The sequence below is a fragment of the Dipteris shenzhenensis genome, chromosome 13, assembly GCF_047967505.1.
Source record: "Dipteris shenzhenensis isolate YYH24624 ecotype China chromosome 13, Dip_SZ_1.0, whole genome shotgun sequence".
Classification (NCBI taxonomy): Eukaryota; Viridiplantae; Streptophyta; class Polypodiopsida; order Gleicheniales; family Dipteridaceae; genus Dipteris; species Dipteris shenzhenensis.
The window spans coordinates 3,936,182-4,080,360 of record NC_141608.1 but is presented as its reverse complement, the minus strand read 5'-3'; the positions used below and the strand labels follow the sequence as shown (position 1 = coordinate 4,080,360).

Genomic DNA, 144,179 nt, shown 5'->3' with positions numbered 1-144,179 from the left:
CTTGGAATTAGGGAGGACATTTTTCATCTCTTGGTAGCTTGTCCTAGTGCTAGAAAGGTATAGAATATAGTGTAGATGCAAGTTGGATAACCCCTAAGTTGGAAAGCTATTCTCCTAGGGGATGCATGCAAAGTAAAATATGAACAATGTATACAAATTAGCTCACATGCCTTATGGTTCATCTAGATTGCTAGGAATAATTTTCAATTTAATCAAGTTCAAGCAAATGTTGAAAATCTTTTCCTTTGTTGGTTGAGCAAGAAGAAAGATGCCTTTAAAGGGAGATAATGAACTTCAATGACATGTAGAAGCAACAGCACAAAAAATTCAAGGACCATGAGCCCACTGCCAACTCAAAGGTTTTGATTTCCCTCAAGCCAAGGAGGAATTGTTTTAAATGTGTGACTACTCTCTCTTTTGAGCTGACAAAGACTACTCCCTCAATACTTCTACTATGGATCTACTTTTACTCCATCAGGTACTTTTTTAATTACTATGGGTCTAACAATGTTCTCTTTAATTTCTCGTACCATGGATGCTATTCCAGCTCCAGCTACTACTGGTTTAGCTTCAAAGATATCTTTGTAACTAATTTGATCTTATATGCCTCTAATAAATTAGATAACTTGGAAGAAATGTAAAGATATTACGTTAATATTATACAAAATACTATTTTTGCCCAAAAAGAAAAGTGAAGGAAAATCATCTTTCTATACAACAACAAAGTCCATAAAGGAAAATTAAAGTGGCAAGGCCAAGGGCCATACAAAGTCAAGAAGACCACCCCAATCAACACTATGTCACTAGAAAGCTTAGACAAAATGCAACTCACCTCAATGATCAACATCAATAGACTCAAGCACCACTACAACAACTTGCAACATGTCCCCTAAAGACTTGGGGGACCCAATCTTGCCTAGTTGGATATAGATTGTTGCATGAGCACTCATTTGCATTTGTACATGTAGACACCATAGGTAGCTATCAAAATATTTGAACCTAGAACCTTCAATATACGTATTGGCTATCCATGAAATGAATATTCAAACAATTACTAGCATACAAATAGTTCCTACCTAGTTGATCGGCTCAATGCACTCACACAATTTTTTTTACTCACATGATAGATGCACGGAAAAAACCCCATTGAATAAGGAAGGGCACAAATATGTCAAGCACTTAGTCTCAAAATCAAACTCCTTGATAGTCCTCAACTGAATAGGTGATCAGGATGCACAAGACACCAAATCTCCAAGCGTGCACTCTCACAATAACTAGATGAAAAGAGGAAGTGGTTAAGAGCTTATATATGACAACAATACAACTCAATAGAAGAAGCACATACATTTAAGTCAAAGTTATTGGCATTCAAAAACATAAATTCACCCATGGGATCCAACGATATACATTCAAGACAATCTCATTTTTATCTCTCTCACAACATTCCTCTCAAAAATAAGGGATCATTATCAACATGCAAAATCTAGCACAAAAGCTATTTATTACTCTTAGCATCAAGTATCCAACACTATGCCACATTGCTGACAAATACCTCATTTTGGTGCAATCCACAAGAAAGAGAAACTATAGGAGCACTTAAAAATAAGGCAAGGGCTACTTTAGCATAGAACTCCATGACAAGAACTATCGAATACTCGATGATAGGTAACAAAACCGATTTGGGGGAATGTTAACCCTATGTTAACAAGGACTAAATAAATTGGTAAAGCTATCTATGTAGAGTCATAGCAATTCTTTTTTTGTAATTTACATATTTCTAAGATCATAGTAGAAATATTTGATAGGATAGGCATAGTCAAACTCTCTTTAGGAAAGATCTAGGTATATTTGTAAAATCTAGTTCTAGAGAGAGAAATACAAGTCTAGTGAGAAAACCACTCACTATGAGACTCATAGGAATGAGCTCTCAAAAAATATCATAATGACTTTAGGACTAATCTCTCATAGACTATCTTACTAATCCTACATATGATTTCTACATATAGAGAGAGAACATGTGATTCCTACATGTAGAGAGAGAATGTCACCTAAATCCTACATGCGATTACTACAATAGAGAGAGAAATTCATATGATTCCTACATGTGATTCCTAAAGGTAGAGAGAGAAATTTATATGATTCCTACATGCAAAGAGAGAAAGTCCAAAAAATCCCGCATGTGATTCCTATGCAATGAGCAGCATCTTAAAACATCTTAAAACAATGTGCTCCACCACAAACCTACTTGTAAAACCTTTCGAGCTATAAGGCCAGCACTAAAATGACCTCCTAATTGACCAATATGTGCCTCAATCAATATTATGGCTTGCTCATGTGGCAATAAATAGACATCATAAGATGCCATCAACACCTTGCAATATAATTGACCACCAATTAATATATATTTCTAGGCTTTTAGTGCCAGCTATTGTCATTTATCCTCAGTCATTTGGTTAGAAAAGGTGTCTTCTGATAAATACTAAAGCAATTCATCCTACTCAATTCATAGAAATGTACTACAAAAAAATATGTGTTAGCAACTTGGTTGTAATGCCTAGGCTTCCATCTGAATAGGTAACCAAGACAAGTTGTCTACAGTAGCATGAAATTTTCCCATTTTATGAATAATCTTGAAGTTGAATTCTTGTAATAAAAGCATCCATCTTACCAAGTGCCTTTGAATGACTATTTTGTTGATCAAATAGAGGAGCACCTGGTGATCAATGCAGAAGACAAACGATTTACTAAGCAAGTAGTACAAAAAATTTTGAACACTATAGACCATACCAAGTGCCTCACACTCAGTAGTGCCATAGTTACACTCGAGTGACATCACCAATCGACTTACATAGTAAACCGGGTAATCCACTTTCCTATAAGATGATCCCGGACATGGAAGATTGATCCTAGTGAACTTGCCACAGAATGCATGTCTCCATTGTGCATTTCTTGAGTCCTTCAAAAGCAACCAAAAGTTGTTCAAATCATTGGAGCTTGGTGTCTTTCTTTGTTAATTCATACAAAGGGCCTAGAACTTTGGCAAAATCTTTGATAAATAAGCTGTCAAAGCCACTAAAACCAATGAAGGAGCAAATTGAGTCAGGTTTTTTGGTTCTAGCATCTTTTAAATAGCTTTAATCTTTCTCAACTTGGTGCAAATTCCTTCTTGTGATAAAACATGGCCATGTAAGACCAACTCTCACACCAAATATGCTCTTAGCTAGATTGAGAGAAATGCTTGTTTGTTGTTCAAGGTACATTCAGCCCTGAACATTCCTTTCCGACCATTAACATGAAGCAATCACAATGATACACAGTCAGATAAGACTCGAAAAGATGAATAGTAAAAATACAATTTTCAACAAAGAGCCATCTTCAACATTGGAATTGTAGCCAAGATACTTCCCTTTCATTTAGGAACATCAATAGTAGTGCATAGCCTCAACATAGAACTTGCCCAAAAGGTATAAGCAGTCTGAATCCTATCAGACAATAGTTTGACTATTACATATCAAGACACGTTACCAAGAAGATCCCAAAAAGAGTTATAACTAATTATCTTGGTTCTTGAAGCAGTTACTCATCTATATGACTTGTGACCTTCTAGTTTCCACATCGCAAGTGACCTTCCAACTTCCACATGACTATACTTAGCCTATGACATAGCCTAGGTGCCTAAATACCCCTCAACACCTGGCACTCTTGGTAGACAACTCTTGTTGGAACAAAAAGATAAAGACACAAACCCTTCCTAACCTCCATGGTGCAAGTTCTACTGATTACAATTGTACCATTTCATGGTTACATGCCAAGTCTAGGAACCCATGAAATATAATGTCATCCATGCTGGTTCATACAAAATAAATATGCATGAATTAGCATGTTCACATTCCACTCACACGGAATGGAAACATTGCTCCGATCAAGCAAATAGAAATATGTCACTGATGAACCTCATCCGCAACATATGTCAATGTAGAGTCCTCAAAGAAATCCTTGATTTTCCTCTGAATAATCTGAATTTGACCTTGATCAAACCATTGAAATACTGAATTTTGATCAACTTTAATCCTTTGGCTGAATTCTGATTTCTGCCACAGTCAGACTAAGATTGTCAGACTCCAATTTGACTGTCAAAATTTTTCCAATATTAGAGATCAAAAACACTGTGAGAGAGCTAATACAATTCAAAAATATGTTGTCCAATTAGATTTTGAAAAATGTATCAGAAATAAGAGAATAGACAGTCGAACTATCATCACAGACTGCAATTGGACTGTGAAACTGTTTGTACACTGTTACCTAGAAAAGAAATCAGGACAAGAGGCTAGACAGTAAGCATGGAGATGCTCAAGGGCCATAGAGGAAAGGAGAATGTGAGGGCGAAATGTTATCATGGGAGGGGAAAAGGGATTAGAAAGGGAGGGAATGAAGAGGGAGACTATGGCACAAGGGAAAAGGGAGAGGGGGAAGAGAAGCATGTACATGATGGGAGGAGGAATGTAAAGATGGAGACATCAAGGGAAGAGGGCCATGCTTTATTTGAAAGGAAGGGAAGGGGGAAATCAAAGTACTAGCTAGGTGGCTTTACAAGAATGAGCTTGTCTCATCAAGGAATAGCCCCCTCCTTTTATAGCCAAGAGAGGGGGTCTCTCCCAATAAATGCATCCTCCCACATGCATGGTGTGTGTGGAAGAGTCTCCCATGTGGGCTAGGTGGTTACGCACTCTCAATTGTGTGCGATAATGCTTGGCCACATTTTTCCACATATATCAACTCCCATATCCCAAGTCTATGATACTCCCTTGGTCTCTTCCCAATTTTATAATATGTTCAAACATCTAGGAGGACGAGTGGAGGGTTGGCACAAGGAATCTTGCCACCTCATCCTACTTTCCCCATTATTTAACTTGCACTCTTGGACCTTCTATATCTCCCCCACATGGGCCTATCCTATATGGAGGGAATAACCCAATATAATATCCATCTCCACCTATTTTATATTACTTCTCCCATGGACTTTGAGCCATATCTCACTAAATGCACGCATGGGACCGCCTAGGTGGAGGGGTGGCACATGGAGGAACCATGCCACCTTACATTTTATAATATTACTACCATGGATTATGTACAACACACCTTATGGGTCCTCTTACGTGGAAGGGTGGCACATGGTCATGCCTTGCCACCTCAACCCTGGGCCCTATGCACACCATATTTTATTATACTATTGCCACACATACAAGCACACACTCATATTTATGCCTTTTTACTTTGGTCAAATTTATCCATAATAGTTTCCCCCCCAGGCAGGGAACGCATAGCATTTCCATGCCTGGGACCATCATGCACAAAGAAGGGCTTGAGATAATGCTTGTTGATCACCTTCTTGCCATATGGCTCATGCAGCTCCTAAACTTGTACCTGGACCCATTGCTACGGTCCTTGATGAGTTTGTCTGGACCGGTCCACAGTGGCAGAAACTTCTTATCCATTTGGTGGTGCAATCTGTTATCAAAGCATAGCACAACATCCCCCTTAGCAAAGTGTCTTTCCCATCCCTTGCGAATCTTAGCATCCAAGCAGGCCTTTTGTCAATTCTTTTGGATCTCTGTTTGGTGTAGTGCAAGGCGTCGGGTTTCATCTAACTTCTCAAGTTATACCAATCTGGCCTCTACAAGTTCATCTTCTGTCATTCTCTGTTCTTGTGCCAATCTCAAGGCCGGAATCTCTATCTCTAGTGGTAAAACTGCCTCAGTACCATACACCAACTCAAAAGGAGTGTGACCTGTAGACGTTTTATGAGTGATGTTGTAAGCCCACACGGCTTTAGTGACCTTCTGATCCCACTAGCTCCTGTTCCCTATGGCCATTTTTCCATGATTTTACAAAGGATGGCATTGGTCCGCTCTGTTTGACCCATGGATGCTGGATAATAGATGCTAGAAGTGCGATGATCAATACCCATGCGATCCATGAGCAATTCCACTGCTTCATTTAAGAATGGACTCCCATGGTCAGATACTATTTCCATGGGTGTCCCAAACCTTGTGCAGATACGTTCAAATATGAAATTTAAAATTGCCTTACCATTTGTAGCGGGGAGGGCGATAGCTTCAGCCCACTTAGTGACATACTGAGTGGCTACCAAAAGATACTTCTTTTTGCAGGCAGTCATGGGCAAGGGCCCGACAAAATCTATTCCCCACTTCTGAAACAGATGGATGGACATCACTGGGTGATGTTGCCCAGGATGCAAATCCTTCCTATCAAAGAATTGACATGGTTCACAGGCTTTGCAATACAAAGTGACATCCTTGAACAAGGTCGACCAATAGTATCCAGCATGTAAAATCTTCTTAGCTGTATAGTCATTGGCATAGTGGCCTCCACAGAATCCATCAAGATAATGCTTCAATGCCTTAGGCACTTCATCTGCATCAATGGCCCGTCTTAGTTACCCATCCATGCCTTGACGGTACAAGACCCTATCAAAGAGAGTGTAGCGCCTACTATCTCTTCGGATCTTCTTTCTCTCATAGCTAGTACTTTTTGGAGGAAAGGAGAAAGTAGTCAGAAACCTGTAGATGCCACCATACCATGGATCCCCAACTTCTATGGCCGCTACAAGGGTTACATCAAGGCACTCCTCTAAATCAATCAAAGCATTCTTCAAGTTGGAACAACCCCCTTTTACAATTTTGAAAGAAAAATCATATTCTTGTAGAACTTCCAACCATTTGGCCAACCGGCCCATGGGATTTAGTGATTGAAGAACCTACTTTGCAAGACCATTGCTAGAGATTATAATGAAGGACTTTCCAGCCACATAATGCTTAATTTTCTCAATGCAGAACACCAAAGACAAGGCATCCTTGTTAGCCTCAGAGTAGCATCATTCAGTTTTGAGCAATTGTCGAGAAGCAAATCAAACGGGATACATGAACCGATTCTCCCCTTGCTGGAGAAGAATACCTGCCAGAGTGTGCTCACCAAACCCAGGATTGATATAGAAAGTCTTTGACCAATCTGGATTGTGTAGAATGGGTTGTGAAGCCAGAGCACTCTTGATTTGTGCAAACCCATGATCACAATCCTCATTCCAAGAGAAATCAACCCCATCTTTCAATAGCATAGTCATGGTCGTGTCAAAGCAGCATATTGATCAATGAAGCGGCAATAGTATCCTGCTAGATTAACAAATGAGCGTACCTGACGTGTGGTTGTTGGTGGGGAGAGCTTGAGGATAGCTTCTACCTTCTCGGGGTCAGGCTTGACACCCTCGGATGAGACAATATGTCCCAGTAACCTCCCTTGAGTGGCTCCAATGGTGCATTTCTCAGGGTTGAGACTGCCATTCGCATTATTGACCCTTTGGAAGGCCAACCTAATGTTCATGACGTGCTCCCTGCATAAATCTTTGAAAGGTAACAGGAGCATTGGTGAGGCTAAATGGCATTACTTTGAATGCAAATATCCCCCAAGGTGTGGCAAATGTGGTTTTAAGCACATCCTCATCGGCAATTCTGATTTGATAAAACCCAGAGTAACCATCACAGAAAGTATACATCTCATGACCACTTACCTTCTCAAGAATGAGATCTTGAAAGGGCAAAGGATGATGATCCCTCTTGGTGGCCACATTGAGTTTCTTATAGTCGATGCAGACCCGCCACTTCTTGTTTTTCTTTGGGGTGACTACCACTGGTGAAACCCATTCAATTTTGTGAACCAGAACAATAAACCTAGCTTCTATAAGTTTCTGCAACTCTAAGCACAAAGCATCAGTCTGTAAGGGCCCTAATCTCCGATACTTCTGAGCCACAGGCTTCGCATCAGGCTTCAGCTCTATCTTGTGCTATATGGTAGTCACATGGGGAAGGTGGCGGTAGCTAGTTGCAAAGAGGTCAGGGAAATCTTTGAACATTTCTAGGAACTCGTCTTTCTCACTTGGAGTGAGGTCTAGGGAAAGCATAGATTCAAGCTATTGAGGACTAGCTGTTACCTTTTCTGCAGGTGGTGGGGTCGGAGACACCCCCATCATGTAAAATTCCTCCTCTGAGAGCTCCTCCCCCTCGTCTAATTCTTCCATTGATTCAGACATCGAGGATGAGAGAGTATCACTGTCTTGCTCCTCTTCTTCTTCTGGTTTTGTGGCACCCACCTGCACCAGGATCTTCTCCGTAGAAGCACCAAAAGACATGTGTCCTATCTTCCAATAGCTGACTGCATCACTCTTTCTCAACCATGGTCTCCCAAGTATGGCTTGGTAACTCCTGCCTGTATCTTCAATGTCCACTACATAGAAATTGATGGTGGTAGTCAACCCATTGACAGTGATGGGCAAATCCTCAATGACTCCCAGGGTGGCGAGTCATCGACCATCTTCTACCTTGATTCGAGTGGAGGAATGCCTTGTGCATTTCAAATTCAATTTCTCCATGATTCGGGGCACCATGGTATTACATGCAGCTCCCCCATCAACACACACATTTTTGACACGACAATTATCTATGATGACATCTACTGTATGTGGGTGCTGATCAATTTCTTCAGAGATAGAAGAGACCTCTTGTACCTTTCCCTTTTTCTTGCTCCTCCTTGTTGAGAGCCCTTGCTATAGCTCACGTCTCACCTTAGGGCTTAATGCTATTAGTTGAGGGAGCGTGATGCTCAAAGAACGATGAGCAAGGTCCTGAATGACCGAATAGTCTTCTTCCCCCGAGCCGATGGGAAAATCCAAGGGCGACCACTTACTCCTGCGAGATCTTTTAGTCTTCTCTGTTGGTGGGTCTGCCATCTCAACATCTGAGGGCTCTGAGAAGGACACCTTCTTCCTAGTGTGGCCCGGTCCACAGTTTAGAGAGGGGTCCGAGGTGGTACGACTTCTTTTCCCGAGGTCAAGGATCTCTACATCAGAATCCTCAGTGCCAGATTCACTTAGAAGATTCACCCTTGGAATATTAGGACATTCCGTGCGATAATGACCCTTTTGGTGGCACTCATCGATAATGACCATTTTGGTGGCACTCGTAGCATACAACATTAGCACGGTCTCTTGGAGGGCGGTTGGCTTGATTTCTAATGCCCACCATCTCAAGCCGAGGATCGTTCAGGGCCTTGGCTAGGTCATTGACTCCAGGTTCCTTAGCAGGAGGGGCCGAGGAGTAGGAACGAGGGGGGCTCATGGGTGAGGCTGGGGAAATCTTCTAGGTGGAGGTTGAGGATATACTCCTTGTTGAGGGTAAGCATCTAAGGGAGGACCATACATTTGAGGTGGAGGCGGTGGATACATCCCTGATGAGGGGTGGGGTATGCCCCTGAGTTAGACCCCCCAGGTTGTTGTTGCAAGAATTGAGGGGATTGCAAAGGGACAATCATCTTCTTTGAAGCGGGGTCAGACTGAACTTTATCAAACTTTTGAGCAATCTCATGTGCTAGCACCATAGTTTCTGGATTCTCCCATTTAAGCTACAAGGTAGCCCAACACATGCTGAGTCATTCTAGCTCAAAATTCGGCATTGTCCTCCTGCGTGGCAATCAAACGATCCAGGAGCATGGCCGCTCGATCCACATATCGACGTGCCATCTCACCTTCTGACTGCTTCAAGTTTACCACCTGCAGGTACACATTCTTTGGCTCCTCTTCTTTGTCAAAATACTCAATCATCGTTGCTGTCAACCTTGGCCAGCTTTGGCGAACGTCTTTGGCCTGCTTCTCATACCACACTTGACCCTCTAGAAATGTGGGAAGAACCAACAGCCATCTGTCTTCAGTAAGAAAGTTGAGAGAAACACGACGACGCTTGAAGGCCACAAGATACTCATTTGGATTTTCTTCAACCCATCCACAAAACATGAGAATGTCAGCCATGCTTGGAAAATGGAAAAGAGAGACAAAATGAGGCTTATCTATGGGCAAACAATGGAAAGAGGTAGCTTGAACTGAAAATCAGGTGAAGACACATCCACAAAGCACACATAGGTAGGATAGGGTGTGACTGGTGTATTGTGAAATACTACACGGGAAGAATTTTCAGCATAGAATAGCTTATACACAATCTTAAAAGGACCAATGCTCATGATATCGCATCCATCTTTACAAGCGAGGGTTAGAGACATGGTGTTGCATGAGGTTGTTCATCAAGGCAAACAAGAATGCCATGACAAATGTCAACAGTTGGAGAGCTTGCACATCACCTTCAGCTTCTTCTAGTTCTTGTGATCGCCATGCTATTTCTTCAAGGGGTGTGCAGTCTGGCATCCTTCTTTTGAGCAATGTCCTTGAGGATCTTTCTGATGATCTTCCGAAGTCGGTAAACTCGTATCAAATTTGCCCAACACTTAGTTTCATGATGACCACAACCTTTGCATTCCTTACAAATGATCACCCTCATTCGTGGCTTGCGGCTTTGTTGGGGCGGTGCTTCCACTCGCTTCATGCGTGATTGAAGTACAAGCCTCACATCCTAAGAAATCAGCAACTAGATTTTGAGCTCGAGGGATATGCTGAATTTTTACCTCTTCAAATTGGTTGCAAAGTTCCAATGCTTGTTGATGTCATGGAACCAAGCCTTTGCTCCGCACCTTCCACCTTCCACTAACTTGTTCACACACTAGTTGGGAATCTCCTTGCACCTCAAGTTTCTTGATGTGATGTTCTTGTGCCTTTTGTAGCCCAAAAATGAGTGCTGAGTACTCAGCTTGGTCGCAAGTACTTTCAGGTGCAGACTAGCTATAACAATACTCCTCACCACCAGGTGAAGTGAGCTTCACACCCACGCCAGTAGCCTTGGTCGAAGGTTTGTAAGCTCCATCAAATTGAAGGATCCAAGTTGTCATCATACCAAGACTAAAATCCGGACATCCCAAGTCTATCGGTAGTCCAAGATAGGTAGAAGGAGAGGGTGGGGAGAATTCAATACTTGAGCCAAACATTCAGCACCAAATAAACTTGCAATCCTTTGTTGATAGTTTATCTTTAGACCAAAAAGAATTACTACTTGAAGCTCAAAATGAGGCACAAAGGGTTGATTAGGTACAAAGAGATTCCTTGGTTGAAACATTACCAACCATACCCGAGCCCTAGAAACCTTTGTAGTGAGATTGAGAATAAACCATTCAAGACGAGCTTATCCACAGGAAAGCAGATGCGCCAAATCTTCCCCCAAGCTTGGGGAGCATCCCACCCTTTGAAGAAGGACACCCTTTTAATTACCTCTGAAGCAGCAAGTAGCTCGATCACCGCACAATGAGTAGAATTAAAATCAAAGTCCTCCCAGCGTATCACTAATTCTTCACCTTGAATCATCCACGGTGTATCATCTCACCCGTCGTCTCCTTCAGCAATGCACTGTACAATCAGTTGTTGCAGATCGACATGAAGATCAAGAAAGAGATCTCGCCCATTGGTAGCCATAAGGCGTGGAGGACCAGGCACCAAATCCTTAAACTTGTCGAGAAGTGACATAAATATCTACCCTCCTCGTGTGGCGTGCATCCGTGAAGTGAACTTGAAAAATTTCCGAATCGGCGATCTAGTAGGAGATGTGAATATAGCACATGAAATGAAATACTTTTGCTTTTTACAGCAAGAGGAAACTCCCCACGGTTAGAGAGTTATAGTTCCTGAGATTTCAATATATAAGCAAAAATCATTACATTTTCATCACTTCCTACTTGCTGGCCCAATGATAAGCCTCCCTTTTGTGAAAGGGGAGGTCTTGGGTTCAGATCCCACTCTTTAATAAAAAGAGAGGAGAGGAGAGGAGAAGGAGAAGAGAAAGAGAAGAAGAAGAAGAAGAGGAGGAGAGAGGGGGGGGCGGAATCTGTTACAGTTTTACAGAAACCCAAAAAAACTGTCCTCGACCAGAAGACGCAGGAGCCCAGAAAATCATCGCGATTTGTCCACGATGCGCGCAGGTATACACAGTGGACACGCAAATGCACGCACAAGAGCTCAGAGGGAGCATAGATGTTACAATTCTACAGATGCGACCAGTACGAGCAAAAGATTCGCCAACAGAATACACGTAGGAACCGTGAGCAAAAAGCAGGCAGACTAGAAGTGCAGAAGCAGGGAGGTTTTGTAGCCGTAGAGATAGGGAAGGCACATAGTTTGGAGGTGCAAAAGTAGAGAGCTGCGCACGGAAGAGGCCACAGAGCTGCACCCAATCGTAGGAGTAACAGATTTTACACCACTAGCCGTGGAGATTTCGATCCCAGCAGCCACACCATTTCTGTTACCTAAAAAAGAAATCAGGACAAGAGGCTAGACACTAAGCATGGCGACGCTCAAGGGCCATAGAGGAAAGGAGAACGTGAGGGCGAAACGTTATCATGGGAGAGGAAAAGGGATTAGAAAGGGAGGGAATGAAGAGGGAGACTATCGCACAAGGGGAAAGGAAGAGGGGGAAGAGAAGCATGTACATGATGGGAGGAGGAATGTAAAGATGGAGACATCAAGGGAAGAGGGCCATGCTTTATTTGAAAGGAAGGGAAGGGGGAATTCAAAGTCCTAGCTAGGTGGCTTTACAAGAATGAGCGTGCCTCATCAAGGAATAGCCCCCTCCTTTTATAGCCAAGAGAGGGGGTCTCTCCCAATAAATGCATCCTCCCACATGCATGGTGTGTGTGGAAGAGTCTCTCATGTGGGCTAGGCAGTTAATTGTGTGCGATAATGCTTGGCCACATTTTTCCACATATATCAACTCCCATATCCCAACTCTATGATACTCCCTTGGTCTCTTCCCAATTTTATAATATGTTCAAACATCTAGGAGAACAAGTGGAGGGTTGGCACAAGGAATCTTGCCACCTCATCCTACTTTCCCCATTATTTAACTTGCACTCTTGGACCTTCTATATCTCCCCCACATGGGCCTATCCTATATGGAGGGAATAACCCAATATAATATCCATCTCCACCTATTTTATATTACTTCTCCCATGGACTTTGAGCCATATCTCACTAAATGCAAGCATGGGACCGCCTAGGTGGAGGGGTGGCACATTGAAGAACCATGCCACCTTACATTTTATAATATTACTACCATGGATTATGTACAACACACCTTATGGGTCCTCTTACGTGGAAGGGTGGCACATGGTCATGCCCTGCCACCTCAACCCTGGGCCCTATGCACATCATATTTTATTATACTATTGCCACACATACAAGCACACACTCATATTTATGCCTTTTTACTTTGGTCAAATTTATCCATAACACATGATGCCCACTATGTACACATGATGCCCACTATGTGATCACCATATGTGATCACCACATGTTGAATTAAAGAGATCACAACAAATACTATCAAACTTTCAAAACTTCCTTGTACAAAGATTATACTAACAATCCAACTTTCAGACTCTATTTGACCTTTGGACTGCATCCACAGACTGTCCAGAATTGTCGGATTGTCTTTGGATTACTTGCTAAATTTTTTATTTCTATTTTTCATTATCCCAAGGTCTCATTTGCTGCGTACTTTGACCTTGATCATTTACCAAGTGTCGGAATACTTCTGATATGAAGTAGAGGTGATTAAGAGACTCCTCTAGGCTCTTTCGACTCCATTTTGGGCTCTTTTCGCTCTGGGTTAAGCTTCTCCTTTTACCCTCATCTTTCATCCTTTGCATGCCATCTTCCTCAACATAAACATCAGCATTGTTATTGTTTGTATTTGTTTTTGTTTTTGAATTTTTTATTTGTGCTTTTGTACTCAAGTCTTTCCAAACCACTGGAACTTTGCCAAAACTGCGATCTAACTATAAACCAAAATCTGAATGCATAACATCATCATTTGCATCAAAGTATTCGGCTTCAAAATCAATAAAAGCATCAAAAAATAGGTCAGACATAGCATCCACCACATCTGTAATTTCTTTTTGTGAGATGACATCAATCAATGATTCTCTCAAAACATTATCCACATCATTTCTTTCACCCAATAATTGAATTGCATCTTGAAATAGGAAATCTAAATTTCTATCATGATTGTTGGCTGCATTTCTTTTGATTCAAATGGACCCTTTAAGCCCCCAACACTTTTCAATAATCTGATTATGCTCAAAAGAAAGAAGAAACTTCATAATTTCACTATCCTCAGTGCTCCCGCAGGCCGATACAGAAAGGGAAAGATGCTCCCCTTTCCAACACTAAGAAGCGTTTTCTGCCCGCATGCTAAACAGGTGAAGTTGGAAGTTGAAGTACCTATTAATTCGTGACCGTGTTTCTGCACGAAACGCGCTCCGGAAAGAGATAACCCTTAATGATTTCCTCCCTCTTCCCTCCCTCTTTCTCCCGCTTTCCACGTTAGACCCACTAGCTCTACGTATCTATGGACTACATTTGCAATGTCATATTTTATGGGCAATTTGGTTTCCTCACCCACCCCACCCTCGACTCCCCTACCGCCACCAAAGGTGGCGGTTAAAACCTGTTCCCCCTCACAAATCTTGTGAGGAAACATCTGAGATCAATGTGTCCAAAAATGTTCAGAGTCCATATTAGAAATGGGATGGTTAAATATCAATGTTGTATTTATTGTTTTCTTAGGGGTAGGCTTGTCTACCCTGTTGGACTCCTACGAGATAAACCTGCTTCCTGCTTCCGTAGATTACCATTTACACAACACAAGTCATCCTAAGAAACTACACTTTACAAAACCGAAGGCTTGAATCGCTAGTGCAATGCAAACAGAATTTCCTGAGAATATGGCACCCAAGTCAACTTAGAAGAAAATCCAATCTCAACTGTCACCTAATTATGTAAATGTTTTTCAATGCAATCGAACAATAGCTAAGTGAGATACTTTTCTCCGCCCATGGCAATGAATCGGACTTTGTCCTGCAGTAATTTTTGCATGAGACCCTTTCTACAGATTGCATTGGCAATTTTGGAGTTGACATTTTTCAACTACAGGCAATAAAATAAAATTTGCACCGCCATTGCATTCTCTTACATGTCCAACCTGCTCGAAGTGGCATTAAAACATCATCTCATGTGGAAAAACAAATATATTTACACATCTGCAATAATCTGGATTTTTAAAAGAATTTTGATTTAACGAGCAACAGAAGGAATTGATATATATGAATTGCATTCTAGGCTAGTAAGGACGGTGGTCACTTAGTCCCCCATCAGAATTCTTACAAAAACTCCGTAAGATGCACAAGTAAAAATCACAGCTGTGATAACAGCAGTTGCTTAAATAGAAAGCTCAGTTAGTACAAACCTGGACGAAACAGCTCATTGGGTTCCTCTGGGTGTTATAAGGAGTGGCCGTTAGCAAATAGCATAGCATGACATAGAAAGAATGCTATGTAAGCAGTAGAAACCAGATTCTGTAACCGATCAAAAATAACCCTGAACGATCAGGAGAAGGCGCATGGCTTTTGCTGTGCACTTTGCTGTAGCATGCGATAATCCATTGCATAAACACATCACAACCATGTTTTAGAATAGGGTGATTTCAAGTAATTAGTCCACTCCAAGGTCAATTGACCCTCCATGTTTCAGGCACACACCTGGCTTTGGACATCCCCCAGCCATTGGAAGCCTTAAATTGTTAACAGACCTAAAGGTCCTTGGTATCAACCTATCTACATATAGAAGACCTTGAAGATGATCACATTCATGCTGTAGTATTCGTGCTTGCCACCCATAGGCATCAACTTTGATTGGCAATCCATTCCGTCCGAATCCAGATACTTCCACTTCAAGGTATCTTTCAACAAGCCCTCTGAATCCTTCAACGCTGCAATGCCACATGCAAAACTATAAGGAAGTTGCAACTAACAAGAAATTATGCAGAAGAAGTACTATGCATAATATGGAAAACCAAAAATTTCAGAATGCTCATGATAATGGACAATTTAGCTTCTCTCTCTCTCTCTCTCTCTCTCTCTCTCTCTCTCTCTCTCTCGCGCACATTTTTTTAGTCGAAACTTTGAATGCACACAACACACTTTATCACCAGGCAGCCCACAACCAATTGATAAAGGGTAGCATCAAATGGGCCACTCCCATCCTCAGAGAAGAAACAAAAACCGGCTTACAATCCTCAAATTGGAAGCACTGTTAAGAGTTGTCCAATGCCTTTGGATTGGCTCATCATTATACCCCCCTAAGAACTGCAAAACTAGATGCCTAGATAGTAATGCAACCTGCCCATATTTGTGATAGCAAATGATTTCTGCAAATCATCTTTGAAACTGCATTTGCTGTGTATCTGGCCCAATGGTAAAGCATGTCATCCCACATATAGAGACAAAAAGAAAATCTGATTCACTCTTTCCTAATGTAGAGGGAGATAGACTATCCTCACTCTCTCTCCTGCTCAATACTAACTGCAACTGCAAGATGATGCACTCAATACACAAAGTGATGCTGTGGATGTGAGTGAGAGAATCAGAGGGAGAGAATGTAGTGGACCTCCGAAGAGGAAATAGATACAACTGAATAATGAATGCCCAAAGGGCTGAATATAACTGTATGAAGCGGCTGAAACCCTCACAGCAAAACTGGAAGACTAAACTACCTAGAGGAGGTGAATCCTCACTAGATCCCTAAAGAGGCTGAGGCTACCCTGTTGGTCTGCTGCCTTGAAGGCTTGAAGGCCTGAGGAGTGGATGAAGAATGAGGGCCAAAGGCTGCCCTTTTATAGGCTGTTAGGTCAGCCTGGCCAACTTGGTCAATGCCCACCGTTGACCTTGGTCGGCTGGTCAACGCCGACCATTGACCAAGTCGGTCAAAAAAGTCAATGTTGTCCAAAAGTGAACACATTGATTTTTTACCAAAAAGCCAACTCTGTGTTTTGTTACCTACCATGACGTGGCGTTGATTGTCTGTTGACTGTGTGCTGATTGCTGATTACGCAGGGCTGCCTGCATGGCTGTACGGACGCCTGAGTGGTCGTTGACCTGACTACCTGTGCTAGCACTAATGGCCACAGGCTTGTGGATGCCCATGACACCCAAAGCATAACATATGTGAGTATTTTGGCATTCCATAGCCGGGTGCCTTCTTCAAACCATAAAGGGCCTTTCTCAGCCAACAAACCTGAAAAGCCTGGAAGGTAGAAGCTGTGATGCTGCCTCCTATACAGCCGTGCTATAGGTTTGCAACCCGCTACGTTTTCTGCGCTTATACTTCTCTTGTGCTTTTGCTGTTCTCTTCCTTCTTCCCAGCTTTGTTCCCTTTTGCCATGTTTTGCTTGCTGTCTTGTCTTTCTCCTTGTTTTCATCCCTTGCAGATTCTCTCCTATCCTGAAATCACCAAGTGGAGAACGGCATACAGCTCTTCACACCTTCCATTTCTGAAATGGGCCAGGCACAAGTGGGGAGCACAGCCACAATCAGATTGGGCAGCAGATTTGGCGGAAGGGGCCAGGCACTACTGGGAAGCAAGGCACTAGAGCAGCAAGAAAAGAGAGAAAACAAAAATGCAAAGCAGGAAGCTATGGACAGCAGAGGCGACGTGTTGAGCTATGGCACGGAGCTGCATGGAGGGATTGTGGATGAACTGCAAGGTGGGAGCATGGTTGAGCAGAGCATGTGGGTAGTGAAGTATGGCAGGTGAGTAGAGCAGTTAAGCAGCAAGCTATGGCAGGTGAGCAAGCGGGTGAGTACAGCGGGCAATAACGGGCTGTGGCGGGTGAACAAGCAGATGTGCAGCAAGCTATGGTGAGCAGATGTGCAGCATGGCACAAGCACAGCAAGGAAGCAGGGCATAGGTGCAGCAAGGTAACGGGCTATAGTGAGTGGGAGCAGTGAGCTATAGCAGGTGGAAGCAGGGAGCAATGGCTGAGAAGGGGAGAGAGAATGTGAGAATAACACTTCCGTAAACGATTTACCTACTACCTACTACTCGCTCCTACTTCTTCGAAAATCCGGTGCTACCAAACTACAAACTATTTCCAATTTGGATTAATTGCAATGGATTGCTAATTTTACGTAGAAAATTCGAAGTACCACTCTGCCCCCTCCGTGTGCCTGTACTGCTCTCTCTCCTCCCGCGCTCCGCCATTCTCCCTCCCTCAATTGCAATCAACGTAAGCAATTGACCTAAGCTATATAGAAGCAAAAGGGGAAATTTAAGGATTTGGAGTCTGCTGTGTCTCTCTCACTACCGCCTTGCCTCTACCTCGATCTCCCTGCCTCCCTCTGCTCTTCTCATCCTTCCTCCACCCTCTCCCTCCCTCCTCTCACTTTCTCTGCACAAACGGTTCATCGCAATCAAAGTCTGAGGGAGAGAGCTCGAGGTGGCTGGTGAGAGAGAGGCTGGACCTGTCTTTATACTTGCTCAAGGGCGGCCTCTAGAACATTCAAGAGTCTCTAGAAAGTTTGCGCGTTGTCCATCCATTTACTTACCTTAATCTTCCGTCGCCGCATTCATTGCCCAAAAGCTTAGGTTAATTTATCTAAATCCCGTCGCCTCTCCTCCTTCTAATACTAATCCTCAAATAAATCTCATCGTGGGAGCCTACTTGCATTGAGAGAATAAACCAAAAATATGAAAAGGGAGCTAAGTCCCCAATCCTAGAAAACCTTAAACTGAGCCCCAGATTGAAACACAAGGGAACCATCCAACTGTTGGAATGGTCACCTCCCCATCTGTAAGCCCCCCTATGAGGAGAGCATGGGGGAGGTGGACCTAGGGAAGTATAGACTGCCACATGGGCAGAGAATGGGGCTGCCACAGGGGCACCACATGAGCTGTCATGTGGACAGCACAAAGCTATGGAATCCAAGTGCCAAGGAAAGGCCTGGCAGAGGTTGTACAATGGCAAAACAGGGCGCAATTGGAGGCGCAGCACGGCGACCTGTTTGGGCAGGCTTGTGCGCAGGGTTATGGCCTGCAGCAGGTCCTGAACCTGGCGGGACAGGAACGGACCTGTACGGCTGCTGTACGGCTGTGTGGCGGGGGTCTGAGGGCAGGTGTGCAGCCTGCAAGAAAGTCTCCAGCAGCAACAAAGGGCAGACCCAGCAGTAGCCCAAAAGGGCCTGGCTAGGGCCCTTATATAGGGCTGGTTGGACCAGCCAACCAAGTCCGCCAGCAAGCAGACTGGTCGGCCAGGATGAGGCTGGCTGGTCGGTTCTATGACAGCCCCTTGGGGGCCTATATAAGGAGGGCATTCAGCCCTCACTTCATATCATCTGAAGCAGCCAATCCACTAGCAGAAGGAGCAGCAGCAGGGCTACCATTGGGCCTACATTCAATGGAGAAAGAAGTACCTTGTACTGCAGACCTAGCTCACAGGAGGCTGCCCACCTAGGCTGGTTTCCAAACAGCAAGGTGGAGAGGATCACTCTAGACAGAGAGTCTACATTTGCTCGAGGTGGAGCACGCGGGCTTAGAGATCTAAAAGTGCTTGACATCTAGTAGGAGAACCTTTTGGTATTGTATCCTGTCCTACTTTGCTGGCTTGCACATCTATGCACATAAGTTTAAGAAGTCTGTGATTCCACACCTGTGGGAGCCTAAAGGCAGGGACCATACTGAAGGACGACCCTGATTCAAAAGCTCTTGGGAATCGACTTCCACGATTGGAGGACAGTGCCCTTGCGAGGAGGAGCGTGACTCGGGTTCAGTCACGTGCGTTCAGAGTTTTGGTCTATTGAAAATTGATTTTAACTGACTTTGCTGTGTAGTATAACAGCAGAGATGTCGAACGCTACAGCCTCTTCAGCCTTTGCTCTCCCTTCCTCCTCCCCTAGTTTTCTCTCATTCACTATCCCTAACATCGGAGAGTCTGGGAAACTCGACGGGACCAACTCCCCGATCTGGAAGGTGAAGATCTGGAGTCATTTAGTGGCTTGAAAGCTATTGAAACTCACAACGGGAGTGGAGGCGAAGCTGGAGGACATGGTGGACAGGCAAGGGATGATACTCATGGCAGTAGATAGAGAGGAGCTCAAAGCTTGGGAAGATAGAGATGCCCATGCCCTGGCATTGATCATAGGACTAACGGTGAAATCCGTTCTTCCTCATATCCAGATGGCTGAGACGTCGGTAGAGGCGTGGGTCACTCTGAAGGATTTGTACGAGACAAGCAACACCTCCCGGATTTTGCTTCTTCAGCATCAACTCTACAATCTTGCTATGGAAGAGGGAGATTCGGTACATAGCTACTTCACGAAGGTCAAGGTGGTGAGGGATCAACTCGCATTAGTTGGTCAGAAGGTGGACTCGTGCCATTTGGCCTTGATGGTACTAAGGAGGCTACCTCGGAGTTTCAAGAGCTTTGTTACTACTGTGACAACAGGACAGAGGACCAAACCTCTAACGTTTGAGGAGTTGGTTCATTACTGCTACAGGAGGAAGCTAGGGAGAAGCTCTACAACAACGACAAAGACGAAAAGGCGCTGCTGGCAAACAATTACGCTTGCAACGAAAAGAGCAAGCCTAATGGTGGCAAGTCCAAGAAAGACGACTCTAATGACCCTGCTTCTACTCTGATACGCCAGGTCATTTTGCGATGGACTGCAAAAAGAAGAAGGCGGATCAGAAAAACAAAAGGAAGGACTCCGACTCAGATTCAGAGGGAGATACAAAGGCCAAAGCAAATCTCGTAATCGAAGAGTTGTTCCTAGTGACATTTCCGTGTGTTACCGAGGTCAAATATGTTGACCTAGAAACCACAGTGAGGATGTCTAACATAGAGATGTGGGTCTACAAGGAGTCAAATGCCTTTGTGAAGGTGAAGGACAGCATGGAGCGCTCGGTACCTTCTAGGTGCGTGGCTGTTGACACTGACACAAAGGTGGATTCCATGGAGTGCCCCGGGGTCTCATGGTCAGATGGATGCTGTACTTCAGAAGGGGACAATACACGATTACACACGCTTTTGGTGGGTACCTCGATGAGGTGCATGGCTTGCTTTTAGAGCAAGCACACAGGCAATACGACGGTCTGGTATGTACTTGATATTCTGCTTTTGAGCCTTTATAGCATGCTGTGGAGAGACTCTGCTCTTCATTTGTCTCAGGTGATACGAGATCGGAAGAAATTGGCCTTCTGCGAAGGCAGAAGGGGAAGTGTGGGTGGTGCTTCAAATCTCGAGCACAGATTGGTGGAATTGATGGACAAAGAGTACTGAAGCCAGAAGAGTACCTACTTGAGAGCTCAGCAAGAGTTCATGGTCCAAGTTATTTGGAAATATTCATTGGTTGCAGACCTTGCCAAAGGAAGGACATGTTGAAACAGACCCTCAGAGCATGGTGCATGGAAGACTCCAGGTTGTTCACTCATTATGAGGGGGACAACTGGAAGATTGTGACGGCTGGATTGCTCGAGTTCGAAGGCAGGAACATGACTAAAGGAGGTGGTGCCAACAGGTGCTACGAAAGATGGACCTGTGTACCAAGATGGTGTGCAGAAGCGGAACCAAACCTGGTGGAGCAGGAGCCACTGGATGAAAAGCCAGGAAAAGATTTCGACATCAAAAAGTTCCAGAGGACTACGACCAGGGAGTTACTAGAGCATCATTCGACGTGTTGGCATTGGGCATGTGTCTCGCTGAGAGGGGGTGTTGGAATCGTCACCTCCCCATCTGTAAGCCCCCCTATGAGGAGAGCATGGGGGAGGTGGACCTAGGGAAGTATAGACTGCCACATGGGCAGAGAATGGGGCTGCCACATGGGCAGCACAAGAGCTGTCATGTGGGCAGCACAAAGCTATGGAATCCAAGTGCCAAGGAACGGCGTGGCAGAGGCTGTACAACGGCGAAACAGGGCACAATTGGAAGCGCAGCATGGCGACCTGTTTGGGCAGGCTTGTGGGCAGGGTTATGGCCTGCAGCAGGTCCTGAACATGGCGGGACAGGCGCGGACCTGTACGACTGCAGTACGGCTGCGTGGCAGGGGTCTGAGGGCAGGTGTGCAGCTTGCAAGAGGGTCTCCAGCAGCAACAAAGGGCAGACCCAGCAGCAGCCCAAAAAGGCCTGGCTAGGGCCCTTATATAGGGCTGGTTGGACCAGCCAACCAAGTCGGCCAGCAAGCAGACGGGTCGGCCAGGATGAGGCTGGCTGGTCGGTTCTATGACAGCCCCTTGGGGGCCTATATAAGGAGGGCATTCAGCCCTCACTTCATATCATCTGGAGCAGCCAATCCACTAGCAGCAGGAGCAGCAGCAGGGCTACCGTTGGGCCTACATTCAGGAGGAGAAAGAAGTACCTTGTGCTGCAGACCTAGCTTACAGAAGGCTGCCCACCTAGGCTGGTTTCCAAACAGCAAGGTGGAGAGGATCACTCTAGACAGAGAGCCTACATTTGCTCAAGGTGGAGCACGCGGGCTCAGAGATCTAGAAGTGCTTGACATCTAGTAGGAGAACCTTTTGGTATTGTATCCTGTCCTACTTTGTGGACGGATGGAAATATAAAGTGTTTCTTCTATATTTGTCTCTGATTATTGTCTATTTACTGGCTTGCACATCTATGCACGTAAGTTTAAGGAGTCCATGATTCCACACCCCACACCACACTGTGTGAGCTCGTGGGCAATACTATCATTCTTCGGCTGTGCGTACCCTCTGTTGGGTGATTTCTAACACCAACGGTGCACAAAATTTGTATTGCATCATATGCTACAGGACCTAGATGCCTTAGCTTGAAATGTTAGATTTTACATCTGGATGATGAGCTGCAGGACCTGGAATATTGGTTTCATTCTTGGCCCTAATGACCACACTAACCTAGTGTTTGACACACAATTACAACCATGAGGGTTTAATCCTTCAAAAACAATCAATAGCCACCGGAAACGACACCCCATTTCAAGTAAGCAACCTCATTTCAATCAATATGCAAAGGAATTTTTGTTAGCTCCAAATGTATAAGAAAAGAAAGGAGATCGGCTGAGAACAAGGTAAGAACAGCCCCCTTGGCTAACAAGTAGAAACTTACTCGAGGCAGCTAGGAGCTTGCCCAAGTCAGCCTGATACAATCATTTCCTAATTGATGAGAAAGCCTACGGATGTGTGCAACCACCAAAACTTTTTGGAGAAGGCCATATCCCTAATCTATTGAAAGACAAGCCTCAGATATCAAATACATCATCTTCAGAAAGATGAAGTTGACAATGGAAAATAACCCTTAAAGCTGATGTATATGAGCACGCTTGAAAATGCTAGTATATGGAGTTCGCCTTATGCTATGAGGCTCCATGAAACCACCTTGCCATTAACAAAGGCAATAATACCCTTGAAGCTGATGCATATGAAGAGGCCTTTAGATGCTTGTAACGAAATTAGGTTTGTGTTCCTGGGGAGCTCATTAATAGAGCTTGTGAATCAACACTTTCAAAAATTTGGAACTACCTACCTACCTACCTACATATATATATATATATGCACAGAGTGATCCCTACCTACATAGAAGCACTTAGTGGTGGAACATCTATCTTTTTAAGAACACCAAAAAAAAAAGTCAAAGCCTTTTTGCCTGATCGGGAGCTTCTCTTGTGGACGAACACACATCTTCACTACTTCAGCCCCTATTATTTGCAACAAGTAATCTAGAATATCATGTATTGATAAGAGCTCTTTGTGTGGGATTTTAAAGGAATACAACACTTCTCAATTTTGTGCATCATGTGTTGTTCTCCTCTCCCTTTAAAGGTCCTACAAACAAGGCTATACAAAAAGATTAAACCACGATGTAGTAGCAGCAAATAGCACCCACCTAAGGCAGCCTTCAAAAAATCTTGCAGTGCTATCACCTTTCTTCTTCAGCTTGGGATTGCATATCACCTGGAACCCACACAAACAAATCGCCAATAACACAAGTGTCTAACAAACGAAAATGCTCAAACTTGCATACCATCTAACCTAAGGTAGCTATGCAATTCCATATAGCTTGCTAGTGGCAACACACTTCTAGTACTGAAATTATCTTGCTTGGAGATTTGTTATGAACGACATTATTTGAAAGTCTAAAACTGACTAAACAATAACTTCAAGCATGCAAACACATTAAAGCACAATCACCAAGAGGTCAAATGGGTAGCGTTGTTGAGAAGCCGTCTCCTCCTGACGAGCATAACTTATATACTCCTTTGTGTCTTCCAAAACTATGATCTACAAAACCCAATTGTCAAAGATAAGGGGCATCTACACAAAACCTAACAACTTTGCTTTGCATGCACTCTTCTATTACAACAAATTAGATTCCTACAAGAGTGCCACTAAGGCTACTAATACTCTCCCGTTTAAGTCAAAATCATATTGTAACCATTTAAGTCTTAAACTGATGTTATTCAGACGACCCACTTGAATGTAGTTATGCTATAATAATTTGGGGCTGAGCTGCTGTACTCCCGCATAGACTCTCAATCACTAACTGATGTTGATGATTTTGTTGTGCATTTTGCCCCATAGACCCGTGAGGTCTCCTGTGGACGTTAATCTGTGTGTGTGTGTGTGTGTGCGCGCGCGCGCGCTCCCGTCTTGTAGCCCCCTGTCTCCTCATAGCCCTTCGGTAGCCCCCGTCTACTCCTCCTATAGCTCACGTCTGCTCCCTCCCGTAGCTCGTCTGCTCCTCGCGTAGCTCCCATCTACTCCTCTTGTAGCCCCTTTCATAGCTCCCGTAACTCACATCTGTCACACCACTGCGAGCAGCAGCAGCGCCGCCAGCAGCTCGTCAAGCCTCGTCAGCAGCAGGGCTTGGGAGTATGCACAGGCAGCAGGTCTAAGAATCTCCTTTGAGTAGCTGGGCTGAAACCCCAGCTCAACTAGGGGGTTAATTCAGCCAAGGCGTAACACAAGAAATGGCCAGCAAAGAGTGGCCCAGCCTCTCTCCCTCCTCTTCTTCGAAAACTCCCTCAACTCCAACAGCCCCTTCCAGCAAAGCGAGATATGCCACGGTTGCAGCTTGAATACCCTCTCCTTATACACATATATATGAGAGGAGATCTTTTTGGCCACCCCATTATCAGATACCGTGAACATATTTTGCTCCTACAAGATCAGGCGAGAAATCTGAGGACACAAGTGGCACATGCTATAGCTAGAACCCAGGTTCTTGAAGCACCTGGTAAGAAGGAGGTAATTGATGAGGTTGTAAAGTCTTGCAAGGCTTCCCCACCTACCCCCAGCTAGTCTCCACAGTTGAGAATTTGGTTCAAACTGAAATACAGACAGCCAAGCGAGAGGTCATTGTGGAGTTTGGAGCAAAGGTAACGGAACATGAAGCCAAACGGGATAATGCATTAAAAATCAGAATTGGGGGACTCCCAGGAGAATTCATTCAGTATACCTTAGCACATGTTAAAGCAGCCATGCCTAACATTGACTGGCAGAAGAAGGACAACAAGCCCGACGATATCTCTAAGGATGATGGTGACGCTACAGTAGTCCGTATTAGTCATCGTAAACGTAAGGCTGTTATTACATTTAACTCACGAGGTTTAAGTTGAGATCCTACAATGGTCCTACAAGCTGAAAGGAACTACACTATGGATAACAGGGGAACTTACAAGCGCACAACTGAAGGATAAAGCACAGGAATTAGGAGGTCAAACGAAGTAGTTTTTTGACACAAGCGAAGCGGGAGTCGGATAAGTACCACCAACTCTACCACACTTGACTTTTGCTGTAAAATAAACCCCTTTTCTGAAATTACAGCAAGCCATTTTCTCTTGTATTACTAAAAGGAAAGAATGGAAGGAGGAGGGATATTTAATAATGAACTTGTCCCTTTTCATCCACTACCAGAAGAACATAGGGAGAGAACACCATCACCTCCTCCTGAAGAGGATAATGTAGATGAGAGTTACACACATATTGAGTATGATAACCCACGTATAGAATTACCTTCATCTCTCCTTCAAGAATCTCTTGATAGGGAGTTTTCCTTCAGAAATGAATGGAGAAACGAGTTCATCCAAGAGCAAGGCACTGAGTTAACGCCTTTAACTCAAAATCCGGTACACATGGATTATAATCCAAGTGCAAGAGGGAGAGAGGAGTCTCCCGTTGATAAGCTGGTTTCTCAGCTTAGTCATATGATTGAACAGTCCATTATGACAAAATTAGGAACTAAGAGAGTGCTGAATTTTGGGGATGATGATTTAAGTACCCCCTCAAAGAGAGCTAAATTCCAACCCCGAGAGAGAATAGGGTTTTCAAAGTTTGATGGAGCAAGAGAGGCGGATAAAATGCTCAATTGGATTCGCCATTTTGAGCTATATTTTGCTCATCAAGATAAGACCGACCATGAGAAGCTTGCTCTTGCCACACTGCATCTACAAAAGGATGCTTTGATGTGATGGTCCTTATCACAAACGGGAAAAGAGCCTATTCTTCAATGGTCCAAATTTGTAGAGCAGCTTAAGGCCACTTTCTTGCCTTCGAGGCATGAAGAAGAATTGACCTTCCACTGGGAAAGGTTCAAGCAATTTGAAAACGAGAGTAATGCTGAATTTACAGCTAGGTTCTGGAAACTCTCTTTAGAGTTACCTGAGAAGAGTGAGGATGATAAAAGGAAGAAGTATTTAGCAGCCCTAACCCCGAAAGTGAGATGTGAGGTTGAAATGTTCAACCCAACCACCTTGAAAGACCTCACTAAATTGGCTGAGATTGCTGAGAGGAAATTGAATCCTTGTAAACCCTTCAACAAAGGAACTGAGAAAGCCATTGTACAAAATGTTAACAGCCAATCATGTCCTGGATGGATACCATTTCCTTTCATGACTGACGATGAGAAGAAAAAGCTAATTAAGGAGGGTAAATATTTCGGATGTAAGAAACATAAGCTAGGGCATCCATGGCATAAATGTCCTACTCTATTAGCCAAAATTGCCAAAACAAATTCTGTAAAAGGGAAAGGCAAAGCATCCAAGCAGGAGGGTGAGGCTTCTACCTCCTCATTCCAGGACTCTACGGTGAACATAGAACCAAGAGTAAATGCCATCCATTCAGCCAACACTGGTGTATGGATGTGTGAACTGAATAGAGAGTAGACATATTCATTGTGGAGTATAGACGGAGAAAAATCCGTGTAGAGCGTCTGATAGGATGAATAGGGCTGAAATAGAAGAGTTGGAAAAAGAGATTGAAGGTCTATAGTTTCTATAGACTAAGTAGCTCTCCATCACAAAATCATCCATAGCATTGAATGGTAGATGCATGGGTCATAGGCTAAGGGTAGGTGTAAATGGGAAGATGGAACTTAAGTGATCTCAAGGGACATTAATGAAAGGGTATCACCCTTTCATTGTGAATCTCACGTAGCATTCTCTCTACCACATTGCATTCATCTACCATCTCTCACACATCTTGCACGTAGGTCCAAAATAGAAACAAGTACTCTCATGAGGGCGCTCTTTCCCATTAGAGGGCCAATCGGCATTCAAATTCTGCATGCATTGCACACATTTGCATTCTTGAGAAAGTTGGTTCTTCACAACAAGTACAACAGACTACATTTATGATGGTCTTCAGAGAAGGGAGTTATCTAGAGGGCTCACTTGTTTCCCACATAGAGGGGGGACAAATACAACAGACTACATGATAGGTTACCTAGCTTTTGTGTCTTGCCCACATCCATCTTGTTCACCACAAAGATTGTGGAGTTGCATTGCGTTGGCTCCACAGTCGGAGAGCCCAGAATCATGAGGGACTATGAACTGAGCACTTTACACATGAACAGGAGGTCTTGGCCCGTATCCTAGCACTAAGACAATGGGAACTACTGCACTCTCATCATTAGTCACACATTGGCCAAGATTTATGGATCGGTACTAGAGACAAAGAGAGATCAACTCTTACAATGAGGCACATACAGCGAGCTTTGGGAATGCTGTGTTTTAGAGGCAACACTCTACCCTTGACCACATTCACTTTACGGGCCATCATTAAGGAGGCATGATCGAGATCCTAGAAAGTCTACGCTTGTTTTGTAGACGTTTGGAAGGCCTTTGACACAGTTTCACAAGCCCGCATGATTAGGAGACTTCAGGAGATTCAGAGCCTAGGAATCATGATTTGGGGATGATGAGCCTATATGAATCAGTCAGAGGGAGAGTACGTGTGCCTCAAGAGGTTTGTCAGACTTGATTAAGAGCACAATCGGAGTGAAGCAGGGATGCCCTCTCACACCAACCCTCTTTGGGCTCTACATCAATGAGATCATGACCTTCATTGACCGCTTGGGAGGTGAGGGATCACATAACTTGGTGGTGTTAGCGTATAACCACCCAACCTTTAGATCCTTGCTTGGATCATCCCTAAGCTGGAGGTCAAACAACCCCAGGCATTTGCTTGCCTAGGTAAAACTACCCTACAGCTCCACCCACGCATTGGTTTTGTTAGGAAGTCACCACCCCCAAGATGTCCCAAATGAGCCTATGATCTCACTTATATAGCCTCCTAATTGCCTTACACTAGGACTATACTTAGTGTACCAAGGATACTACATGTCCTAACTTTTGCAAGATTTTCCAAGATTAGGATTTGTGCCTCTAGGCCACGTGACCTCCATAACTAGCCACATTATGTCCAACAAATGACATAGCAACATACAAGACGTGTGAAAGGGAGACAAGTAAAATTTTTATGGTTTCTAGGACCCCTTATGACGTGGCATTGCTACGTTTTATAAGTGTAAGTACTCACTAGCTGGTCCAAAATAACATGACACTAAATTGAGCATTAACTCTACAACCTCCACCTAAGAGAATACCTCAAGATAAGGGTCCAAGGCTACACATGAGCTTTATATGTGAAAAATTATGCCACGATCACATGATCACTCTTAACCCTTATAACCAGTAGCAAAGGTTACATGCGCATGACCAAATACCGTGCAAATTCAAAAAATGCTCTAATTTTGAATTTTCTTCCGTTATGAGATAAAATTTTCGATTCATGGCGATCGAACCTGCAAAGGAACTCCTATCTGAGGAGCGGCAAGTCCAACGCCAGGCGCTGCTCGCATGACTCCCACCATATCGTCGATAATTTTTTGGATGCGATCGCTGCCGATCTCTGCCACGGGCACGGGTGCGGCCGGTTCGTGCAAGACAGGGTCCCCAGCCTCTACGACTTCGGGTAGCTTGGGGGGGTTGGGACCAAATTTGAAGAAGGAAACTGGGGAGGCAATGCGAGGGAAGGAGTGGATTGGAGGGAATGGAGCGCAAATTTTGCGAAGAACCCAGGAAACAAAGGAAGGGGAAGAGGAAGAGCAGACGTGGTACATGGAAGGAGATGGGCATAAGGAAGGCCTGAGGAGGAGAGGCGAGAGTGTAGGGGAGGAGGCAAGGCGAGCTGACGAGGGAGCAAACGCCATAGCCCCTATTCCCTGTATTTTACCTTACCATTCATGGAGATAAGTATAGACTATTTTGCACGACGTCATGGGATTCGGGGAACTCTTACGGCAAAGGCAATTCAAACTCTTGTTGTCTTGTGTTCTGGGAAACTATAGGTGTAAATTGGAAGCAAAGGGAAAGAGAAAAAGGAAACTATAGGTGTAAATTGGAAGCAAAGGGAAAGAGAAAAAGCAAGTGAAGGCGAACAAATATGGGAAAAGTGAAAGAGGGGAGAGAAAAGAGGTGAAAGAGGTGTGTGTGTGGGGGGGGGGTGGATAGACCATTAAGGACGGGGCTATTTTGGCAAGAGTGGTGTCATACAAGAGACTCCATCTCTAGAGAAAGATACCCAACAAAAGACAAAAGCTTTTAGGAACTCTAGAAGAAGAGTCTGTCCATTCCTTAGACCCTTGTAGGGCCAACAAGGTGAAAATTTACACTAGGCTTGCCAAGGTGTAGTAAGAGATACGTACTTGAAATTTCTGTCTTCCATTGTTAACAAATTCTTGACATACCAATTGAAAAAATTACAACATCAAGAGCACATTCCAAGTAGCTTGGAGGACGAGTTACTCCTAGAGCTACTAGAATGTCAGGCATGTGATATGTTACTCATACAACAACAAAAGCTCGGAATCTACATCTTACCCCAGTTCAATCTGTAACTGTTGGTCCCATTGTCGAATTGGGAATCTGCAAAAACGAGCAGAATCAGGCCAAAGGGCTTGAGATATGTGTAGTTGAAGCAAAGTCTCCACTTGGTGTCAGCGTATTATGTGCTATGATGTATGATGAGGCAAGTAGATGGTGCCACAATTGTTAATGTTGTTCCATTTAGCATCTCTTCTTCCGGAAGAGAATGTAGGTGCTAGAGTGGTCTGACCAGAGCAGTGATTCGTTCCTAATAGTGCCAATTGGTTTTTGATATTGATCCAAATGTGATCCAGAGCTGATTGGTAAACTGTGTTTGATTTATTGATTATTTGAGTGCACGATGCTTATTGAAGGGTATTGCTCAGAATGCTTGATGGGTTTGTTGTTTTCAAGCAATCAATGTTGATGTCTCTAAGTACGATGATTTGGACTGCTGGTATATATTGTTATGAGTATGTGTTATAGCTTTTCTACGAATTGTTGAATGCCTGCCTTGGGCGATTTGTAAGTTGCTATTATGTGCACTTTGCTGTGTGTTTCATTTCGGAAGGTTGCGCTTATTAGCTCCACATCGTTTTATAGACTAGTAGTATGCACAATTAGTGTTGGTGTCTTCTTGTATAGCAATGAAAGGCCATGACCATCGTAGCAGGATTAGTTAGTGTTTATGTCTTCTTTTATAGCAATGAAAGGCCATGACCATGATAGCAAGATATCTCATTAAAGTCGACTAAATTGGCACGGCTCGATGGACCCTATTTTGTGCTTTGGAGACATAGGATGTCAGTAGCACCCATGACACTTCTGACTTGTAGTATATCCTGCAGGTGTGCATTTAGCGACAATGTATTGAGGGATTCAATGACTTTGCGGGTATTGTCTGCAGGCATGTGATCTCTTGCAAGACATCAACATCAACTTTTATATGTCTCTTTCTAGTCTTCTTAGTAAGAAAAGGTTTTTTGTGGAGCAAATGCAAGAGAGGGCTATGTATGTTAGGTCCTGGGTTCATATGTTTTGTGGGTCGAAAGCTACACTTGTCATTGTTAATCCTTGGTATCTATGTATTTTTCTTGCATTGGCTGGTGGTATCGATAGTTCCTTCCTTGTAATTATATTCAGAGAATTCTTGCCAACTTGAATTCTTTTGTGATCTGTTGTATTGGTGTCCATCTTGGCAAGATTGCATTTGTGTATAGTTGCTAATTTTTGTATCATGTTTTTGATCTAACATTGTTGCTGTTGAAGTTTATTCATACTATTGTTTGCTTCTTGTTAACACTAACATGATGGAATGTGCCACTAGCACCATTGACTAGCCCATCAAGAATGTCTATGTTACCACTGCAGATCTCAACTATCATTCCTTATTTCAATGCTAAAGTTGCATGCAAGCCAACTGTTGCTTGAGGGTTTGTAGGCGCTTTAACTTGTTTGCTACACGTCTTTCTTTTCTATAAAACTGCATGGAGAATGTGAGCAGCACAAGGGCAAGCTGTCGACATGTTGGTTGTGATTTTTTTTCTGTGCATTTGTGTAGAAACGGTGAGCGATGTCGGCGTCAACTGGTGTTCGTCTCGCAAAAAAGTGTCATTTAGGTATTACAAGTCATTGTCATCATGCTGCACGATTCTAATTTTTTCCAATGTCTCTTTGAATTTTTGGTCTTTTTGTCGCATTGTCATTCTTAGTTCGTAGTATCGAATCTTCTCTTCCCAGTATGATAGTTGGAACAAGTTAGTTGAAGTCTTGTGCTTCTTGAATATCCAAGCATCTCTAACTGAGCTTGCTTGGCATAGATCTTCATAGAGTATGACATCTAATCCACTGAATGGTTCTGAATGATTGTGTTTGATTGATCAAAGTCTTGTACCAATTAGGTTTATTATGCTTTGGTCGATTCACCAAAATTGACTAGTCTTAGGTTTTTATACTGTGTTGTCAAGGTCATGGGATTTGCTTGCGAATGGGTCACAAGTGGTAAGTGTAGGGCTGAACAGATCATTGTTCCACCTACATTAAATGCAGCCCTGTCTGTATATGCTATTAACAATGCGGTTGGTAAGTTGATGTCGGATTCAATTGCTCATGTGTAGTTGTGGAGTAGCCCTTGGACTATTACTTGCAAGGTAAATGTGTTGCCTATGCCAGTGGCTCTTGTAAGAAAAAGGTGAATCGCTTCTGTGGGGTCCAATATCTTTCGCAACATGATGTCATCAGGCAAGAGCCGTTGCTCTGGATTTAGCTTTTTAATTGTGTCATGGTAATCTTTGTTTGGCATCAATTTGTATGTTTTATGGGAGGGATGATTGTGCGTTGGCTGGCTTCTAGGTTGTGTTATGCATGTCCCGATGCCCTAGCTATGATGGCTTGATGATGTTGTTCTAGATGTTTTTTATGAGTTGCCACTATTATTCCTTTGAAGTATTATCATGGTGAATTTGTCTCTATTTCCCTTGATGGTTGCTATATGTTCGTGATATACATCTGCCCATGTCTTGCCTACTATTATCATTGTGTTCTCAAATTGTTCAAAAGGAACATAGAGCAAGCAATTCTCATGGTAGAAGCGAGTAGGGTTTTTATGTTGATTGAACTGCACGAATCTTATTATTTGTTCCTTCTTTGCTTTCACTTGTTTGCCTTTTCCTATTTTGTATTTACTTGTGAATTCAGCTAAGCAAATGCTCTGCAATGCTTGTTGTCATTTGGAATACTTTTGAAAGATTTCCTCAAAGAAATGTCAGTGTCATGGTCAACCAAATTTTGCAAAGTTTCTTTCCTTTTTAACGGAAGTGTCCTATCTTCTTTGGAAGTTGATATTTATAAAGGCGAATTGTCTCGAGGAACTTGTCAATCGTAACTATAGAGCAATGTAGGTAGCTTGTTAGGAGCTCAATTCTTGAGTTTTTATCAATGTGTTACCAATATTCCGTAGACGCTTGACTGTGTTTTGACACTGTAGTTGAAGGCTTCTTTGAGTGCTTTTTGTTGTGGTTGTATTTGCTTTTGTCATGTATGATGTGCAGTTTGCTGGTGCGCCATGGGGATTCAAGACGAATTGTATATCAGCATTTGTGTCGCACACTGATGCAAGCTTAGGATTGAAGTTGTTCATGTATGTGTCTTTTGGTTCTCTCTTCATTAGAGTTAGTGGTTTTTTAATGGAATTTTGAATTGCCTCAATGTATGTTTCCTTAGTTATGTCTAAATGAACCAACCATTCATCAAAGAAAATGGTTGTATCACCTTGAAATTCATTCAATGCCATGTTGATTTCTTTGCTAGTGCTTTAAGCTCTATGTCTTAGGAGTCTTTGTCCACTTCTGGTGGAAGTAGAATGTACGTTTTTCAGGATGGTGGCTCAGGGAATCCATACATGCATTTTTTGTTTTCTTTTTTGCAACCTTTGCAGTGGTGGGCATTTAGGCAACATGCAAAGACTCTTCCAATAGGCTCCCATCTACAAAAATGAAGGTATCAATGAAGGAAGTTATCTTAAGCATCAATGATTGTTTGAACCTTGGCACATTTTTGATCCATTGTAGCCCGTGGTCATGCTGGCTTCCTTGATGTTGGAATTGTGTGAGAAGAACTTCAAGACTTTGCCCAAAATTTCTTTGTTTCTTTGAATCCCTCTTTATTGATTGGAATCGATGGATGTAGTATCATGCTATTGTGATTTGGTCTGAGTGGACAAGGTGGCATATATACGATGCCTCATTGTTGTGCAGCGATAGTTGTATTTGTATGTTTAGTTGTTCCAAGCATTAGAGAAGACTTGGCCAATGTTTCTTGTCGCAAGAAAATGTAACAAAGAATGTTGGAGAGCCAAACTATCATACCATTGCAAATATATTTTTCTTTAATGTCTCCTTGTAGCCTGATGATGTTCGCAATGCCTCAAAGTCTTTGTAGCCTATTCTCGAGTTCAACATTTGATTGATGTTTGTATCTTGCCAAGCGTCTTTCATGTAGAGCTGCTTGCCTTGTAGCTGTGCTTTTTACAAGCGCACCCAAGTGGATGAAAGAAATTTCAAAATCATTATCTTCATCGTCTTGAAGAATAGATTTTCTATGTTCTGCAAGAACCTTCTATCCTCATGTAGCAACTATGAGAGGACTTAAAGGGCAAGGTCCCTTTGGGACACATGGCATCAAATTAAGAGCCACTTGGCAAGTGTTGGGTTCAGGGGAGGCTTCTAGTTGGGAGAGCTCATCTTGGAAGAAAGTAGAGAGACACAAGGGAATACAGGGGTTCACGTAGAGCAGCTCCCAAGAAGCTGTGGCTGGGTGGTGAACATTTGGACAACCTTCTTCATTGATATCTAACACCCCCCCTCAATGTCCACCCGCAAGTGAACTTATTTTTTCGGGCCAATGCCAAGTCGATGAAGATGCCTCTCCAGCAAGTCTCTTCCAAGAGCCTTCGTGAAGATGTCCACAACATTCTCTGTAGTCGGACAGTACACCAAGTCGACCTCTCCATCCATGATGAGCTCGCGGTAATTGTGGCTGGATAGCTCGTGGTATTTCCTTTATTTGTTGCAAAATAGTGTTGGGAAACACATTTCCTCGCAGTAGGAGTCCCTAAAAAGGCTAAGAGGAGAATGGCCTTCGGATGGTGCAGTATGTGTGACAGAGTCATCTGCAGTCAACAACTTGCTGTGAAGCATATAGCCCATGTAGTAGTGTGTCTGTGTCCAAAGTATTATCGCAAGGTGGATTGTTTGTGGCATCAATAATAGGCATAGTCTCCGCTTCTAAGGACTCATGCATTGACTTGAAGTGATTGATCCAACCATGGCCAAGGGCTATATTGCTATGCACATATAGTGGCATTGAGATAAGCTCATGGAGCACTTTTCTGCTAGAAGAAGAAACAATGCATGGAAGCAAGGATATTGTTGCAGAATTTAAGAGGCTCTACTTAACGACAATCATGACAGAAAAGCAAACACACTCAAAGGTTTTCAAAAAGCGTAGTGAGAGAGCAAGCACACCTCAGGCGATGCCAAGGCGCAAGTGAGACACTACAACGAGCACTAGAACTCCACAAGAAAGCTAGAAGTACTTCAACCTTTTCACGTACACCCCTTCCAATCCTTGTGTTTCTTGCAAGAATCTCTTCTTCATGAAATAGCTACAAGAAGCAAGTCTGGCTACTACAAGAACCATGCTTAGAAATGCATACAATGATCTTGGTCGCCGTTTCAAACTACAGGAAATCAAACTTTGTAACAAATGCGTGAAGTCTCTCAACATTGGCAAATTACTAGACCTATTCTCACGCTCAATGCTACAACTGAACGACCCTACTTAATATGTCCCAAAGCTCAACATAAGAATCACAAAGCTCAACATAAGACGAAGCACTTCTAGTCTCCATAAGAAGCACAACCCTACTTAATATGTCTCAAAGCCCAACATAGTCGAAGCACTTCTAGTCTCCATAAGAATTCCATTTGCGCAAATCAGGAAACTAAACTATGAGGGGCAATATGGTCTTCGAGGAAGTGCTATTAATGTAATGGCAAGTGTAGAAAAAGCACAGCAAGCCTTGCCACATTTCCTAGATGATGATGGATGTTTGCTAGTAGGTATTGCATGAAAGCTAGAGTATAAGCAATGTTACATGAGTGGTTTGGTTCGCCCATAACATTCTAGGATTATTTGACTAAATTCATAGCAATTTATTTGGATGGCTTTTGTGTTTACTTGGCACTCACAGTACATCTCTCATACTTTGGGAAGATTTTCGATTGATGTAGACAAGTGTTGAGGGGTATTTAGGCACCTAGGCTAAGTCATAGGCCAAGTATATTCATATGGAAGTTGGAAGGTCACAAGCCATGTGGAAGTTGGAAGATCAAAGCCAAAGGTCACAAGTCATATAGACGAGTAACCGTTTCAAGAACCGATATAGTCGGTTATAACTCCTTTTGGGATCTTCTTTGTAACAATGTCTTGATATGTAATAGTCAGATTGTTGTCTGACAGGATTCAGACTGCTTATACCTTTTGGGCAGGTTCTATGTTGAGGCTATGCACTATTCTTGATGTTCTTGAATGAAAGGGATGTATCTTGGCTTCAGTTCCAATATTCAAGATGGCTCTTTGCTAAAAACTGTATTTTGATTACTATTCATCTTTTCGACTCTTATCTGACTGTGTATCATTGTGATTGCTTCATGTTAATGGTTGGAAAGGTTTAGTTCTTGAATGTTCAGGGCTGAATGTACCTTGAACACATATGGTGATCCTGATCTTTGAAATCCCACTCAATTCTAGCTCGATTGGTGCTTTGACAGTGAGGAAAATGGACAAAACTCATGTTTTGGGTTGATATCCAAAGGGGCTGCTGCCACAATAATTCTCTATTCTTGATCTCTAAAGAGGAGTGGCTTGTGATGTAACGGAAGCAGGCAGCGGGACAATAAATGAGGAGACAACCAAGGACCCCAATGACATGCCCATAAGGAAATGAAAGACTTGCGCTCAAAAAGAGGCATGAAGAAGAAAGGAAAACTTTTGGTATGGTGTTTGCCGCCCATGAATGAGATAATATCTTCAAGATGTTCGCTAGTGGTGATCCAATCTCCCGTTGGGCACAAGGTTATGTTGGCATTTTCCCTCTACAATAGTGGTTGCAACATTTTTTGATTTCTTTGAAGACCTTTTTCGATTTCTGGTCCTCTGGCATTTTTGCAGAGTAAGGCGCATCGCCAATGCATCCTTTCAATGAAAATGTGTTGTGTGTGCTATCACTATCCAGAGAATTGCATCGATGTGATGCTAAGAATCGATACAAGCATTCGATTGCAATTGGTTGAGGTGATTATGATAAACCTCAATTGTATGGATGGAGGCCGTTTCCAAGCTTGGGTTATCAAACTTCCCAATCCTATCAAAGACAAATTATATATTTTTGAAGATTTGAATTGATGGGGCTTCCCTCAAAGAGTGAGTCAATGATGACAAAATATGAAGAGGGGAGAGGAGAAGAGTGGAGATGAGGAGAGAGGGCACAGCTAGAGAGCACACCACAAATGACTAACTGTACACTAGATCTAGTTGAAAATGTAGAATATATACAAACCCATTTAGGGTTAGGGTTAGGGCATCTAATTCTTTCCTTTATAGCACTCTATTAGTTTAGTGCTATGCACATATGATCACATGATGGTGCTATTCAACACTCCCCCTCGAGCTCAATCCCAATTCCTACACACCAAGCAGGTCTCTGAACTTGTGTAGCTTCTCTGCACCCAATGCCTTCATGAATATGTCAGCTACCTGATGCTCTGTGCTGACATAAACTAGATAAATAAAACCTACTAGAACCTTCTCCCACACATAGTGATAATGCACCTTAATGTGCTTTGTTGTAGCATGATAGACTGGTTTATTTGCCGAGTGTATACTGCTCATGTTATCATAATAAATGACAACTGGCCCTGATGCATATCATAAAGTAGCTTACGCAACCAAGTTACCTCACATGCAGCCATTGCTGCACCCCTGTACTCAGCCTCTATGCTCGACAAGGCAATTGTAGGCTGTTTCTTGCTGCTCCAAGTGACTGCATTACTCCTAAAAGAGAACACATATCCACTGGTAGATCGTCTATCAAAAATACTACCAGCCCAATTAGCATCAATGTATACATGCAACTGTATTTGAACCCCAGTCTCATAAAATAGTCCATACTGCAATGTGGACTTCACATACCTCAGTATGCATCTAGTCGCATCCAAATGTGGTTTCCTTGGAGCCCGCATAAACTGACTTACCAACCCAATAGCATAGCTCAAATCTGGCCTGGTAATAGTCATATAAATAAAACTTCCTACTATGCGTCTGTACATAGTAGGGTCTTCCAGAAGCTCACATGCATTTGTGCTCAACTTCACCTTCTTCTCCAAAGGAACTGAAATAGGCTTACGGCTTATCATCCCATATTTGGACAGCATGTCCAATCCATACTGCCTCTGCAAGAGCCATATCCCACTTGTGGATCTAATCACCTCAATGCCCAACAAGTAACGCAGCTCTCCCAAATCCTTCATCTCAAACTTCTACTTCAATAGCATTTTCACGTGAAGGATATCTTCATCACTATCACCACTGATGATCAAATCATCAACATAAATGACAAGCAACATAATGCCTTTCTCTGTTTTTCTCACATAAAGTGAGAAATCTGCCTTGGAAATCTGAAAGCCAATAGTGACAAGATACTGTCCTATCTTGCCAGACCATGGTCTTGGTGCTTGCTTCAAGCCATACAAGGCTTTCTTCAACCTGCAAGCAAACTCAAGATGAACAGCATGCACATAACCTGGTGGCTGCTCCATATAGACCTCTTCTTGCAAATCACTATGCAAGAAGGCATGCTTTACATCCATCTGATGTAAAGACCATCACTTTGATGTAGCCATAGAGACTGCTCTTACGGTTGCCATCCTTGCAACCGGACTGAATGTTTCTTCATAATCAATGCCATATGTCTATGCATACCCCTTGACAGCTAATCTTGCCTTGTATCTGTTCACAGAACCATTTGCATTGTGCTTCACCTTAAAAACCCACTTGCAGCCAATTGCATTCTTGTCTTTAAGCAAATGCACCAATTCCCATGTAGCATTTGCTTCCAAGGCATCCATTTCTTCATCCATGGCTTTCTCCCATTTTTCTTTTCCCATGGCTTGCTCAAATGAAGTGGGTTCTGGTTCATGTATCACTTTGACCATATAAGCATAGTGGATGGTTGTAAATCCATCATATTTCAGCCTATCCGCAGGATACTTAACTTTGGTAGACCAGTGCAAAATAGTCTCACTACTAGGTGCTCTCAAAACATCCCTTGTCTTCCTTACTCTAGGTGTAACAATAGAAGGAATACCCAACTCATCATCAAGCCTCTGTTCTGAGCCACTGGATTCACCATCCACATAAGAGTGACCTGCATTCACATCAACCATGGGCTGATCTACTTTCTCTTTTCCTTTTTGTGATACTTGCATACCACTATCTTCATTGCTTTGAGGAGATCCTCCTGATCTCAATCTGCCTATCCATGGCGGAGTATGTGAACCACTGCTAGAGGACACTACAGGTCCACTAATATATTGTGATTGCTACTGTGAATTCTGTGCAGCATTACCATTTTGTGCATCTACATCACCAATCACATTTACTAGTTTATACCATCTGCTCATCTCATAAAAAACAACATCTCTACTCAGTGTAAACTTATGAGTAGAAGGGTTATAGCATCTATACCCTTTCTGCTGCTAAGAATAACCAATAAAGATGCACTTCTCAGCCTTTGGATCCAACATGGTTCTCAACTCATCGAGCACATGAACATATAGGCAATGCAACCAAAAACTTTTAAATGAGAAATATCTGGTTTCATGCAAGTATACCTCTCCTATGGCGTCATGCCATGTATTGCTATAGTGGGAGTCCTATTCTCATTATGTAGACTGTTGTAGCAACTGCTTCAGCCCAATAATAATTTGGCAGCTCTTTTTCGTTAAGCATGGCACGAGATACCTCTCCAATATGCTTGTTTTTCCTTTTTGCAAGTCCATTTTGCTGTGGGGTATGACTGCATGAACATTGCTGCTTTATGCCATGCTCCTATAGGAAACTTGCAAACTCATTTGAGAGGTACTCTCCCCCTCCATCTGACCTTAGGCATTTTATTTGCAAGCCTGTTTCTTTTTCAACCATAGCTTTAAAGGCTTTGAAATGCCCAAACACTTCACTTTTCTTTGTCATAAAATACACCCAAACTTTTCTGCTGTAGTCATCAATAAAAGTGACAAAATAATGACAGCCTCTAATAGATGCAACTTTAGTAGTCCACACATCAGAGTGGATTAATTCCAATGGCCTCTTACTCTCTTGAACATGTTTAGGAAATGGTTTCCTTGCCTGTTTTTCAAATTGACAGGCTTCACATACCTTATGCATTTCTGCAACCTTGAACTTAGGCAATCTTGCAACAATATTTTGGGCTTGCATTAATTTAAGTTGTTGTACATTAACATGACCAATGCGTTTATGCCAGATATCAATATCTGCAACTACACCGGTCCCATGTGCAAACATTGCTATACTCAATTCAAGCATGTTCGCATCCAACATAAAGATCCTACCCTTCTTCTTCCCTTTTGCTATCAACCGACCTTTATTTTTCATATCCTCAACAAAGCATCCATGAGGATTAAATCTGACTTGCAAGCCCTACTCAACCATTTGACCAACAAAAACCAGGTTCTTGGTGATATTCGGGACATGAAATACATCAAACAGGTATTTCTTTTTCCCATCCTACATAGACAAAGGAATTTTACCAATCTACACAATAGGATGTGCAATATCATCACCAGTCTCCACAAATCCTGGTCTTTCCATTTTCCTTGCATCCTGCATCCATTCTGCATGACCTGTCATGTGGTTTGATGCACCTGAGTCAACATACCACACATCATTGCTTTCTTCTACACCTGTCCCAGAATTGGTAATGTGCTGCACCATAAACAAATGCTCATTTTTGTCATCACCCTGTCTACTAGAGGATGCATAATTGCCTTGTTGCAATTTTCCAGTCATGATGTCATTTTGCTTTTTATAGCAGTCTTTAGCCATATGAGCCATTTTACCAGAGTAGTAGCATTCAACATTGCTGTTTGCATTTTGGCCTCTCTGCCATCCACCATGACCTCTTTGGCTCCCCCTGCCTCTAAAGTTACCACGTCCTCCTCCATAGAACTGGTTTTCTTGAATTTGCTGCATATTTTGATTTTTGCCATGGCCTCCAAATCAGCCTGCTCTACCTCTGCCTCTACCTCTTCCAGCATTTGAGTAGAAGACAATTTCTTTTGAAGTTCCTCCTAAAGAAGATGCACCACCATTTCTCTGCTCTTCAGAAATTAGAAGAGCAATCAACTCCCCAAAATTAGGAAAATTCTCATGGACGTCGCAAACTTTTCCAGAAAACTCTAGCTTTGGAATTCCAATTTCCATAATTTGATTCTTGAGATCTAGCAAGCTCTTGAAATTGACATGACCATATCTCTTGTGGCATTTTGCAGATAGTGGCATCTGTTGCGGTTGAGCTGACATGGCATGCATATCTGGTATTGTAGCTAGCATTTTGTACAAGTGTCCTTCCTTGACACCTTTTCCTACTAACTAAAATCTTTTGGATTTATCTCTGATAGTGCATTTATCTCCGTCGAAGATGACTTGGTAGTTGTGTTCCATCATTTGACCTACTAACAAGAGGTTCTTGCTGAGCTTCGGAATGTAGAGTACATCTTTCACCAATCCTTTCGTACCAGTGAAATTGTTCATAGGGATAATGCCCATTCCTTGAACTGGATTTGGTGTATTATCTGCTGTGTAGATGACATTCTTTTGACCTTCTAATGGTTTCAACTCTGTGAACCATTCCTGATGATTTGTCATGTGAGATGATGCACCGCTGTCGATATACCAAAGATCTTGATCTGCTTGGTCGACTTGATAGCTGAAATCCTCTTTTGGATTGCAATTAGTGTCTAGATACACTGTATTAGTTTGCTGCATTTCCTCATTTGCAAGAAACATATTCCCATGTTCATTTGAAAAATGAATGTGACTAGAATGTCCACCACGATGATTTCCTTTGCTGCAAAAATTCCCTCGATTGCTACTGGATTGACTGCCTTGGTCATACTGCTTCTTGTAGCAATCTCTTTCATAGTGTCCAAACTTATGATAGTAGTTGCACTGAATGTTTGACACGATGGATGCATTCCCTTGTTCTTGGAATCTTCCTCGATTAGAATGATTTTCTCTTTGCTGATGCTGATGTTGCTGAGGATGATGTTGATGCTAACTTTGCTTATGACTTTGTTGCTAGTGAGATGATCAGTTTTTTGGAATGATCTACCTCTGCCTCTACCTCTGTCTGAAGCTGTGAATGCATGATCATTAGAATGACCTTTGTGTGCATGAATGGCATGAGTCCTGAGTTCTTCACTAAGACTTATTGGAGCTCTTCCAGTGTTGGAATTTGCTGTTGAATGGCAATACTCTGGACTAGATTCTCATATCCCTATCCTAGTCCATTCAGGATGACTTGAACCATTCCTGCTGGATTCATCGTCTTTCCTGCTACTGCGAGTTGATTGTTGTAGTCTTTGATTCAGAGTACATAAGCATGACCAATTTCCCTGCTATTGTGGAAACTCTGGTTGATTTGGTTTCTCACTGTGAGAATCCTGGAAGTGTTCTTGGACTCATAGAGAGCTGCAAACATATCCCATGCTTCTTTGGATGTCTTGACACTGTTGAGCTATCCTAGCATGACATCTTGCACATTTTGCTTGATCAGATGATATGCATACTTATCTTTCTTATCCCATTCTACCTGTGCTCGGGCAAATTATGGTAGGATCTACTACAGGTGCAAAAACTATTTGTGTAGCTAAAGATCCCATTGCTAGTGCTGTGACAATAGGTGGAGTAGAGCTACTGCTGGCTGGATCATCCAATGGTCTAGGTGTAGATCCATCAACATACTCCCATTTGTCTTGAAGTACAAGAATGGTCTCCATTTGGTATTTCCATGTGCCGTAATTGGAGTTGTCTAGCTTAGCAGATGCCTCTAGATTGAGGCTGTGCTAGTTGTAAACATGGTGCAAAAAATGTACTCAAGCGTCATGAAAATCACTGTCTGAATCAACTGCAAAACACTGAGTGTGGCAAGTGAAATCTGAATTGTCAATGAAGGTAGAACTACAATATATATAATCCGATCTGAATTACAATGCTTGTGGCAAATGATGCCGGGAATAGCCAAGAGGCTTAAAAGGCTGAAATGATGTGCACAATTTAAAATGATGGCATGTGTGTGAAATCAAATCATGTGCTATCTACCCATTGATCAATTGGCAATGCCTCAGAACACTCTGAAGTCTGCTCACTGAACTGATGAATGTCAAGTTTCAGGTAATGTGATGATGTGAAACTGTATGTGAGCATAGGGACTGCCGAGTAGGTACTAGTCATGAATTTTGGGCATGGCTTAGGTTGGCAACTTGGGGAAATTCAAAGCGTCCCCTTTGTGGCAATCTAATCTACTCTGATCTAGATCTATACCAACCGTTGATCAATGAAAGAACAACAAATAATTTATTTTCTTTGGTTCTTTTTATGTGCTAGGTTAGATGCATCGATGTAGAGGTTGATGTGTGTGTAGGAAGTGGAGTTGTCGGCAAGGATTAAAAGTGAGTGATACTTGCACCAAAATGTGCATGTGATGTGACGAGCTCGTAGAGCACAAAAAATTGATCATTTCACCTTTTTGTAGCTCACTCAAATTCCTTGTGGATCAAGAGATACAGCTTGATCTAGGTGGAGGGGCAAAAAAGAGTGAAATGTGTAGTGATGATGTGGCACTGTGAGTCACATGTAGTGATGATGTGGCACTGTGCTTAGCAAGAGGTATGCCGGTATGTTCATATGCCGTGGATTGTGTGTGCTTGCCAGAGAGTAAGAGTGCCTGTCACGGGAGTACCACGTGGTAGTGATGATACAGCAGCTGACTGGACTATTGACTTGGCGTTGATAATTCACCGTTGACTGGTCAATTTTTGACTGATGAGGTGGCTCATCTACCACGTGTCAATTGAGGTGGTAGAAAGATGATGTGGCAGTCGATTGCCATGTGTCAGATAAGCCTACATGGTAGTGATGATGTGGTCTGCTTATGTGGCAAGAAACTGACCAACTGCTTAACCTTGGGTCTCCTTCACTTAACTCAGGTTAAATATTGCCTACCACATGTCAAAGGCTAAACCAAACCTTACTAGTGGGTTGTGGACTTTGGACAGCCATGTGGCCTTATCTGCCACGTGTCTCTTTGTTGAGACTTGTGATGCAAAAGCTATGGCTTCGTCGAAGAAGTTGAGGATCGGTTCGTCTCGCAGGAGAGGCTACAGCATAGAAGCTGGTGTATGTTGAAGGCGTTTGCTGATCTGAGAGCTGCTGTTGTACGATGCATGCTCTCCTATAGCCACAAATCACGTTTCAAGAAGGTGGCCGACAGGTGTTGGAGTCCTCGAGACTGCTTGGGGCTATGGAGGCCTGTTTTGCTTGGAGTATGGTGGTGGTGCTTGTTGTGCCGGCTCCCTTAGTCTCGCTGATGCTATCGTCCCTGGCAGCCAGAGATCGTTGGCGCCAATAGATAAACAATCAAAGCCAAAAATGAATCTACGGTTTGATGCCAATTATGAAGATACTATTTCATCTTGTGATGTTTCTAAGGTCGATATTCAAATTGATAAGTATATGGGTGAAGAGGATGTTGTGATTTGAAGTTTTTAATCATTTATTGATGATGAGGATGCCATTTTGAACCCACAATCTAAGTAAAAGAGCCTCCCGATTACAGCTTTGTAAAAAGTGGGATTTCTTCAGTAATGGAAATGCCATGAGGTGTGAACGTCCTGTACCTGGTTGCCTAGTGGAGCGGGGGATGAGTTTTCTTTAGTAGCATAGGATGATTTCCTCCCTCTTCCCTCCCCCTTTCTCCCGCTTTCCACGTTAGACCCACTAGCTCTACGTATTGGCATATTTTATTTCCTCCCCCTTTCTCCCGCTTTCTCCCATTAGCTCTATGTATTGGCATATTTTATTTCCTCCCTCTTCCCTCCCCCTTTCTCTCGCTTTCCACGTTAGACCCGTTAGTCCTATGATTTCCTCCCTCTTCCCTCCCCCTTCCTCCCTCTTCCCTCCCCCTTTCTCCCGCTTTCCACGTTAGACCCATTAGCTCTACATTTTATTTCCTCCCTATCCTTCCTCTTCCCTTCCCCTTTCTCCCGCTTTCCACCTTAGAACTCCCGTGCGGGGAGGGAAGAGGGAGGAAATAACAACTCCCTTTCGTCCACAAACAACTCATTATCCTATAGTCTGCCTCTCTTAAGCTTATAAGCCTCTATGTTTCTAGCAAATTTTAGTATTAGCAAATGCCATTAATTTTTTGCATTACCTCACATGCAAATCCAAATTCAAATTATTAACAATGCACCATTTAAAGTCAAATTGAATGCTTACATCCCTTATTATATTTCGTCACTTGATACGTTGTGAAATCATAGACTCACTTAACTGAGAGAAAGATCATCTCTAGAAAAGTTATGACATGCAAGATGCAATTTTTGTGGCTCGTGTTATTTTCATACACTAAGTTGGTCTCATGTTGGAATGTCGAACATGCTTTGTTAATATCCACATCATGGGAGATGATAGTAGACAACAAAACAAGATATTGAAGAGCAACTAACAAGAAGAAGATAAAAAGAACTTAAAAGGTCTACCAAAGTAAGAAAACAAGTGAAAGGACAAATTATGCTCCTATGACAACTATCATGCAACAACAGAACCAATGTATAAAAACAACACTAGAAAAGAAGATAGTTGCAAAAAATTGGGTTTACAATGTAAAGTACAATCTAGATGGTAGCATTGAGAGATATTAAGGCAAGACTTGCTTCAAAAGGATTTGCACAAAGACTAAAGAAACCTATACATCAGTGATGTTGCATAGAAATTTATCAAACCACTTGTAAAAGAGAAACATCAACTAGCTCTTAGTTTAAGTTTGGGAATGGGCATTCCCATTATGGATTCATGAACGAGCAATAATGATAAGTCTTTCTTCAACTCTAGAATCATCATCTTGAGGGATTGTGGATAAGCACTAACCTGTAAAGTGCTAAAAAGAGAAAAGGGTTTAAAATCGTAATCCTAACCATAAAGGGTTTGCATACTGATCCATGATTTAAAACCATCTAGTATACAGCTAGCCATTTATGGCTTTCCTCTCCTTTCTCCATATTCTGTCATCGTGTTCAACTAGTTTTCAAGCATAATGATTTTGGACATGTTCTTTACATTGAACCGATTCTCAAGAGCTTTACATGTGTCTCCAGTTGACTTTTTGTCTCCAAGGGAAATCATAAGATCTTTGACATTCAAGTTGATGAGATTCGATACCAATTGTGCTTTCTCCCCTCATTTAGTTGTTGAGAACTTCCTAAATCATAGCATCTTTGACATTGAAGCTGATAAGATTGAATACCAACTGTGCTTTCTAATCCCATTTAGTTGTAACCTCTTGAAGTTGATGTATTGTCAGCAATGTTATTGAAGGGCTTTTGGGTTTTTCCCTTGCTCCATAATTATAGTCCACTTTTTCATTTGGTTTGAACTTCTAATTCCCATAATTGTTATCAGTTTACTGTTTTGTTTTAGAAGAGCATCTCATTGAGTGATTTTTCGATTACTATAATGCTGATGCTATGAATTGCTACTTTTGCTAGCTTTAAACTTGTCATACACCTTTGATCATTGAAGAATAAGAACAACGATGCATTCGTTTGATGTTTGAATAAAAAGAACAACATAGCTTGTAGCTTACATTGATGATCTTGTTTCAAGACCATTTGTAGTTGAACGTTGAGAGGCTTGAAGAAAATTTAAAACTTGAAGAGGCTTGGAACATAACATGAGGTTGTTGGTGTAGCAGCTCAAAATACCTTTTGATGAAGAGAAGCTTGAGCATCTAAATGACCACAAGGTCATGATCATTATTGAGGCCGTCAACTTCGCTCTTTGAGAAGAACCATTGAATTTAATTGTTGTGGTCATGAGAGATCTTGAAGAGGCTTGTAGAGCACTTCAGACTAAGACGTTTGATTTCACGAGTACAACTTTTAATCCAAAAAACTTGAGCTTACAACCATGTGGTCGTATGGAAAGGCTGGTAGAGGCCTTGAAACCTAAAACTTGACCTTATTACCAAGTGGTCATGAGGATGGTGGAGAGACCAAAGGTCTTTGTGAGTTGCTAGGCTGAAAAACATAGTACGAGGAGCAAGAGAGACAGGAAATTTTTTCAAAGCGGAATTACCTATATATGCCTCTAAAACTTGCGCTATAGCTTATAGAATGGCTACATAAGGCTCAGAAACATATTGGGCATCAATGAAATTCTTTTACTACCTAGGTATGCTCATTATTTCTTACACAATCTTAAAAAACAAAATTCCCTCCTCTTATTCTCACAAAAACTCACTGTAGGAGATAACTTCTCTGACTCACAATGAAAGCTCTATGCTTGTAATGCCTTGCCTCGCAAGGATTTTAAAAATTCCATGGCCTTAAAGAGAAGGTATTTATACCATGTTAGAGTATAAGGAGGGAGTTATCAAAGAGAGACAGAGGGTGGACACATATAGCTAACTGTATAGTCCCTGAAAAGGTTGTATACATTCTCATTAAGGTAAGGGTTCACTTGAGAATTTTATGGTTTGCTTGGACCATGCAGTATTGTAGTCCAACTCAACAAATGGCAAGTGATGAGTTGTACTAATCAAAATTTTCTAGGGAAAAAAATGTAGGAATTAATGGAGCTCATGAAAATCACGTTATGAATTTCCAACCAAAATCCACAGGATAATCTACAAAAAGATGCAAGAGGAGGCTAAGCTAATATAGAAATTGAGCAATGACACATGGACATATGAGATCAATGTATCTAGGGTAGCCTTATAAGCAAAGTTACCATCCTCGTTGTGTTTCTACATCTTATTCCTATGCCAATTGAATCTTAGACCTATACAAAAATATTCGAAGGACACTACATATAGTCTTGACAAGTGACATTGACTTTGAGGAAACCTATGAATCAAGTGCAAGAAAATGAATGAGGTGAAATGAGGAGCAAGGTCATGTTGTTTGGTCTCACTTCATCCTATCAAATATGCATATCAAAGTTTACCTCAATAAACAAATCCTTTCTCTTCAAATATGTGAGAATGGATTCTGGAATGGAAGGAGTTGATAATGTAGGAATAAGGAAAAAGCTAGCTAAATGGACAAATCAACAATTATAGATGATGAAGCTAGAAAATTTCATTTTGGGTAAGAGATAAAAGAAAGCTAAGAGGAAAGCCCAAAAACAAAAAAGAAACTTGAGGTTCAATCTGATACCAACTAGCATATTAAGGACCAACTCATCACAGAAAGGATGAGTCACCTTTAAAGCAAGTAGTGCCAAATCCCAATTTTAAAAAAATGAGCACCCCAAAGGTGAAATCTAAATTTAGGACTTCTTGGGTTTTTAAAAAAATCTCCAATGTAAAAGGCATCCAAATAAATGTGAATCAAAGCACTAAGTAGTGAAAACAATCCACAATTTCATTTGCCAGGATGATGGTACAAATGAACGACCCTAGTAGCCTAGTTGGTGATGGTGTAAGTGACACTATTCACCCAGTTACTACCCTCTCCATGTGCCATATTCAACGTTTTTTTAATGAGACACACTGTGGCATAGGTGTGCATTCTTTTTATCTATTCTTGCTCAAAGAGGAACAGAAAAAATTGCACCAAGGTCCTTTTTCTTGCTTGTGAAATACCCTTGTCCGACAAGCCATGCCTTTTCCTTGAATAGTTCTTTGTAGTTTTTCGTGGGATGTATTGGTCTCTCTCAGGTTCGACAACTTAAGTGCCACTGGAATGAGTTCTTCTGTAACTATGATCCATTGCCCCACCACTTTAAAGGTCATTGTAGTTGGAATATACAAAGTGAGGGCCAATATGACTCTTTGCACCTTGGTAAGAATTCAAGAAAGAAATAAAATATGGGCATACAAAAATCCAAAGAATCCTATGGAGTTGGATAAGTCATAAGATATGATACAAAATCACCTTATAGGGGAATTGGAAGTGCCAAGAACATCCAAAAATTTTGTAAACTAAGATTCTCGATCTCTAGTACATTGAATTTGTGTCAACAACTAAGGTGTTTGGTAGTGTACCAGTTCTAAGTAAGATTAGCAATGCATTATTTGGGTCCCAATAGTTTTGATACCTTTGAGGTATGTTGAAAATCTACTATTAGTGTGCTCTACTCTTGTTTATTCTCGATTTTGTTGGTTAAGACACATGCATATGTCACAAGCTATATTAGCATCACGATATTGCTAGGATGGGTCCTAAATAAGCAAGAGCTCAAGGGCCTTATGTCCAATCACCATGAGATTTCACTTCTAAGGATTGGGTTCTTTCTCTTAATCCTTATGCTGGATTCTCCCATATAGGTTTCTTTAGAAGAAACATATGGCCCTCTACTACAAAAAAATGTCATGTCTAATTGTCTTTCTCTAATTCCTAATGGTCTCAAAGTTTGAAACTCACTGTTACTAATGTGGGCTCATATCTATGAAGCTTTGGGCAAATCAAGAAACTAGTGTACTCAAATCATTGGTATCCAACTCTTGCAAATAACATAATTGAATAGTCTTGGTTTTTTATGGGTTGTGTGGCTAGAACATTGTGGCATACATTAATCTCAAACTAATTAGATGAGGTATAGAGCTAGTCCATTTATGAACCATGTAGAGCGATAAGATGAATCTATAAGTATTATAGTGCCTTTTCAAAATATTCTCAAGAAAATGGAGAAATTGGTCTTCATAGAAGATATCCAAGTGCCATGTAGACATGGTAGATAGCCCACACCCATAAAATTTACACCCATCATAAATTGTCTTTGTTAATGTACATGAACCTCTTAGTGTGTCACATGTGATGTATGTATATCTAAAGAGTATTAGTATGAGGGGAGATGTGGCTAGGGACATGCCGTGATAGTGAACACATGTAGGAAACCAAGAGGGTGTGACGAGAGTGTGCATGAGAGGAAACTAAGTGTGTGCATGCATACACGCACAAGGACACACACAAAAGCATACAAAGAGGATAAGAAAGGAGTGAGAGAGAGAGAGAGAGAGAGAGAGAGAGAGAGAGAAATCTACACAAGTCAGAGAGAGAGAGAGAGAGAGAGAGAGACTGAAATCTACACAGGTCATTAAGGTGAAGCTCTAGGCCGTCAAGGGGACTGAGGAAGAAGGTCCTTACAATCACTTGTAGAGCTTTTTGTGGATTTGTCATATCAATGGGGCATCTAATGTGGATCACAAGGAGCCTTGATCATTATAAGGGTGATAGTTAATGTAGACTTTTTGTGCTTTGGCTTACTTACCTTATCCCTTGTCCCATGCCATGGCTTTAGCTTTTCCATCTTCTAGCTTTTCTACATGGTATCAATTTTCGGTTTTAGTCTCTTCTTCTCTTGCCTCTATCAGCCTAATTTCCTTCTTCAATGATCTAGGCCTCTCTCCTTTGAAGTAGTAGAACTTCTTTGAAGGCAACTGGTTTGGGCCTAGCGATATCTTTTGTTTAAGGTTGCTCCTTTTTTACCTTGCCATAGGTGCAAGTCTTAGTGAAGGCTTTGCACTAGAAACAAAAAAAGGATTTGTGTATTTTTTAAAATTTTGGATAATTTCCCATCATTCCTTTTTAGTTCTACTGAGTCATTCTCCTTTCTCTCTCTCTCTCTCCCCCACGTGAGACTAATTATTGCCCCGCCTCCCCCAACTAATTAATTAATATGATTTTTTGAATGTTAGGGTTACCTATTCCAACACCTGAGGGAGTAATCTCTTCTCTTCTTGATCAAAAGTGGAGCAAATTCATTGGAGCATCTTGATAGATATTTCACATCATTATGTACATAAGAATGTGTGCACTCACGGTTATGCTGGGTATTACCCAACATCTGATCTCACCAACACTAGCGTAGGGGGCAAGCAATCCAAGCGACAACTCATATGAGTTTAACTCATATGAAAACTCACTATTACACAATCTGCCACCCCTAAGACCAATGACTCTGGTACTTCTGGATAATATTCTACATCTAACATGTTCTCAGGTTTTCTACGGTACTTTCTGAGAACATTCTACCTTAGATGTAGAACGTAGAGGGGAAAAGCCAAGGCAGGCGGGGGGGAGGCAAAGGCAAGAGGGTGAGCACATGGTGGGATGGACATAAGGGAGCTTACAGATTTTCTCAGATGTTGAATGTTCTCAGAAAGCATCAGAGTCAGCTCACAAAAGGGCCTTTTAGGTTTTTTGTCCTTTATTTTTGCAATTTTGAGCATTTTTGCACTTCTGTTTTCACCCCGCACAAAAAATGGTCTTGCTGTACAAGATGCACCAAGGCATAACGAGTCCAGTTTAGCATATTAGAGTTCCAGTTAGGTAAAAATGCATTGCATCATAATTTTTAGATACTTAGTTTCACTGGTGATTGCACAAACCTTGGCTGCTCTCTCTCTGCTCGTGCGTCACACCTCCCCCACCCTCTTCCCAATACAGTCATTATAATTGTTCCAGGTCAAAATGAGATATGAAGAAAGATTTTAGCCTTAGAAAATTTAAATGGATCGGCTGGATTCTCCAGGTGATCCACAATACAAACTGTTATCTCAACCTTCTCTGAGTGGCTTAAACGCAATGGTTAGCAGTCTCTATAGTTAGTGGAAACCTTTCATGGTTGCCTGAGTATCTGACGTGCCTTGTTATCATGCCTCTCTAGAGAAAAATCTGAAAGACCCAGGCATGGGCCAATGTATTCATAAAAGACCTCATCCGGTGGAATAGGAGTGAAAGGGAAATGTTCTTCCAGACATGTCTGATTTCGCCAGGATATTGTAATCTACAGGTTCACGTTGCATTGTTGCAAAAAATAATTATCGTAGTTCATATACTTTGTCCAGTACGGTTTGAACTTGGCCATTGCTAGCTCCAACCAGGGCTTCATGTTGCCATTATAATGCACTACAGCAGCCCCCTGTATGTCATCAAGGTCAATATTGGGATCATACCCTAGGCCCAAGACGTGCCATGTTTTGTCCAGAGAATGAGTCAGATTATAAAAGGTGATCAAGCCAGGTGGCAATGTCCCCAGCTTCCATAACTCCCTTTGCTCATTCTAAAATGAACACAAATTGTAGTTAGTCCATTTCTATAATAACTACGTTCAATTCAAAAGTAAGAGGAAAACAAATGCAGCAAGACGTCCAATTCAAAAGTAAAAGCAAACAAATGCATCAAGGCCATAAAAATCACTCACCAAGTTTTGCCACTCATGATATATGCCAGTTATATCCCGCTTCTTCCACTCTCGCAGATCAAAAACATTCATGCCAAAAGCCCAACCACAGGAATTTGGATCAAAATGTTCTGAAATCAGCGGGTTTGAAAAGTTAAGATATTTATCAAACCGGTGAAAACTCTCTCCACATGTTTCTACCGCTCCGTTGACATTCCCATGCAAGTCCATGGACCATAGCGGTGTCAAGTCTTTCTGCACCACAATATCATCATCCAGAAAGAGGATTTTGTCCAAATTTGGATAAACCTCTGGAAGATAGAAGCGCAGATGATTCAACATAGACAAATATTTAGGGTTCCGATACTTAAGATTTGATGCAGCATCAGCCAATGTTGCAGGGTGATTAGCCTTAAAATAATACTCCTTCATGGCTGCAGTCTGAAGCTGACGCAAGGCTGGGCAATAGGAAGAATTCAACCATTTGAAATTATCTATATTTTGCACTTGAATCGTTGCATTGCCTGGGGGATTTGCCAAAAACCACATTTTCACCGCTGCATAATTTAGCTTATCTGTGACAACATGAAACACGTGGTTTTCTGGGTCCTGCAAAGATGTTTCCAAGTGCAAACCAACATAAGGAAAGGCATATACATATGTGCCTAAGCAGCTTATTGACTAAAAAGAATAAACATAGATGAGCAAACATATCCAGAAATTCTGTGACACCTTCGCATGAAATACTGTTGAGTTTACAACCACTGCGGCTGCAATAACGTTATCTGAAAACAAGGCATAATGAAAGAGGCTAGGATCTTCGAGCTTTTCTTGATTTGGGAATTCCCTTTGGTCCTCTGAAAGCAGGCTATACTCGGAAGTCAATAGCATGGAAAGACAATGAAGGCCTTTGGGAAGAGTCTTGGCTACAAGCTGTCTTAGAATTGCACTCTGCTTATTTAGCACATGAGCATGTTCCTCTGAAGCCTGCAACATGGCCCTCAACTTCCTGGTGACTGCTTTGCAGTCATACAAGTGCTCCCTTGCCTTTGTCAATATCTGTCCCATAGCCTTTACCTTCTCTGAAGCACTGCATCATATTAAAGTCAGAAAGAGTGTTGATTAGACATACTTGGGAAGAAAGGAAGAGGAAAGGGGAGAACCCATCCAGAAATAACAATGTTCATATTAGATTAAATGGCAAAGTATCAAAGAAATAACAATGTTCATATTAGATTAAATAGCAAAGTATCAAATTGGTCTCTCTCTCTCTCTCTCTCTCTCTCTCTTCTCAGTCATACACAAGACAAGATATAGTTTTCTACTCAGAGTGCCCTTTGCAAATAGCTTGCGGATACACATTGGAGTCAACATACCGTGACAAGACCCAAGTGGATCGGGGGGAGTGGCGGAACTATACAGGTCGTCTTTGACTAGGCTGATCTCTATCGAGAGGCGTGACACACATGCCATGTTTCTTTGGATTCAGATCCCTCAACATGACCTCTTCATCGCAATGTGCTATTTCCCCCCAAGACTTCCATTTTTGCTGGGGGGGCTCCATGAGGAGGCTGAGACCTCACCATACGGAGCTGTGGGGAAGTCCTCCTTGTTGGGAACTTCAACGGGAGGACGGCTACATGACAAGTACGACCTCTTGATTTCCAAGATGATTCTATTCTACTGCATGATGTTAATCTAGAGGCGGCAAGGAATTCAAACAGGCGAATACCGGTAACTTCTATGGGTGTTCTTTCTTGAATATGGCAAGGTACATGACCTTATCATTTACAATGGTCTAGTCTAATGGCCCTTCTTGGGGTGGATTCACCTATTTTCCAAATAGAGAGGTTCCAGCGTAGTTGACTACCTCAGGGGATCCCTTGCCGTCTATCGACATATCACTAACTTTTGCCTTTCCTTGCCAATACCCAGAGCTGATAATGCCTATCTTTCCTTTAGTATATCCATCCCCCACCACATGGCACACACCATGACACCATCTACATACACCACATACCATGACATCTACCTTGATTAAAGCTTACTCCCGAGCATGTTGCTCATCTTTCTCCACTACTTCTAGATCTCGAAGAATTTTGCACGTGAAGATCGAGCCATTTTTGATTACCCATTCCCTCCATGAGGCCGCTCTCCTCACTTCCTCAGATCGCCATTGGTGACATCAAACACACAACTCTGAAGCTACATAGTTGCGGAGCCAAAGATCATGCATGAGCTGCTACATAGTGAATACACATATGGACTAAGTATTCTAGCCTTGATCTTGGCAAGGATTTTTAACAAAATGGTCTAAAGTAGTTTTCTCCACACCTAGACCCTTAAGACTATCATTCATGTTCACAAGGCTTCCATTGTCATGACAAGAGAAATCACATATCTGTGATTAGTAGACATTAAAACATTATTATTATGTTATACGCCAATGGTGTAACATGTATTTGTATTTATGATGGACACCGACCGATTTGTTATGGCGGTGGATCATGTTACGCTCTAGCCGAGGTAGCATGACCTCGGAAGAATCAGTCGACATTTCCCTTATAGGATCTATCTCTGTAATATATGTGTTTGCGCTTCATGTAAATGATCGGGAGGGATTTAATGTCAAGGTCCTAGGTGAGGGCTGATAGCACCAGACTAGATAGATCTGAGACCAAGGGCCTAGTGCAAAGATTGTGCCTAGGGGCAAGGAATTAAATGCATCCCAAGAGAGAGGTGAAATGTTGCATTAGGAAGGCCCTATATGGATGACATGTGGCATCTAGATCTATCTAGGGATTTGGGGTTTGCTAAGGCTAGAGAGAGAAGAGAAGGATTTGATACACATGAATTTCAACGTAGATCTCTGGCTTGCTTTGTGCCTTAGCAGAATAGGCTGGGAGGAGAATCATGGTGCTACTCCCGTGATCTGCAGTAGAGGCTAGTAGAGAGAATAGTTGGTTGACAATTGGTATCAGAGCTCGGTTGAGTGAGCAAGGGACGGGAGACGTTGTTTGTGAAGGGCCTGCGAGGGGATTTGGATCCTTGTAACGACGTGACGTGACCTTAGAAATAAGGTGACAGTTGGTATCATCACGCTCGTTGACGAACTTGAAGGCTGGCTGGCCGACGAGCAGTAACGGGCTAATGGCGCATGCAAGAGCTCACAAGCTGGATGTTTGGCATCGCGGGAGCTATGTGCTTGGCCCAAGGATCAGCCTTGGCCCGTCGCGTGGGCAGGGATCCATCTGAAGGTCGCGTGAGCTCGTGGAGGACCTGGTATGCACGTCGTCCGGGGGCTTCGCCAGAACTGTCGATGCACAGGTTGGTGGCTTGGAGGCATATTTCATCACGGACTCTGCCGCTCGTCAATTGTGTCTTGGTTGGAGAGGGGCTGCGCCTTGGCGCCTGGCTTTCTTGACATGTGAGCTCGGTTGGAGAGGGCAGAGGGTTCCAAGTGACTCTTCCTACTGGTTAGTCACAAGGCCCTTGCTGGGCCACGTGTGGTGTTTCGGGAGTGCCATACATGAATGTTGGGCTCCACCCGCTGGTGGAGGACTGACTGATAGAGCTGGCGTGAGGCGAACATTGTTCAGTGTTGCAAGTGACTCGACGAAACGAGGGATGAAGAGCGCAGGAGGGTCCTGCTGTTTGTGACCTCCATGCGATGGACTACGACGACGTGATGACGACGTGTCTGAGCGTAGCCCTCCCGCACTTAGCATAGCTTGATCGGGCCTGACGGAGGTTCGTTGACGAAGGTCTTCGACTGCTGGTTGTGTTCAGTGGTCGTTGGTAGAAGTCAGAGTACGGATGACTGGTGAGAGCTGAGAGCAGGCCGTACGTGCAGGCTGCAAGCTGTGGGATTCGAATTCCAGGGAGTACTTTATCTATTTTCCCTTTTGGTTTTCGTTATTCCTGTTTTGTCGGAAGCAGTTAGACTTTTGTGGTTTTAGCAGAGGTCGCAGTTTATGATGCTATAGCAAGAACAAATTATGCTTCAGCAGATGCCTGTGTGCTTCAGTTAGAATTAGACTGCAGGAATTTCCCTAGTATAGGGAAAAGCGCCATCTGTGATATATGCCTGTATTAAATGCTTGATCAGTGTGAATGTGGGATTGCAGGAATTCCCTAGTATAGGGAATTGTGTTCAGAGTGTCAGTACCCTGCATTGTGTCAGCTTGTGATTACAGTGTTCTAGGGGTGTTTTTTTTTTTTTTTTTTTAAAGCCCCAAAACAAAACACCTACTGAACTAAATGGAAGCAGAAGAAGGGGCTTCCAGAAGGGACCCTGGTGAATCAGGAGTCCGGCCGACCCAGCAGGGATCGCGCCCAGTAGCTCACACTTTATCTGGCAGGATTGCATTGCCGGAGGATGCCTTGCAACAGTTGTTAGCGCAGCAATTACAAGCCAACGCAGGGCAATCTGAACTTAGGAGAGCGTTACAGAGTATGTCTGCCAGACCTTCTCGAGAAGAGAAGGGAAAGGCTCCAATGGAACTGGAGTCTAGTGTCCATACGGTCGAGCCTAGGAAGGCTAAAGTGCCAAATATTGCTAATTACAGACCGGAAAAGTATTCTGGTTGGATGAACGACCGTAGCTCCGATGTCATTGAGACCTGGTTACACAAATGGGATGAGGCGTTCGCCATTTGTGAGATCAGAAATGACATCAAAAAGATCCGCGAGGCCACCCATATGTTTAGTGAGGCTGCGGATCGGTGGTGGATTAAACAACAAAAAGATGGCATAGCATCCACTACCTGGGAGGGGTTTAAAAGAGAGTTCAGGAAACACTTCTTACCTCCTGACGAGGCATCCCAAGCTTGGGATCAATATAGGAACCTTCGTCAGAGAAATTTATCAGTGGCAGAATACACTGATAAGTTTCGAGAGAGTGTAATGAAGGTTGACGAACCCCTGCCTCAATCAATCCAAGTGAAAGATTTCATATTTGGATTGAATGATCGAATAAAAATGGAAGTTCGGGCTAAGTACGCGAACACGCTAGATGATGCAATAGCTATAGCCCTGAACTACGAGGATGCCAAGGGCAGCAAGCCAAGTGGGTTTGCACAGGTCGGAACCCAGTATGGGTATCCGAAGAAATCTGGGTTTAAGAAGAAGTGGGCTAGTAGAGGGAGTGGTTCGCAGCCGAGTGGTCAAGCCAAGCAGGCGAGACCGGCTGAAACTCCTAAACCAAGTACCACCATTGGAGTGAAGAGGAAAGTAACCCCAATGGCAGCTCGGGCTTGGTCTAAGTCTCCCTTGAACCAGAACAAAGGAAAAAAGCGAGGAGAGAAGGCTTATGCTTTGGTTGCCTTCAACCTCATCAGTGGAGAGATTGTCCACGTAATAAAGATCGTCGGATGGCTGAGATGGTGATCTCAGAGTGCGACATGGAGATGCAGGGAAGTCCCAGAGCGGAAGAGATGCAGATTCAGCTAGCGGGATCTTCTCAGAGGTTAGTACCTTGTTTGTTCTGTGTGTCTGTTACTAAGTTAGTGACGAGTGCACCTGATAACATCCTATCTAAGCCCGCAGCAACGGGGTATACAGCCTTCAATGATACGGAGTTAATCAAAATGAAAGGGCAAGTGGCCAGTCATGATGTCATTGTGTTGTTTGACTCAGCGTCAACTCACAATGTGATTAACTCCAAGCTCGTGAAGAGGCTGAAATTAAAGACAAGTCCATCTGACTATGCGTATACAGTCAGGATGGCCGATGGAAGTTCAACTGAAGTATGGGACCAAAGGGTTACCCAGTTAGAGCTTCGGATTCAGGACTATGCTGAGAAGCTTGATTTTGAAATAACCAAGCTTGCTCATGCGGATATAGCCCTGGGAATGGCGTGGCATTCTAGGAAGAATCCAGCCATTGATTGAAAAAAGCACGTATATCAATTCAAGATGAATGATGTGCTTTATGTCTTGCGAGGTGAAAAAGATATACCTCACGACCGTTGGTTTCCGTGATGGAAATCAGAAAGGCTCAAGTAGAGTTTTTATACCTTTGCACAGCATCGGTAGAGTCGGTGGATGAGTCTTCGGCTAGCACTGATGTTACGCAAAGTGGTGAGATGGCCAAGCTGGCTAATCTTATAACAGAGGAGTTCTCTGAATGTTTTAGGGATGAACTACCTTATGGGTTACCTCCAGAGCGGAAAGTTCAGCATAAGATTGAACTGATCCCGGGGGCAGAACCTGTAAATAGGCCTCCCTATAGAATGAGTTTTACTGAAGAAGCGGAGGTGCGTAGGCAACTGGAAGAATACCTCAAGTTGGGGCAGATTCAACCAAGTTTCTCACCTTTTGCTTCACCAGTGATATTAAAGAGGAAAAAGGATGATACGTTTTGCCTCTGTATAGATTACAGAGCATTAAATAATATCACTGTTAAGCACAGGTATCCGATGGCTCGGATTGATGATTTGCTAGATGCATTACATGGAGCCGTGATTTTCAGCAAGATAGATCTTAAGTGCGACTATCATCAGATCCGGATTAGAGCCGAGGATGTGCATAAAACCGCTTTTAGAAGCAGGTTTGGTCATTATGAGTTTTTAGTAATGCCCTTCGGACTTACCAATGCTCCAGCGACCTTCGTCATGCTTATGAACGATTTACTACGTCCATATATCGGAAAGTTCGTAGTACATTTTATTGACGATATCTTGATATTCAGTAAAAGTGTTACTGAACATTGTGAACACTTAAGGATAGTGTTCAGTACTTTGAGGAAAGCCAGTCTTTACGTGAATAAAAAGGAAACTATACTGTGTATGGTTAGGCTTGAGTATTTAGGGTTCATAATTACTCCACAAGGGGTAGAAATGGATCCGAAGAAAGTGGCTGCGATACTAACTTGGCCAATCCCTCAGAGTCTGACCGCGTTGCGATCATTCTTGGGATTTGTCCAGTTTTATAGAAGGCATATCAAAGGATATTCCGGAATAGTATCGCCATTGACTGATCTGACCTCAGATAAAGTACCTTTTATTTGGGGACAGAATCAACAAGAAAGTTTTAACACCATAAAACAAGCTGTGGTCTCAGGACCGGTGTTAAAAATAGTTGATCCCCAGAAACCGTTGTTCCTAGAAACCAATGCAAGTGGCATTGCGGTAGGAGCAGTCCTCCTTCAAGAGGGAAGGCCAGTAGCCTTTGAAAGCAAGAAGCTTTCTCCCTCTCAAAGGAATTGGCCAACTCATGAATTGGAGTTGTATGCTGTTATCCATGCTTTGAAAACATGGAGGCATTATCTGTATGGTTCAGAGTTTTATGTGGATGTGGATCATGATACTCTGAAACATTTCTGTAAACAGCCTGACTTGAGGGGCCGCCAAGCTAGGTGGGCAGAGCTCATGCAGGAGTTTAATCTAATGATTCGGTACCGAAGAGGAAAAGACAATAAGGTAGCTGATGCGTTGTCTCGCATTATGCACAACCTGAGTTTCACGGTATTAGAGAGTGCTCTAATGGCCGAGATCAGAGAAACTCAGAAGGTGGACGAGTTTGTCCAGAGCTTATGGCCTAAGGCTCATGTGTTAAAACCCGGGGAAAATGAAAAGGATGACCTGGCATCCAGAAAAGGCCAAACTTATGCAAGATATGCCATAAGGGATGGTATGCTAGTTAGAAATGGCAAGGTTGTAATACCTGGTCAGAATGATCTCAGGCAGAGAGTCATTCGACAATGCCATGATAGCCCGTGTGCGGGACATCCAGGTGTCGAGAAGACATATGATCTCGTGAAGCGAGATTTCTTTTGGCCAAAGATGAAAAAGCATATTCATGAATATGTGACACGGTGTTTCTCGTGTCAGGTAAGTAAGGCCGAGCGGGTGAAGCCACCCGGACTTTTACAGCCCTTGGAAATACCACTAAGTAAGTGGGAGAGCATTTCCATGGATTTTATTGTAGGACTACCTGCAACACAAGGAGGGTATAATTCTATCCTTGTGGTGGTTGATCGTCTAACCAAGATGGCTCACTTCATTCCGACTAGAGAATCTATTAGTGCCCCGCAAGTAGCGGATTTGTTTATTAGACATATATTTCGTCTGCATGGATTGCCTAGATCCATAGTGTCAGACAGAGATGTCAGGTTTACCGGTCACTTTTGGACAGCGGTATTTGAGACACTAAGGACTGAGTTAGGAATGAGTAGTGGGGATCATCCTGAGACGGATGGTCAGACGGAGAGAGTCAACCAGACTTTAGAGGATATGCTGAGGGCATATGTGTCATTGAGGCAACATACATGGGACAAGTGGTTACCATTGTTGGAGTTTGCCTACAATGATAGGAAACATTCATCTACTGGGTTCAGTCCGTTTGAGCTGAACTATGGTTATAGGCCAGCCAATCCAACTATAGTTGGAGTACCTCAGAAAGTGCCTAGTGCCGCGAACTTTGTAGTTCAGATGCGGGAGATGCTAGCACTTGCGAGAGCTAATATCCGTCAGGCTATGGATAGAGCCAAGGTGTATGCGGATGAAAATCGGTCTATAAGAGTATTTGAAGAAGGAGAAAAAGTTTTTCTCAGAATTCCTTCGCACTCGAAGTCGTTGACTTCAGGAGAGTGTGCTAAGTTATCACCTCGATACTGTGGGCCGTGGTTAATTCTAAAGAGAATAGGCAATGTAGCCTATAAATTAGAATTGCCACAGGGGTGTAAGGTGCACCCAGTTTTTCATGTTTCACGTTTAAAGAAATTTTTACATACTGGTGACTCACTAATCGAAGGTGTGGTTTTGTTTCAGGAGATAGAGGGTATTGCAAGGCGCAAACCAACAAGAATCCTGGACCGAGGAACAATGCAAATACGAAATCGGAAGATACCCACGGTGTTGGTTGCATGGCATGGTCAGCCTCTATCCGAAGCTAACTGGGAATCCGTATATCAGTTGCGGAGAGTGTTCCCAGACTTTATCATCGAGGACGCTGATGTCTGAAGAGGGAAGGAATGTTACGCTCTAGCCGAGGTAGCATGACCTCGGAAGAATCAGTCGACATTTCCCTTATAGGATCTATCTCTGTAATATATGTGTTTGCGCTTCATGTAAATGATCGGGAGGGATTTAATGTCAAGGTCCTAGGTGAGGGCTGATAGCACCAGACTAGATAGATCTGAGACCAAGGGCCTAGTGCAAAGATTGTGCCTAGGGGCAAGGAATTAAATGCATCCCAAGAGAGGGGTGAAATGTTGCAGAGGAAGGCCCTATATGGATGACATGTGGCATCTAGATCTATCTAGGGATTTGGGGTTTGCTAAGGCTAGAGAGAGAAGAGAAGGATTTGATACACGTGAATTTCAACGTAGATCTCTGGCTTGCTTTGTGCCTTAGCAGAATAGGCTGGGAGGAGAATCATGGTGCTACTCCCGTGATCTGCAGTAGAGGCTAGCAGAGAGAATAGTTGGTTGACAGATCATCTGAGTAGATAGGACTAGTTGAGAAAGAACACCTTCACCCCCTCTTGAAGAGGATGGATTGGGTGAGAGTTATACACATCTTGAGTATGATAACCCACAAATAGATTTACAACAGTCTCTCCTTCAAGAACCTCTTGATAGGGAGTTCTCCTTTCGTAATGAAAGAAGAAATGAGACCAGCCAAGAACAAGGTGATGAGTTCACGCCTTCAACTCAAAACCCAGTACACATGGATTATAATCCAAGTGCAAGAGGAAGAGAGGAGACTCTTGTTGATAAGCTGATTTTCCAGCTTAGCAATATGATTGAGCAGTCCATTATGACAAGATTAGGGACTAAGAGGACTTTAAACTTCGGGGATGAAGAGTTGAGTACCCCTTCTAAGAGGTCCAAATTCCAACCACGAGAGAGAATTGAGTTCCCCAAATATGATGGGGCAAGGGAGGCTGACAAAATCCTCAATTGGATTCGTCATTTTGAGCTATACTTTGCCCATCAAGACAAGACCGAGCAAGAGAAGCTTGCTCTTGCCACATTGCATGTGCAGAAGGATGCTCTAATGTGGTGGTCCTTGTCACAAACAGGAAAAGAGCCTATTCATGATTGGGCTAAATTCGTGGAGCAACTGAAAGCCACTTTCATGCCACCAAGGCATGAAGAGAACCTAACCTTTCGTTGGGAGAGGTTTAGGCAGTTCGATAATGAGAGTAATGCAGATTTTACAGCGAGATTTTGGAAACTCTCTCTAGAGTTACCCAAAAAGAGTGAGGAAGATAGGAGAAAGAAGTATTTAGCAGCCTTAAGCCCAAAAGTAAGGTACGAGGTTGAAATGTTTAACCCGACCATGCTTAAGGACCTCACTAAGCTGGCTGAAATAGCCGAGAGAAAATTGAATCCGCGTAAACCCTTCAACAAAGGAAATGAGAAAGCTATTGTACAAAATGTTAACAGCCAATCACATCCTGGATGGATACCATTTCCTTCCATGACTGACGATGAGAAGAAAAAGCTAATTAAGGAGGGAAAATGTTTCGCATGTAAGAAACATAAGCCAGGGCATCCATGGCATAAATGTCCTACTCTATTAGCCAAATTTGTTGTAAAAATAAAGGCAAAGCATCCAAGTAGGAGGGTGAGGCTTCTACCTCCTCATCCCAAGACTCTACAATGAACATAGAACCAAGAGTAAATGCTATCCATTCAGCCAACACTGGTGTATGGATGTGTGAACTGAATAGAGAGTAGGCATATTCATTGTAGAGTATGGACAGAGAATAAATATTTTTCTCTTCTGAGCGTCTGATAAGATAAATAGGGCTGAAATAGAAGAGTTGGAAAAAGAGATTGAAGGTCTATAGTTTCTATAGACTAAGTAGCTCTCCATCGCAAAATCATCCATAGCCAAGGTCTACCTAGTTCAATGAAAACATTTGGGTGAGAGAATCGTTTTAATACTGACCAATTTGTGGAGAATGTGTTTACTGTAAAGAGATTTCAGCAGCTAAGTATTCATAAGAGGATTCTGAGCATGAAGAGATACTGAAGAGGCACTGTAGTGGTACTTTTGCATTTTGAATATTCAGCATCAAGAGGAACCAGAACTTGAAGATGAGATTTAAGTTTGGATTCAGAAGAGATCTTGTACTACCAGGAGAAGATTATTTGTAGATTATGAAGAGGAGATACAAATGCAGAAGTAAAAGAGAAGCGTACGCAAGAGAAAGAGACAAGAGAGGATCCAGAAGAGGACTTCTGCCCATTTAAGCAGGAGGGAGTGTCATGACAAGAGAAATCACTAATCTGTGATTAGTAGACATTAAAACATTATTATGATGTTATACGCCAATGGTGTAACATGTATTTGTATTTATGATGGACACCGACCGATTTGTTATGGCAGTGGATCGTCTGAGTCGATAGGACTAGTCGAGCTGGAGCCACTGCTTCAACTGGCATCGAATTTGGACATGTGATACTTATTTTATTAATAAAAATGTGCACACACGTGTCTAGGTCCTAGGGGCAATAGGAAGGGAAGGGTGCATTAAGGCGCATTGAATGGCAGATGCATGGGTCATAGGCTAAGGGTAGGTGTAAATGGAAAGATGGAACTTGAGTGATCTCAAGGGACATTAATGAAAGGGTATCACCCTTTCATTGTGAATCTCACGTTACATTCTCTCTACCACATTGCATTCATCCGTCATCTCTTTCCCACCTTGCATGTAGGTTGAAATAGAAACAAGTACTCTCACGAGGGCGCTCTTCCCTATTGGAGGGCCAATCGGCATTCAAATTCTACATGCATTGCACACATTTGCATTCTCGAAAAGTGTGAATTTTCACATCCGTGACGACCATGCGACTCTAGATCACTTCGAGGGCTAGGGCATGAAGACAAAGGATTTATTACTACATTGTAGATTTTTGCAAGGCTTTTAACACAATGCTAAGGGCCTAGCTCATCAAATGCTTGCAAGATTTGGGATACGGTAAGGGGATTACCTAGGCAATCATGGCACTTTGTGCGACGATCTCAAGCAAGGTCTGAACGGGGCCTAGGATGAACAAAGGAGATCAAGAGTACTATTGGGGTCAAACAGGGTTTTCCATTAACTGTGTTTGGCCTTTATATCACGAGCTTGAGACCACCGAGATACCAGGAGGGATAGGCTCCTTGATTCACATTCTCCTCTATGAGATGATGCGGTCTTATAGATTGACCTTCAGATCATGTGTCTCATAGAAGGTACAAGGTGCATCCAAGTGTTGCTCGAGGCCCTCAATTGTGGTAAAATCAAGGTTTTCATCTTAAACACATCCGAGGCAATCATGCGTAGAGAGCAGTTCACCTTTGATGGGTTATCGGTAGAAATCCTTGCACGTTACACAGCTGGGATTCCTTTTCTCTGGCCCAATCCCAATCATACATAGAGAGCAATTCACCTATCAATAGAGATCGTTGCATCTTACACGTACTTGGGAGTGCTTTTCTTTGAACGGATCTTCATAATGAGACCAACGATACAAGGCCGACTGAGCACGGGATATGGCTAGTGCTTTTACTCTCAGTTCTAGGATCCCTGATCCAAGTCTCTTCTCTTTGATTCTTTGGTTAGATTCAAATGGTATGTCTAGCAGCCCATATTGGACCCCGATCTATCAAAGGCTTTTTAGGCTCTAATGGAGAGGCTCTAGATTCTTTTATTGGCATGGATATTCATAATAAGCCGTCCACCCTATCAGATCATCTATCTTAGCTGAGTTAGAGGTCCCCCTACCCCAGATTGATGCAACATTCCAAGTGATCACATATCTCCATCGAGTGGATTTTGGTTCCTTGACCTCAAGCCGATATAGGCCACCATGGCTGGCGTTATCCGCATCCATGACATTAGTAGCTGAGGGTGATCAGAGATGTTGGTATGCCCGTACAAGAAGATAGTTTGTGAGCATTGGACTCCACATGGACAGATTGCCTCCTTTTCAGAATAGCCTTGAGGCTTGCTCTATTCCTCTCACTTATCACCAAGCTAACCAAGTCATTCGAGAGGATCTCATACATGGACAGATTGCCTCCTTTTCGGTATAGCCTTGAGGTCGCTCTATTCCGCTCACTTATCACTAGGCTAACCAAGTCATTCAAGAGATCTCATATAGCTACACACATACAAGACCTTTTTAGCACCTAGCGAGCTTCTTGTTAAGAACAGCTTCCACATAGATCAATGCCTATAGATATCAAAGGAGGCCTTCATCGACCCGCCAACCTACACACGGATCTACCTATCCCACTTCTTGGGGACCTCAATTCGATTACATATTGAGAATAGACAGATTGAGGGCATACCTAAAGGGAGCCTCATTGACTCTGTATGCAATATACAGGAGGTTGAGTCAGAGGAGTCAAAGGAGCACTTTGCTTTCAATGCCTTGTATGCTATGAGATTCGAGGCCACCACCACTATCTTTTCATAGATGGATTCCCATTCTCTCCAACCTCTTGGTTCATCTAGATCAGAGATGATTAGCGAAATTCATTCAGAGGTTGTAAGACACGGAGACAAGTCGGGAGACCCAACCAAACTCAACTCAAAGGGTGGTTAATGAATTTTATCAATCAAATAGCACCGATTGGTAGTCTCCACGAAGACGATTCAGTGGAGGCTTGAAGCGAGAGACACGACAAACCCGCCAATGTGTTGACACACAGATGAGGCTTGGGGATCTTCCCTCCAACCAAGGACACAGCCGACAGGTTGACATTGATACTTGTCCGATAGAGAGCTCAAGTATAAGCGTGCTGTCTTGTGGGAGTATATATTGTTGGTTGGAGCTCTGTCATGGGGAACATTTCAACTGAGGATTTTCATCTATATCCCAATCAAGAGTACATGCAGACTTCATCCTCCGGCATCTTATCTGCACTTATATCTACAACAAAGAAAGAGCAGGCTTGGATATGAGTTTAATGAATTCTAAGTTCCAATGTTATGAAAAGCTCTTCGTAATCCAGAGAGTCAGAAACAAACGGGGGCCCATCATTGGCTTATGGCGGCCAACCTTAAGGGGACTTCAGTTATTACAAGAACGGGACTGGACTTTTACAACGAATGGCATAAAATCTGACATGCATCATTCTGCTGCACAAATGTTGGATGGATTAGCGCAGCCCATTAAGTTATTACAAGAATGGAAAAAAATGAACGGCATCAAACCTACGTTCAGCTCTTATGAATCATTCTGCTGATGGTGTTGTTCGGATAGATGGGTAAGTTCAGCCAATCAAGGGGATTCCATTCATCACAAGAATGGGACTGGATTTTAAAGATGAACAGCATAAAACCTCGACATGCGGCTCTTAAGAATCATTCTGCGGCAAATATGTTGGATGCATGTGTTGGGAGTGATGGATCACCACATATGAGCCCCCATATGAGGACATGAGAGAGTGACACCATCAGGATGAGATTAATGGGTCACCACCCATGAGCCCCCATATGAGGAAGACATGAGAGAGTGACACCATCAGGAATGGGAGAAAGTGGACAAGTACATGGGCAGAAACAAAGCATTACATGTGGGCACATTATAGTGGTGTGAGAGATGCCATGTGGGCAGCACCCTGGCTGCCATGTCGGTGTCATTGCAGTGGAATATACGAACAGATGGAGAGCAGATCTGTGAATAGAGTGAAAGAAAGAGTACAATATACCTAGATGAATCCAGGAACATTCCCAAACTCATCCTCTAAAAACACAACATAGTGCAGTTTCAATCTCATGATAGTCACTCACAAGGTTGAAAACCATAAACTATAAACTCCATCATGCATAGCAGGGACTAGCTACTATGACATCCCCACTGACGTCATCAGCGCCCAACAGTGGGTGTAGACCATAGTATAAAAATATGCTCTCACACATACAAATCCACACACCCACACATACTTGAGCATCCATTTATACAAAGTCTTTGTACTGAGTTTCTGTCGGCACTCCGGAGGTGAAGGGCAGACTCAGCCATGATGAAGGCTAGCACTAAAGGAGAAGGCTAATCAAAAGGTAGTCCAAAATCTCTTCATTCAAGCTACAACTGCTTGTGAAGTCTAAACATTTTCATTTTAGTCTCTCCCCAACGAGCATCTAAATCTAAATCTAGCTGATAGGGCAACGCACCATTTAAGATAGAAAGAATTATCACAATACCAGCCTCACATACCTATGAGATAGAGTACAACCAAATAGACTAACTCAAACAAGCCTCTGTGGGCTGAAGCACAGGGTGCGCTAGGGCCCTTGCTGAGCACTATGCTAAGCTAAGAAGCTCAAAAGCTCAAATTCAATACTTTTTTTTAAAACAAGAAAATTAGTTCATTAAGTATGAATGAAAACCCGAGAGCAAGCTCAAATGCGGGAGCACATCATGCAATGCATGAGGAAAAAAAACAGCTCAAAATGAGCTAATAAAAAACCAAGGCGGAGGCTGAAAATGCCACCTCAACCCTGAGGGAGACTCAAAAAAGAAAGGAGATCCTCTCCGAACTCTGAAAAAAGTAACTCTCCTGGCAGTAGCTGCTCTGGAGGATCCCTGCATGCTTGCCCATATGGCCATCAGAGTGTGTACTGTGTCGGTCCAAATACTGGCCATAACCTAGGAAGGGTGAACCTGAATACCCTCCATCGCCTCAAATTCAATACTCAAAACTAATAAACTCAGAACTAGTACTCAAAATACAAAACCTGGTGCCATCGTGGCTCCCCCATGAGCTGCAAAGATATCTCGGATTTGAGTTGTCTCTCCTTGTAACGGGGGGTGTGGCCTTTGTGATCTTTGTATCTTTTGAGCCATCAAGAGTGATACCTCGACTTTGGCAATCTCCGCTGAGAAGAGCTGAGATAGGCTGGACCTCCATCATGCGTGCTTTGGTCAGCCTTTGTATCATATATGGTCTCTGCATCTTTGTCTCCATAGCTCAGTGTGATCTCTTCCGGCTAAGCCACTCCGTCCTCATGTTGGCAATCTCCTCCTCCACCCAGTATGTCCCGGAGCTCAATTGAAAGACGCGATCTCGTCAATGTAGAGCCCAAAGAGAGTCGGTGAAAGACGGCATCTCTACTCCACTCCGTCTCCACCCATTTTGATAGACCTCTTGGGGCATGCACTCTCCCTCTAAATGGACTCATATAGACTCATCACTCCTCAGATCATGACCTCCGCTGCATCTCCTAAAATCTCCTAATCGTACGAGATCGTGTCAAAGCAAGTAGACTTTCTGGGATCTCGACCTTGCCTCCTCAATGATGGCCTGTAGGGTGGAGGTGGTCTACAGTGGAGTGTTGTCTTTGGAATCCCACCTGTCCGAAGGCCTACTGTCCCTATGTCTCTGTGTAGCCGTTGATCTCCCTCTCCAGTATTGACCCGTAAATCTTAGCCAATGTGTGGCCAACTCATGAGAGTGTCGTAGCTCCCAGTATCCATGGTGTCCTTGCTTTGTGTATCAGCTGTGGCATACATCATGGTTGAACATTTGCACTAAAATTAGAGCCAAGACCTCTTGCATGCTCAGTCCTTAACCCCTCGTGATTCTGAGCTCTCAGGTTATGGAGCTAACGTAGTGCAGCTTGCACATTCTGTGTGGTGAACAAAAAAAACATGTGGTGGGCCTGGGCACAGAGAGAGAGAGAGAGAGAGAGAGAGAGAGCAAAAAAAGACTAAAGGGAAGAGTAGACTGCGTAAGCTATGAAACCCTCCATGGAACTGGTACAACTCTAGGGCAGAACTGCGCCACTGGATCATGAGGTAGACTTGCACCTCACAACTTACTGGCTGTGGCATACATCATGGTTGAACATTTGCACTAAAATCAGAGCCAAGACCTCCTGCGTGCTCAGTCCTTAACCCCTCGTGATTCTGAGCTCTGAGGTTACGGAGCTGATGTAGTGCAGCTTGCACATTCTGTGTGGTGAACAAAAAAAACATGTGGTGGGCTTGGGCACAGTGAGAGAGAGAGAGAGCAAACAATGACTAAAGGGGAGACTAGACTGCGTAAGCTGTGAATGAGCTGCTCAAGTGCTTTGAAGGAAGCGATGCATATCTAAACTTTGAGTTCGATATTTTCAGAGTGGATTCATATGATGCAGAAAAACTCACCTGTGTGGCTGTTCAAGTGCTTTGAAGGAAGCAATGCATATCTAAACTTCGAGTTCAATATTTTCAGAGTGGATTCAAATGATGCAGAAAAACTCACCTGTGTGGCAATTCTGAATCAACATTCGCCTCCCCAAGAACACGACGACTTTCTTTGATGCGCAGATTTAACTCCCCCAGAAGATCAGCATTTTCCTGGGATTGAGCTAAGCTAGAATATATTCTGGCCATTATCAACTGATCTCGCATGAGTCTAACCAAAGCATCAGATTCATCATTGTTGCGTCTCCATATGCTGTATTTATTCAGACCACCACCACCAATTTCGTTCTTTCTCTCAACAATCTCCCTTTCTAATTTTGCCGCACTTTCATTCTGTTGTATAAGCTCAAGCACTCTCTGCTCCTTCCTTGCTAACCTTATTTCCTGCCACAGAGAAGCAACAACAAGAGATCCTTTAGAGGCCCATGCTATCACCAATGTGATCTGAAGGCATAATTCATATTGATATACAGAGAAAACATGTGTCATTATTCTTTTCTTTTTCTGCCCCGAGCAAGTCAAACAGTCCAAGACAGAAATGGATAAAAATGCCACAAGAGTGGTACACAGTTGTCTGGTTATAGCAAATGCATCCCCAAAAAACACCGTAATCCAATTTCCTGTTCGAAAACAGAAAGTCAAACTTGAATCTCCACAAGAATATCCATAACTGCCTTCAAGCATAAGAATTAAAACAGAAAAGCTTGATGAGATCCTGCACTCACTCGTCTTGCAATTTGTTCTGAGGCACCTCCGTCAATTTCACCATCTGAAAAAGGAGATGCAACCATTGAAGCAGAACTCGGACACATTACCAACGACCAAGTCAAAAGCTGCTTACATATTTCAACAATATGTTACGACTCACCAGTTACTTTATTTTCCAACCTAGGTGAAACGCTGGTATCAGGCTTTACATCCCCTGTCTGAGCTGCTTCTTGCTTCTCGTGTACATCCAATGCTTCTCTTCTGGGCATGAAAACATTTGGCTTTGAAGACTGCATGTCCTTTCCTTCAGTGTTTGTCTCCAGCTGTCCTTTCACAAGATAACAACCACGAAATAGACAAGGAAATTATTTCTACTTCTGTATAACCAAAGATACAGCATTGAAGCGTAAGCTAGGAAAATCATTTCAACCTGAAAAGCATATCGCTTTTCTCTGCTCACGTCAGCAGGATTTTCCAGAACCCATGATGACGATAAATCTTTTCGTCCCATAACATCCAGACTTAAAGGGCCAGAATCATCTACATTGGTTTTAATGACATCAATCACCTGTCCAACAACGTCATATTAGAATAGTGTTAGAAAAACAGGACTCCAGCTGCTGAATATGAAGAGGATAGTCAAGAGACTGCCATTTGCTAGAGAGATCACATCCACAAAAGGTGTTCCAAACAGATTCCAGGGCTACAGGTGTCGACACATGTATAGGCAGAAATCACAAAGCAACTCTGATAGAAAATATCCAGCCAGATGAAGTGGGAAACATGGAGAGGGACGTGCAATTTATGAAAAACAAATGTCCTCCTTGAAAAACAAGCTCTCTATTGCAAATCTAAGTTTTGGTTAGAAGGCAACATTGATACCAAAATTTTAGTCAAATGAAGTGGGAAACGTGAAGGTGGACCTGCATCCTATGAAACAAATTACCTCCTTGGGAAACAAGCTCTCTATTTGATGCAAGGCCTTGAGCTTCACATTATCCGGCTCCTGCAAGTGAGCGAAAGGTTGAATAAGCCTCCAAACAAATCTCTATATCCGTTACGCTTTATGCATAAGAATGAGGAACGGCATTGGACGGGGAAGATGCAACGGAAGGATTTCAGAGCGGTGATCAATTTGTTTCTAGATGCTACGCAACCTATCCTACATTGGCCTTCCGAAATTCTCTTCCAGCCGCGACAGAAGTTGAGATCTCAAAGACGCTTACAGTGTTGTCAGAATCGTCCAAACGTCCCATGCGTCCTGCAAGATTGGACAAGAGCTCGGTATCACAAAGGCATTACGATAACCGTATAGCTAAACGAATTGTTACATATAAAAGACTAGACTGTCGTTAGATCAGTCCCAAGGCCACTAGAGAAGAAGTAAAGATGCTCGCTACTCACTCTAGAAAGGAGGGAATGGTCATAACGTTCCCCAGGTACGTCATAGAGAAGTTAAAAGTTGCCGTGCAGACAGTTTGTCGAGAAAAACACGACGAACGCATCAAAGATCACGCTATGGAAAAACCTTAAACTACACGTACCGAAACGGGCCAAGAAAAGGAGGGGAACCAGCAGCGAAACGAGGAACAAGCTGATGACGGGTATTCGGAACTTGCAAGCTCGGAACCGTTGGGAAGACGGGTTTCCGCTTCCTCTTCTGGGTGGCATGGTGCGCCTCTCTTTCGAACTCGATGCTGCGGTCTTTATATCAAGCGCTCATTGCTGCTGGAGTCGCTCCCTTTCGAACTCGATGCAGCTGTTGCTGCAGAAAGCGTTGTGGGTGCAATGGATAGGCAATGCAAAAAAGGACTCGAGACCCGAGACGCCGATCAGGGTGGAGCACTGGAGCTCCGCAAGGCCGGCGGTTCTTGGATCCTAACGTAAAATCAAGCGACTTGGAGCTCGATATCCAAAGATTTCACAGTGAGCTCGAGAGCTGTCGTCGTCTAAGACGAAACAGAAAGAGGTTAGCTCGCCAATCGTTGACCCAGAAGATGCGCTCGTCGTCCCACTCTCTGATCTCTCGCTCTTTCTTTCCCCCGTCGATTAGTTTTCTGCCTCCATCGCCATCGCCGGAGCCGCTTCCTGCTTTTATTCCGGCTTGTTGAGGTCTTTGCGCACGTTACTCCCGCAGCTCATTCGCATTTCGGCTGTTGCGTGAAGTTGCGTCGCTTCAAAGCCAAGCGAGATGCGCATTGAAAACGAGTATCCCATGAGTAACTACCTTATTACGCTTCTTCGCCGTTGCTGCTACTCGGCGCCACTGCCATCTTTCTCCTCCCCCTCTGAGTCACTCACAGTGCTTTAAACTTTTCCCCAGGTTTTCAAGTTTCAAGCTTGAGCTTGCTCCTTGGGTCTGATACTGCATTCATTGCAGATAGTTGGGAAGTACTCTCCTTCCCTGCATGTCGCGTTGTCGATTGTCCTCTCAGCTCGCCACCCCGCCCCATGAGTCGTGAGACACACAAACATTTCAATTCATTTGGTTCTCTCTCTCTCTCTCTCTCTCATCAGTCATGACAAGTTACAACCCCCACACACGCATTTCAAATCATTTTCATCTCTCTCTTTCTCTCCACCAGTCCGCCTTGTCTCGCCAGCTTCTTTCTCGGCCGCGACGATAAGAAAAACCCCATAATATATGTCGATCACGCCCTTTCTGCCGTCGAGTCGTCCTCTCCGTTGACAGCACGGAGACTCCGCCGGACGAAAGTGAACTGAGCGGCGCAAGAAACGAGGCGTTGGATCTTCGAGAGAGGACGGGAAAAACTGGCTGGAGGGCACTAAAATCTACGAGCCAGGGGAAGTTGGCAACACTGGTGAGTGCAACAAATTCTGGCGCCGTGTTCAGGCGGCAGAAATTCTTTTGTTGAGTGAGTGCGCAGCAGAACAGGCTTCATAGATTCTTTCAGACATCATCATTGCCTTTCCTTCTCCACGTCACCCACTTGCTGACCTGGCGCCACCTGTCCTTTTTGCCACGTCGACCCTTCCTAGACGGGTTCGGATGCCATGCACACATCGCTTCACCGGGTTGTTGATGGGCCCATCCACCGGTGGCATTCTGCAGCCTCTGCCCCACCAATGCCTCATGGGCCTCCCCGACCGTCAAGGGAAGGCGTAAGGGTGATTGCGACAAGCTGCCGCTGCTGATGGGGATTCTGCTCATAGGAGAGACAGCACGCCATTGACATAGAAAAGATTTGTGTCTGGCCAATATTTTGATTGCTCCTCCAAGAAGGGCAAAGACTGATGTGACCTTGATGCATTTGACAAAACACCATTAGAGAGGATTATGTCCGGCAACTGGTTGGCGATGCCAACTACACCATTTTGACAGTCGTGCATTGTTTGGTATTACATTAAACCTAGTCAAAACTTCCAAAAATTGCCTTTTCCAAGTCTCGATACACCCATGTGTAGAGGGTACATGTAGGCACTTAATCTCACATGGAGCAAAAATGGCTCGCTCTGTGGTGCACTTCCTCATTCAATTAGGATAAATAGATCGAGCCATTTTTCATGATGCTTTCGTGAGATCCTTATATTCATTGCATGAAGCAAAAAAGATGCCAACCCCTGTACAAAACATTGTGCACTTACATATGATGCCTACTGTCTACAAGACGAAGAAACTCCAACACAAGCACATTCAATTCGTGTTGAGGTTGCACATTTTGGTAGAGAGGAGACCAATAAGATGGTGCATGTGCTAGTTTTCAAGAGGCTAGGTTTCTAATGCCAAATGAAACTTTAGTGGGTGAGATGACCTCCTTCAAAGGCCTTAAAGAGTGTTGTTGGCCCACGTGAATCATTGATGGGCCTTTGTAACTATTGACATCCATCCACTACAAAAATAGCAATATGCTACATTGCATTTGCACCCTATGAAGTAGACATGAGCCTTTTGTTGTAACTTTGGACATCCATCCACTACAAAAATAGCAATATGCTACATTGCATTTGCACCCTATGAAGTAGACATGAGCCTTTCGTTGTAACTTTGGACATCCATCCACTACAAAAATAGCAATATGCTACATTGCATTTGCACCCTATGAAGTAGACATGAGCCTTTCGTTGTAACTTTGGACATCCATCCACTACAAAAATAGCAATATGCTACATTGCATTTGCACCCTATGAAGTAGACATGAGCCTTTCGTTGTCACTTTGGACATCCATCCACTACAAAAATAGCAATATGCTACATTGCATTTGCACCCTATGAAGTAGACATGAGCCTTTCGTTGTAACTTTGGACATCCATCCACTACAAAAATAGCAATATGCTACATTTCATTTGCACCCTATGAAGTAGACATGAGCCTTTCGTTGTAACTTTGGACATCCATCCACTACAAAAATAGCAATATGCTACATTGCATTTGCACCCTATGAAGTAGACATGAGCCTTTCGTTGTAACTTTGGACATCCATCCACTACAAAAATAGCAATATGCTAAGTGACACTACACCAATATTATCCTTGCACATGCAACCTTAAGGCCCACACTCACAATGTGCATGGACTATCAAATCACAAAAAAGACGTGTAAATTTCTCAAACCAACGTACTTAACTTTTTTAAGAGAGAACTAGTATAGTAATACCATGCACTCATCCTTAGCTAATACTAGCATAGAAAGGCGAAATAAATATATCACCCAAAAAATTTTCAATATTTTAGTATAATTATGAATAGTGAAAATGCTATGAAATGTGCTTCTTATGTTTTTCTATGGTCAAAGTCAATGCAAGCATCCATCGTGACCTAAAAAGCAAACAATCAAGATCATAGTGCATAATTTGCAACTCTTGCTACTTCTTATTGAAGTGAACATTTATGGAATATTGAAAGAAATGGAACCACTTGTTGAAGTTAATATAACTAAATTGCTCACTCAACAACTCCATCCTAGCTAAATATCTATGTTGGCCTCCTCAATCTCAACAATTTTAAGTAAGTTCTTGATGGCACTCAATCTATGTGGTCCTTGCATGACACTCATAAAGAGATTTACATATATGCTAAGGATAATCATGAAGCCTAACCATACTCCTATCACCTTCCTCAAGATTGTGTATGGGTGCATTTTACAATCAAGCTGCCTGCTCATTGCATGATGGCACACAAGAGAAGTTTTTTATACACTCTAAAGGAAATCATGAAGCTGCATCCATCCATTGTATGATCAAAGATCACCTCTCTGTTAGATATGCCCAATGCCCCACCCTCCTGGTAACCAGCAGTGGTCCAAGGTGCTCAAGTTGTAAGACCCCCATATGAGGAGAAGCCATGTGTGAGCCAGAGACACTAGATGGATCCTGACTTGCATGTCAGATGAGGTCTATCAATGAGACCATTGATGGTAGAAAGGTGATTGTGTGGGAGCCCCCTATTCTTAATGGTATAGGGAATATTCCCTAAATATTCCATTGATGACTAGTCGGTTCCATCGACTAGGTTGACTAGTCAGCTCCACCGACTAGGTTGACTAGTCGGTTCCACCGACTACGTTGATCTGACTACCACCCTCATAGCTACTATAAAGAGGCGGCCTCCCCAGTCCATTGTATCATATCAGATCAGATCTTCCAGCTAGTAGCTCTTCACCTAGTATCTGTCTAAATCACCATCTAAGCTCCACTGTGGGAGCGCACGGGTGGACGGAGCCATCACCTGTACTACATCAGTATTGAAGGAAAATTTTGTTCCTCTCCAGTTTGCTATGTACTCTCTATTCTTTGTTCAATTTCTGTTCCGCTATGCTGTGTAATTTAACACTCTCTTCTGAATCAAGAAAGAGATGAAGTAGCTAACGTGATAGGAACTTGACTCTCTCTCTCTCTCTCTCTCTCTCTCTCATTTGCATGGCAATCAAGAGAAGATTTGAACATGCACTTAAGAAAATCATGAAACCCTAACGGCATATGCGCTATAGAAAATCATGAAGCCCTAAACATCCATCATATGTTGAAATCGTTATCTCTCCTGATAAGGAAAGAGATAAAGTAGTGTGACAACAAAAAATGATATTTTGTTTTGAAACCTGTGGGAGGATTTGTGGAGCCCACAAGGTGACAAAAGCTAGCCCTGCAGACAAAGAACCAAGAAGCGTGATGGAGAAGTTGGTGGCGGGAGATGGCTCTTTGTAGCTACTCTCGTTGTGGCTTGTCAATCTTTTGATGTCGACTACTTTATTTCATGTAATCATTAATGTGAATTTGACACTAATTAGACTAATTAGTGAAAATGACTGCAAATGTGATTATGAGTGGAGTGCATCATTGTAAATACTACCGGTATGAATTATAAAAACCTTGGTACAGGGATAGAATGGTTTGGGAGATATATTATTTGCTTTGTAATTGGGAAAATAGAAATGAGTCATGTATTTTGAGTGGGCCAGATGACTACATGGCCTCCATAATGTACTAAAATAATATGGAGATCACATGCCAAGCACATGGAGGGCATGTGGAGAAGTGTGGAAAAGTGTAAAGTCAAGAGGAATCCTTCTAGAATTCCAAGGTGGTATATGGAGGATGTTGACATATGGAAAAGAGAGGGTCCCTATGGGCTCCAAGGGGAAAGACTCTTGACTTTCTCAACTTTTAAGGAGTCATGAGGATCTTGTGATGGGACACTTGTCAAAATGTGCCCAAAAGGACATTTGATGATGACCCATGTCCTTATGTCACCAGGGGGTGAAGGAATCTACTGGTTCAAAATGTAACAAGGTGAAGGAGGGTGAGAATTGCTCTATAAAAGAGACCTCTCTCCTCCCTCTCCAGCATCTGGTTCTTCTCATTGTAGTTATGCCATCACTTATCTCTTCCCTTCTCCTTAGAGCATTAGGCTCTCACTTTGTACCCCTCTTCTTGCTTCTAATGTTTTGAATAAAGTTCATACTTCTTTTTCCTCATCCTTCTTCCATCTCCTCTCTCCTTGCTCTAAAGCTTAGTGTACCCACATGAGTGAGTCATTTCTAGATCTGTTTTAAGGAAATTCTCTACTCCCCTGGGCGACCTCAATCTACCATGTATCTTGGAAGCTACTTCTCTGCTGAAGGAGATCCTTGCCCTTTCCATAACTGTAGTCGTGTATGGATAGTTTTGACAGTCTTCTGTAAATGGTCATAACTTTCTACTCTGAGCTTCATTTTGAATGAAATGTATATCAGAATCTTTGTCTTTTCAAGATCTATCTATTGATGTATTCAGATATTTGTTCCATTTAGTAGAATAAAAGTTATTATTGTCTGAGTAGTTGGGTCTGTTGTTTGGAGCAGTTTTGAGAACCTTTCGTAAAACCATCATAACTTTCTGTTCCAAGCTCCGTTTTGAATGAAACTGATATCAGAATCTTCGTCTTTTAGAGATCATGGACAGCAAGAAGCAACCCACAGTTGCTCTTTCTTCTACCGAGGCTGAGTACAAAATCAGCATGCTTTGCTTCTTACGAGGCAGTGTGGTTGAGGAGGATTTTAGGGGCCATGGGTGCAGCGCAGAACAAGCCTACGCAATTATCATGTGACAATCAGAGTTGCATGGCGATTGCAAAGAACCTTGTGTTCCACGCTTGCACAAAACACATTGAGATTCAATATCACTTTGTACGCGAGCTCATCATGGATGGAGAGGTCGACTTGGTTGTACTGTCTGACTACAAAGAATGTTGCGGACATCTTCACGAAGGCTCTTGGAAGAGACTTGCTGGAGAGGCATCTTCATCGACTTAGCATTGGGCTGAAAAAGTAAGTTCACTTGCGGGTGGACATTGAGGGGGGGTGTTAAATATCAATGCTCCACTCTCGTGTAACTACGCGGGAACAAGCTAACTCTACTTGTAATCCTCCCATATGAGGAGAAGGCATTTGAGTACCTCGGTTATCCGGTAGGTCCTGGTTTGGACACCAGATAGGGGCCATGTGTGGCCTGATAGTTGGACGGAGTTGGCACACTGCCAACTAGGCTACATGCAAGTGCAGGAAGGCATCCCATGACTGATCGCATTGAAGGTAAACGGAGCATTTCCCAAGGCAGCCCGTTTGGAGCCCCAGATGATCCCGGATGGCTGTGGGCCAAACGGAAACCATAGGTGAGTTACTCTATTTTGCGCACTGGTTCTATCGTGTGGTCGGTGGCCTACTTCGAGATCGACCCCCAGTCGGCCGTTTTTGGCGGACTGGGTCAGTCACCCAATTGGGTCTAACCAACTACGACTGGTGGCTATATAAGAGCAAGCTCGTGAAGCCCATTTCATCACTGGCTACAGCAACCCTGATTCCTTAGCATCCAGCCTCCGTCCTCTACTGTTTCTAGCATGCCATCGAAGCTTCTCTCACAGGAGCGCACGGTTGTGAGGCAGCGCCATCTATTGTATCAGTTTTATAGTAATCAAACTTTTTGATTCTCCATACTATCTACTTTTCTCTCTTGCGTACGAGATCCTATTATCTGTTGAGAAAAAACATTGTATTGTTTTCTTACACAATTTTGTTTATGGTTTGGATTCTACCTTGCGTGAAAAGGTTCTAAGCAAAAATCCCAGTAATTTCAAAGAGGCGCTTCGCATTGCTTTGAAGAAGGAGGCGACCCATCAAATTCAGTCCGCATTTCAGCCATCTACAAGTGTCATGACTCCGACACATCGAGTAGAGGTAGCCTCAACATCCCAGGTATGTGCTCCTCACTGGATCATAATATTGCACAATTGATGGCAGAATTTGTTGATCTGAAGTTGCACTTAGTGAATGCCAAGCCACTAGGGCTCCACGAACTGAGGATAAGCCTAGGGATAAAAGCAATGTTACCTGTTATGAATGTCAAGAGAAGGGACACTATCGTCCCGAATGTCCAAAATTGAAATAAAGAGAAGACAAGAGTGTGGTACTCTTAGAAAGAACATGTTCAGAGGAGGAAGAAACTTTGATGCCATTGATGACAAGAAGTCGTAAAACTAGGAGTGACGAGGAAGAGGAGGAAGAGAAAGAACCGAAACATAAGAAGAAAAAATCATCGCGAAGAAAGATTGGACAATCTAATTTTCCTCTTGGACAAGGGACTCTTAGTTATCATCTATTGACAGACCTTAGAGAGAAAACTACACAAATCACATTTGGGCAGCTTTTGGCACTCTCTCCAAAACTTAGGAAGGAATGGAGTAAATTGGCCACAGCACTAAGGAATCTAAGAAAAAGAAGAAAAAGGATAATGGGACACCTATGGCACAAAAGGTAGACATAGATGTGGGAGATGATGTACCTATTGCTGATGTCATCATAGATGGCCAGACTATTTCTAATGCATACATTGATGATGGGGGTGCATCGATAAATGTCATAAGTGAAAAGACAATGAAAGATGCTGATTTGAAGTTATCTTCTCTTAACTCTCCTTATTGCATTAAGTTGGCTGATAATACTAGAGCAAATACTCTAGGAGTTGTGAAGAATTTGGTAGTGGATGTGTGTGGAATTTTTGTATCTACAACATTTCAGGTTATTCCTACAAAACCAGATGCTAGGGCTTACCCATTGATCTTGGAAAGGCCTTGGCTTTGTCAACTGAAAACAGTACAGAAGTGGGAGACAAGTGATCTTATTCTCTAAGGAGGGAATAGGAAGGTGTGCTACAACATCAAGAGTCACCACAAGAAGGTGGTAAAGGAGGAAACTTCAACTTTCGAGAGCTCAGAGTCCGAGTCATCCAATCACGAGACAAGTGGCACCTCCGAGGAGTCCATCTCAGAAGGAGAGGTGGAAGGACTGGTGTTTGGTCTTTGCCTTGGTGTTGATTGGGGGGACAATCAAGGAAATGGAGCTTCAGAAGGAGAATCATCTTCAACCATGTATGAGGAAGTGGTGGATCGTACTAGTCTTTGCCAACAAAATGAGATTCTTCTTGATGAGGCTATAACAGGTACTGAAAGAGATGAATACCTAGAAATGCTTGATGGGTTTCCTAATCTATTTGCAAATAGTTACTCACAGGTGCGCCAAGTTACCTTAGTGGAGCATAAAATTGACTTGAAGCCTCAAAGCAAGCCAGTGCTGCAATGGCTTAGACGGTCGGGAGTGGTACAAGCAGAAGTGCTCAAGAAGGAGGTAACTAACTTGCTCCAAGTTGGATTTATTTTTCCAGTTGAGAATTTGGAGTGGGTTTCTCTGGTAGTGGTTACTCCCAAGAAAGGAAAGAAATGGCGTGTTTGTGTGGACTTTCGCCCTTTGAATGCATGCACAAAGAGGGATTATTTTCCTCTACCATTTCAGCATGAGATATTGGATCAAGTTGCAGGCCATGAAATATATTCAGCTTGTGATGGGTACTCCAGATACTTCCAAATTCGGATTTGTGAGGAAGATCAAAGGAAGACTTCATTTGTTACACCATGGGGGGTGTATGCATATAGGGTGATGCCATTTGGTTTAACTAATGCACCAGCAACTTTCCAATGTTTCATGAGCCAGGTATTTGCACCCTACTTGGGAAAGTTCATAAGAGTATTTTTGGATGATTTTTGCATTTATTCAAGCCATATGGATCACTTGGAAAAGTTGAGGACTGCATTGAAAAGTATTGATGATGCAAAAGGTTGCCTTAATCCTGCAAAACGCCGTTTGGCTAGGAAGAAGGTGGCTTTGTTAGGACATGTTATCTCAAAGGAAGGTATAGAAATGGGTCCTGAGAAGGTACAAGCAATCATGGCCCTTCCGCCACCTAGTAATGTTAGAGAGGTGAGGGGCATTTTGGGTAAAACAAAGTATTACCACCATTTGTTGATATGTTTTCCAAAAAGATGTATCCTATAAATTTATTGACAAAGAAAAATGTATCTTTCCAATGGGGACTAGAGCAAGATAAGGCATTTTGTTTGCTTAAGGAATGCATGAGCCAAAGGCCAATTATGCAACCTCCTAGGTTGGAGGATGATTTCTATGTGAATCCAAGTGTGTCAACTCATTCAATGGGAGCTATACTACTTCAGAAGGGTGAGCAAGGACGCATGCAACCAGTGTATTATGCAAGTCGGAAACTCATGGAGGCTAAGGAGAGGTACGGTGAAATGGAGAAAGAAGGGCTTTAGGTCTGGATTTGGGGCTTGATACGGAAGGATATTCTTGGACACTTTATGAGGCAACTTTTTCTCTTAACTGTGATCATGATAAGCTTGGATCCATGAGCAGAGTGGAATTTCATATCTGCGATATTTTATATGATGAAAACTTCCACCTTCTGGAAAAAAATGACCATAGGATTGGACCTGGTATATGAACATGTAAAGAGTTGGGTCGGCTTTAACTAGTGAAGGAAATGGCTAAAGAAAACTCCTACACCAAGCCCCATATGCTAGGAGTAGCTTCAATAGACACTAGAAAATCTTAGTGATATTACTTAGAGTCCCTCGGCTTCCACTACCCATTAGTAACCGTGTTAGTTCAAACCTATGGTGCGATGACTTCTTCTAGTCACTTCGTTGCTATATGCTTTTTCTAACTTGTAAAAGTTTGCAATCAAGCCATAGATGGTTGAATCATCTTAGAAAAAAGCCAAAGACCACATTTGCTTCATAATAGGTATTTTCTTTAAGAGTAGCAAAGCAAAGAAATTATTATGCCTTATTGCACTCTTTTTTTGGATCCCCATAATGGAACTTTCCTTGTAGTCTTTTGATCACACATTCTATTACATTTATTTTATATATATATAGGAAAAGGATATCATATAAGTTTGGGCTACTTAGATTGCCCATTTATGATGGGGACTATACTTTAATTAAGTTGGAATAGTAGAAAAATGATCCATCGATGCTTATATCTAAGGAGACCTTTAAGGTTTTTAATGGCCCAAGAAAAAGGAGATTCTAAGCCAGGTGGTTTTTATGATATAGGGATCTGATGTGTATAAGTCCTTGTAGCAGAATCTCTTTAAGAAAAAGAGAAAGCACGGGTTTGTCATTCATAGTAATAATAATATTTATGATTCAATAAAAGGAGACTTATGATAGATATGTTATGTTCTCCTTTAAGGAAAAGCTAAAATCTCCTTTGGAATTTGATACATAAATGTTTTATCAAAGTTTATTTTGAAAGAAATTTTAATATTTTTAAAGATTTTCAAGCCATTTATTTATTGTCATGAACTTTAGCCCATTTAGTCATTTAGTATTAACAATAATGCCAACTAGTAATCACTTTTTATGAATAATGCCAAGGTTTTATTGTTGCTGGTGGTAGATCTAGATAAGAGCGACATGGATAACAATTGTGTGCTAGCATAAAGCCTAACTTTCACAACTTAAATGATTTGTTCTAACTTTCATTTAGTTGTGATGGTGCTAGGTAAGTTGGTGCACTTCTCAATTAGGTTCGCAGAATAATATTGTTGGCACAACAAAATCAAAGATATGAATCATGTTGGCAAATGAACAACTTACTTTCTGATGCACTAGTCATACTGACTCTATGAGGATTTTTTTGCAAACAGCAAGACTTTTGGAGGGATCATCTTCTCAATTAGAAATCCCAACCACTTGAGTGGAACCATAAGTAAGAACACCTTCAATAGTCATTGTTTTTTGCAAATAATATTTGTGATCTATGTTGTACTGATAAAACTGCTATCGTTGATCGTATTAAGAAAGTGTATCCTTTATATTATGACCCTTAAGGCTTAGTAGCACAATTTGATTAAGGAAGAACTAAGTGGATAGTCAAAGATAATGGGAGATTTTATAACATGGGGTGACTTCAAATAGGTTTTGTAATTTTTGAAGACTCGTACTTGGGAAGGATCTTTACAAGACAACTTGTGACAAGCTTATGTAACCTTTTTTGGACCTGGTTTCCCTCTCCTAAGATATAGAGATGGATTCTAATTATGATAGCTTTGGTACACTGTAGCTTCTTAGCTTTAGATTCATACTTTACATCATGGTGATTAGCTATTTTTGTAGAATCAATAACAAAGAATTATATATAAAAAGTAGCAGTATGGTGATATGACTTGCATTAAGGTAATCCTTTGTATAAATGCTATAAAGGCCTTGGTGAAATGTTTGTAATGGATTTGATTGCCTTTACTAAGTATGGAAGACTTCGAATTGCAATGGAAAGAGAAATGGTAGAGATCTAGGATGAACACACACTTGTATAACCATTGTGGGATAATAAAAATCTCATAACTAATGGTTATGCTTGACCTTGCGTAGTAGGACTTTGTATGGCATTAGGACTTGAAAGCTCTTGGATATGTTGATCCATTGCCAGCACCTTCACTTGGTTGCTAGGCCATTATAACAATGCTTGATAAGAAAGTCCATGAGAAAATCTTGGCCCTGTACATGCATGAGATAAAGGAGCACCCTGATTCAAAGAAGTTGGTGATGCAACTTTCCATAAATGATTGATGTAGAATATTAGTGATTGGAAAAGGAAATATGGAAAAAGTCTTGGAGGTTATCGAAGCAAAGTGACCTGAACTTTCATGACATAGCTCGATAATCCTTTTTGATTCTTCCAAGCTCACTACCCTCCTAAGAACCTTATCTTTACCTTGCTTGTATAGAACATCCCCAAGGGTTGTATAAGGACGAGCCTTCCTTGTGAGCCTCTGCTTTTGTTGAGGGGTCAATCCACGAGGAAAATGTCCTTTATCCAAGTAATATTAAACATCTTGGAGCTCTAGCCAACCTGTATCTATCAATGCAAGAGTAGCTTTAGTGAAAGAAGCTATAGCTTTAGTAGCCATCTCATCAGCTTGATGATTATCTTTTCTTTGAATATGGACAAACTTGCAAAACTCAAAAGCTTTCTTTGACTCCATCGCTCTTTTATAAAGATCTTGTAAATTAGGATTCCGTGCCTTCTAAACACCTTTCATTTGCCTAATGACCAGTTGAGAGTCCCCTTTCACTCCTTCCTTTAGGCAATCTTCTAATCCACAGATCAATGCATTGTACTCAGCCACATTATTTGATATTGCTTTAGGAAATTGCCTACCCTTGGCCCATACATCTTTTCCTTCTGGATCAAATAGAATTATCCCCCCAGCCCCACATTTCCTAGAAGGGCTAAAGGCTCCATCAAAATGCAGCTTGAAAGCTATTGGCGGGGTCTCCAACTCTCCATCTAAGTCTTCCTTTGCCTTTGTTACTTCTTCTTCCTCCTTACCTGTAAGCAAATCTGCAAGAAGCTCTAGTGGTGCTTTCTGTAATAAAAGTGAAAAGGAACTCTTGAAGCTCACAAATCCACTTAGCAAACTTTCCAGTAGGATTGGGTTTGCGAACCAAAAATTGTAAAGCAGGTTGAGATGTAAGGAAGAAAAAAGGGCGAGGTAGCAAGTATGACCTAAACTTCTTTACTGCTCAGACATGAAGTCAATGGTGTGTCATGAAGTCAATGGTGTGTCATGTTTCATGTTTCTATTTCAGACATGAAGTCAATGGTGTGTCATGTTGCACCCCTCCTCAGATGGCCACATGATATAAGGCATAATAAATTCACAATGATGTTCTCAATTTGTAACATATATCTATCATTACCTAGAGTGTGATCATTCCTTATAGGAAGGAGGAGCCATCCATAGACAAGTCAGTCTGTTCCTACCAATTGTCCATCTCTTATTTATTAGCAAGGTGGGTGTTAAGCCTTTGACGATCCATCCCCAGCAATGGATGGAAATTGTAAAGCCAAGTCAATGCACAAGGTTAAAATTGTGTGTGCAAAAATCCAACAATCAAGGGTAAAAACATAGCTTCAAATGTGGAATGCTTCTTATGCTAATATCCTCCAACTTTTCTTAATCACTAGTACAAGGCTTATGATGCCATCTCAGCATACACTCATCTAGCATAAATTCACCATCGCATATATTGGGTTTCTAATCCAAATCATAACAATCGTGTTAGAAAATGCTAGAGCTTTTAGCCCTAGTCGATGGTCATTAACAAGTAGAACGTCCCCGCTCTCATGTGGAAGCGAGGTTGCAACACACAAGTATATCAGCAATTTTCACAGTCAATACCTTGTTAAAATAGGCTAACTATAGATACTACATGTCAAACGTCCTCCTTTGAAAAAGTAGTCACATAACCCAAAAAATGGTTGGCAAGACACAACCAAAAGGTTTGGGAGAGAGAAGTCATGTACATGAGATGTCAAGTACCAGGCACCAAAAAGTATAAGCGGAGTAATCACAAGGAATCCATTGTTCATATGCTCTAAGTAGTGTTAGAGGAAGACAACTTAGACACTAAAATATTAACAAATACGCATGCCAGCCCATGCCACAAATCCATAATGTTGCATTGAAATAACTCATGCATTCGTGAGGGTGGAGGTTGACTATGAAGAGAACCAATCTCATAAACCATTCAACCAGAATTTTCATTGGCAATTCCTTCCATCAATAAGGAGGGCTTCTACCAAACAAACTGTTGCCTTCCAAAAACAAGACTACCGGGTCACATATCATCCAAGGAACCAAAGGGTCACAAAATATAGGATCAAGAAGTTTCTGAAAAAATCAGTCATACTGAGGGAGCGGGGGGCTTGTGAAGAGGAAGTCATATTGGCTATTCCTTTTGGAGCGAGCAATACAAACCATTTGTAAGAAAAGTTCTTTGAGCTTGATAGTAGGGTGCTACATAAATCCCAAGGTATGGCATGTCTGACTATCTACCTGGACGTTATCCATCACTCCACAGCTTGGATGCAGGAATACAAAGCTCAGAAAGAGCTTTTGCAATGGCGTGGTACTCAAGGCTCTTTTATCTTTTCTCCTTAGTTTGTAGCCAAGACTCCTTGTTCTTTTCTAGAGGTCTCAAGCCATGTGCGGAGTCCTCGAGTCCGCACAAAGTGAAGGAGATTCAATATGCCATACTTCCATTCAATCTATGGGAGATCATGCCCTATGTTGGTTTCTTCTCTTTTCCACATGTTCATTGTCTCGCCAAAATGTCCCGCTCTTTCATTAACCTCCTCCAGTTGCTATGCCATTACCCATCAATATCTAGTTTTTTAATTGCTGAGGTACCCACAATTACGTGGGTGTCCTCCTTCATATCTAATACATATACAATGTACATACCATCTCATTTTCATATCCTCATGCCCCTTTGCAATATAATGACATATAATCCTTACTACTATTTTGTTATAAAATAGGAAATCAAATCCTCACATACCACAGGTGTTTGTTATTAATTTTGAAGTATATAGTGATGGACCTCTTAGGATGCTCTTCTAAATGTTATTTCCTTTTATTTTTCTTTTCTTCCAAGTTATGACAAGGTAATCTAGGGGTGGCTTAGGCCAAATTAGGTTCACTCCTAATATATCCATCATAGATTAGGAGGGTCTATACCAAGCAATCCCCAGAGTATTTGTGTGTGTGTGTGTGTGTGTGTGTGTGTGTGTGTGTGTGTGTGTGTGTGTGTGTAGCCCCTCATCTATCATTTTTTCCTACTCCAAAGTGATTGTTTCTATATAAATGATTAGACTAATGTGATTATTTTTCTAAGTTATTGCTCTATTGTATTTAGGATTTTTATTGCTAGGTTGCTAGATTGCAATTTGGCCTATTGCTATGTCCATTAAAAAACATTGCTTGGAAATTTTCAAAAAATGAATATTTAAGTTCAGTTCTGTGTAACATATTGAGCTACCAAACTTGAGTGTACTTTTTAGGCTTGGGAGATAATTGAATGAGTTCTAATTCTAGATAATAAAAGTAAACCTATTTTTTAAAATGAATTTGTGGATAAAATTATAAGAGGTTTGGATATAATATGTGGCAACAAAATCCAAAAACTAGCAAGCCATAATATTCTATAACAAAAATTCATGACATTGTAGCGGGGGTGCTCCCCTCCCATCATTCATAATGAACTAAAATCCCATTCATCCACCATCATATAATTTATAGGTGTAATAGGCACCGGAGACATGTCTAAACCCACCTATTTGCACATCTTTATGCATGCATAGTACTAGTCAATGAACTTTTCATTTCATCAAACAAACATCTAAAACTTGAAATTTACTAAACACATTTCCAAACAATCAAGAAGTAAAACACAACCCCTGCATATAGAGGGAGGCCAACCATAGAAAAAACCAATAAACTAATAATCCATATTATGCCGTACTACAAAGTTGGACCATGATAAGGGGGTACTCCACTCCCATTATGTTCACAATAAATTAAATTCCCATCAAATTGCTAGTAGACATGTATATGTAAGACATAGGGTAATCCAATCCTATTAAGCCAAATCCCACATAGATGCATAGTTTTATATATTCATAGCATCCCAAGTACATTCAACAAAACTATCATTATTATGAATTTGAAAAATTATTTGCCAGATAAAATTCTAGGGCATTCAAGAAATGGATCATAACCCTTGCATAGAGAGGGAAAGTTTACGATAGTAAAGATTCTATCATACCATGTAAGCATGTTACTTTAAATATCAATCTTGGTATCCACTAAAATGACCCAAAATGGAAAAAATATATGCAAATAAAGTGCATTCCAATGAAGAGTTGCTACTATAGTAAGACATTGTAGTGAAGCAAGATATGTTTCTAAAATAAATGCTATAATAGATATATCATGATCATGAAACCATCATGATTTCATAAAGAGTACTAAGTAAATAAAAAATAATAGTAATACACATAATCAGTGAAAAATAGGAGTAATGCACATCATCAAATGAAAGATTCCAATTAAATTTATACAATATGCATGATAGCCCCAAATACATTAGCACAAGGCATGATAGTAGATCCAAGTTACTCATAGTAAAAGTCCATTCTAAATCACAAAATTAAGCAAATGATGACCATTCAATGTGAGCAAATGACAAGTTATAGGATGCTACAAGTTAACCATAAGTCATGGTAGTATAAGCCAACTACAATTAGTTCTAGATCACAAAGTAATGTGATGACCACTAGGAAAACTAAATACGATAAACAAAAATCAGCCACATGCCTATATAAAGTTAGCCAATAAACCACCAAAAATGCTATTAGCAAGTCTTATTATTCCATACAATCTGCTATGTAGTCATAAGAAGTAGCTTATGACATTTTATAACCAACCAAGTTCTAAGATAATTCTAAGTATAGCAAATTAATTTCAATTTTCATGATAGTACAAGACCATAATTAATAGCTTGCAATCACCAGATATAAAAAGGAAGAGTCACTATGCTATTGAACCATGCAATTAGAGTAGCACTGATAAAGTACTTTCAAAAAATAAGAGATCTAAGCTCATTCCATGATTCCTTGGAGCCATTATAATCCAATCATAAAATCATTTATGGGGCAGAAATTCATGACAAATGAGGATAACACAATGTCAATGGACCATATGCTGGAATGGGATTCAAGGGCCTAGGAACCAATTGCTTACGTCCATATGCTTGGCATACCTCACAACTTCGGCACCACTCATGGACATCTTTGTTGAGTCAGGGCCAATAATACCCTGTGTCAAGGATCTTTCGAGTAGTGCTAGCTGTGGAATAATTCTATACTTGATGAGGATGGTAGACCACTAAGTACCTCTATGCAATGGTCCTTATGAGAGAGAGGTCTTGCTTTCTCTGTAGGTTCTTGGAGTATCTTCAGATGCCTTCCGGATGATCATAGATTCCAAATCGTAAGCCACCTCAGAGGGAATGCAAGGAGAATACAACAGATTGATGTATTCATACCCTTGGATTGGGTTCTTTTGGGTGACGGATTTCACTCTAGGAACACATGGCTAGGAGCCTTTTCGAGAACAAAGATCCCTCTTCATGGACTCCATGTGTTACTGGCTCTCTCTACAAACTTGCCATGCATCTATGGATACTTTGTGGCAGATTCTGGCGAGCATAGCAATGTGGCATATTTAGAGATCCAAATGTATAGAAGCTTTGGATGCTTCCCAAGTTGACACAGCATACTAGCAATTTCAACTCATGTGGTATTTACAAATCTCATATTGCCACATCATTTTATAAATTATCACCTAGTTTAGCATGAAAACCTTTGCTTGTGCATTATTAATTATGTTTGCTTAATTTTTTTCATGAACAATATTTCGAACATCAGTACTTGGAAAATTAGGCCAAAATATTGCATGCCAAACTTAATCATAGAGCGATCTCTTTTTCCCCAATGTACCTATAAGTAAGGTTACAGATAGATAAAGTTAGCCATTCTTCTCAATTTTCTTGGTGTATCCTAGTAATTGGCAATTAGGTTCATACTAAGCCAACTATTAAGCATAGCTCTTAGACATTTCTTAAATACGGATACTAAACCATGAGAGAAGGAAGGGGCATCGATTGTTGCTACTCCCATCATACTTTCAAAGAGTAATAAAAGAACTCAAAAAATGAATTCTTAATACCAACTTCATGCATCTAGAGATGAAATGTTAGAGAAAGAAGCTTAGATTATTTAAGAGAAGAAAAAAAGGAGAAGGACAAGTCATATCAATAGCATAAGAAGAACAAAAAGAGGATGGCCGTGGTAAGTGAAAAATAAAAAGTATCATGCTCAAGTAGATACAAGGATTTTAGAGTAATATGAAATGTAAGAGGATAAAAAGATGGGTTTTTGGATTCGTGGTCCCCCAAGAAGTTAAAATTGTTCTTTTGACAACTCAAATCACACACTAATGCCAACAAACAATGTTTTATAATTGACTATCATGTTGGTGAAACAACAACATATACATGGTTTACATTGATCTAGGAAATGGGGAATTGGAATTGGGATCAAAGTTCAAGAAATGATAACGATAATTGTCTTAATATACATTTCCAAGTCCAACAAAAAGGAAGACAATTGTGAGCTATAAGAGGTTAGAGAGACAAAGATGTTCATCATAAGAGATCTTAATAAAGTTTAAATTCAAAAGTTATAGTTGGACTAGCATTAAGGGTCAACTTGATACTTGCAACTCATTTAAGGATAGACAAAAATACTAGATGCATCTTACGCTCCTCCTTTCCTTGTTGTCTTATCACCGAGGGATAAAGGCTAGATAGACTAGACTCCAATGGTACATGATCAAAATAGTTTTGGAGTACAAATGTCTCCAAGTAGTGTTTGATATTATTGATGGAGAACCATGCCTTATTGGTTTAAAGCCCCTTCTAAAACTAATACATGCACAAAGGACAATAAAATTTTGGACTCATCTTTTGGAGGCATTGCTAACCCATATAACAAATGGATCAAAATGATGGAAAAAACCCAAATCTTCTTCAAATAAAAGAGAAACAAAGTCTTCCAATAAGTAAAAGTCAAACAAAGATTGAAGAATGAAACCCATGATTGCATGTAGGATCAAAATTAGTGAAGCTCAAAGGCATCCTCTTAGCCTTAAAGAATAGTTGAGACAACTCAAGAGTCTTGATGCTTAATTTAAAGCTATACAAACAAAAGTGCAAAAAGATTCCTTAGGCAAGATACACACGTCTAGATGTTGCAATAGGAAATGGTCTTTTGGCATTGCTCTCACAAGCGAATGTTGCAACAACTTCAACAAAGATGATTGGATGAAAACAAGGGGACCCCAATGTTTTACAAATTTAGTCTTCGTCTCCACCTTGGGCAGTGTTGTGATGGCGAATGAGAATAAATTGAGCAAATGGACAAGCACTTTTTTATCCACAAATGGGATCTCACGCAAGAGCTTCTTACCTTTGTAATGCTCACTCATCCAGAGGTGTATCCAATCTTACTAAATAGAGGCACTATCTCATCAAACAATAAGATTTTGCAAGTGGTAAGGGAAGCCCTAGAACAAATAGCTAAGACAGGAATAATGAAGTACCAATAAAATAAGAATTGAAGAGATTGCCACTCGATGAGAACTCTACCTTTGATTGCAAATATCTATAAAAAGACATCACATCTCAAGATATTAAGCAAGTCTAAAAATGGCTAAAGGTAAAGCACTTCTAAAGGTGGGTTGACTATTAAAATTCAATACCATTTGAGATATTCTAGGATATAGATTGATTCAATCATAAGAAAAGAGCCTTACTTGTGGATACACTAAACCTATGATAACACAAGAAATGTAAAACCTATTCTCAAAGGCAAGCCTTAAAGAAGTGCTAGAACATTGGAGCACTCTTACAATGTTGAATAAGAATTATAAATCCTTGCTAAGGCGCTTGCATTGACACTAAGAGACAAGATGCAACTTTAGATCAAAGAAAGACATAACGACTAATAGATCCCAAAAGCAGTCATAAATTTATGGAATATGCAAAGACACTAGTAAGTTATAAAGAGGTTTACATGAAGATTACATGATTATACATGCTTGTGACCCATTGCATACAACAATACAAGCATCTACACCTATTTGAGATTTGCAATACATGTCAACTTTGTTGCAACCTAATTGACATTGTCCTTGGTGCTCTAACATCCATCAATTTAAGGTAAACATGTTAGCAATTAGAATGCTTTTTCTTAAAGCAACCACTTCAATATCCAAGCAATTGCTTCTAATAAAGAGTATAAAACAACAAAGAAGACAAGTAGTTTTACACATGAAATGTATTTGCACTCCTATTTCTTAAACCCTTATCGGCGAAATGCTAGTATATTCTAGTATACATGCCCTATGTGCTTGAATTACCTATATAATTTCTTTTTGAGATCAAGTACTAAGTTCCCCACAAATCCATTTAGATGCACACCACAACCGCCATATAGCCTATGCATGGTCAATGGTTTCAACCTGAGTTTATCCTATGGCAACATATTCCAATAGCTCCATATTTGGTGTTCCCTTTAGGAAATTTATACAGTTCCCATGTGTGACATAGACCTATGTTTTCCACAACTTCCTTGATTTCTTGTTGGCTCTAGCTTCTTTATAGTATGAGGTTGGTGCCTCTTAAAACTTTCTTATGAATGCAATATTGCAATACCCCAAATATTTTTAGATTAGTTGCAATTCCTTTGTGGCCTCTTGGTTCCCATTGGTTGAATTACGTTCTTCTATACCTTTCGAGTCTTTGACCAAGTCCAATACCCTTTTCCTGCCTTTTCCCCGGTTGTAATTGCATTGCATTGCCTTTTAGGGGTGTAATGGCATTTTATCTTGTGCTTTACTAATACGTACACATCTCAAGCTTAGTTAATCGCTTAGACTGTTCAATGCATTGCACTAGCCATAGGCAGCAATATGCAAGTTATAACTTCAATTGTTTAAATATTGACGTCAAGCAAAACATATAGGCCATGTAAGTAAAGCTTGTGTGGATACATGCTCAAACATGGATGCACGTGTGCAGACAAGGTAATGCAAGTCCCTATGTAAGCCTCCTACGTGTAAGACCATTCGTAAAAGCATACTAAAAATCTGACTTGAAGGGAGGGACGTGTAATGATGGCCGATCTATATTACTCTCCAGGCAATTTTTCTGGAATCCTTGGGATAAGTCAAAAAAACCAAGAAAAGTATAGTAAACACTATTTGGTGATGGCATTTTTGCTTGAACAAAGGGTAATGATACTTTCAGCACATGTTAGATCCATATTATTGTGCAACACTTGGGCGAGCTGCTGTCTTTTTTACTGTATCAATATACCATTTCTATCGTAATCCTCAAGGCTTCCTTCCAAGACAATTTGCTTTAACCTGCAACAGTAGCAGCATCCAAAAACAGCAGCTCAAGTTAGCTTCCTGCCTGAATGAGAAGAGGTGCAACAAACGGCCTCGATATATTCTTCTATAGTCAATGCACGTCAGCAAACTCCCTTCGCAGGAAAATCAGAGGCAATCTCATCTCTTACATAATGATGACTTACAACACCAATAACTGGTCCTTGCTGTTTCTTGCACTTTCTCAAGGATGCCCCTTACCAGCACGTGAATCAACTTCATTACATCCAATCAGCCTATATGTAGGCTCCACCTCTTTGTTCAGAAAATCGCTTACCATTTCCTTGGAATGTAAAAACCTACTAAAAAAGAGTCCTCTGTGAGGAGTTAGCATACCTCTGGTTAGTTCATGACTCACCTTGGATAGAAAACTAAGAAGGTATCCCCCAGCATAAGCCCACTCCGAGCACCTAGATAGGAAGTTCAGATATATAGTGAGCCAAGTGATTAAATTTACAATTGCAGACTGTTGTGTTTCTGATTGTGGTTATGACAAGCTCCAATATTGAACATCTAGATAAGAGGCCTGTCTGGTAGTTTCAACCAAAGAAAATAAAACAAGATGATCTGTTTGGAAATATGAGAAGAGACTTGCACCTTCTTATGTATTATACTATGTAATATGTACATGCATGAGTGGGGGTGGGGGTCGTGTGTGGCCTGCCATGTCCAAGCTAGGCTTTATAACAGGTACGCCACCTTTGAACAGCTATGCCATTAAGGGACCACAGTTTCTCAGGCTCCCCAAGATCACTGTCTCTTTTAAACCCTGCTTATATACATCCTAGCATTACCTATCTCTGTAAGAAAAGTCAGGAGTCCCGAAGGGTACAGTGCACAAGTAAAATCTTGATTGATTCCACATCCCGTACCTTTTGAGTGAAGATATACTTGTACATTAAAGCACTTGGGGGTGTGGGTGTAGGTGTCTTGCCAAGTCCATAGCTGGGCAATGTAACATACCTGGCACCTTCAGACAGCTACGCCTTAAGGAACCACAGTTTCTCAAGCTCTCCAAGATCAATCTCTTTTTGTACCTGCTTATATACGTCTAGCTTTCCCTCTCTTGTTCAGAACCAAGGCATCCACCATATGTACATTCTTCCCAGATTTTCATGAGAAACAGCCTCAGCAATTAATCGATGGGCTTGTCCCTCAACCGAAAGTGGTAGAGATGGTGCAGCACCGACTCCTACAACAACGCCTTGCAACCTTGCCTCGATATTTGATATTGCTCGCTACATAGCAGATAAAGGTTCAGTCAGAGGCATGCTGCATATCAACTTATGTTGTCAAAATTGCATTACCAACCCTTCTTTGTTACCTGTGCGTGAGGATTTTTCACTTCAACCCCACTGGACTTGTGAGACTTAGTCCATTCCACCAATGGGTCATGAATGAATGTCTCCAGCACACTCATGAGGGTCTCACGATTTGACCTCAATACAGACAAGGTTATCTCACACACTCGGGAAAAAACACCCTCATAGCCCGTGATTCCAAGCCCATCTATCATGTTCTGCACAATCACCATTCAAGAGAACTTAAAGATTAAACACAGACAAACGGCAAGCTACATAGATGCAAAGGATCATAGAGAGACAAAAACAGAATTAAACTGAGCAGTCTCTACTTTTATTTTGAAAATGTCCTCACCCACAATACAAATCTTGTCTGTACCAATAGAGCAGGATGAAAAAGACTGGCAGACCTGTGTCAGCCTGAAAGGAACGAGTTCTGGCTTTTCCAGTTGAAGACCCTTGTCAAAAAGACAACTGAAATCCACATGCACACAATCACCCGTTGTTGAGTCAAACAAAATGTTTTCACCATGTCTATCCCCTAGTCCAACTATATGGCCAACCATGGACCACACAGCAGTAGTGTGGGCATATGCAACTCGAGAGCGAAACCAGTTAGCTGGTTCAGTAAAAGTATTCAAAAACCATTTGTGAAAGACGGGTTGAAACATGGGAAGGATTTTTGTTCGGAATGTCTCAACCTCATGGCCCTGGTTTTCATCATAGATCTGTTTGATAGTTGGATTTGTCTTCTGCCTGTCAAATTTGCCACAAGAAACATAGATGTCTTGCAATATGTGCCTTAAGCCTCTGGTGTGAAGGACCCACTCCACCATTCCGCAATCTTCAGTTAGGGGAATTACAGCAAAAGTGCGGATGTATAGCTTTCGCCTCCTACTTCTTGGATCCTTAGAAAGCAACCGGTTGATCATGGCAGTAAACTCCATCATACGAGCATCTTTCCGCAAGTCATCCTTTGGTTTGCACAGAAATGGGTGCTCTGTTCCATCACTACCTTGAAAAACGACCTAGAACCAGTTTCGCATCACAAGTTACAGATATTGAAAGCACTAGAGTTTTCCAAGTTAGAGATACTGAAAGCACTAGAGTTTTCCAATAATTACATTTTATTTCATTACCTTCTTGGGCCTTTGTAGAGAAGCTAAGATCTCTACCTCCTCACGTATTCCAGAAATTGTGGAGAAGGAGAAGTGTCCTGATGAGAATGGGTTATAACTTACATTTGTAAGCCCATCTGCTGGCAAATTGACGGTGAGTGCCCTTTGTACTGGCATAATAACCCCTACAGGCATCATCCTTTTCAAATAGCTAAATTCACCCGACAAACGAAGAGTTCGTGCCTTTGATGTGCCTCCATGAAAGCAAAGCCTTATTAGTTGTTCTGTTAATGCAGCAAACTGAGAGAACAACACCTTGTCAGAGTCCTGCCGCAAACCATTCCTTGCAACCTGGAGGATTTCAGCAGCTGCCTGACATCTTGTTGGCACGGTTGATTTGAAAACAGCAGCCATTGTCCATAAAGCTTGCTGGGGATATACTTGCAAAACAATTGTGATTATGTGCCTAACTAAACGAACCACTTCATCATTTTGATGACAAATCCTGGATACCAACTGTGAAAAAGCAGTCAACCACTGATACGTTGGAAGATCTTTCACACAGCCCCGAATTATGCTCATGACCTGTACAAAGAGATGAAAGAAGTAAGTTTTCATGCAATTTATTACAACCTCCAACTCAGAAAAACATGAGTTAGATTCAAAGCTAGTGATCAGGTGTAAATACTCTTGCATGAACCGTCTTTATGGCCGTGTTTGAAGACAAGGCTTCCCCATGATAGCTGCTCCCAAATTCAAACCACAGAGTAAGCAGCCTTGGTAATGCCTGAAATAAACGGCGATGGCCTTTGTGCAAGCCCTTTGCATAATAAAGAATCACCTCTGGTAGGTAAGTCCACCAAGCTTTGTCATCCACAATGCTGGCACTTGTGGTAGGCACTACTGGCCGCTTCTTTCCTGGTAGCCCACTCTTATCCAATAATTGTTCCTGAGCTTCTTCCTGCCTCTTTCTAGCATCTACTAGCAAGTCATCACAATATTTGGCTAGAAAAAAATAGCCCTTTTCCCATTTTGGCTGCAATTCTTTCACTCGAGAATACATGCTGAGAACATGCTCCTTTTGCTTCTGCCCAGTGCAGTGGACCCACCTAGCAAGTAGAAGCAAAGTCTTAGCTGCATCCAAGTTTTCGTCCCTCCGTGACTGTGTAAGGAGAGATGCTTCTTGATCTGGAGCCCAACCTGAAGGAATATACAAAAGACCACCAAGAGCAGCTTCTCTTGCAGCACCAAGAACCTGCACTGGCACTTTTGCAAGGGCCTGCTGAAGCTCAGCTATAGCACGATGACTTTTCTTTGTGTCCCACAGCAGCTTTGCCAACTCTCTATGAGCATTGGGAGCCCCAGATGACTGAGCCTCCAAAATTGCTCTGCTTGCAGTTTCATAATGGCCTGCCGCACGGCAAAGTTTTGCATACTGGAGCCAGCAATTACCGAAGTGTTGTTGCATGTTGCTAGCAGTAAAAATCGACCTTCGCAGTGCTAAGATCGGCTCCCTGGTCCACAAAGATGGTTGTGTTACCCTGAGGCGGTCCTCCCAGCCATCCACCATTTCTTGCATCTTGCCATCCAAATTGTCTATACATCCCTTGGTCCCATTCTCAAGCTGAGATTCCCCTATGTGGAAAACCTGGAAGTTCTCTAGCTCATGTAACATATGCAGCTTTACAATCAAGGGATATGCACGTGAGTAAGACTCCATACTAGCGGCAGCCAGTGGAGCCAGTAATGCATGTCTGGACTGGATCATATATTCAGAAAATGCATGGCAATCTCTCGTCTGAAGGGCTTTCAAAGCTTTTGCCATGCTTATGTCAAAAAAATCATTACTGTCAGTTATGCCACCTTTGCATTCATCACCTGTAGCCCCATGAAGGTATTCATCAAGTAAGCCCCACTGTCCAAGCCTCCAAGCTGCTTGTACACCCCACATGCTCCATTCCCTTTTATACTCAGGAAATCGTAAAAGTAGCCCATCTGCATGAGTGACCATAGCTTGCAAATGCCCCATGTTTAGTAAGCAGTTAAGGACACCAAAATGCCTTGAAACACTTTTAGGCTCCATCTGCAATGCCTGTTCACAACAAGTCAAAGCTTCAGCCCAGTTTCCAGCTTTCTCATTTATAAGCACTTGGTCCTGTAAGTTAAGCGACTTATGCAACCTGGAGAAACCAGAAAGTCCATCAGGTTCATCCAATCCACTGTATACACCCAAAAGGAAACTGATGTCATCATCTTCAAAGATTCCACTCCTCTCTGCAGCTGGATTCAAGGCACCTGACTTCAGGCGAACATGAGACTCAAAATAAAGCAAAGCTCGAGCATAGGCTTGGCATCGAAAAGAAGCACCTGCAAGAGCTGTCTTAGGAATAGCATCTAACAATTGAAAAACATGTTTATACTGAGAAACGGTGTGAGATTGTCCAGCATCTTGATTTATGGCTATGTCAACACTGTTCTGTGATCCTTTTCTGTGTCCGACAGCCTCCGCTACTTGCAAAAGAGCAGTCTCTTGCTTATTCTCGTCCAGCCACTGGGCCAAGTTATCAAGTAAAGAGAAAACAGCCTGAATGCTCACTTCACTTGGACCAGACCCACTGCGAGAACAGCTCCCAGAGCCTGCTTCTCCACCATTACCAGAACATGTGGCCTCGTTTCCCACTGATGCAGCTTCTGCAAGAACAGAAAGTATCTCATCTGTTACACTGGCACGAGCCTCGGCAGTTCCATCACACACTATGTTCAGAACTAAGTAAGGAAGCAGATATAATACTGTATCCATGTCATGCCTCAAAACACCTTTGCATGCATTGAAAATAGGTGATCTTGGGCCTGCTGACAACAATACAAGCCGCCTGACCCATAAATACATCCAACGCCTAAAAGACATGCCAGGACGGAAAATGGAGCCTGAAGCGATTTGAGTAGTGTTTTGTTTTAGGACGTACTTTGAGGTTAAACATGGAGTAATGATATCTTTGACATCGGCTGAGAACCTACTCCAAATTTTTAGCCCTCTCTCAGCTGTCGCAGATGCAGCACTTGAACCATCCCCAAAGTCAGCTCGCTTCTCCCCTTCATGGACACTGGAAGATGCGAAAACTGAGACACCTAGACATGCTGCTCGGCAACCCGTTAGCTTAAGCAACTCCTGAATAGCTAATGCAGCAGCATCTTGAACATCTGTCTCCGATGCTGCTCGCAGGACTCTGGCCAAGTGTTTATCTATCAGTTCAACCACAAGGTCATCATCAGTTCGTTCAATTTTGGATTGGGCACAAAGATTTAAATTTAACTTTACTGGATCCACTGCTCCAAGCTCACCCAAGCACTCTGCACAAAACAGCTTGAACTTTTCACTAATTGAAGTGCGAGAACTTTCAGCACATCCCTGCAACAGAGACATAATTAGATGGCTGAGGACTGTTGTGTCTGAATTGGACTCCCCCAGTACCATAGCCATGACATCTTTTCTCCTGCATGTCATCAACTTCTTTAGCTCACTGGCAGCCATTAAACGTACACTGATATTTTCATGGCGCAGTCCCTCAGCAGCTCGCTTGAGTTGATCACACAAACTTGCCATCCCCCGAGCCTCCTGCAGCACTGCATTCACCTTTGCTAGCTCAGGCAGACTAGGCAGAAGTGGAAGCTCACCTGCTTGGTCATCAAGGATGCTCCTGTTTGTCACAACAAGTTCCTCCAGCACTTCAACCACAGCACCCAGAATGGAGCACGTTTCTTCCTGCTGTCCTTCTAGGCATGGCATAACTGCAACGGCAATCTGGCTTGCAACACCCTTGAGGTTGGATGGACATACTTGGGCAAGTTTTTGCACAAAAGATAACCATACCCGTAACCCTTCATGCTGAAGAGCTGGTTCCTGCAGTGCTCGTGTTAGTAGAACCATTATTTTAGGTACGAAAGCACTGAGATGCGGCCCTATCATTTCCATCAGTTGATCAATGCATCTCAAACCCTGTTTCTGTGAGGCAAAATCTAGAGCTTTCAGCATTCTCCGATCAATACCGTTGAGAAGACCCACAAAGTGTGTTTTAAGAAAACCTGGAACGTCATCAGACCCTGATACAATGCAAGCAACTTCTTGAATCATTGGTGCAACTCTTGCTGACCTATGAAGTAATCCAACAAAAGAAAAATGGAGTCAGTAGACGTAGTTAAATGTTCCTTTTTGTAAACAAACTTTGAAATGGAATAGCTAAGCCCATTCATGAAATGAGGTGCTCCATAACTCCACATGTTTTTCTGCCTCGTTAAGTCATTGTGTTCAGGGTCCTACAAACAGTCCAAACATGCTTGTGTTAAAAATTTTCACTTACCTTCTGATTGCATCTTCAGTGGCTGTATCTCCTAGAAACCAAACAAGCTCATCCAGCAGAGCTGGCAGCACTGCAGAAAAAATCTCTCGAGTATCAGAACCAACCTGTGCCTCATAGAACTGCAGTGCAGCCATCAGTTCCTTCCCATCAGCTTTTAATAATAGAACTGATAACACTTTATGGCACCATTCCAACAGTAACAAAGGCAACTCTGTCCCTAACTGCTTTGCTAACTCATGAAGAATGTTGAGGGCATCATTGTTGTGCTGTTGCTGAATCACAAGTTTGGGAAGCACAATAGGTACCATCTGTCTGACAAGGTGTACAGGCTGCAAGCCCAGAACAGCATCAGCAAAATTTTTGACAATATCAGGCCGAGAGACAAGCCGCCCACTAAGATATTCAAACAACTCCTCTTGTATAATATCTAGCATAAGCTGGATCCTGCCAGATTCTCCTTCCTTCCCATTAAGAGAAGCACACTTCCGTAGTAGTCTGACAGTGGTGACTTGCACAGATGGATATTTACTATCAAGCTGCTCAAGGAGTAGAACAAATGAGAAGAAGAATAATTGCTGGCGGTCACAAGCAGCAAGGACAATTTCTGCGATCATCTCAAGCAGACTTTCGAGAAGATCGGGATTTTCTGTTGCGAGCAGTGCATATTTTAGCTTGCCCAACACTTCAAGCTCCCTACTAGCACTGTCACTGCCATCATCATCGCCAAATAATCCTCGAAGAACATGGACCTGGAAGAAACACCGTATCTGAAAACAAAAAGCTTTCCTCACAGCTCTGTTAGCATGCATGGGCAAAACATCAAGGCATTTCATCCAATCATCTTTTGTTGCAAGCAGGTCGCTTTGAGGTATATGCAGCAAAATGCGAGACATGCTCATTATAAAGGCCACTTGCACCTGCTCTGATGCCTCCTCGAATAGAAACCGTGAGAACAAGGGCTGCCATAAATTGACAGGAAGATGGCTTTCATCTGCACCACTCAAATGAAAATCATGTGCTGCTTGACTTGCTTCTTTGATATCACACATTGGACAACATAAAGCTTTTGTTGCAGCAGCTGGTGACTCCATAGGAGGGTGTTCTATCCTGTTCCATGTCCCAACACTACCAGCACATGCCATGCGTCCCAAAGCTTGAGCAACCGCTTCACGGACCAGGGGAGATGCATCTGAACATAATCTTCTGTACAGTTGAACATTACTGATATTATTGCACATTCAACTTGATGCCTTGTCATGCAAAAAGAGTCAGGTGGTTAAAAAATCAATTCACCAGTTGAATTTATCCAGTTACCTCTTCAAAGCATTAATATAAGAGATTTTTTTCTTGAGGAAGAAAGACATTATCCAGCTTCCATTCTGTATACTCAAAAAATTTAAAAGCTTAAAAGTACGAGACAAGAGCCCCATACACAGCGCATATTGTCCCTGCAGTTCAACTAACAATGCACATGCAAACTTACCCTAAAGTTTCACAAAATTCTCTCCATTTCACAAGCCCTGGATGAGCTGCTGCATGTGGAATTGTTGAGACCATTTTACAGCGTAGAGAAGCATCCTCATCTTTCAAAGCCAGATGGAATACAAGCTTCAAATCTAACTCAACACTTTTCATCTCAAGTTTGAAAGCAATAGCCACTGCAGTGTGCTTAACATTCTGCATAACTTCTTGTTGACCACAAGGTAGTATGGACCATGGAAGTTGTAAAATTTCGAGTAGCCCATTCATAATTCCAGACGCTTGAAATACTGCTTGTACACCTGTAAGATCCTTCGAAACTTACGTGTAATTTCTTGGAAATTTTGTACTAAAAAACTTACACTCATGCTGTGATGTTTGAAACCTTCTATACACACGTCTGACTACACTAAAGATGATGGGACCAGTCCACATGAAGAAGACTAGAGCGGAAAAGAAGAGGCAGTGCATTAACAGATTTAAGACCCAAATCCCACCTTTAACAAATAGCTTGTCCAGCCCTTCCAAAAAGATCGATAGTTGGAACATTGATAAACTCCCAGTTTGTGCCTGAATACAAAGTTTGATTAAATGTTATGTATAGTCAAGACCTAGAAAGAGAGTAAGCATCACTTTTCTGGCAATTGTTCAAAGTTACCAATATTCTAGATATGCCTGAAAATTTTAATGAGTTGAGTAAGATTTCAAACCTTGGAGCTGATCCAAGGAATCCACAGCTCCATCTGTGTTATGAGCTTGTGATAGCACAATGTATCTGGGTGATCAGAAAATATTTGAGCAAGCACTTGCAAGGCTGAAAGCATGCCTTCTAAGTCAACCTCGCACGGCTGACTAGTTGGTGCTAAGGCACTGATGATGCCCAACAATCTTTTATGGAGAAAAATTCCACAGGATATTTTCTCGTCACTTAAGCTGGGAAAGCCTGAATTATCCATTACAGATTTCCCAGGAATTGAAAAATCATCGAGGGAATGTCCCTCAAAGGAGACATTCAGAGATGTATCAATTAACCTGCCTTCAAGTTGTCTATTTAGATCAAGCTTGATCCTTTTTGCAACTGTATACTCACCATTGTCAATCTTTCTTTTTCCACCTATCCTGTCAGCAGAGTCCGAAACCTGCACTCTTTCTGTACAAGCCTTTACTTGCTCCATTTGCAATTCTGACGCAGATTCATCCTCATTAGCAGCGAGTGCAGTAAAAAAATTTGCAACCTTCATGAAGTCGAGCACATCTGAGACTTGTTGCATGCATCTGCCGACATGGGATCTAATATCTGGTACAAAGAGAAGCTGCAGAAAATCGTCCAGTTTCCAAAAGAAGGGTGGGCAATACTTCACAATCTGTTCAAAACCAAGGCACATGGCAACCTAAAAAAGAAGCACGACAAAGAGTAAGTTAGAACCCAAATAACTAGTACATTTGCTGTTAATTGACAAAGCACATTCTAAAAATTAAGCTGCATCAGAGCAAGAAGCAAGTATCCACTTTGAGGTCCCGACTTTTTGCATTCCCAATTGTTCGTGGAAGAACCTCCAGAAATCTCTGAGCAATTGATTCAACAGTTTCTTTATGAATCGAGGTAAATAGAGCACACAAGCATGAACCAATGGCTGACTCATATGCAGCATTCCTGTGAAACAAGAAAAAATTGTAGTATCTGGCAAGAAAATGAACTCAAGTGTGCATTCAATCCTTTAAAACTGTCCGAACTCATTATATTGGCGTTTGTTCAATGTGTCTTTGATTCAATTTACTGCATGGAAAGTATCTAGCAGATAGAATAGCCATCTCAAACTGAACCTGGGCTGAAGTATCTGGCAAATTACCTTAGTAAGTTTGATTCTTCATCTTCCAGAGAGAGGATAACACTAATGGAAATAATAATTTTCTCAGCTGGTACTGCTTCAATATCAACAATTGGGATCACTACCCGCAACAGTTCAAAGCAGGTCTGCAGCCAGAGCAAGTCATGACTAATGATATCACGAATAGAGATCATGCAAGTACAGAACTTTTAGTCATGTTTCTTGATCCCATAGCATCTAAAGAATGGGGCCACATATAACAGAGAAGATGAATAACGACCTTTTGCAGAGAGCTGTCCCCCAAGCAAAGTAGGCTGCCAACAGCCCATATAAAAGACGTAGTAAGGAGACCTTCAACTTGTAGAACTCCCTCAGATAAAAAACGCCCCAACAACTTCATAGTCCATTCTGCCAGAGGCTTCCAACGAGGTTTCCCAGTGACATCAAGAAAGAGACCAGGACCATCCGCTGGCTTCCAAAAAGAAGGGAGCTTACAAAATGACCGTTCAGTATTGCTCATGTCTGTGTTGAGAATGGAGTATGCTCCACTGAAGCACTTTACAAATACTATGGTACTCTTTGTGAAGGTGCTTGGCACCATATCGAATGAGGCAATTGAAACCAAATCTGAGATAAAAATTTGTTAGCAAGAAAAAAAGACAGATACATACAGATTTACTGACATTACGCAAGCAATACAAGAGGATGAATCCAGCCATTTTTTCATGCCTACATCAGACTCAGTAGCAAACAAAAAAGCCACTAGCATTAATCAACTTCAGTTTGAAATATCTGCAATTCAGTTTTAGGAATAGCAACTAATATTCTCTTCTGATTTTCTATAACAGCATGAAATCTCTAGTAGACACATTAACAACCAAATAGAGGCCAAATCACAACTCTCTCTCTCTCTCTCTCTCTCTCTCTCTCTCTCTCTACCAGACATTGACCTTGAGGAGGCAGGTATGCTACGAGTTTCGGCTGACAGACGAGGACCGTTCACATCTTATGGGCAGGCCCTATTAGACCTCGGCAGGATGCATGATCTCATTATTTATAATGGTCTTGACAGATGGCCTGCATCAGGTGGCTTCACGTGCTTTCCACATGGGGGAGGCTTCAATGTTGTGGACTACATCATGGGATCCCCTGCCTTCACATCTCGCATCACTGACTTTACCGTAGCACCTCTGCCTCCAGGGGCTGATCATACCTATCTTTTCTTTAGCATTTCTACCCCCTGCCGCACAACACTTTCTACCCTGTTGAGTTCTTACTCCACCTACCATGATATACGCTTTGATCGCGATCATTCACCTACTTACTCTAGCCGTCTGTACATACTTCTCGCATACATTGACTTTATACCCCTATTAGAGGACCGTGCTGCCCTAGTCACCCGCTCACTACACGAGGCTGCTCTTCACGCCTTCCCCCACACCACCCGCCCACCACCTTCTGGGACCGTACCTTGTAATAGCTGGTACGATGATGAGTGTAAGGCTTTACGCTGTCAACTCAGATTCAAATCCAAAAACAATCTTATGAGCGAACCAGAGACGCTACGCGAGTACCGTCGACTGGTACGCAGGAAGAAACTTGACTTTGTGTGCCGGAACGAGGAGGAGCTACTGAACATTATGTTTGGTAACAACTCTAAGGACTTTTGGCGGAGATTTCTAGAGGGACAATCCCCCTCACCACTCATTGACACTCAGGTGTGGTTTGATTATGCACGCACACTCTATGATATCCCAAATCAGCCAGTCCCTAACATATCACACATGCCACGCTCCACATCCTGCACCCTCTTCACTAGGGGGGGTAAAGAATGCCATAATGAAACTTTATAATGGCCGAGCGAAGGATCACGAGGGATTATGCAATGAGTTCATTGCATATGGGATTAACCTCCTAGCCCCGATCTTAGCAAAGCTATTCAATGAAGTTGTTTGCTTGGGGTTTCCACGCACCTGGACCATTAACACTATCTCACCCATTCACAAGGCAGGGGATCCCATGAGCCCGAAGAACTACAAGACCATTATGATTGGACATGTCATGTCCAAGATTTATGCATCAGTACTTGAATCTGAGGTCAGCAGGTTTACAGAGTGTCGAGGACTTAGAGCAACAGGACAGGCCGCGGTTTCAGGCGGGATCATGGGACCATGGACCACATTCTTGCGTTCAGATGTATCATTGAGGAGGCGAGGGCACGGAAGCAGAGGACTTATTGTTGCTTTGTGGATTTCTGCAAGGCATTTGACACAGTTTCGAGAGCCCGCCTCATACGACGCCTACAAGATTTGTGTTATGACCAGGAGATCATTTGGGCTATCATGGCACTTTATGAGCGAGTTTCAGGCAAAGTCCGGACAGGATCTGGATGGACAGACGAGATCATGAGCACTATCGGGATCAAACAAGGGTGTCCATTATCACCTACCTTGTTTTGCCTCTACATTGACGAGCTCAAGACAGTGATGCAAACACAAGGGGGGGTAGGTTGCTCTCTCGCAAGCACGCTGATCTAGATACTGCTTTACGCAAATGACATGGCTCTCTTGTCTTCCTCAGCAGAGGGGCTCCAGAGACACCTTGACATACTACAGTCCTTTTGTGAGTCTCATGTTTTGAAGGTCAACCTAGGTAAAACCAAGGTTATGATCTTCAATACGTCTTGAACCGTCATGTGCCAGGAGCAATTTGCATTTGATGGGTCCCCTGTTGAGGTAGTTTCATCATACACTTATCTTGGTGTTGTCTTTTCCGGACCCATCTTCACTATGAGACCCGCGATGCATACGTCTAAGCAAAGGATATGCTTCATTGGCTAGACTAGAGAGGCAATGCTTCCGCTCTCACTTTCAAGATCCACGGACCAAAGGGTTGCTTTTTGACTCCTTGGTCCGCCCAACAGGGATATATGGCAGTCCATGCTGGGGGCCAGACTTGTCGGATACAGAGTGGGTCAGGATGGAGCGGCTACAGGTTCTCATGTTATCACGGATGATCCGTGGTAAGCCATCCGTTCCTCACCAAATCATTCGGGCGGAGTTTGGGTCACCCCCATTACAGGTAGACGTTGCATTTCAGGTCATCACGTATCTATACCAGGTCAAGGAGTATGGGGATTACACCTCTAGGCGTAGCAGGATACCATGGCTAGCATTGTCCTCTTCTATGGCACTTGCAGCAGGGGGAGACCAGAGATCCTGGTATGCACGCATAGAGAGATGGTTTGAGGGGCTAGGGCTCCACATGGACAGACTACCTCCATTCTAGTGCAACATGGATGCTCCGTTCTCTCCCCTCCTATCACACGAGGTCAACCACGTTATCCGTGAGGATCTACTACAGCTACACACATTCCGGACTTGGTTGGGCCCGTGATCTTCCAGTGAAGTTGGGCTTCTACAGAGATCACTTCTTACATATCACAACGGAGGGTTTCATTGATCCACCAGGATACACGCAGATTCACGTACCCCCTCGCTGAGGATCTCTCTTGAGTAGTTCTGGGTCTCTTCACACAAACTTCGTATTGACAGCCGCAGAGCAAAGCAGTTACCCAGGGAGAGGTACATATGCACACTGTGTGACATGCAGGAGGTTGAGACAGAGGAGCATTTCATCTTCAAGTGTCTGTTTACTATGAGATCCGAGGGCGTTTCTACTTCCTCTGCAAAGATAGTTATGGGGTTTTGGCCCGTCTCCTCTCCTACCCAGACCAACGGTGTTTGGCTGGTTTCATTCATGAGATGCTTAGACACCGCGAGAGGATACTCCAAGCACGGAGACGAGAGCAGACTTCTTCCTCGATTGATACCTCTCAGAGCTCTATCACGGAGTTCTTTCAACCAAATCACATAGACCCCCACAAGACGAGACCTCGACATGACTGTGACCCGGAGCTTGTGACCCGACAGCTCAGACAGAGGGTTGACACACTGATCATACTTGGGGACATCCCCTCCTTGTTTAGGATCGGAGCCCGACCGACGAGGGTCATAGTGGCCCTGGTTAGACGCAGAGGTACGACCAAGAGATGTATCAGGATTGCACCCTTGATGGGCCAACAACGCTCTATTGCTGACCTCATGCCTCCATTGCCTCATCCATCCTGATTTTTCGCTACTGATGATGAGGATGAGGATGATGATGATGTTGATGATGACGATGATGTTGAGATTGATATATAGTCGACTATCAACATGACTATGTTGTACTTAGGACTTAGTACTACCATTTTGCATTTTTTGCATTCTGCATTGGTGTGGATGCTCGTTTAGTAGCTCCACTACCACAGCTCATTATATCAGGTTTTTCACAGTCTCATAGACCCATCGGTCTTCCAAAGACTTTAATAAATTCTCTCTCTCTCTCTCTCTCTCTCTCTCTCTCTCTCTCACTCTCTCTCTCTCCTGTCACACGAGGTCAACCAGGTCATCCGTGAGGATCTGTTACAGCTACACACATTCCAGACCTGGATGGGACCGAGCGAGCTTCCAATGAAGCTCAGCTTCTACAAGGATCACTGCCTAAATATCATAGAGGAGGGTTTCATTGACCCACCAGGATACACGCAGATCCACTTACCCCACTCATTGAAGATCTCTATTGGGCAGTTTTGGGTCTCTTCACATAGACTCCGTATCGAGAGCGGCGGAGCAAAGGGCCTACCCAGGGAGAGGCGCATATGCACATTATGTGACACACACGAGGTTGAGAAGGAGGAGCACTTCATCTTCAGGTGTCCTGTTTACTATGAGATCCGAGGGCGTTTCTACTGCCTCTTCAGAGATGCCTCTTCAGAGATCGCTCTGGGGTTTCCTCTCCTATCCAGACCAAAGATGCTTGGCGGCTTTCATTCATGAGGTAGTCAGTCACCAAAGAGGCTACTTCAATCACAAAGATAGGAGCAGGCTTCTTCCTTGGCAAATCCCTCTCAGAGTGCTATCACGGAGTTCTTCCTGCCAGATCACATGGACCCCTACGAGACGAGGCCTCGACATGATCGTGACCCAGAGCCACTAACTCGACAACTCAGACAAAGGGTTGACGTACAGATTACACTTGGGGATATCCCCTCCCTATTCAGAGCCTGAGCCCGCCGGCTGACAAGGGTTACTGTAGCCCGTGTTGAGCGCAGAGTTATGACCAGGAGACGTCATTGGGCCACACCTGTGAGCGGGCAACAGCACTCTATCGCCGCTATCATGCCTCCATTGCCTCATCCACCCTAATGTCTTGATGATGATGAGATTGATATGTAGTCGACCACTGACATGACTATGTTGTACTTAGTACTTAGTACTAGCATTTTGCAATTTTGCATTGATGTGGATGCTTGTTTAGTAGCTCCACCCTCACAACTCGTTTGTACCAGGATTTCCTAGTCTCATAGAGCCATCGGTCTTTCAAAGACTTTAATAAACTCTCTCTCTCTCTCTCTCTCTCTCTCTCTCTCTCTCTCTCTCTCTCTCTCTCTGCACGCCTCTCCGATCTACTCACAGACATTGATCAGATATCGCTCTTAGAGGATCGAGCACTTGGCTGGTATTACTAACATGAAGGAGGATTCCTTGACAATACCTATGGATTCAGAGTCAACTGGATGCCATGGCTTAGAGGGGGACATAACAAGACTACATTTGATTTTTTGAGATTGTTGTGCGGTTGCACGCCTTGCCAAAGGGAGGATGGGTTGAAACAGAGCCTAAGAGCATGGTTGCTGGAAGACTCCAGGTTGTTCACCTGTTATCGAGGACAGCTGGAGGATGTTAGCATCTGCAGGAGATCATCTAGGCAGTCATGGCACTTTATGAGAGTCTCAAGCCGAGTTCAAACAGGCGCAGGTTGGACAGATGAGATCTTGAGTACCATAGGGGTCAAACAGGGTTGTCCCTTATCACCAACCCTATTTGGCCTCTACATCGATGAGCTTGAGACTCTCATGGGGGCGTTCGGAGGGACCGGTTGCTCACTTGCCGGGATCATCATCAGGATTCTTCTTTATGCAGATGACGTGGCACTCTTGTCGTCCACACCCGAGGGGCTCCAACGACACTTGGATGCACTGCAGGCTTTTTGTTTATCCCATGATTTGGAGGTCAACCTTGGCAAGACCAAGGTCATGATCTTTAACACCTCTTGAGCAAACATGCAACGGAAGCAGTTCACTTTCGATGGGTCACCAGTTGAGATCGTATCCTCATACACTTATTTGGGGGTCATCTTCTCCGGCCCAATTTTCATGATGAGACCAGCGATGCAAGCCAGATTGAGTTGGGGATACGCCTCACTGGCTCGGCTAGAGAGACAATGCTTCCACTCCCACTTCTAGGACCCTCGGACCAAGGCTCTTCTCTTCGACTCCTTGGTCCGACCAGCCGGTATGTATGGCAGCCCTTGTTGGGGGCCTGACATGTCAGAGATAGAGTGGACACGGGTGGAGCACTTGCAGATCCTTATGCTCTCACGGATGATCCAGGGGAAACCGTCTATACCACATCACATCATTCAGGCCAAGTTTCGTGCTTCTCCACTCCAGCTAGATGCAGCCTTTTAGACCATCACATATCTACACCGAGTTAGATCATATGGGGACTACACATCAGGGAGGCAGAGGTTGCCATGGTTGGCTCTCGATTCCTCCATGAGGTTGGCAACAGAGGGAGACGAGCGATGCTAGTATGCACGGACTCACAGATGGTTTGTGAGACTAGGGTTCCAAGTCGATAGAATACCTCCTTTTCAGTATAGTTTAGATGCCCCTCCGATACTCCCACCCACCATCCCGATTGGGCCACACACCAACCAAGTCATTCGAGAGGATCTCCTACAGCTACACACCTTTAGGACCTGGTTGGAGCCAAGGAAGCTTCCAATGAAGCTGAGTTTCTACAGAGATTACTGTCTTCGTATTTCAGAGGAGGGATTCATCACACCACCGAGGTACACTGAGCTTCATATGCCTCACTCATAACGGATCTCCATCGAACAGTTTCGGGTATCATCACACCGCCTCCGCATAGAGAGCGGCAGAGCAGAGGGGATTCCTAGGGAGCATCGCTTATGCATATTGTGCGACTGTCAGGAGGTTGAGTTGGAGGAGCATTTTATTTTCAGGTGCCCAGTGTACTACGAGATCCAAGGTCGCTACCATTGCCTCTTCAAAGACGGCTCCGGGCTCCTTTCCAAATTCCTCGCCTACCCAGACAAGAGATGCCTCGTGACCATTCACGAGGGGGTCCGACAACAAAGAGTACTTACTCAGGCGACAGGGTTTGGCCACATCATCAGACACCTCTCTGAGCAGGATCACAGAGTTCTTCCCATCGAGTGACATTGATCGTCCAATCTATAGCAACAGACGTGACAGAGACCCCAACCCGACAACCGCAGCACGACACACGAGACATTGAGGGGACACACAGATCACTTTGAGGGACCTCCTATCATTGTTTAGACCCGGGATACATCCCACGGGAGTCACAGTGGCTCTGGCCTTGCGTCAAGCCTCGTCTCGAAGACCGAGACGCACAGCACCCCTTGACGGGCACCAGTGTCCCATCACTGACTATGCACCAGCCAGGGCGACATGACATACAGAGAATTCCGCTCCGCCCCAATCCTCTTCTTTTCATTGTTACATCCAGATGTATTTGATTATGTATGATCAGACTTAGGATTCAGCACGGGTGATGATGCTCATTTCAGTAGCTCCACCCTTACTATGATTTGTATCAGGTTTTCTTTCAGTCTCATAGACCCATCGGTCTTTCGAAGACTCTAATAAAATTTCTTTCTTTCTTTCTGTCTCGCTAACCCCCTCGCTACCCCTCGCTACCTACCCCCTCCGCTACCTTGCTACCCCTCTCGCTAACCCCCCGCTACCTCGCTACCCCCCCCTGCTACCCCTCTCGCTACCCCCTGCTACCCCTCTCGCTACCCCCTCTGCTACCCCTCTCTACCCCCCGCTACCCCCTCCGCTAACCCCCCGCTACCCCCTCCGTACCCCCTCGCTAACACCCCCCCCTTTTTTTTTTTTGGTCCACCCAAAACACCCACCCAAAAAAAAAAAAAAAGCAACTTCGACCTCTTGCAGTCCCTTCTTTGCCCCCACAATGAAGGGAACAGGGGGATGAGGACAGGAGACTAGGCGGGAGACCCCTCGATCCAAATCTGCATACGCGTGGAGATGGGGAAGGGGAACAGTGACAAGGCGAAAACACAAAAGCAACTCAATCTGGAGGACTTCAACAAACGCAGCAACCAGAGCGGTTTGACAATGGACAACACCACGGCCCAAAAGAAAGGGGGCCCACCATGCCACTCACCACATCCTCGATCTCTATGGTTACCACCACTATTTCACCACCATCATCCGTCTCATTATCTACGCCACCTCTCTCCTCCCCCTCTCTTGCATCATCATCACAGGTCTCTTCTCTAGTAGCCTCACCACTGGCCCCACCAGCCACAGCTCCACAGTACTTTCCCCTCAAATCACCTCTACCTCTCAGTCAGCCACCCTTCATCACCTCGTCCGGCCTCGCTACTCCTACATATCACTCCCCCGCCTAGATCATGCTGTCCCCACCCTCAGTACAACCTCAGTAGCCCACCTTCATTCCAACCCCTCTCGAGATCCAGTTCCCACCTGGACCAGGACATCTTAGGCCCCCGCCAGATGCTTGGGACTCCCTATTGGCTGAGATACACAGCATCCGCGCCCGTCAAGTAGAGCTGACACATTACACCCAGGAGCAGGCTCGATACACCCAGGAGCAGGCCCGCATTATACACGAGGAGGGCACCCTTATCCACGGACTCAAACACGACATCACACAACTTCAAGAGGAGCTCAGGACCCTCAGAGCAGCGCCTGGAGGCACCCCAGTCATAGAGATGGAGGCACACAGCCACAATACATTCGGCTATAGCAGAGACGACTAGATGGGTGGACGTGGCGAAACGGGAGCCCACAAAGGCAACCGTTTCAGCCGCCATACAGGAGCAGCAGCAGAGGGCTTCGAAGGCCCTCAACATCCGGATACGAGGGATCACGCGAGACAACACCAGCACCACTACGACACCCATGGAGGCGATCACCTTTGTGACCACCACCATGGGGGTCCCCGATCATGGCATAGAGGGAGCATGGCGTGTTGGGAGAGATCCCAACCAAGAGCAGCCCCTAGTCATTCGCTTCGAAGATTCACATGCTCGACTAGCGACACTCCAACGCCGAGCCTCTCTACGAGAGCATCCCACCCTGTCCATGGACGAGGATTTGACACCGCTACAGATTGAGGAGTGACGAGTTCTTCTGCAGCGGCGGGATGTTGCCCGCAAGGAGGGGAAATGGGCCGTGGTCTGAGATGGTAGGTTGTTGACCGGCACCCGTCGGGCTCCCACCCGTACCCCCTAGGGGGACGGGGCCTATGAGACTCAGGTTTCTGAGACCCTAGACTACACCATTTAGAACTGTAATGGTACCTTATGGTCAAACCCAGGGGACTTCTCGGAGTCTTATACAAGACGAGACATAGTCTTTTACACGGAGACACACCAAAGCCCAGAGCGTCCACTACCGATAGTCAGTGGCTACACATGGGAGTCAGCCTTCAGGGATGAGACGAGGGATACAGGAGGAGTCCGAGGATCAGGCGAGGTCGCAGTATTGTACAGGTCTTCCCTCGCTGGAGCCATCTCCATTGAGAGGAAGGACGCACACTCCCGATTCATGTGGATCCGGATCCGACGCACAGACACCCATGACCTTTTCATAGCAATATGCTACTTCTCGCCAGACACATCCCACTTCGCCAAAGTGGCACGAGAAGAGGGTGAGACATCGCCATATGCATATGCACCCTTACATCAAGATATCCTAGACCTTTCAGCCCGCGGGGAAGTTCTCCTTGTTGGGGACTTTAACGCCATGACAAGTACGCGACAGGCACCACTCCTGGACTTCCGAGACGACTCTATCATGCTACCAGACATGGACCTCGACGGAGCAGGTATGACCAGGACCTCATCAGACCGACACGAGCCTGTTACACCATATGGACACGCGCTCCTTGATTTGGGCAGGATGCATGATCTCATCATCTACAACGGGCTCGACCTATGGCCCTCCTCAGGTGGTTTTACTTGCTTCCCACATGGGGGGGGCACTAGTGTAGTAGATTACATCATGGGATCCCCTACCTTCACTTCATGTATCACTGACTTCACCGTAGCACCACTCCCTCCAAGAGCTGATCACACATACCTATTCTTCACTATTGCCACCCCACGCTTAGCCACACCACACACACCACATAGGAAGCACGACACCTACCACGACATACACTTTGATCACAACCTCTCACCAGCCTACTCTGGACGCCTAAATAGACTCCTAACCTACATCGATCACATACCACTCATAGAGGACCGTGCTACCCTCATTAGTCGCACACTCCACGAGGCTACCCTCCAAATCTTTCCCCACACCACACGGTCCACTAGACCACCATCTCTTGGTTCTGTACCTTGCAACAATTGGTACGATGCGGAGTGCAAGGCTTATCGCCGACAGCTCCGACTTGAAACCAGATGTCACCTCCCGAACACACCAGACACGGTACGCAAGTACCGACGTCTCGTACGTTGGAAGAAGCAGGCATTTCTTCATCAAAATGAGGAGGAGCTGCTGCATGTACAGCAACAACTCTAAGGATTTTTGGCGAAGATTCCTTGAGCGTAGGTCCCCATCACCCCTCACCGACACGAGAGTCTGGCACACGTATGCACACCATCTATATGATGTCCCACACTAGCCCACTCCAGACCTCATACACACACCTCGTCCCACCACTTGCACGTTGTTCACCAGAGGGGGAGTCAAGGATGCGACATATTGAAACTGCACAATGACTGAGCTAAGGATCACGAGGGGCTATGCACTGAGTTTATCACATATGGGATCGACACGTTAGCCCCGATCCTAGCAAAGCTATTCAATGACACTGTTTGCTTGGCTTCCCCCGCACTTGGACACTCAACACCATCACCCCCCTCCACAAGGTAGGGGATCCCATGGACCCGAGTAACTACATGACTATCATGATTGGACATGTGATGTCCAAGATCTATGCAACTGTATTGGATGCATCGGTCAACCTGTTCGCAAAGATGAGAGGGCTCAGAGCAAAGGGTCATGCCAGCTTGAAGCGAGACCATGGGACTATGGATCACATACTCACACTCAAGAGGAGGCCAAATCACGGAAGGAGAGAGTATACTATTGCTTTGTCAATTTCCCCAAAGCCTTTGACACAGTACCTCGAGCTCATCTTATCACACGCCTACAAACATTGGAATTTGATCAGGAGATCATTTGGGTAGTCATGGCACTATATGAGAGAGTCTCAGGCCGAGTTCGTACAGGCGCAGGTTGGACAGATGACATCCTGAGTACCATTGTTATCCATAGGGGTCAAACAAGGTTGTCCCTTATCACCGACCCTATTTGGCCTCTACATTGAGCTTGAGACTTTCATGGACGTTCGGAGAGACCGGTTGCTCACTTGCCAAGATCATCATCAGGATTCTTCTTTATGCAGATGACGTGGCACTCTTGTCGTCCACACCTGAGGGGCTCTAGCGACACCTGGATGCACTGCAGGCTTTTTGTTTATCCCATGATTTAGAGGTTAACCTTGGCAAGACCAAGGTCATGATCTTTAACACCTCTCGAGCAAACATGCAACGGAAGCAGTTTACTTTTACTTTGGGTGGGTCACCAGTTGAGATCGTATCCTCATACACTTACTTGGGGGTCATCTTCTCCGGCCCGATCTTCACGATGAGACCAGCGATGCACGCCAGACTGAGCAGGGGATATGCCTCACTGGCTCGGCTAGAGAGACAGTGCTTTCACTCCCACTTCCAGGACCCTCGGACCAAGGCTCTTCTCTTCGACTCCTTGGTCCGACCAGCCGGTATGTATGGCAACCCTTGTTGGGGGCCTGACATGTCAGAGATAGAGTGGACACGGGTGGAGCGCTTGCAGATCCTCATGCTCTCACAGATGATCCGGGGGAAACCGTCTGTACCACATCACATCATTCAGGCCAAGTTTGGTGCTTCTCCACTCCAGCTAGATGCAACCTTTCAAACCATCACATATCTACACCCGGTTAGACCATATGGGGACTGCACATCAGGGAGAAAGAGGTTGCCATGGTTGGCTCTCGATTCCTCCATGAGGTTGGCAGTAGAGGGAGACGAGCGATGCTGGTATGCACGAACTCACAGATGGTTTGTGAGACTAGGGTTCCACGTCAATACAATACCTCCTTTTCAATACAGTTTAGATGCCCCTCTGGTACTCCCACATACCAACCAAGTCATTCGAGAGGATCTCCTACAGCTACACACCTTTAGAACCTGGTTGGAGCCGAGGGAGCTTCCAGTGCAGCTGAGTTTCTACAGAGATTATTGTCTTCGCATTTTGGAGGAGGGATTCATCACACCACCGGGGTACACTGAGCTTCATATGCCTCACTATGGATCTCCATCCGACAATTTCGGGTATCATCACACAGCCTCCGCATAGAGAGTGGCAGAGAAGAGGGGATTCCTAGGGAGCATCGCTTATGCATATTGTGCGACTATCAAGAGGTTGAGTCGGAGGAGCATTTTATTTTCAGGTGCCCAGTGTACTACGAGATCCGAGGTCGCTACCACTGCCTCTTCAGAGACGGCTCCGGGCCCCTTTCCAGATTCCTCGCCTACCCAGATCAGAGATGCCTCGCGGCCTTCATTCACAAGGGAGTCCGACATAGAGAGTACTTACTCAGGCGACGGGGCTTGGCCACATCATCAGACACCTCTCAGAGCAGGATCACAGAGTTCTTCCCATCAAGTGACATTGATCGTCCAGTCTCTAGCCACAGACATGACAGAGACCCCGACCCAACGATCGCAACACGACACACGAGACATCGAGGAGACACACAGATCACTCTGGGGGACCTCCCGTCATTGTTTAGACCCGAGATATGTCCCACGGGAGTCACGATGGCTCTGGTCTTGCGTCGAGCCTCGTCCAAGAGACCGAGATGCACGGCACCCCTTGACGAGCAGCAGCGTCGCATCGCCGTCTTTGCACCAGTCAGAGCGACATGACATACGGAGGATTCCGCTCTGCTCCAGTCCTTTTCTTTTCATTGTTACATCCAGATGTATTTGATTATGTATGATCAGACTTAGGATTCACCACGGGTAATGATGCTCGTTTCAGTAGCTGTGGCCACCCTTACTGTGATTTGTATCAAGTTTTCTTTCAGTCTCATAGACCCATCGGTCTTCCGAAGACTCTAATAAAATTTCTTTCTCTCTCTCTCTCTCTCTCTCTCTCTCTATCACATCCTATGTATGATTGGGAAACATAAGCTACCAATCACATGCTATGTATCATTCTCCATTTATCTCTCCATTCCTTTTGCCAAGAAGCATCTTGTGAGTATTCTTGCAAGTCAAAAACGAATGACATTGATGCAAACCAGTTTTCCTCAAGAATCTTCTAAAGTCACTCATTCTACTAAACTTAGGCGACTCATTTGCATTAACACCTTCAATGTCTGTGTAAAAGCCCTTTAAGTTTATTTAAGTTTTAATCTTATGTTTTTAGGTTTCTAGTGTTCCTTCAAGGTCATGTTAGCGTGTTTCCAATGAATTATTTGATTCATACTTAGAATTTAAATACCATAAATTGAAAATAATAAACAATCAACAACTTTCATATACTCACACAAAGCTCATCAACATGATAGAAATTGCAAAACAGAAACAATGACATCGAATTGGGTGCGAACAAGGAATCACCCACTACTCGAGCTAAGCCCCTGACATTATGTATTCCAATAATGCTTGTTTTATTAGAAAGATAATCCCATAACTCTAGACAGAGCCAATAAGCCCTTAGGAGAGTTCTAAATGTATATACGAGCTCTGCACGTAGCAGTGCCTCCTCATTTTTGCATTCCTCACGCATCAACAAGAGCAGTTTTTTGAAATCTGTCGTTCCTCTCTCTTCCAACGGCTTTTCTGCTTCTTTTTCCTCCAGACGTTGTTTTTTCTGGTCCAGCTATCTTCTGCTTTCTTCTAGCTGGGATGAATGTTCTTCGATTGCTGTAAGAGGACCCAATTTTGCTCTAGAAGGTTCGCCATCACTTCTTGAGCACTTGGTGGAAGCGGATCTTGTTGGTAGTCTTTCCCCTCTTGAAAGTCTTCAAGGGTGAAACCTTTTCCTGATCCTTCCATGGCACTTGATTGTGTGTCCTTTCCGGATCTCAACACAACCATACACTCGCGGTAGTCAAGCTGGATACAAACCGAAGCTCTAATACCAATGTCATATGCAACGGTTATCTGATCGTGTAATTCACAGCAAGACCTTCTTTAAACCTTTAGCAAGGAATTAGTGTTGTACACCATAGAAAGAGAAAAGAGATGAGGGTAAAGAGAGAGTAGAGTCGACAACCGATTGGGTCCCTGTACCCATTGAGGGCCCCCTCCCCCAATCAAGAGAGAATTTGCTTTATACTTAAAGAACTGAGAAATACAAAGAACACTCTTCGAGAGAGCACGGAACACGCTTCTGAAGAGCTCATTGTGCAACATAGAGCAGACCCAAAGACCTGAGAGGCAACGCCGACCAATATCGAGACCTTGATGCTGTCCACACTAACGATGTAGGATGTTTCTACAAGGCAAGGGAGAGGCTTGTGCTGTCCACCGGAATGTAGGGTTACTGCGTGAGTGAGAGAGTGAAACCTAGGAGTGATAGATCCTATAAGAGAGCTAAGATATGACTGAAATATAGAGTGATCTGTGTAAAGCTGTAAAAGAAAACTGAAAAGAGCTGCTGAAACAGACCCCAAACCTTATTCCGTTCGCTGTCCCAACTCCCCATCTAATGCGCTGTGTGAACACCTTCCTAGAGGGCTGAACTGATGCCAAAGGCTGAGGCTGGTCAGAGGGCCACTGGGGGTGAGTGTCAAGCTGTTCAAAGGGGGCTGAGGAGGAGCTGTAGGAGGCTGAAGTGGTGGGAGAACTGAATGAGGAAAGAGGGCTTGGAGGCCCCCTATTTATAGGGCTTTTGGGGCTGGTTGGCTGGTCCCTTGGCCCCATAAAGGCAGCCCTAGGCCCCATAAATGGCAGCCTAGGAGTGGTGCAAGGTAGCCTATAAAAGCAGCCCTTCCCATGCCATTCTCTTCACTTGTTCCAGCCCTAAGGGGCCCCAGAAGGGCTCCTATCCTAGGCTAGACCTAAACCTATCCCTAAATCTAAGATGGAAACACTACCCTATGGTTCTCCAGTGGGTACTAGTGAACAAGGACTGATCTTGTGACTTGACCTAAGGTTGAGAGACTGACTTACGTAGCTTGTGCCTGACTGTCCTTGGACAAGGGCTCACAAAGAGGTCACAGCATACAACAAAATCTCCTATTAGGGAACTATTATGCACCTGTCGATGTAGCCGGTGTGTCACTTTGCACCGAAGTGCAGGGGTGCATGTGACAATACAGTCATCTCCTTTAAAAAATAGTAGGGAATCAATATGTATCTGACAACAGAATATGCTAAAATTTCCTCAGGAAAGCCAAGGATGTAGAATAGCAGGATGTAGAGGCCAGATTCAGCCCAATCAACAAACTGAAATATAGACGCTCGAGAGTCTATGATCAATCCCCCTTGTACACACTACCATGGGCACGTCTCACGTCAACAATACAAAAATATCTCAAATCTAACACCAAGATGTAATACCATACCATTGTAGAACCTCCAATCAACAAACAAACACGAGCAGATTGACCAACCCAACACCAAGGTAGCTCCAAAATTCAACCAAGCTTGTGTGTATACTCATATGGAAGGAAGCCATGTGGCATTAGGACCCAACCAATGACTTGTATATGATCACCCTCTCTATATCTCCCTCACAAGTTTCATTTGAAAAAAGATGCATCTCCGTGGTAAGTGAAAAGCAGATGGCGCTCAAGTGAGTTCTTAGTAAGCCTTATTTAGAGCATTTGTGTGGTCCTAAGGTCCATTCCATGCAGTGGGGATAAAAGCAAATGTCACATGGATCCGAATGGGACTTTACGACCATCTACATAACTATGTTGAATAGAGATGCAAACTTTGTGGACTAGAGCATCTGAGGTGCACCTTGTATAAGAGGTCATTATTTGGTGACTCAAAGAAGAATATTCAAGTTTGCCATGCTCCAAGAGCAGTTGTAGCAACAGGCATATTGAGTGAGAAGCTAGAAACAAGTGGAAATAGCAAAAGAGATCATTCTAAGCATTTCAAAGTGCCAATTCCATCATTCCATAAAACACACAGTCTTGAACAAGTACTAACAATCATGGTCAAAAAAGTTACATAAGACCAGAAGATCCAGAAATAGAGGCACATTGACTTAGAGACAGCCAATCTCTCTTTAAGAATTCTGAAATGCACAATCTCCATTCATGTCCTAGGCGGACCACAAGATTTTTTCCCTTTACATTTTGAGAAACTTTTCACCTAAAGAGAATCCTCTACTAAAGCCCTCTTCGAATCCACCATTAGTTAAGGATTATGCCATGTACATTTCACTTCACTCTTTCATTGCTAGTCCTACAACCTAGGTGAATGACAAGGAGTACCAAATCCATTCAGCTTCTATGCAGAAAACATAATCGTAACAGCAAACCCCAGAAACAAACATAACCATTCTTTTGAACCCAAGACTGCTATTTAATGCCACTATCCCCACTCCAACCATGAATAAAGACACACACTTGAGTGGGAACATATTATAATGATAATATTGGAGAGCTTAGTACCTTGAAAATCCTTGTTGGTTACAGCACCCTAGGGATATGACACAAGACTAACACAACTCGCCTCTAATGTACTGTATCTTATAGAACTCTGCAGCCGAATTCTTACAAGAATACTATACAATGCATCTTCAAGTAACTTTTTTTTTGTAGTTAAAGAATATTTTCAAAACGTGATTTATGCATATTAGATAATTCACAAGAAGTGATCTATGGGTTCTTGTCCTCTTTCCTCCCCCTTTGCATGGGTGTTAGTCGAATGAGTGGGTAGGCTGAATTAACAACACCCCTAGAATGTGTCTATTACCACATTTTGCATGTGTCTGCCTTGACAACATGATTCTCTCGCCCACCGAACACCCCAGCGTAGCCATTACAAGAGCATATGCAACATTGCAGCTTGCTCAGTGCCACATGTGTGGGAGTGTGTCTTGAGAGCACATTTTTACTACCCATTCTGGCTTTGGACTATCAAGTTAAATCTAATAGCTCTCTCTCTCTCTCTCTCTCTCTCTCTCTCTCTCTCTCTCTCTCTCTCTCTCTTCAGCAACAGACCAGCCTCACCCAAGAGCTCAGGCAGAACATCGTAGAGCTCAAGGAGGTTTCTTCTCTGAGCATGGCCTCAGGGGGCACACTAGCAATAGCAATGGAGGCCCAAATAGCCACCATGCAGTCGGCCATAGCAGAGACTTCCAAATGGGTGGATGTACTGAAGCAGGAGCTTGCGAAGGCAACCATTTCGGCTACCCTTTTGGAGCAGCAGCAGAGGGCCACTAAAGCTCTCAACATCAAAGTCCGAGGGATTCCACGGACAGAGATATCACCGATGGATGACGCGACCACCTTTGTGGCGACCACATTAGGGGTTCTTGATCATGCTATTGTGGGATCATTGGCGAGTGGGGAGAGACCCAAACAGAGAGCAACCTTTTGTTATACGCTTCAGAGATACTCATGCACGCTTGGCAGCTCTACGCGATAGATCGTCCCACTATATCTATTAATGAGGACCTGACTCCATTGCAAATAGAGAAGAGCATGATGTGTCTCGCAAGGAGGGGAAGTGGGCAGTATTGCGGGATGGACGTCTCATTACCGGACCCCGCAAATCACTTGACAGTCCTCCCACATAGGGGGGCGAGGTCTATGGGACGCAGGATGCCCTCGCTTGCACCATTTGGAACTATAATGGTACTCTTTCGTCATAGCCTGGGAATTTCTCAGAGTCCTACACAGGACGAGACATAGTCTTCTACACAAAGACACATCAAAGCCAAAGCGCCCCCTACCAGTGGTGCTTGGAAGTCAGCATATAGGGAGGAGGGAGAAAGGTGGAGTACGTGGCTTAGGAGGAGTGGCAGTCCTATATAGATCATCTGTCATCAGGGCGATCTCAGTGGAGAGGAGAGATGCACACTCTAGGTTCCTTTGGATCCGATTACGACACACGACTTGTCGAGATCTCTTCATAGCAGTCTGCTTATCCCACCAAAGACATCACACTTCGCCAAGGTAGGGTAAGAAGAGGCTGAGACCATAGTTACCAGGGAACAGGAACGTTCCGAAAATTCGGGTGTCAGAACAGGAATGTTTCGGGAAGGGGGAACGTTCCGAGAATTGGAACCGAAACACCACGTCATCATATGGCTTAAAAGTATGTTAGAAAATGAAAGAAACTAACATTTTACAGCTTTAAACTTTATATACAAGCTCTAAAATATCCATTTGAAATTTTCAAAGAGCAAAAAAAAAACAAAAAAAGGGACGTTCCACGGCCGTTCTGGTTCCGGCCTACTACTTGGAACAGCGTTCCAAACGTTCCGGATGTCGGAATGCCATTCCCTGGTAACTATGGCTGAGACATCACCATACGCACCTCTCCACCAAGATATCATGGGTTTTTTGAGCCACGGAGATGTTCTCCTAGTTGGGGACTACAACGCGAGGACGTGAGCACGTCAACTATCTTTGCTAGATTTTCGAGAGGATGTTTTACTTCCGGACATAGATCTCCCTGACGCTGGCATCTCACGAGTGTCCACAAATAGACGGGCCCCTATTAACTCCTATGGACATGCACTCATGGATCTAAGTACGGCACATGATCTCATTGTCTATAATGGTCTCGAGCAATGGCTCTCCTCCAACGGCTTCACCTACTTTCCACATGGAGGGGGGTCTAGCATCGTTGATTATATCATGGGACCCCCTGCCTTCACATCACAGACTTCTCTGTCTCACCACCTCCCCCTAGACCTGATCACACATATCTCTTCTTTAATATCACCAATCCTCGTCTTACTACACCCTCTTCCGCACCACCCACTTATACTACTAATCGCAACATACACTTCAATCACAGCCTCTCACCAAGATATTATGCATGACTCTACACGCTACTCACTTATATTGACCACATACCTCTCCTAGAGGACTGAGCCGCTTTGATTACTCGATCACAGCACGAGGCTTCCCTTCATGCCTTGCCGTACACCACACGCTCTAACCGTCCACCGCCTCTAAGGTCTGTGCCATGTAATAGCTAGTACGATGATGAGTATAAGGCTCTTCGCCGACAACTCCAATTCAAGTCCAAACATGGCCTACGAATGAACCAGACACGTTATGTGAGTATCATCTAGTCCGCCAAAAGAAAAGCAACTTTATTCGTCGAAATGAGGAGGAATTACTGAACATCTTGTTTAGCAATAACTCCAAAGACTTTTGGCGACGGTTTCTTGAACGACGGTCCCCCTCACCTCTCACAAATACTCAGGTCTGGCACAACTATGCCCACACATTATATGATATCCCCAACCAGCCCACTCCTAATCTCTCACACCCACCACAATCGACTTGTAATCTATTCACTAAGGGGGGGTGTCAAAAACGTAGTCATGAAGCTTCACAACGGCCGAGCGAAGGATCATGAGGGTTTATGCACCGAGTTTGTTGCATACATGATTGATATCCTAGCCCCTATCCTAGCAAAACTATGCAATGAAGCAGTTTGTCATGGTTTCCCACACACATGGACCCTCAACACCATCCCACCTATCCACAAGGCAGGGGAACCTATGAGACCAAGTAACTACAGGACCATTATGATTGGGCATGTCATGTCCAAGATATACGCCTCAGTACTTGATATGGAGGTCAACCGATAGCCAGAGATGCAAGGACTCAGAGTAGAGGAGCATGCAGGTTTCTGGCGTGACCATGGGACCATGGACCACATACTTACACTCAGAACTGTCATAGAGGAGGCCAAAGCACTAAGACAGAGGGTCTATTGCTGCTTTGTGGATTTCCACAAAGCCTTCGTCACAGTAGCACGAGCACGTCTCATCAGGCGGTTGCAGGAGCTGGGCTATGGCGAGGACATAGTGTGGGCTGTTATGACACTTTACGAGAGGTTTTTCGGCAACATAGTTCGTACAGGTGAGGGATGGGGTGGGGGATGGACAAAAGAGATCATGAGCACCATTGGGATCAAACAAGGTTGTCCACTCTCAACGACCTTGTTTGGCCTTTACATAGACGAGCTTGAGTCGTTTATGAGGACCATAGGAGGAGCTGGTTGCTCTCTCGCCAGATACATGCTCCAAATTCTATTGTACGCCGATGATGTGGTGCTCTTATCCTCGTTTGCTGAGGGGCTCCAAAGACATTTTGATGCACTATTGGTTTTTTGTGTCCCATGATTTGAAGGTCAACCTTGGTAAAACCAAGATGATGATCTTCAACACCTCCGGGGCAGCCACACATAGAGAGCAATTCACGTTTGACGAGGCACTAGTTGAGATTGTCTCATCATCACTTACCTGGGGGTTCTATTCTCTGGACCTATCTTCACGATGAGCCCGGTGATGCAAGCTCGTCTGATACGCCTCCCTTGCCTGACTGTGGAGAGACAATGCTTGCATTCACATTTTCAAGACCCACGGACCAAGGTACTCCTTTTTTACTCCTTGGTCCGACCTACGGGCATGTACAGCAACACTTGCCATGGAAAGATCTATCCAACACAAAGTGGACTCGAGTGGAGAGATTATAGGTTCTCTTTGTTGTCACGGATGATCCACAACAAGCCATCTATCCCTCTTCAAATCATTCGGGCTGAGTTCAGGGCTCCATGGATGTAGCATTCCAAACTATCAATTATCTATACTGCGTGCCATGTGGCTGCTATACTGCAAGGCAACACAAGCTACCTTGGTTGGCATTAGCATCTTCTATGAGATTGGCAGCTCAAGGTGATCAGAGATGTTGGTATGCACACACATGCAGATGGTTTGGGAGATTGGGTTTTCATATAGACAAACTCCCTCCCTTTTAGTACAACATTGATGCGCCGTTTGTCCCCTTTCGAGGCAACGAGTTCAACCCAATCATCCGAGAGGAAGTCTTAGAGCTACACACATTCAGGACCTGGTTGGCACAGATAGAGCTTCCTGTGAAGCTCCTTTCTATCGAGATCATTGCCTACACATTTCTGAGGAGGGTTTCATTATCCCACCAGGGTACACCCAGATCCACCTACCACAATCACCCAAATCCACCTACCACACTCACTCAGGATTGCTATTGGGCAGTTCCGCATGACATCGCACCAACTCCATATCGAGAGTGGGCCAGTAGATGGGATCCCCAGAGAGTCGCATCTACACATTATGTGATCGACATGAGGTAAAATCAGAGAAGCACTTCGTCTTCCGTTGCCAAGTCTCCTATGAGATCCATGGACTATACCACTACCTTTTCACAAACGGATTCGAGGGCCACTCCATATTCCTATCATAGCCAGACCAAAGATGCTTGGCCACTTTCATTCATGAGGCGGTCAGGCATAGGGAGTGTCTCATCAAATCACGGAGATAGGCGTAGGGGGCCTCACCTGGTCTATCCCAGAGTATGAAGGGCACATGGCAGCTCCCAGCGAGTGCAAAAGCAACCCCGTTTTTTAGATCACCTACGTATATAGTGTAAAGAAACATAATTGTCCTAAAGCTGATGTATTAGATGGTTTTTCTATTGTCCCAAGACCTGTTGGTCTCCCATGGACAATAATAGACTCTCTCTCTCTCTCTCTCTCTCTCTCTCTCTCTCACACACACACACACACACACACACACACATTGCAATGATGCCTCACCTTCCACAAGTAGCATGGCTCCAACGAAAAATTCCCTGTAGACATCTCGTTCACCAGTCCTCAGCAGGGAAAGCAATACGCCAACTGTCTCAAAAAGCACGCCTAGACGACCACTGAAGACGCAATTAATAGTGAGAAATGCAGTTTAGATTTACGTTAAACAATTCCGCGGAAGTATTCTACAATTTTCTTGTTCAAACTTGCAAAACAACTGAACATGTCGACCTGATTGTGGGCTCTGCAAAGAATGGGAAAAGTTGCCCAACAACAGGCAGCACTGCAGATGCCTTCCCATGATAAAATACTCCTGGGTAATTCTTCACAGTATGGCACAAAAGCTTCAAGATGGCGGTGAACTCCCTTTCCTTGACTGGATGCCGAAGGGGAGTTAGCAAGCGTCAACGAAACCGTAGTAAAACGACAATGGGTTTGGAGACGCTTGAAAATACCTTTAGAGGGAACGAAGTAGCCCTCGAGCAGATTAGGAAGAACAGAACGGAATCTGGCCTCGACAGGGTCCTCCTCATCAAGCTGAGTGCTGCCCGAAGACTCTCCCTTGCTGGCAATGCGTTCTCCCAGATCTTGAAGCAGCCCAAACAAATCCGCCATGGCTATGTTGCTCCCACTCAGAAATGAGAGATTGACTCCATTGAAAGAAGGACACGCTCATTTAGCGCCAATTATATATATTTGAACATTTTGAAAAATGATAACATAGGAACTCATTGCCTTACACCAACGCTCCGCCCGCCTGCACGCCCAAGCCTGAATAATATGGCTCCTGGGGCAGGGGTGCTTACACACCGCCATGGTGAATCTTGGGCATGTGGCGAAAGGTTGCTCAATGTGCATTTAATGTTTTGAAGAAGAGGCTAAATGCCTCTTCATTTTTTACTCACAGGCGGGCAAGCCGATGCTGTGTAAACAGCCTCAGAGACCTGCCTCCCTCATACCTCAAGGTTCGAATCCTAGGTTGCCTGTGTGTGAAGATTTGTATCATTCTTAGCAAATTTACTGATCAAATTCTAAGAAAAATAATTTTTATACCAATGCTTCTCTCGCTCTCTCTCTCTCTCTCTCTCTGGAAACCACGTGCTATATGCATATGTATATATGTGTGTATAAGCACACACATATTTCACATATCACACATGTGCACACACGCTCAAGTAGGGGACCCATGGGTTGTTGTATGATCAAAATATACTTGAAATACACATAGATATATAGAATTAATTACATATTTATTTATATTTTGAATTCACTCTCTTTTTTAAAGGAGAATGCACTTTCTTCCGTGTTAAGCATGTGGTCTACATCTGATATGGTCTATCCTCTCCCTTGCCTGTCTAACACCCCAAGTCACTTAAACTTCAATCAAGAAAGAAGTCAAAAATAGAGCTTTATTGCATGGAGAATGAGCAACTGCAAGGCAAAGAGCCTAAAGCACACCTAAGAACCCTATCAACAAGAGAAACTCAGTACAAATGAGTAGGATGTCGACACAAATGAATGAGCAGCTGCTACATGTAGCCTAGAAGTCGAGTGGTCTCCTTTGGAAGAGCTCAAGTGCCCCTTTGTAGGCTGAGGATGGCCTCAAACCTTCCACTAGGGGCTAACTATCAATCCTGGAATCCTACGTGAAATTTAGGATCCGGTGCAGAGCTTGGTGCATGGTCATGTTACAAAATCTTGAAGATCCCTCTTGTCAAATTGTACTTCTATATGTGATGAACATGGCTTATGAAGAGCTCAGAGTAATCCAATGGCGTGATTAACTAAATGCACCTCCAAATTAGGAGCCTTCCTAGCATTCCTAGATTTATGGAAATCAGCCTTGAAAGGGGGAAGCTTTTAATGTTAGGCAAATGGCATTCAATTGAGGTATCCTTCGGTAGGTATACCCTCTATGACCATGACTACCTATTTCCAGTGGACTTGGTCTGATTCATCATGATGTCCATGTGGCAAAGCCTCCAAGTGGGACTTGTCATGCTGCCCTATGTACATGAGGCTTGCAGCCCTAAAAGATAGGGAAGATTATTATGCAAGGACATTATGCTTAATGAAACATCTAAATACATGAAGTTAAAGCCTAATGCATGTACTTCAACCCTATATAGCCTATTATTCTATAACTTAATCCTTGGTTGCACAATTTAGGCTCAAAGTGCCATAGCAACCTAAAACCATGCATGCAACAATCCAATGCGTATTACTACAACTAAATGCACACCAATGTTATGCAAAAGTCAATATTATCGAGTACTTATGTACTCAAATGGTCATTTGGGGATCTAAATCGCACTCTCTTCTCAGGCTTGACACTTCCTGCAACATCAATAAGATGGGGAAACTTCTTGGAAAGCTAAGCCAAGTCCATCCAAACTGCTTGCAAAGGCAACTTGCCACTTGCCCAAAAAGCAGAAGTTTGGTGGCCCTCTCCTGGTGACCCTAACCTTATAGTCCAACAAGGTATCCTTTTCAAGTGGAAGCTGAAAGTTTGGAATAATTTCAGGGGGTAAAGAAGGCTTAATGAGACTGAGGTCATCTGAGAGAAGAGGAGGGTAGTAAGGATGCATCAATTTCACATTGAAAATAGGATGGGAAAAGAGACCAGGTGGTAGTTCTAAAAAATAAGCATTCTCAGAGACATGCTTCATGATCTTAAAAAGTCCATATCGAAGGGGCTTAACCTTGGCATGGGAGGAATCCTTCAATCTTTCCTTAGGAAGATGGAGATAGACGATATCTCCTACCTCATAGTGAACATTGTGTCTATGCTTGTTGGCTTTATGTTTATAGGCTTGTGTTTGCTACAAAGTATTGTGAAACTTTGATGAATATCATACAAATGCTTGTCTCCTTTAGAGATATCTTGGCTTGCCATAAAGTTGTCCAAAATACTGACAAGAATTTAGAATCTTTGTCACTGATAATAGATTAAGCTAGTCCAAAATGAACCTACACACAGGGTGAAGAAATGCTTGGCTTCTTGAGGGGTTGAGCATGTTTTGTCAACGGAAATGAAGATGGCCATTTTTGGAAAACATGTCAACCACAACCATAATATAATCATGTTGCCTCCGAGTTGAAGGAAGCCCATAAATGAAGTCCATGCTGAGGAATTTCCAAGGTCTTGAGAGGATTGGAAGGGGCTAATATAACCCAATTTGCTTCTTGCGAGACTTATTTTGTTGACATGCTCCACAATCCATAACTCATGTGAGGCCAATGAAAGTACCTCTAAAGATGTAGGAGAGTCTTGTTGACTCCAAAGTGACCAACTATCAAGTTGGTATGATGCTCTTTGATAAGTTGCATTCCCCGAGGACATTGAGGGACACAAAGCTTATTCAGCTTGTACAAAAATCTATCTTTGAGATGATAGCCATTTTTCTTTGTTATGCTGAGTAGGGGCTACTATAACACAAATAATATCTTGAAAATCCTTATTAGAAACATAGAGGGAAGGTCAATCTTCAAGGGCTGGAATTTTGCAATGAATAATAGTAGCAATCATAAAGTGGATAGGGGGCCTACTTAAGGAATCGCCTTGCTTATTGGCTATCCTTGGTTTGTACTTGATGAGTAGATGAAATTGTTGCATATAGGATGCCCACTTCATGCGTCTAAGACTGCCAATGCTTTGTTGAGTGATTGAATACTGAAGAGGTTGATGATCAATGTTGATGATGACCTCGGAGCACAACAAATAATGTCTCCATTGCTTGAGATATTTAACAAGGGCATAAAGCTCCTCGTCATAAGTAGGATAGCTCCCTTTTGCATCAACAAGGACTGCACTATAAAAAGTCATTGGATGGTCTTGTTGTAGCAACACACCTCCCATAGCATACTTGCTTCCATCACATTGAACTTCAAATGCCATGTTACAATTAGGTAACTTGATGGTTGGAGATTTTGCAATGCATGGTGTGAGAAGGTCAAATGCCTTATCATGAGTATCAGTCCAAACAAAAGGCATACCCTTCTTTGTAAGAGCAAAAAGAGGCAAGCAAATTTATACATGATGGTAAACATGTTTCCTATTGCAGTTAGCCAAGCCAAGGGAACTCCTGAATTCATGTATATTGATTGGAGTTTGCCAATCAAGAATGGCCTTTACCGTATCTTCATCAATGCTCTACCCATCAGAAGAGATAATGAAACCAAGATATTTCAATGAAGGCATGAAAAAACTACACTTCTCCAACTAATGTTTAGAGAGCAATGCAAATATTTACCTCATCCAAATGTTGGAGATGATCCTCGTGACTTTTGGAGTAACGAGGATGTCATCAAGATAAACAATCACAAACTTGTCTAAAAGGCCTGAAGAGGTCATTCATAGCCCTCATGACAGTCGTAGGACCATTAGTGGGGCCAAATGGCATGACCACCCATTCGTATAATCCTTGCTTGCTTTGAAGGTTGTTTTCTAAGTGTCTCCTTCTTTGATTTTGATTTGTTGATAAATAGACTTGATATTCACCTTAGAAGAAAAGATTACACCTTGTAATTGATCTAAGATATCAAAAATTTCTTGGCAAAGGATACCGATTCTCAACATTAATCTTGTTGAGTGCCCTATAGTCAATGCATAGCCTGTAAGACTTGTCCTTCTTGGGCACAAGAATAACAGGGGCTACACAAGGGTACGAGGAAGGGTTAGCATAGCCTAAAGAGATCTATTCCTCAAGATGCCTTTTAATCTCTTCATTCTCCGAAGGGCTAGAACTTGTAGAGAGGTCAATGGGGAAGAGATGACCTCAGTGGCATGTTCAATAGCTCTATGAGGAGGGGCCCCTATAGGAGCTTGCATCAAAAGAGGATATTTGGAGAAGAGCTTATGAACTTGGGAGGGAAGAGCAGGGGCTAAAGGTGAACCTTGAGGGGCTACTCTAAGAAAGATGATTGAGAAATGACCAGCTCTCTTCATGAGCTTTTGACATTGATGGGATGAAACCAAAAATTTGTGGACAAAACATGTAGTAGGCTGTAGGGAGTAGGTATATCCATCTTTGATCAGCTTGTATACATTCTATTTAGCCATATAGATGGCTAATCTATCATATTGATAGGGCTTGCCTCGTAGCCATTTCAACCACATCGAACAAAGCTTTATCTTAAAAAGTCGAGATAGTAAAACTTACCCAACATTGCTTGTTCATCTCCACTGTTATACTCTTTTCCATCCATCCAAGAGTGTATGAATGGGGATGAGCTTGCGTTGTAAGTCCCAAAGTCTTCATCAAAGTGGACGATGTACCAATTTTGCTTGACTTGTCCTCTAGTGATGAACAATGCCTCCCTCCATGCATGTAGGAGTTTCATATAGGAATTGCATGGAGAACATGCATGTAGAACATGCATGTAGGAGTTGCATGTAGAAACTACATGTAGGAATCATATGTAGAACTTGCAAGTAGAACATGCATGTTAGATTCCTAAGAGAGATTATTCCTAGCCTTATGCAAGTACAAGCGGAGCTTTGCCGCTATTCTAAACACACATTTTGTGCTACTTAAGTCCATGTTGACACAGGGTCAACATACTCCTAGATCCATTTTATTACCCGTCCATGGGTTATGGCTTATTGTAACCATGGAGTTGGGATGCCATGTGTGTAACCCAATGGTGGCAGGGGAACTGGTGGCATGCCAATTGATCCTACTATAAGTCGAGCACACTGAGGGAGGAGATAAGCAAGCAATGCGAGAGAGAGGAGCACAAGTCCAAGTGCAAGATGGCCATCTCCACAGTTTGGGGGGGAGCATAGACGGTGGAGGGCGGCTCAGGTTGTATGTACGCCAGATGTGGATGAAGCAGGCAACATCTTTGGGTCACGACATTTATTTTGCAACCTAGATGAAAAAACAGTGGCATCGAATTCACAGATCGAGAGCAATGTCTATCTATACTGACTCATACACAGATGACGTTTCATCAAAACAACAATAGTGACCTATGAGTAGTAGGGTCAAATCTCTTGATTTTGTATCCTTCTTTACAAAGCACACTAAGAGTTTTATTCAGCACAACTTCATTTGTAGGTGGCAGGCTCAACAATACAGAGATTGTATTGAGAACTTTCCATGTGATTTTGTGGTCTCAGTTATTGACTTTGCTGATAATTATACCTTTAAGACCATAATAAAATACAGTCCATGGATTGGAACAATTATCAAGTTACCATCTTAGTGCATATCCCCAAAAACTTAGTGTACTTAACTTGGCCCGCCATCTGTCCCACTCCTGTGGGTTGAACGTTCGGTCCACCTCCTCCTGATGGCCCTCCCTGACCAAAGAGATTGCGCGAGGCTGTTGAAACCGCTGTCGGAGAAGAGGATGTGCTTAGCACCTTGCGTCCATTCAAGGAAACCCGCACATGCAAACCTGTGCATGTACGAGGTGGTGAGTGTGAATGTGAAGGTGCCCCTGCGACGATCGGATCCACCAAAGGGACCCTGAGACATCTCGTTGCCATGACGGAGGTCACTCCTCCTCCGACGTATCCGTGTCATTGGTGTCAAGGGATCAAGAGGACCCAGTGAATGTGTTTGCATGCATGCTTACTGTGAGGACAACAAGTGCAAAATCCGCTCCCAAGAGCACCAAATGAGGTTGGTCACGACAATCTTTGCCCCCGATGCTCATGTCAGGCAATTTGAGGTGTATGCGGTCAACAACCGCCACCTGTGGTGGCACTCTGACACGAGGCAGTGTTCGAATCGACCTTGGTGGGCAAGGCGTCAAGGTGCGGTGGACCATTTCAGCACATGATCTCATCCGCACTGCGTTCTTGAGACGGTTTCGTAAAGAAAAAATGATACCGCAAACTCTAAAAGGATTGCGGCGATTGGATCAGGGAGATCAAGCTGTGGAGGATTATGTAGCCCAATTTTGTCTGCTTCTGCAACCTGTGCCTGTGCCAGTGCCAGATTGGCCTGCTCAGGAAGTGTTGAACGACTACTTCGTTTCGGGGTTGTCCATTGATTTGTGGACGGCATTGGCTATAGTGGATCGGGTCCAAACGAACCTCACAGTGGTCATGGAACAAGTGGTGCAAGCGAGAGAGGCTCTGCATGGCAGAGTGGCCAAGAATTGCAAGTCCTCGAAAGCCAAATGCAAGAAGAAATAGGTGAAAGCCAAGAAGTCAGATGACAGTGATCAAGGTTCAGAGGACAATAGTTCCGAAGAAAGCCCTGAAGAAACCAATAGTGAGGAGTTCGACTCGGAAGTGGAGAAGAAGACCCCAAAAGCCTCTAAAGGAGGAAAGGTTGCTCCAGAGACTTTCGGGGACAGCTCGACTGGCAAAGCATTGAAGGATTATGGTGCATGCATTGCCATAATCTGAGGCATTCAGAAATGGCTTGCGCGCTCAATGAGAAATGGTGTGCGATATGCATGACCAACACCCACAACACAATGTGCAATGCGCAAGGGGTCAACCGTAGTGGCCAGCTGCTATTGGCAAGCAAGATCCAGGAGGAGCATCCTACATGCAAGAGGAACATCCACAATCGACAGGCCAAGGAGGCAATGGCTGTAGTGGTGGCGGTCGTGGGCTAAATCGGTCAAAAACATGTCTACTCTATTTGAGAGAAGGCCATTGGCGGAATGAATGCCTGGACGCTCAAGAGTGGGATCATCAAATGATCAGAGTGGCAAAAGTTGATTGGGAGAATGCCAAGTACCTCCATGGTGCACATTATGGAGGATGATCCGTCAGTGTGCTTGGAAATCAATATCATCACATGTGCTGGCACAAAACTCCAAGGTGCGACTACAAAGAAAGGAGGCATGATGCTAGATTGGCTAGTATAGGAGCAAGTGTGATGTTAGGTCTAGGATTTGGTGGCATAAGAGGCCCCTTTGATGAAGTCGGTTGAGCAAGAAATGGTGACCGAGGTATCACTCAAGGTGCAGTTTGGAGATCCGGTTGCCCAATCGGAGATGGAGATTGTTAAGGAAAAGTTCAAACTTCATTTACTGGGCACTGGTATGAATGTAGTCGAAGCAACTCCACTGTTGGTGGCCAATCAAGCCAGGAGGCGAGCAATTTCTCCACAAAGGGAGCCAGAAGTAGAATTCATTTTGAAGGCACCTATATAGATTTTGCTTGGTAGGTTGCTCAACTTGGTACCTCGATTCCATCGACAATTGTTGCAATCCCTCAACAAGGAGTTGGAGCCGGAAGAGGTTGGTGTATGCCAAGCTGATTCTTCTCCGGTGCCGGTGGTTCCTCTCATGGATATGAGGATTCCAATGATTATGGCAAAAGCACAAGGCCGGACTTTTGAGCAAGTTCTGGTTGATGGAGGTTATGGAGTCAAGATCATCACCTTGAAGACATGCCAGGAGATGGGATGGATGTCATGGAAACCGGGCCGCCGCATGGCGGTCAGCGTCGAGTTCAGCCAACTAGGGATCTTATGAGCAATAGTCTTGGAGGTGGTCGGCATTTAGTTCATCGTCTCCGTTGTGGTGTTGAATATGGAAGCCCCTGCGCTAATACAATGTGCTCTTGGGCAAGCCCTGGCTGCACCAAGCAAAGGTCCAACAGAATTAGGACCATAATGTCATCTCTGTGCGGAGAGGCAAGAAGAAGGTGCGGGTTGCAATGGGAGTAGTGGCGCCCTTGGTAGATGCAGTGCAACCAGTATATTGTAGAGACGGTGAATATGGCAGATGGCCTAGACAATGACGAAGAAGAGGCATTCCTCAAAGCCAACCCGGATTTGGTACCGCTATTTATGGTTGATGTGGAAAGAATTGCAGAGCATTATCTATACCAAAATCTTTTTGCAGGCTTCATCAGTGCGGTCAAGGATGAGGTGGCCGAGTAGCAAAAAGTGGCAGCCGACATGGATCTGCGGGATCTTCTATAGTAGGAGCGGGAATTTGAGGAATGGATGAGTCGAATCACAAGGGGGCAGGAAGATGTGCTAGAGACAGTCTTTCTAGGGGAAGATGGCACATCAAAAGTGATTAAAATTAGCAAGCCCAACCTTTGCTCCAAGGATATTTCAGCGCCTTTCAAAATTAGCAGAATTCTGAACCGTGCTGGTAGCACTGCTAACAAACTTCTCCGATGTGTTCGCCTAGGACTATACTGACATGAAGGGCTTGGATTTGAAGTTCTATCAACATCAGGTGAACTTGAAGCTGGATGCAACTCCGACCAAGATACAGAGGTATCGAATGAATCCGCATGTGGCCAAACAAGTGCAGGAGGAGTTGGAGCGCTTATATCGAGGGTGGGGTTCATAGCACCAATTGAGAATCTAGAATGGATCTCACCAATTGTCATTGTGCCCAAGAAAATAAAAAGATGCGGATTTGTGTGGACTACCGCAAGCTGAATGCGGCCACGGCACCGGATCCTTTTTAGTCTTACATGGACTCAATGCATGATGGAAGTGGCGGGTCATGAGGTGTACTCATTTCTGGATGGGTATAGTGGGTACAAGCAAATCTGGATTGCTCTAGCGGATCAACCAAAGACAATATTCATAACATTGTGGGGAGTATATGTGTGCATAGTGATGTGGTTCAGACTGCGAAACACTCCCTCCACTTTTCAGTGAGCCATGCAAAAAATTTTTAGCTCATATTTGACGGAGTTCATGCGGATCTTTTTGGATGACCTCAGCATGTTTGAAACATTCACCAAGCACTTGGAGCATCTGCATAAGTGTTTCCAGCATTGTTGAGAGGCATCTTTTAGTTTGAATCCCATGAAATGCGCATTCACAATACTTAGCGGGCAACTCCCTGGTGATGTCATCTCGACGAAGGGAATTGCGATCGAATCCAGACAAAGTGGTTGTGATCATGCAAGCACCTATACCAACAATGCCTAAAGAGTGCCTGTAGTTCCTTGGTCAGATCCGATGGCATGGCAGACATTTGCAGTTTCTGGCTGACATGGCCATCCCCCTAAATGCACTAGCTCATGTCGAGCCGAAGGTGTTTTTGTGGACAACAGAGTGCGAGACAAGGCATACCGGCAACTCAAAATTCAGCTCTCAAGCGCACCCATGTTGATGTCCCCTGATTGGGCAAAAAATTTCCATGTGTTTGTTGATGATTCGGATAGATCCATTGGCAGTGTACTGATACATGAGGATGCTGACAAATGGTATCCCCCAGTCTATTATGCGATCCGATGACTTTCGGCAGCAACTGAGAATAATTATTCTGTCATTGAACAAGAAGGACTGGGAATGATCTATTCAGTCGAAATTTTGGTATTACCTACTGGGATGACCCTTTGTGTTTTATGTTGACCATTCCGCATTGCTGTACTTAATGAAACATCAAAATCTTATGGGTCGATTGGCACGTTAGGTGTTGTTGCTGCAAGAATATGATTTTGATGTCATCCATCGACCAGGATCCCAGCATGCGGTGGCCAACTACTTATCTTGATTAGAGTCTAGGGAGATGCCAATAGGAGTGGAAGATGAGTTTTTTGATGTTGAGCTTGTGGCTATCTCCCAAGCGGATCCAATTGATGTTGAACCCGAGGTGGTTCCAGAAAGCCCGTGGTCTTGATATGATGAGATGTTGTCATTCATGACCACTGGAGTGATGCCCAAGTACCTGAATCAAGATCAAAGGAAGTGATTGGCATTGCGAAGCTGATCTTTTGAGGCAGTGTTACGCCAATTGTATCAACGACATTTGATGGAGGCCTTGCTGGGATGTGTTCAACCTCATGAGCAAGAGGCAGTTCTTATGGAGGCTCGTCACTTGGACTCAAGGCGGCACGTAGATGTGCAGATGGACGTAACCTCTGAATGTCTGCTGCTCGATACTGGATAGTAGAGGAGGGTCATCCCCTTATTGAGATCTCTCAATTGGTATCAGAGCGTGGGTGAGGATTACCAAAATGTGAGCAAGGAAAAGTAAGCAAACAAAAAAAAACAAGAAAAAAAAACAATCAAAGCAAAATAATAATAGATTGACAAATCCTTATTTTAGCAACTGTCTAAGTTCTTCAGAAGTCCATGAGAGAGTTGGACCTATGTCATTGCCAAGGCATCATTAGTAAAGATGTACCCTTTCTTCGCTCACTTTTACTCATTCAATTTTTTGTAATCCTCCATAATAAAGTTTTCTCTCTCCACCGACATAATTGAGATCACCAATGAAATCTTCCACACAAGCCAAAAGTTTCATAGAAATTTTTTGAATGGAATAGTCCACATTACATGCATGTGCAAATGCTTGGTTTTTGAAACTCTATTCACTCTTGGAACAAAACCCATGTTTTTCTATCTGCAAAAAAACGCTCCCTAATGAATCACTCTTACATCCCACAAATCCAACAAAATCTAAAGAGTAAGTAGATCCCTTTCTTTAAAATGAACTAAATTCCAAAACAAATCAATCTTTGCTTATAGAAATCACTGGTAGAAGCCAAAATAGACAACATATTGCATGGTCCCTATTAGGTAAACTTTCATCTAGATCCGATGCAAGAAATTAGCTAATTGCTTATTAAATTCACAATTTAATGCACGAAGCTTTACTAAATGGTACAAAGGTCATGATAATCATCTAAATCATGCCTTGACATTCGTTTTGATATGTAAAATGACCCCATTTGGATTTGTAAATAAAAAGATATAGGACATCAAAATTCTCATCTTTAACACGCAGCGCGTTAATGCACTCCCTCTTTTGGCCCAAAAAAATTATGATCTTTTAACAAGCATCGCATTAACGCGCTCCCTCTTTTGGTCGAAAAGATGAGAATTTTGATGTCCTGTATCTTTTGATTTACAAATCCAAATGGGGTCATTTTACATATCAAAATGAATGGCAAGGCATGATTTAGATGGTTATCATGACCTTTTGCACCATTTAGTAAAACTTCATGCATCAAAATGTGAATTTAATGGAATTTTTGCCAGTTTCTTGCACCTGATTTAGAGCAAGGCTGCTCGTAATAGGAGCATGTTGGAACTCTATCTATATATTGGGACAAAAACAATCAAATGTTTTCTATGCAAGTTCTGATGATGAAAATATATAGCACACTTTTACCAAGGTAGACTTTCAATAACATGTTATGATCATGTTCGATGTTGAAGTTTTTATTGAATGATGCACTTCAACTGTATACTACTTGTTGGTAGCCAAAGTATTTCTATGCAATCTCATCTCATGAGAATAAATAACACTATCATTAATGTAGACTTACAAGCTTATGTTATAATCATCTTCAAAATTATGGTGATATTATAAAGCTTTATTAATGATTAGTACATACATATAATGAGGTTATGTTTTTCTCAAGTGATGCACTTCAACTATATAGTACCTGTTGTTAATAGCTGAAGTATTTCTATTTAAGCTCATCTCATAGAATATAGAAGACTATTACTAATGTGCAATTGCAATATTATGTTATAATCATGTTCAATGTTGAGAAACCACTATAAATCTTTATTAATGATGAGTGCATACATACAATGAGATTATGTGTTGGTAGACCAACCATTTCTACTTTGCTCGCTTTTTCGCGTTCGCTTATTTGGTCCTGCTCGCTCGACATCGCTCACTTGATCGATTGCCTCCGCGCGGGTGTTCTAACTGAGCCCGGGTGTGAGCCTTGAGTCCAAAGTCTGCTGGTGTAGCTCTGTGGGAGGAACGAGAAGTTTTTTTGGGTGACTTTACTTGCATCCTTGTGTGTAGAGACCTTGCAGAAACCTTTGGAAAGTTCTCTGAGTGGTTTTGGAGCAAAAACGCTTTTTGATGTTCCTTTCGACTACTACTGAGAATCCGAAATGGCATGTAGAGGCAACAATTTCCTGCTTTTGGTGTCCATTGCACTTTGGGAGTTTGAAAACATCTTCATTCTTGAATTTGGCATCATTTTGTTGGATTTTTGACTCACTGTCTCTGCTTTAACATTTTTCTGCCAGTGTGTTGGAACTCGAGTTTGAAGCAACCATTTGTAGATCTGACAGTTCCAGTGGACTCAGGAGTTCCTAAAACTTCTATGTTGCTCATCAATTGCACTCTGGTGGTGTTTACAAATAGTTTGTTTGCAAAAACATCTTTTGGTCCATGTGTTAGACCCGGTGATGGGGACTATGGTTTCCAAAACCGCCTATTCGACGGCCCAAAAACCCCTACTTGTCAGCTCTTGCATGATGTTATAGAGATTTGGAGAATTTCATCTCTCTGAGGCACTGAATCTTCTATTTATCTGTCAAAAATCCATTCAAAGATACAAACCTTTGAGTTTTGGATTATAGGTCAATTGCAAGGGTTGACTCCCCATTTCCCATTCATCAGTTGGGATTTTGGAGTTCCAACAGGAGAGAGATATTTATAGATTGCTTGCTGAGTCTAATTATGCAGTGATGTCCATGTCTTGAGGCATCCCAGGTTCTATTTTCACTAGATGTCATTGCTATGGGGCCGTGATTTCTTGGATATACCTTATGCAGATCACTCTGGTTACAGTTTGAGCCATGTGCGCTCATTTTTTATTTGCATTAGGTTATAGTCGATGATTTACAGGCCATTTGGATGCATTGCGATCCTTGTCGGATGCCTTGAGAGGCCCAAATTACATTGTGGGATGCTTTATTGATGAACGTTTAGCACACAGATGCTATTTTATGCTGAGGGACAGCTTTGACACATTGTAGTTGATGCACTGATAGTGCTATGCTCTCTTGGATGAGACATTATTGATGCTTATGCCCATGGGCGATGTTCATGCTTGAGGCCTTTGGCTCTTATTGGCATTGGGTTTGCCATTGTTTTGTCATTGTAGGTTGACATTTTTCTTTTGGGCCAAATTTGCTCGTATGGATGCATAGTATATGCACATGAGTTAGATGCATTTTGATGCTTTAAGCCTTTGAGGTTTGGTGATATTACCCTCCATTAAGGCATACATATTTGGGTGCACTTGGTATTTGGTGTAATTTCTCTCTTGCAGGTACCAATATTTGGAATTTTGTTTCATTTGCATCATGGCATCCTCTTCCATGTCTGAAAAGGAGTTTTTCAGCATTAAAAAGTTTGATGGGACAAACTTTTCTTTGTGGAAAGAACAGATAAGGAATGTGTTTATTCAAAAGAAGCAGATTATACCCTTGGCATGGATTGGAGCTAAGCTTGTAGATATGTCTGAGGATGATTGGAACGAGTTGGATGCATTAGCAAAGTCTACTATTAGACTTCATCTTACAGAGTCAATTTATTTCACAGTAGTAAATGAACAGACTACAGAAGATTTATGAGAAGGATAAAGTTTACCTCATCATGAAGAGGTTGTTTGAGCTACAGATGAAGGAAGGGGGTCTCCATTGCTTCTCACTTGAATGAATTCAATATTATTTTCAGCCAGCTTCAAGCTCAGAAGATGAATTTTGATGCGGAGACTAAGGCAATAATATTCCTCGTGTTCATTGCCATCCTCATGGGATACCTTTCATACAGCTATCAGCAACTTTGCACCTGGTGGAGTACTGAAGTTTGATGATGTTGTGGGTAGCTTGTTGGCTAAGGAGATTAGATGGAAGTCTATGGATGGCAACAAGTAGGATGCAGCCTTAAATGTGCAAAGGGGTAGATCACAATTCAGGGGGAAGTCCTAAGAAAGAGGGAAGTCTCGTAGCAAATCCAGGGCACAAAACATTGAGTATTACCATTGTGGCAAGAAGGGCCACATGAAAAAGGATTGCTACAAGATGAAAAGAGAGCAAAAGGATAAGAAAAACAATGCAAATTGGAGTGCAAATAAGGAGTCCAAGGGAGGACAAAGGAAAAAAATGAAGATCGAGGAGATCAATGTAGTCATTAATAATAGTGACACTGACATTCTCTTCACGTCTAGTCTACCTGCAGACTTGCTTACCACTTCAGATGATGCATATTCCCAGGATTGAATTTTGGATTCTGGTGCTTCATTCCATGTTACTCCCCATAAGGAATGGTTCTCCAATTATGATAGTGGAAGGACAAGTTGTGTGCATCTTGAAAATAACTATGCACGTGACATAGTGGGAGCAAGTGACATAAAGTTTTCTTTTGCATTTGTTTTAAAAAATGTGAGACATGTGCCTAAGTTGACCAAGAGTCTCATTTTAGTGGGGCAGCTAGATGATGCTAGTTTTCAGACCACGTTTGGCTTTCAAAGTTGGAAAATTCAGAAGGGCTCTATGGTTTTGGCCAAGGGTGCCAAGTGTGGGACTTTGTATCCCTTACATGTATCAGGGGTGTCTGATTATGTTGTTGCAGTAACCGAGTAGCCAAGTACTTCTTTGTGGCATTGTAGGTTGGGGAACATGAGCCAGAATGGAATGAAACTCTTATGCCATTTAGGTTATGTACCCCATTTGAGTTTTTTTGACTTTGAATTTTGTGAGCATTGTCTCTATGGGAAGCAGACTAAATCAGCCCATAAAAGAAAGGGAAAGAAAGAGCTTGAAAGGCTTGATTTGGTGCATTCAGATGTATGTGGTCCCATGCCTGCACGGTCATCAGGAGGGGCTGAATACTATGTGACATTCATTGATGATGCAACTAGGAAAGTGTGGGCTTATGCTATAGCTCGGAAGAGTGACATGTTTCAGGTATTTCAGAAATGGTTGGCTTTGGTTAAAAATCAGTTAGGTAGAACGTTAAAAATGGCTGGCTTTGGTTAAAAATCATTCAGATAGAACGTTAAATGCCTCTCATGACTTTTAGCATTTCTATGATACACATGGGATTAAGAGGGAGCTCACGTCCCCTCGTACTTCAAAACAAAATCCGGTTGCAAAATAGATGAATTGCACCATTCAGGAAAGGCTGCAATGTATGCTTTCCAATGCAAGTCTTTCTGGTGGTTTTTGGGCTGAGGCAATAAAGACTACAATGCATGCGATCAATAGATCACCTAGTAAGAGTTTGGATGGTGGTATTCATGAAGAGGCATGGAGTCGCAAGAAGCCCTCTTACTCTCATTTGCATATATTTGTGTGTGAGGCATATGCGCATGTGCCAAAAGAGCTTTGAAAGAAGCTAGATCCTAAGTCTAGGAAATGCATCTTTTTGGGTTATGGTGAAAGAGGAGAGATGGGCTATCATCTCTGGGATCCAGAAGCAAAGAAAATCTTACGAAGCCATGATGTGGTCTTCAATGAGAAGAAGATGCATAAGACACCCATGAGGGATGTGGAAATGAGGAGAATGACTTTCTAGGATGTGAATCCACTTGCATATGTTGATAGACAGCAAGCTGTCGATGCACTAAATGTGCAGGAAATGGTGCCCCAGGTACTCCCACAGGTACACAATCGAGGGCAGATGATGGATCATCTATTGGTAGAAATGATGAGCCAAATGTGGCTAATATGCAGGCGAGACAACAAGCTAAAATGCCCTTGAGAAGATCAGCTAGAGTGTCTAGACTGCCTCAGAGATTTGTTTCAAGGGCAGGCTATGTGTTGCGGGGAGCCTTCTTGCAATAGCGAGGCTATGATGCGTGAAGATCATCGCAAGTGGGAGTATGATATGCAATTAGAGATGAATTCACTCATGAAAAATAAGATTTGGGACTTGGTTTCTTTGCCACATGGAAAGAAAGCATTGCCATGTAAATGGGTCTACAAGATGAAGGTCACAGGTGATGATGTGCCTAAGTACAAGGCTCGTTTGGTTGCTAAGGAGTTCAAGCAAGAGAAGGGTGTGGACTTTGATGAGATCTCTCTAGTTGTGAAGATGACCACACTTAGATGTGTACTTGGACTTGTGGCAGCAGAGGATATGGAGCTTATGCAGATGGATGTCAAGACAACTTTCTTGCATGGGGATTTGAATGAGGAAATTTACATGGTATAGCCGGAAGGCTTTGAAGAAAAGGGCAAAGAACATTTGGTTTGCAAGCTGAAAAAGAGTCTCTATGGCCTTAAGCAAGTGCCTAGGGAATGGTATCAGAAGTTTGATGCTTTCACTCAGTCCCATGGTTTCAGAAGAAGTGAGATTGATCACTGCCTCTACACTAAAAGGGCTAAGGATAATAGCTTGATAATTTTGGCACTATATGTGGATGATATGCTATTGGCTAGCAAGAACACTTATGAGCTAGATGCATTGAAGTCCAAGTTGCATGAGGCCTTTGACATGAAGGATTTGGGACCTGCAGGTCATATTCTTGGTATGCGCATCATGCGTGACCGGAGTAGGAAACTCCTTTGGCTTTCACATAGAAGGAGTATGTTACAAAAGTGTTGCAGAATTTCAATATGGATGGGGGGAAGGTAGTAAGTACTCCATTGCCTCTGTGAAACTGAGTCATGCAGATAGTCCCAAATCAGATGAGGAGAGGGCCATGATGGCCAAGGTTCCTTATGCATCAACGGTTGTTATGTATGCTATGATAGCTACTAGACCGGACATTGCATTTGTAGTGGGAGTTGTTATGTATGCTATGATAGCTACTAGATTGGACATTGCATTTGTAGTGGGAGTTGTTAGCAGATATATGGCTAATCCAAGAAAGAGGCATTGGGAGGTAGTTAAGTGCATCATGAGGTACATGAAGGGTACCAAGGAGATGTGTATCTGCTTTGGCAGAGGAGAGAGGTGTGTCCTTGGGTACACAGATTCAGACTATGCAGGGCATTTGGATAGCCAGAGATCCACTTTTGGTTATGTGTTCAGTGGTGCAGTGTTGTATATGTCTCGCGCACAAAAGCGCACAAAAGCGCATTGCTTTGTCTACCACAGAGGCCGAGTATGTTGCAGCCACAAAGGGTTGCAAGGAGGCTATATGGCTTGATCGACTAGTGGGAGATTTGGGGATTCATATAGGTGTACCGACATTGCATAGTGATTCCATGAGTGCTATTCAGTTAGCACGAAATCCGGTCTTTCATGGAAAGACCAAACACATTGAGGTCAGGTATTGTTTCATCAGGGAGGTACGTGAGGACAAGCACATAGAGCTTGTCAAGGTTCATATAGATGATAACCCTGCACATACACTGATGAAGAGTCTATCTAGTCAGCGATTTGAGTATTGTCATGTAGTGATGGGCATTGGATAGTATGCGCTGTTCTCCCTTAAAGGCACATTGGCCTTTAAGTGGTGTGGGGGTTAAAGGCCACTGTACCTTAAGCCCGATTATGTACAATACTCAAACACATATATATATGGATGACATATAAGATTAGGGTGTTCTACACCCACCAAAAACTAGTGTGGCTCTCTCTTCTGGCTCTCCCTTTCTCTCACCTTCTTCCGTTCTGATTCCATTGGTGAGATCTCTCACATAGATGGTGGTAGAGAAGAAACAAGCTGTGAATTCAAAGATTGGGTAGATTTTGGAAGTTTTGTTTCCTTTACAACTTGACTCTACTATTTCTCTAAGGAATACTGCACTAGTTTTGACCCTGGAGCTAGAAGGACCTCTGTAGGATGTGGCTGAAGGCTCGTTTGTGGTCAAGAGTCTAAGAAAATTAGGCGTCAAGGTCCTCGAATCATGTAGGGAGTGCTTCCTTCTATTGCTCCCCTTACTCCTTCCCATGCAGTCATGGCATCAACAAGGGTGCTTGTGAGTTTACTGAGCAGTGGGTTATCTCCAACGTAGCTCAGTGTGGTGCCTCCACTTCTCCCACCGGTGATTTCTAAGTGGGTAATCGTTTTAGTGGCGCCTATGCCGACTGTGGTGGGTACTTCATCAGGAAGTACTATGGTTGGTGGTTCTCTTACTTGACAATGGATGGAGTAGCTTCAGCGCACAACAGCAACCACGGTAGCAACATCCATTGTGGTGGTAGCAGTGACAGAAGCATTGTGGATGACAGCAACAAAGGAGGTCATTGTGGTCTCTGAGCCTGGGGTAGTGTCTTCGACACCCTCGGTTGGATTATCTTTGGGGCTACAACCAATGCATGTGCAGCTCCAGTTTTGTGCACATCTGCTAACTCAGCTTGCAATGCAATGTTCTGCGAGGACTGATCCCTCTAGAGTTATGGCACTAGCTAGATGAGCGGGTTGCGGTCCTAGAAGCATAAGTGCAGGTAGCCGAAGCTCACTCAGAGGCTACACAACAGTTGCATGCTGAGTATGTTGCAGGTATTCATGACGAGCTATTGTGACGACGTACTACCGATGGACTGGCTGAGTCTTTGCCAGCTTTCCTTGGCACGGTCAGTGTCAACATGGAGCAGATGGGTTCGCTCCTTGATGCTTTGCAAATTGCAAGGGGACGTGCAAGCAGAGTGGGATAGACAGATCGCATGCTGGTGGGAGGCAATGGCTTTGCAGATGTGTCAGGCTATTGTTCCACACCAACACCATCCAAATACAGATGATGATGCGGGTGCTGATGCAGGGTCAATGCCGCAGTATGTAGTTCGATGGGTTCGAGTGCTTTCACAGATGGGAGCGGTAATGTGGACAAGGGTAAAGGGGTGGTTGCGGAGTCAGTAACTGTTGAGGAAGATTGGCATGCAAAGTATGAGGAA

General features: G+C 43.2%; 3 protein-coding genes across 7 annotated transcripts; all 3 read right to left on the bottom strand.

The window, feature by feature from the left end:
• Nucleotides 1-15,072: 15,072 nt before the first annotated feature.
• Nucleotides 15,073-29,378, bottom strand: PDF1A (peptide deformylase 1A). Its single transcript, XM_087383876.1, has 4 exons — nt 28,887-29,378; nt 23,996-24,085; nt 23,691-23,758; nt 15,073-15,767 (listed from the first exon to the last, which is right to left on the bottom strand). The coding sequence occupies exons 1-4, from the start codon at nt 29,292-29,294 to the stop codon at nt 15,491-15,493; spliced, it is 843 nt and encodes a 280-aa protein (XP_087240002.1). The 5' UTR covers nt 29,295-29,378; the 3' UTR covers nt 15,073-15,490.
• A 21,959-nt stretch (nt 29,379-51,337) lies between these two features.
• On the bottom strand, nt 51,338-71,508 carry LOC147894933 (polygalacturonate 4-alpha-galacturonosyltransferase-like). The gene is made up of 10 exons (XM_087384255.1): nt 71,382-71,508; nt 71,064-71,098; nt 70,784-70,843; nt 70,268-70,405; nt 69,998-70,160; nt 69,855-69,898; nt 69,188-69,513; nt 52,729-53,086; nt 52,018-52,605; nt 51,338-51,876 (listed from the first exon to the last, which is right to left on the bottom strand). Exons 1-10 carry the CDS (start codon nt 71,506-71,508, stop codon nt 51,601-51,603), a joined length of 2,115 nt encoding a protein of 704 aa, XP_087240381.1. The 3' UTR covers nt 51,338-51,600.
• A 20,783-nt stretch (nt 71,509-92,291) lies between these two features.
• Nucleotides 92,292-125,374, bottom strand: ATR (Ataxia telangiectasia-mutated and RAD3-like protein). 5 transcript variants are annotated; one of them, XR_015541951.1, is made up of 16 exons: nt 125,138-125,374; nt 124,914-125,058; nt 124,689-124,801; nt 102,913-103,259; nt 102,654-102,778; nt 102,313-102,457; nt 101,514-102,194; nt 101,301-101,373; nt 100,808-101,105; nt 99,325-100,527; nt 95,655-99,117; nt 94,988-95,551; nt 94,259-94,876; nt 93,872-94,066; nt 92,906-93,785; nt 92,292-92,523 (listed from the first exon to the last, which is right to left on the bottom strand). XR_015541951.1 is itself a non-coding variant. In XM_087383299.1 (16 exons), the coding sequence occupies exons 1-16, from the start codon at nt 125,295-125,297 to the stop codon at nt 93,618-93,620; spliced, it is 8,148 nt and encodes a 2,715-aa protein (XP_087239425.1). In that variant the 5' UTR covers nt 125,298-125,374; the 3' UTR covers nt 92,292-93,617. The 5 variants fall into 5 exon arrangements, 4 of the variants coding, with proteins under 4 accessions (XP_087239425.1, XP_087239423.1, XP_087239424.1 ...); XM_087383299.1 differs by having other exon boundaries at nt 92,292-93,785; nt 99,325-100,091; nt 100,242-100,527; XM_087383297.1 differs by having other exon boundaries at nt 92,292-93,785.
• Between the last annotated feature and the right edge of the window lie 18,805 nt (nt 125,375-144,179).

What these genes read in the sequence shown, in the direction of transcription:
- PDF1A (XM_087383876.1), bottom strand. Translation starts at nt 29,294, where the DNA reads ATGGCGTTTGCTCCCTCGTCAGCTCGCCTTGCCTCCTCCCCTACACTC. An exon ending in GCTACCCATTTGACCTCTTG is followed by an intron (nt 23,759 to 23,995) that starts GTGATTGTGCTT and finishes TGTGGGTTCCAG; the next exon opens with GTGATATGCAATCCCAAGCT. An exon ending in TTTTTTGAAGGCTGCCTTAG is followed by an intron (nt 15,768 to 23,690) that starts GTGGGTGCTATT and finishes GTGGCATTGCAG; the next exon opens with CGTTGAAGGATTCAGAGGGC.
- LOC147894933 (XM_087384255.1), bottom strand. Translation starts at nt 71,508, where the DNA reads ATGCCACCCAGAAGAGGAAGCGGAAACCCGTCTTCCCAACGGTTCCGA. An exon ending in CAACAGTATTTCATGCGAAG is followed by an intron (nt 52,606 to 52,728) that starts GTGTCACAGAAT and finishes ACATCTTTGCAG; the next exon opens with GACCCAGAAAACCACGTGTT. An exon ending in ATCATGAGTGGCAAAACTTG is followed by an intron (nt 51,877 to 52,017) that starts GTGAGTGATTTT and finishes TGTTCATTTTAG; the next exon opens with AATGAGCAAAGGGAGTTATG.
- ATR (XM_087383297.1), bottom strand. Translation starts at nt 125,297, where the DNA reads ATGGCGGATTTGTTTGGGCTGCTTCAAGATCTGGGAGAACGCATTGCC. An exon ending in GAAGAATCAAACTTACTAAG is followed by an intron (nt 102,458 to 102,653) that starts GTAATTTGCCAG and finishes CTTGTTTCACAG; the next exon opens with GAATGCTGCATATGAGTCAG. An exon ending in CTCTACAAAGGCCCAAGAAG is followed by an intron (nt 94,877 to 94,987) that starts GTAATGAAATAA and finishes AACTGGTTCTAG; the next exon opens with GTCGTTTTTCAAGGTAGTGA.